We start from the raw sequence: 143,194 nt of genomic DNA, 5'->3' as shown, positions 1-143,194 counted from the left end.
CGTGTGCCTGACAACCACCTCCGTTCTACCTTAGATTGGGTGGATATCTCTTGGATTCTTTAACCGGAATCTTCGTGGTATAAGCTAGAATTGATGGCGGCATTCAAGAGAATCTGGAAGGTCTAAACCTTGTCTATGGTATTCTGAGTAGGATTCAATGATTGAATGTGACGAGCTTCAAACTCCTGAAGGCTGGACATTAGTGACAGACGCAAAAGAATCACTGGATTCTATTCCAACCTGATTGAGAACCGACAGATGAATAGCCGTGCCGTGACAGGGTGCGTTGAACATTTTCACTGAGAGGATGGGAGGTAGCCACTGACAACGGTGAAACCCTTGCATACAGCTTGCCATGGAAAGGAGTAAGAAGGATTGGATGAAGACAGTAGGAAAACAGAGAGACAAAAGGAACACAGCATCTTCATACGCTTATCTGAAATTCCCACCAACGAATTACATAAGTATCTCTATCTTTATCTTTATGCTTTATTCGTCATTCATAACCATTTGAGTTTGCCTGACTAAGATTTACAAGGTGACCATAGCTTGCTTCATACCAACAATCTCTATGGGATCGACCCTTACTCGCGTAAGGTTTATTACTTGGACGACCCAGTACACTTGTTGGTTAGTTGTGCGAAGTTGTGTTTATGCCACGGTATTGAACACCAAGTTTTTGGATTCATCACCGGGGATTATTTGAGTTGTGAAAAGTAGTGATCACAATTTCGTGCACCAAGTTTTTGGCGCCGTTGCCGGGGATTGTTCGAGTTTTCGGCAAGCTTTTGGTCCGGTAACATCAGTGCCAAATTTTTGATCCGGCAACAGCACCAAGTTTTTAGCGCCGTTGCCGGGGATTGTTGAGTTTGGACAACTGACGGTTCATCTTGTTGCTTAGATTAGGTATTTTTCATCTTGATGATCTGTTGAAGTCTGGCTGGCTGTGAAGCCATGTCTAATTTTATTGGACCGAGGTTTCAACTTATCATCACAAGAGCTTGTTGATTTCTATCAATCTTGCTGTTGAAGCAGTGATCTGCTAAGGCTTGGCTGCCATTGGCCATGTCTAGTGTTTTGGACCGGAGCTTTCTTTGAAAGCTTGGCTGGCTATGAAGCCATGTCTAATTCCTGGACCGGTGTCTTAGACTAACATTGCATGATTCCTGGAATTCTCATTAAGAATTTTGATATCTTTATTTTCTTTTCCACTTAATTTTCGAAAAAGCACAAAAAATTTACAAAATCATAAAAACCAAAAATATGTTTCTTGTTGAGTCTAGAGTCTCATTTTAAGTTTGGTGTCAATTGCATGTTTTTGTTCTTCTTGCACTCATGCATGTGTCTTCATTAATCTTCAAGTTGTTCTTGATGATTTCTTACTCTGATCTTTGAATTCTCTTGACTTGAGTGTTTATGTGTCTCATATGCATTCTCATTTTGTTAGTGTTAGTAGTATACAAACTGCTAAGTTTGGTGTCTTGCATGCATTGTTTATTTGATTTTAGTTGCATTTTAATTATTCCTCATTATTAAAAATCCAAAAATATTTTTAATTTGTGTCTTTTCAAGTCAATAATATAGAGAATTGAAGATTCAGAACATACAACAGAGGAATTACACAGAAAAAGCTGGGCGTTCAAAACGCCCAGTAAGGAAGGCAAACAGGCGTTTAAACGCCAGCCAGGGTGCCTGGCTGGGCGTTTAACGCCCAAAAGGGTAGTGCTTTGGGCGTTAAATGCCAGAATGTGCACCATTCTGGGCGTTTAACGCCGGGATGGCACAAGAGGGAAGATTTTGTTTTCAAATCAAATTTTTTTTTAGTTTTCAAAATCTTTTCAAAATCAAATCTTTTTCAAATCATATCTTTTCAATCAAACCTTTTTCAAAATCAATTTCTTTCCATTTTCAAAGATACTTGCTATCAATTAATGATTTGATTCAACATTTCAAGTATGTTGCCTTTTCTGTTGAGAAAGGTTTAATGTTTGAATCATATCTTTCCTTGTTAGCCAAGTCATTAATTTTTAAAATCAAATCTTTTTAAAATGCTTTTCAATCATATCTCTTTAATCACATCTTTTTCAAAATAGTTTTCAATCATATCTTTTTAATTTCTAATTTCAAAATCTTTTTCAAAAATCACTTGATTTCTTTCCCACTCTTATTTTTGAAAATCAATTAAAGTTTTTCAAAATGTTTTTTAAAACCCTTTTAATATTTTCGAAAATTTCTTCCCCTCTCTTCACATCCTTCTATTTATGGACTAACACTATTCCTTAATGCACAATTCGAACTCCATCTTTCTTGATAAGTTCGAATTTTCTAACTCTTCCTTCCATTTTTCTTTTCCTCTGACACCTCAAGGAATCTCTATACTGTGACATAGAGGATTCCATATTTCCTTGTTTTCTTCTCTTTCATATGAGCAGGAGCAAAGACAAAAGCATTCTTGTTGAGGCTGACCCTGAACCTGAAAGGACCTTGAAGCGAAAGCTAAGAGAAGCTAAGGTACAACTCTTTGTAGAGGACCTAACAGAAATCTTCAAAGAAGAAGACCCCATGGCAGCCGAAAACAACAACAATGCCAACAATGCAAGGAAGGTGCTGGGTGACTTTACTGCACCTACTCCCGACTTCTATGGGAGAAGCATCTCTATCCCTGCCATTGGAGCAAACAACTTTGAGCTTAAGCCTCAATTAGTTTCTCTAATGCAACAGAATTGCAAGTTCCATGGACTTCCATTGGAAGATCCTCATCAGTTTTTAGCTGAGTTCTTGCAAATCTGTGACACTGTCAAGACTAATGGGGTTGACCCTGAGGTCTACAGACTTATGCTATTCCCTTTTGCTGTAAGAGACAGAGCTAGAATATGGTTGGACTCACAACCTAAAGAAAGCCTGAACTCTTGGGAAAAGCTAGTCAATGCCTTCTTGGCAAAGTTTTTTCCACCTCAAAAATTGAGTAAGCTTAGAGTGGAAGTCCAAACCTTCAGACAGAAGGAAGGAGAATCCCTCTATGAAGCTTGGGAAAGATACAAACAATTAATCAGAAAGTGTCCCTCTGATATGCTTTCTGAATGGAGCATCATAGGTATTTTCTATGATGGTCTCTCTGAACTATCCAAGATGTCTTTGGATAGCTTTGCTGGAGGATCTCTTCATCTGAAGAAGACGCCTACAGAAGCTCAAGAACTAATTGAAATGGTTGCAAATAACCAATTCATGTACACTTCTAAAAGGAATCCTGTGAACAAAGGGACAAATCAGAAGAAAGGAGTTCTTGAGATTGATACTCTGAATGCCATATTGGCTCAGAACAAAATATTGACTCAGCAAGTCAATATGATTTCTCAAAGTCTGTCTGGAATGCAAAATGCACCAGGTAGTACTAAGGAGGCTTCATCTGAAAAAGAAGCTTATGATCCTGAGAACCCTTCAATGGAAGAGGTGAATTACATGGGAGAACCCTATGGAAACACCTATAATCCTTCATGGAGAAATCATCCAAATTTCTCATGGAAGGATCAACAGAGACCTCAACAAGGTTACAACAATAATAATGGTGGAAGAAACAGGTTTAGCAATGGCAAGCCTTTTCTATCATCTTCTCAGCAACAGACAGAGAGTTCTAAGCAGAACACCTCTGACTTAGCAACCATGGTCTCTGATCTAATCAAAACCACTCAAAGTTTCATGATTGAAACAAGGTTCTCCATTAGAAATTTGGAGGCACAAGTGGGACAGCTGAGCAAGAAAATTACTGAACTCCCTCCTAATACTCTCCCAAGCAATACAGAAGAAAATCCAAAAGGAGAGTGCAAGGCCATCAACATGGCCGAATTTGGAGAGGAGGGAGAGGCAGTGAACGCCACTGAGGAAGACCTCAATGGACGTCCACTGACCTCCAATGAGTACCCTAATGAGGAACCATGGGAATCTGAGGCTCCCACTGAGACCATAGAGATTCCATTGAATTTACTTCTGCCATTCATGAGCTCTAATGAGTATTCTTCCTCTGAAGAGGATGAGTATGTCACTGAAGAGCAAGTTGCTAAATACCTTAGAGCAATCATGAAGCTAAATGACAAGTTATTTGGCAATGAGACTTGGGAGGATGAACCCCCTCTGCTCACCAAAGAACTGGATGACTTGTCTAGGTAGAAATTACCTCAAAAGAGACAAGATCCTGGGAAGTTTTCAATACCTTGTGCCATAGGCACCATGACCTTCAAGAAGGCCTTGTGTGACCTAGGGTCAAGTGTAAACCTCATGCCTCTCTCTGTAATGGAGAAGCTAGGGATCTTTGAGGTGCAAGCTGCAAAAATCTCACTAGAGATGGCAGACAACTCAAGAAAATAAGCTTATGGACTTGTAGAGGATGTTCTGGTAAAAGTTGAAGACCATTACATCCCTGCTGATTTCATAGTCCTAGAGACTGGGAAGTGCATGGATGAATCCATCATCCTTGGCAGACCCTTCCTAGCCACAGCAAAGGCTGTGATTGATGTTGATAGAGGAGAATTGATCATTCAAGTGAATAAAGAATCCTTTGTGTTTAAGGCTCAAGGATATCCCTCTGTCACCATGGAGAGGAAGCATGAAGAGCTTCTCTCAAAACAGAGCCAAACAGAGCCCCCACAGTCAAACTCTAAGTTTGGTGTTGGAAGGCCACAAACAAATTCTAAGTTTGGTGTTGAACCCCCATATTTAAACTCTAAGTTTGGTGTTGGGAGGTTCCAACATTGCTCTGAGCATCTTTGAGGCTCCATGAGAGCCCTCTGTCAAGCTACTGACATTAAAGAAGCGCTTGTTGGGAGGCAACCCAATGTTATATTTTATCTATTTTCCTTTGTTATTTTATGTTTTCTGTAGGTTGATGATCATGAGAAGTCACAAAATCAATTGAAAAAGCAAAAACAGAAAGAAAAACAGAAAGAAAAAAAGCACACCCTGGAGGAAGAACTTGCTGGCGTTTAAACGCCAGTAAGGCTAGCAGATGGGCGTTTAACGCCTAGTCTGGCACCATTCTGGGCGTTTAACGCCAGAAAGGGGCACCAGACTGGCGTTAAACGCCAGTAAAGGGCAAGAACTTGGCGTTAAATGCCAAAAATGGGCACCAGCCCGGCGTTTAACGCCAGAATTGGCATGAAGAGCAATTTTGCTCGCCACTTGGTGCAGGGATGACTTTTCCTTGACACCTCAGGATTTGTGGACCCCACAGGATCCCCACCTACCCCACCACTCTCTCTCTTCTTCACCCATTCACCAATCACCTCAACACCTCTTCCCCAAAAACCCTTCACCTATCAAATCCCATCTTTCTCTTCACCACTCACATCCATCCTTCATAAAACCCCACCTACCTCACCATTCAAATTCAAACCACTTTCCCACCCAAACCCACCCATACATGACCGAACCCTACCCCTCTCTCCACTCCTATATAAACCCATCTTCACTCCTTCATTTTCACACAACCTAAACACTACTTCTCCCCCTTTGGCCGAACAACAAAGCCTCCTCCATCTCCTTCATTTCTTCTTCTTCTACTCTCTTCTTTCTTCTTTTGCTCGAGGACGAGCAAACCTTTTAAGTTTGGTGTGGTAAAAGCATTGCTTTTTGTTTTTCCATAACCATTTATGGCATCCAAGGCCGGAGAAACCTCTAGAAAGAGGAAAGGGAAGGCAAAAGCTTCCACCTCCGAGTCATGGGAGATGGAGAGATTCATCTCAAGGGTGCATCAAGACCACTTCTATGAAGTTGTGGCCTTGAAGAAAGTGATCCCCGAGGTCCCTTTCAAACTCAAAAAGAGTGAATATCCGGAGATCCGACATGAGATCCGAAGAAGAGGTTGGGAAGTTCTTACCAACCCCATTCAACAAGTCGGAATCTTAATGGTTCAAGAGTTCTATGCCAATGCATGGATCACCAAGAACCATGATCAAAGTATGAACCCGGACCCAAAGAATTGGCTTACTATGGTTCGGGGGAAATACTTGGATTTTAGTCCGAAAAATGTAATGTTGGCATTCAACTTGCCCATGATGCAAGGAGATGAACACCCTTACACTAGAAGGGTCAACTTTGATCAAAGGTTGGACCAAGTCCTCACAGTCATTTGTGAAGAGGGCGCCCAATGGAAGAGAGATTCAAGAGGGAAGCCGGTTCAATTGAGAAGGCATGACCTCAAACCCGTGGCTAGGGATGGTTGGAGTTTATCCAACGCTCAATCATTCCCACTAGCAACCGGTCCGAAGTTACTATAGACCGGGCTATCATGATCCATAGCATCATGATTGGAGAAGAAATAGAAGTTCATGAGGTTATATCCCAAGAACTTTATAAGGTGGCGGACAAGTCCTCTACCTTGGCAAGGTTAGCCTTTTCCCATCTCATTTGTCACCTCTGTTATTCAGTTGGAGTTGACATAGAGGGAGACATCCCCATTGATGAGGACAAGCCCATTACTAAGAAGAGGATGGAGCAAACAAGAGATCCCTCTCATCATCAAATCCCTGAGATGCCTTAAGGGATGCACTTTCCTCCACAAAACTATTGGGAGCAACTAAACACCTCCCTAGGAGAATTGAGTTCTAACATGGGACAACTAAGGGTGGAGCACCAAGAACATTCCATTCTCCTCCATGAAATTAGAGAAGATCAAAGAATCATGAGAGAGGAGCAACAAAGACAAGGAAGAGACATTGAGGAGCTCAAGCACTCCATAGGATCTTCAAGAGGAAGAACAAGCCGCCATCACTAAGGTGGACCCGTTCTTTAATTTCCTTGTTCTTTATTTTTCTGTTTTTCGAAAATTATGCTTATGTTTAGCTATGTTTGTGTCTTGTGATCATTAGTGTCTTAGTGTCTATGCCTTAAAGTTATGAATGTCCTATGAATCCATCACCTTTCTTGAATGAAAAATGTTCTTAATTGAAAAAGAAAAGAATTGCATGAATTTTGAATTTTATAACAGATTAATTATTTTGATGTGGTGGCAATACTTTTGTTTTCTGAATGTATGCTTAAACAGTGCATATGTATCTTGAATTTGTGGTTCATGAATGTTGGCTCTTGAAAGAATGATGAAAAAGGAGACATGTTACTGAGGATCTGAAAAATCATAAAAATGATTCTTGAAGCAAGAAAAAGCAGTGAATACAAAAAAAAAGAGAAGAAGAAAAACGAAAAAAAAGAGGGAGAAAAGAAAACGAAAAAAAAGAAAGAGAAAGAAAAAGAGAAAAAAAAAAGAAGAAAGAAATAAAGTTGTGATCCAAGGCAAAAAGAGTGTGCTTAAGAATCCTGGACACTTCTAATTGGGGACTCTAGCAAAGCTGAGTCACAATCTAAAAAGGTTCACCCAATTATGTGTCTGTGGCATGTATGTATCCGGTGGTAATACTGGAAGACAGAGTGCTTTGGGCCACGGCCAAGACTCAATAAGTAGCTGTGTTCAAGAATCATCATACTTAACTAGGAGAATCAATGACACTATCTGGATTCTGAGTTCCTAAAGAAGCCAATCATTCTGAATTTCAAAGGATAGAGTGAGATGCCAAAACTATTCAGAGGCAAAAAGCTAAAAGCCCCGCTCATCTAATTAATACTGATCTTCATAGATGTTTTTGGAATTCATTGCATATTCTCTTCTTTTTATCTTATTTGATTTTCAGTTGCTTGAGGACAAGCAACAATTTAAGTTTGGTGTTGTGATGAGCAGATAATTTGTACGCTTTTTGGCATTGTTTTTAGTATGTTTTTAGTATGATCTAGTTAGTTTTTAGTATATTTTTATTAGTTTTTAGTTAAAATTCACTTTTCTGGACTTTACTATGAGTTTGTGTGTTTTTCTGTGATTTCAGGTATTTTCTGGCTGAAATTGAGGGACTTGAGCAATAATCTGATTCAGAGACTAAAAAGGACTGCAGATGCTGTTGGATTCTGACCTCCCTACACTCAAAGTGGATTTTTTGGAGCTACAGAAGTCCAATTGGCGCGCTCTCAACGGCGTTGGAAAGTAGACATCCTGGGCTTTCCAACAATATATGATAATCCATACTTTTCCCAAGATTTGATGGCCCAAACTGGCGTTCAAAGTCACCATCAGAATTCCCAGCGTTAAACGCCGGAACTGGCACAAGGATGGGAGTTAAACGCCCAAACTGGCACAAAAGCTGGCGTTTAACTCCAAGAAGAGTCTCTACATGAAAATGCTTCAATGCTCAGCCCAAGCACACACCAAGTGGGCCCGGAAGTGGATTTTAATGTCATCTACTCATCTATGTAAATCCTAGGCTACTAGTTCTCTATAAGTAGGACCTTTTACTATTGTATTATCATCTTTGTATCTTTAGATCTTTGTATTCTTGGATCTTTGGATCTTTGATCACGTTTTAGGGGCTGGCCTCACGGCCATGCCTAGACCTTGTTCTTATGTATTTTCAACGGTGGAGTTTCTACACACCATAGATTAAGGTGTGGAGCTCTGCTGTACCTCGAGTATTAATGCAATTACTATTGTTCTTCTATTCAATTCCGCTTGTTCTTGTTCTAAGATATCACTTGTTCTTCAACTTGATGAATGTGATGATCCGTGACACTCATCATCATTCTCACCTATGAACGTGTGCCTGACAACCACCTCCGTTCTACCTTAGATTGGGTGGATATCTCTTGGATTCTTTAACCGGAATCTTCGTGGTATAAGCTAGAATTGATGGCGGCATTCAAGAGAATCTGGAAGGTCTAAACCTTGTCTATGGTATTCTGAGTAGGATTCAATGATTGAATGACTGTGACGAGCTTCAAACTCCTGAAGGCTGGACATTAGTGACAGACGCAAAAGAATCACTGGATTCTATTCCAACCTGATTGAGAACCGACAGATGAATAGCCGTGCCGTGACAGGGTGCGTTGAACATTTTCACTGAGAGGATGGGAGGTAGCCACTGACAACGGTGAAACCCTTGCATACAGCTTGCCATGGAAAGGAGTAAGAAGGATTGGATGAAGACAGTAGGAAAGCAGAGAGACGAAAGGAACACAGCATCTTCATACGCTTATCTGAAATTCCCACCAACGAATTGCATAAGTATCTCTATCTTTATCTTTATGCTTTATTCATCATTCATAACCATTTGAGTTTGCCTGACTAAGATTTACAAGGTGACCATAGCTTGCTTCATACCAACAATCTCTGTGGGATCGACCCATACTCGCGTAAGGTTTATTACTTGGACGACCCAGTACACTTGCTGGTTAGTTGTGCGAAGTTGTGTTTATGCCACGGTATTGAACACCAAGTTTTTGGATTCATCACCGGGGATTATTTGAGTTGTGAAAAGTAGTGATCACAATTTCGTGCACCACAGCAGCTGTTGCTTCATAGCTAGGGTTTGGCTTGTGTGTGTGCTGGGTTGTGGGAAAAAAAGGGAACCGGGTCGGGTAACGGGTCGCTGGGTTAGGGTTTCATTATTTTGAAAATTAGGGTTAGGGGCATTTTAGTAGTTTCACTTAACAATAGGGATAATATAGTAGTTAGAAATAAATTCTAATCCAACAAAAATTAATGTATAAAAATACTATTTGCTCATCAATTTCACAAATTATTTCCAATAAAATGTCCCAACCAAAATAATTAGAAATAATATACTTAATTTCTTTATTTTCCAAAATAACAATAGTAATATTTAAAATATTACTTATCTAATCCAAATCATATAAAATCCTCATTATTTCATAACTATCAACTTTATAATTCAAATATAGAAAATAATCCAATAATTATAAAATTGGATAATAATCATAACTCATCTCAAATCCAATAAATCAAAACTTGCCTTAATTACCTTTAATAAAAAATTTCTGAAATTAAGGCTATAAATAACTATATGATTTGAGACTTGATCATAAAAAGACTTTTCAAAGATTCTGGGTCTTACAGCGGCAGAAGTGACCATGGTTGCGGTGCAGATTTGCGCTTTTGAGAGATTTGGAGATAATGGAAACTCCAACTCGTAGCAACCGCAGTATCAAACGAACTAGTTATTTGGAGTGAAGGGTATTTTAAGGGAATCCGTTTCTGTTTCTCTAAACCCTAGTTTTGTTGTGAAATGACACCAATGCCCTCTTCTTCCTCCTCGTAAGCATGTTTAGGGATAGCAACGGGTCCCCATGGGGGTGGGGACATGCCCCTGCACACTTCCCCCGCCCCCATTATCTGTCCCCGTCCCCGCCCCGTCCCCATGACGGGTAACGGGGACCCCGTATCCGCTGAGGACCTGGGTCTCCGCGGATATCCGCGGATTTTCGTAAAAATTAGTAAAAATTGAAAAAAATGAAAAAAATTAGAGAAAATCAAAGATAATCTTCAATTGTCATTACAAACATAATATCCATAGTCTTTACTGACTTAAATAGCAATAACAACAAACATAAACATCCAAACATATCCATAAACAACCAAATATTACATAAACAACCAACAATATTCATAAACAACAAAATAAAGTTCATGACATCATAAAAACATAATTCCACCATCTCAATCTTCCTTTCATCCCATAATGGTAGTGATGGTAGATTCTGACTTACTTGAATCCTACATTGACATGAAAACAATTTAAAGTTAAAATCATATAATAACTCAATAAGTCAATAATATAAAAACATAGTGTGTTATATGTAATTTAATAGTTTACTTACGTCAATATCTCCTTCAATGTTATGAATTGTGTAGCACTCAAATCCTATGTTAGTTGTAGTGCCAAGTATATTCCAAAGCCAATCTTGATTACACATTAGAGCCTCTAATGTGTCCGGATGCAACCTACTATGATGTGGCGTAACAAATCGACCACCCGTACTAAATGAAGATTCAGAGGCAACGGTAGAGATTGGAATCGCCAAAAAATCTCTAGCAATAGCTTGCAAAGTAGGAAACTTCGCTCCATTTGACTTCCACCAATTTAAGATATCAAAATCATGTTCAGTTTGTGGTACCGGTCTCTCTTCAAGATAATAATCCAACTCGCTCTTTGTATCAATAAATGCGGATTCCTCACTTACATGTGCAGCAAAATCAACTTACCAATCTTCATGACTGAACTTCCTCCCCTTTGAACTTGAAGGAATTGTTGGTGGTGGCGGCATATCTAATTGAGCAACTTGGTCCCTCTCTCTTCCCTTTGTTGCATATTCTAAAACTAAATCTTGCACTACTCTTTTCACTTGACCAATTACAACACATGCCTCCGTCTCACCATATATTTTACGAAAAAAGAAATTCAATAAATACATCTTGTACGTAGGATCCAAAAGAGTCCCAATAGCCATAACTGTATTAATCACACCCCAATACTTTTCAAACTTATTTAACATACTAGTAGCCATCATTTCAATTATCTCATTTCCACAAATTTTCCACTCCATCAAAGCCAACTTAATCACACAAACCTTAGGAAAATAAAGATTTGATGTAGGATAAGTTGTTCAAGAAAACAATTCAGTCACATAAAAAAATTTCCTCAATCTTTAAAAAATCTCATCCGCCATATCCCAATCCTTCTCACTAGGCAAAGATTTATATTGACTCTCACGCAATGATAATCTTTCAAGTACATCTCTATATATAATTGCAACTTCAAGCATAAAAAATGTTGAATTCCACCTAGTTTTACAATCAAGACAAAGATTTTTTGTGTAGGGTATTTTAAATTGCGCACATGTTTTCCTTTAATTTTTCTGTGTTCACCTGTGTTTGTACTTCCTTGCCGATGTAACTGTGTGAATTCCTAGACTTAGACTATGGACCCCTTAAGTTTCCTATATAGTACTCTACTGGGAACCTTAGGTTCTCACCCCCTTTTTTTCACGTCTTCAAATGGGGATAGGCATGATATTATTTGAATAACCAGCATTTGGAGAATACGTGAACCCTACAACGGGAGGTCCGGTGTTGATGCCTCGTACTCATACATATTATCTTCCAAACCGCTCATTCTCTTATCCCTTGCTCAACCTAGATTTTGACCCGAACATGTTGTATGACATGCTGTTATCCTAGCTTCATCTAGGTAGAAACCATTACACTTTTCTTCCATATCCATTGAACATGGTAGAGCCTAAGCTAGAATCCTAATGCCCCAACAACCAGGGTACCCACCCTGGTTCGATCTTGCTCAGGAGCCGGTGATCCCTAATGAGCTGATGCTCGTCACTTTACCACCATCTCCAGTAGCCGAGCCATTTAAAAACTCTTGGAGAGAGGCCGTTGAATCAACCGTTTTTGATGGCTTTGGATCGTCGTCATCATTGTCGTTGGAGGACTCTCAGATGTGGATCGAGCATATGATGGCTGATCTGTATTCTAGCTCGTCCAAGGTAGTGGAGGCGGGGGCTGTTGGGAAGGTGAGCAGCAGCAACATTACTGGTGCGTTAGAGTGACCCGTTCTACTTCAACACAACGTTCCTTGTTCCTTCAACTATCATCGATATATGGCTAGTAGTAGTGGTAGTCCTTGCCCTCGCTGTGTATAGACTTTTTAGAGGGTTAATATCTTTTATACATATTTACATAAGTTAGATAGGTCCTAGCATAAGGTGGCTGTTGTGAGACATGGACTGATATTATCAATCTTAGCATCTGTATATAAGAGCCTGACTTATATAAACAAGTAGTGGTGTATTTTATATGAGACATGATGATGTATGAACCGCCTATATTTTAACTCGTATATTTAGCTAACTTGCGACCTCAATAAAGTAATACTGGCTTATATTTATATATCTATATCTAGTCTAGAGTCCCTAAGATAAGCTGAATAGTAGCATCTAGCGACTAGTATTGGTCATGACATGGTAGAAGCTTGATTGTGTGATGACTCCAAAATTAGATCAACTGGAACACACTCTCACTTGAAGGTTAATTGATTTCATGCTTTCTAAATAATCCAACACAAAACTGCCAATTTCTTTAAGGCACTAGTACTATTCAATTGTCTTTTAAGCACTTCGATCAGTTTCGACCAAGCTCGTCAAAAAAAGAGATGTCCAAGGCTAATTGCTTGGACAAGGTGTGGTTTTTTTCTCTAGACTTTCGAGGCTTTGAAACAAGCAAAAAGAAAAGACAATGACAGATTGATTCAAGCTTCTGGGTGCATTTTCTACAGATTTGTGACATGAAAGGGATTCAGTAATGGAGGACTTGAAAGACTAGCGGCTTTTCATGGATGCATCTCTAATGAGAGAGTTTAATTTTTTGAAGTATATAGAGCTTCCATAAGAGTCTTCAAGTTTCCTTGTGTTTCATTGGTCAGAGTAGAAGTCAATTGGGTGGTGATGAAATAGGTAAGCTATTTGGTAACCTGAGTTTACTTCATATTTTTCACTCCTAGTCGAGGAAAGTTGATATTCTCCATTCCAAATTTTTGTAACAAGTATCCATTTGTAAATCTCTAGGCTGAAGGTATTTGAGATGAGGTTTTGGTCCCAACTTATATTTCGTAGCATAATCTCCTTAACACACTCCAAGCAACTATTTGACTAGTTAATAATTGAGTCTTAGGGCACCATGAATAGATGAAAGGAGGGGACCATGAGTCTAGAAAGAAGTAACGAAATCTCTTTCATACAAATCTTATGCTTGCCCGAGGGGATAGTAACTTCTTAGAAAAGCAAGGACGAAACTAGTTTTCAAGCGGAATTCGAAAATTAGTCTTTGGAACAGTGTCTCCAAAGCTAACCTTCCAACTTAGGCCTTTCTCAAGGACTTTGCTCTCTTCCAACCCAATGAAGGTAAGTTTTCTACTTTTGCCTTTATTACATTACTATATCATAAATAATTGCTTTTGAGAATTTTCGTGAGCAGTGAATGTAGTTGGGTAGCTAATTTCTAGCATTGTTTAGCTAATGAAGCTAAGTTATATTCCCAAACATCTTTGAAACCCAAACCACCTTCAATTTTAGGCCTTGACAAAGTATTCCAACTAATCCAAGCCATCTTTCTCTTTGAGCCTTTTTGTCCTACGAAAATTGAGATAGAATACTATAAATCTCACTAATTAATGAATCCGAAATGCCGAAAGCATTATAGAAAATAAAATGAGGATTGTCTCTCCTACTATTTTGATTTGAACATGCTTTTTTTACAGTAGATAGTAGATGTCGCTTACAGCCCTGAAACTCTTTAATTTCAAAAAAAGTTGTCTTTTTCATCTTTTACCAATTGAGGATAGCCCCAAATATTTTTCTTTTGTAATAATATGTCTAATATTGAGCCTCTCTGTCAAGTACATTTGCTTTTCTATAGGAATATTATTACTAAAAAAGTAAAGTGGGCTTATGTAGATTTGCTTTCTGACCACTGAAATTTTGATAAGCATTGAGTAGTTAAATGTTATCATATTTATTCTCATCTTCTTTACTGAATAAATCGAATCATTTGCAAACAGCAAGTGATTTATTGAAGGGTATCTTTGATTGATCTGGATACTAGAGATGTGCTGCTTTTGTTCTGTTTTATTTAGCAAGAAGGAAAGATCTTTTGCACAACAGAGAAAGATACATGGAGACAAAGGATCACCTTATCTGATACATCTATTTGGCTTAAAATAGCCATATGATTGACTTTCAACGATAATAGAATAAGAAATTATAATCACCATCTCTTGAATCCAACCAATCCATTTAGGCTCAAATTTTAGCTTATGCAATATAAACCATAGAAATGTCAATGGGCCTTACTTATATCAAGTTTCAGAGTCATTTCATCAATTAGACTCACCTTTTTATTTTAAGTAATGCATACATTCATGAGTTATAAGGATATTATCAGAGATTAGTCTTCCTTTTTTAAAAAGGCACTCGAATCAGGGCTAATTAACTAATTCATGACTCCTTGAAGCCTATGAACAAGTACTTTGGAAATAAATTTATAAATCATAGAAGATAAACTAATTTATCTAACCTGGGTCATGTCTTTTACATCTGAGACCTTTGATATTGGACAAATTTGGATATGATTAAACCCCTTCAGCATTCTTTCGCCTAAAAGCAACTTTAGATTGCCTAAAAAATATTTTCTGCCATTGCATCCTAGTAGAACTAGAAACATTTAGAGGTAAACCCTTCATTCTCTGGGGCACTCTGAGAATGCACCTTGAAAATTACCTTCTTTACTTCCACAATAGTGATGAAGCGCTTTAGCTTCTATTCATAGCAGGAGTAACTTCAGTAGAAAATCCTTCAAATGCCATCTCTATATCATCATCATTAGTCAAGGAGAAAATTTTCTTAAAATAATCTTCAGCTACTACAACTATCTCTAAATTAGTGGAAGCAAATCTCTTGTCATTATTTTTCAGTCTCTAAATTTTGTTTTGATGGAATCTAGATTGGAATCATTGGTGAAAGAACTCTGTGTTCCTATCCCCTTCGATTCATCTAACTCTTCACCACCATTAATCCCAGCCTTCCTTAGAATTTCAATTTAGCCTAATAATTCCTTAAAATTTCTACTTTCGAATTGGTTCTTGAGATGTGTTGCCACTAAACTAGTTTATGCCTGCAAATCTTCATTTTCTAGGAGAAGACAAACATAATTTACCATTCAAATACTGATATCCAAGCATTGGTAATTATTTGATGGATTGTAGAATTCTCACATCAAAGTTCTTGGAACTAGAATATGAGATGATCCATTTTCAGGTAGCCGAAGGACTGAAGCTACTGGGTACTCATTCATCTAATTACCATTTGTCATTGCACGATCTAATCTCTCCAAAATTTGCTCTATTCTTTTTCATTTATTAGACCAAGTAAAATTTCTACCAATCATCTCTAAGTCCACAAACCATTTTCAATGACAAAATTAGTAAAATCTACTATAAAAGACTAGGATTTAAGGTTGTTCCCTTCTTTTCTTCTTGAATCACAATAATATTAAAATTCACCATTTTTACCATTTTGTCTTGGAATTGTTGTAGTATAGTTGAAAACTCACCAAATTGACCCAAACGATTTTAATATGATGTTCTCATGTAGATAACAACCAACTTCTTATTCACATCATTAACTTTTGCAACAATATAAAATTCACCAGTCGAAACGATTCTCACCTCCTTCAATTTCTTCCAAGCTAAAAGACTACCACCAACTATGTCCGACGAATTCATAAACTCAAATCAACAAACCTACACAACCTAAGTTTACTTTCTACTAGATGAGGTTAATTCTTAGTTTCACAGACAAAAACAACCTCGGAAGAGTGCAATTGATATATCCCTTTCAAGTTTTGGATTGTTAGGGTCTCCCAAAACCTCGACAATTCCAACTTAGTATCCTCGTGAGGCTTTTGGTGCAACTTTACGACTGGCACCCACCAATTGTAGACTCATTCATTTAGGACAATCGATTGGTGTTGCTGAAAAATTTGCTATTTAGTCATTTATATTCAAGAGGCTGAAAATTTCTTCTAATACCACCGGGAACCATCACCTGTGATTGCATTCCAAGATTCTTCTGATACTCTTTGTAGTTCATCATATTTCACCTTTTCATGTATAATGTCCTTGGTGGCTGCATCCTTTTTATTCTCTTGCATTCATAGGCCCGAGAAACTCTCAACGAATCGTGAAGGGGCTGGCTTCTTCCTCGGCTGATGAATGGATGCACCAAATAATCTAGTGTAGGCCTATTTTGTGTCATTCTTGTTGTCTATTCTCTTTACAATCTTATCTATTTTCATCCATTCCGTAAAATAATCCTTTGATGTTTTTTTTTTTGAATCATCCAAGAACTTTTGGCAATATTTTTAGTCATGGACTAAGAAATAGGTACAATAGGTGCAACAAACTCCAAATTTTTCATATCTCAAGCCTACTTTCACTTTGACTTGATTAAGGCAAGAAATTTTGAGAGTATCCTTCGATCTTTTTCCTCCGTCAATTTTCACTTTGACCTTGATGATCCTTAACTCCTTTCCTCTTACTTCAAAGAAGTCAATATCACTTATATCCCTTAATTTGTTTCCCAATATACATCTAGCACATGGGATTTTGAATTGTTTAGGTAAATTTCATAATTAAACCCAACCTTAAAGAGCTCTGATCCACATCTCTTCGGATCCTTGACCTTCATCCATCAACACAGATGGAGAATAAAAATTTTTATGCATGCATGGATTTCTCAGAGATGTCGTCCTCTTCAAGCAACACCATTTTCTCCTCATTCTCCTCATTCCTAGTATTTCTATGATTGCGGTCACTTCTTTTATTATTTAACCTGGGGATCATAATAACTGGATTACTTCTATCATTTTTTTGTTGCTGTTGTCAATTTATAGACTCTCAGACCCAAAGGTTTTGATAGTTGAGATTGTATAAAAATGGGCTCATTGTCCAGGCCAAATGAAAATGGGTTCATTATATTGGGCTAAACTCCAATATTGATTCTTACACCAAGACAAGAAACCCAGTATGATCGGGTCGGGTCTGTCCGGCCCACCCATGAAAAAAAAGAAACACCTGTGTTTTCGAATTTCGATTCATCATTTGCATCGGTGTTGAGTCTTTCTCTAGTTCTTCCTGATTCAACCTTTTTCCATCTTCTCTGGTTCCCTCCTAATTCCAATTTTCTCGTTCAAATTCCCTTCACTCGCAGCTCAACAACACTTCCCTGTCACTCAATTTCAACCCTTCACAGGAAACAATCTCTTCATTTGTTCCCTCGCCGGAACCCTAGCTTCTGCCAATGGCATCTAAGAAGAAAGCAATCTGAAGGTATAGCCTTATTGTCCATGTACAACGACGACGGAGACGACGATATGGAGGACGCTGAAGAAGATGAAGAAGATAACCAAGAGATAGATATGCGCCACGAGCAGAACGAGGACGCAAAAGTGGTGCCCTTTTTTCTTGTCACGCTTTTAAAGCGTGCCCAAAAGTGGTCTATAGGCACGCTTTTACGAGGGTGGCCATTGATTTGTGATTTGGCCACGCTTTTTTTGTCTACGCTTGAAAAGCGTGGCCATAGAGGGAAATCGGCACGTTTTTCCAAGGGTGGCCACTTATTTAAAATTTGGCCACGCTTTCTTACTGCCACGCTTGAAAAGCGTACCCATAGAGAGAAATCGGCACGCTTTTACAAGAGTGGCCACTGATTTGATATATGGCCACGCTTTTTTTTGCTACATTTAAAAAGCATGACCGTAGAAAGTAATCGGCACACTTAGAAAGCGTGGCTATACCTTATGTATTTTGACACTATAAAAAAACATACCGATAGAGTTTACTCCCCTAAAATTTAGTTTCCTACCTATTTTTCCCACACTTAACCCTTTCTTTTTCTAAGTTATCAAATTTTACCCAACAACACACACTAATAACTTACACACTAACTAAAATAAAAACAATAAAACCCTAAAAATTCAGCGTTCATCTTCTTCTCGCTCGAACCCTCTCGAACCCTAAAAGCTAAGGCGCCGTCAGCTTCATCTTCGCGATGGAACCCAGCCCTGGTCGTGGTGCTGCTCGCCTCTCTCTGTGTCGCGGTTCTGCTCAGCCTCATCTTCTCGAACCCAGCCATGATCGTGGTGCTGCTCGCCTCTCTCTGTGTGAGGTGCGGCCACCGCAGCTTTCACCTCCAGAAGAGTCGCTGCTCCGCCTGCGCTTCCCCCACTGCATGCAAGATGAAATGTAAACCCTAATTTCTTCCATTTACATTCACAATTTCTGATTCTACACCTTTTAGTTTTAATCCTCACTTCATTCACCGATTCTCTCTTTTTCCTCATATTTCGATTCATCACTTTTTGCTTGCTTCATTCATTGCAGTACGAGAAGGTTGAGAAGATTAGGGAAGGAACCTACGGCGTCGTTTACAAGGCTCACGACCACGTTACCAATGAGACCATCGCTCTCAAGAAGATTTTCCTTGAGCAGGAGGATGAAGGCGTTCCTAGCACTGCATTTCGCGAGATTTCTCTCCTCAAGGAAATGCAGCAGAGGAATACTGTTAGGTATTCTTTTCTTCATCCTAATCTCACTTTCTGCTATTATTATTTGAATGCGTGTATCTCTGATGAATGCTACTTTTTAGTAATTTGTGTTTGTGGTTTCAATTGGTGAAATTCATGTGCGTTTTCAATTCGTGATTCTATCAGCTTGTTTTTGGAGTAAAATTTTCAAATTTGTACTCGATACATGTTATGTTCTGAAAGGTACAAGGGGGAAGGTCCTGGTTCTCTGGATCTGAAAGGTGATAGAAAAGAGCAAATAATATAAGCTCGTGATATGTAACATTAAAAATGTGTCAATATGCAACATTCATAAGTAAAACCCTCCATTTCAATTGTTATTGTGGTTTCTCACCCTCTTGCTGCTATTTTTATGATTAACTGCTATGTGCACAACATCACTGTTGGTCCAACTTGAAACCTCTAAAGTTGTAGTGTACTTATTTATATGTTTGATGTCCTGTTTATTATTCTAAAAATATCTTAAGAGACCCTTGTTTTTCTGCTTAGGTCCATCCTTATTTATTTTATTTTTATAGGTAGACATCTTTAGGGATGCTGCTGTTATTATGATCAACTACATTGACCAAATCCGAGATCAAGGTTTTGAAGTTAACTACTTAAATATTGGTGGTGGACTTGGGATATACTATTATCATTCTGATGCTATCCTTTGACAACAAGGGATCTCATTGAAAAGCAAAAGCAGGAACCAGGGTAATACAAACGATCACATTTCTGTTATCTAATTGTCAATGGAACTGAAAAGCTTCTATAGAAAAAATTGGGTAAACAAATCAAGGCAAAAGAAAAAAAAGGATTGTAGGGAAAAGAACCAAGGGCATTTTGGACTGGATAGAAATTTCATATTATTAAGCTGCCTCATTCATATGATTACTATTTTTACTATCTTATGTTTTTTCTTTTCTTTTTTTTATTATCTTATATTCAGTAAGGTTCATTATATTTCATGATTGTCACAAACTTGCAAAAGAAAAAGCCCCCAACCCTCTCTGTGTGGATGCTACTTATGTTTCTGTGTGTGTAGTTTGTGAAGTGCATCATTTATGTGTGTGAATTTGTGTGATGAAATAACAATAAGTTGTAACTTACACAATCTTTGATTTGCATTTCCTTTTAACATATAAGTGTCGTTGACTAGTTAAAACTTAAAGAGTATTTTCCTATGGTACTTTCCTTGCTTTGGTGTTAGGCAAGAGCTGATAGCAATTTTTTTAAGAAAAAGGTATGTTAATTTTAGGGTTAATAGTTAAAAACTTAAACCAGTCCTTGAAAGTTTAAGCATGTCTCAATTTAGTCTTCAATAGACCAAATATATCAAATTGTTGTTTTCGGGAAAATACATTTACAAATCAGATTGAGGACTGTAAAGAGCTCTGTGGCTAATTTGGTTTATTGATGTTGTGATACATCATGCATTTGGTTCATTTCTGTAAATTTTTGGTTTAGGGAAGCAAGCAAACTAGAATGGATCCATATTAGTTTATTGATGTTCACTGCCAATTTGCACAGGTATAAAATTATTGGTTCGTATACTGGTGTTAAGATTTGTAGCTGGACCAAGTCACAGCTTCGAGGACGGTGTGGTTGCTACAAGCATTCATTCTATGGTAAAATGCAAGACATGGTAATCAGCTGTCTTACCTCATATACGGTATTAGATTAAGTTAGACTAGGCAACTTCTTTTCTTGCATAAATGATAACAAAAGAAATGTGCTTAGTGTATGTTTATTTGCCAGATTCTAGAATCCATCATCGGTTAGCATTCGTTAAGAGCTCATGTCTCACACTTTAGTTGAATTCACTTAACAGGAACAAGATTTTATTGTTAGCATTTTCCATTTCAAATTAACTTTTTAATTAACTAAATTTCTTGATGAAATTTAAAGGCGAAAATAATTTACAAAATTATATAAGAAACCTAAATTGTTTATTTTGGGAATCTCCTTATATCACAACAATAAAGTTTAATTATTCCATGGATTCTAATAATTTTAAAATTGAAGGAAGTGCAAATTTTAATTTTGAAAATTTGGCATTCATTATATAGCTTGCACTTTTTTAGAATTGAAGGTGAGAAAGAGAGTATCTTTTTAAGTATTATTCTTTTTCTTAGAAGTTTTTTTTTTCTTTTCTTTTTCGTGCTTGCATAATAAATATCATTTGTTTGCTTGAACTGAATCTTGGGTTTGTTTGCTTGCTATAAGTTTTATTCCTGAACTGAATCTTATTAGTATTTATTTAAGTCTATTTTTTTTTATTCTAGGCTTTTAAGATTTGTCTTCTCGCTGTTGTTGCCGTTGCCACCTCTCTTGGTTTGCTTCTGCTGCGATACTGTTGTTGCTGTTAGGGCACAGATTTAGTTTCTGGGTGCTAGGTGACTATTTTTATTTTAGTTTAATTTTAAAAACTCCCACAGCTTCTATAGAGGCAACTAAGCTAATGAATGTTAAGTTGTTATTACTTATTTGTTCTGTAATAGAACCTCTAAAATAAAATCACAAGTGGAATTTGTTTTACTATAATTTGTTCTTGTAGTGTACTGTTGACTGAATTTGTTCTGCTGATTGCTTAACTATAATTTTTCTATGCTTTATCTTCTCATCTATTTGTTGGCCTTGGCAAGTTTCCTGCCTCATTCTACTTTTAGGCTTAATATGTACTAGTGATTGCTTAATTTGCTGCTTTGTCATGAGTTTTTCTTTCAATTTCCATAGATAAATAGAAAGAAATAAGTATATGTGTTTAATTCAATTATTGCAGGAGCTGACCTTTTATTTTTCTTAGTTTCTACAAAAATAAAGTATATGTTGAATTAGGATAGGTATGTGATAGTGCTAGATAAAAAAGTACCAAGGGGAGCATATGGTTGTGACCTTTTATAGGGATTATTTCTTGTTTTTGATTTGTGTTGAATTAGGATAGGTATGTGATGGCTGAATATGTATTATTGCAGGACCTAATTAAAGTAGCCTTGCCATTTTTATATTTAATCAATTTGGATTTGGAATTGGATTTGTTGGACTTAATTAAAGTAGCCTTTATAACATGCACTAACTTCAGGTTATTTAAAATTCTGCAGGGCAGTGATAAAAATAATGGAACTCATAATGGATGAACACACTACTCATGAAATTTGATATTTTGTAACCAAGGATAAGGAAATAGATATGTGACACTTTGAATTGTAATTTTTATTTTCTTTTTATGACTTTGATTTTTGGTACTTTGTGATCAAAGTCTACTTTTGTGGTGACAAGCTTATATATAAGGCCGTTTTTTTTATGGGGAAGTTTATATATATGTCTGATTGGTTGATATGGACAATGTAAAATTGGTCTTTGATTTTAAAATTATATATAAATTTTGCATGAAATAAATGAAAAGAAAATTTCTGATCGAATTTATGGCCACGCTTAAAAAGCGTGGCTATATCTTACTATTGGCCTCAACAGGCACGTTTAAGATATATGGCCATAACCTGGAAATTGGCACGCTTTAAAAGTGACCCATATTCTACACTATGGGCATGCTTCAAAAGCGTACCGATATGTGAACTTTTTGGTACGCTTTTCAAGCGTAGCTATAGGTTAACATCTATGGCAACGCTTTTAAGCGTGGCAAGAGATATAAGCGTGGCGAAAGAAAAAGCGTGCCGATAGATCTACAAAAGCGTGCCGATAGAGCAATCGGCACGTTCGCAGACGTGACCCTTTCAAAAGTGTACCGATAGTTCAAAAAACGTGGCGAAAAGCTATCGGTACGCTTTTAAGCACTTTTCGGCACGCTTTAAAAGCGTGGTAGAAAGTTTATTTTCTTGTAGTGATTCATGAGTTATAAGGATATTATCAGAGATTAGTCTTCCTTTCTAAAAGGCACTCGAATCAGGGCTAATTAACTAATTCATGACTCCTTGAAGCCTATGAACAAGTACTTTGGAAATGAATTTATAAATCATAGAAGATAAACTAATTTATCTAACCTGGGTCATGTCTTTTACATCTGAGACCTTTGATATTGGACAAATTTGGATATGATTAAACCCCTTTAGCATTCTTTCGCCTACAAAGCAACTTTAGATTGCCTAAAAAATATTTTCTGCCATTGCATCCTAGTAGAACTAGAAACATTTAGAGGTAAACCCTTCATTCTCTAGGGGCACTCTGAGGATGCACCTTGAAAATTACCCTCTTTACTTCCACAATAGTGATGAAGCGCTTTAGCTTCTATTCATAGCAAGAGTAACTTCAGTAGAAAATCCTTCAAATGCCATCTCTGGATCATCATCATTAGTCAAGGAGAAAATTTTCTTAAAATAATCTTCAGCTACTACAACTATCTCTAAATTTTGTTTTGATGGAATCTAGATTGGAATCATTGGTGAAAGAACTCCGTGTTCCTATCCCCCTTCGATTCATCTAACTCTTCACCACCATTAATCCCAGCCTTTCTGTGAATTTCAATTCAGCCTAATAATTCCTTAAAATTTCTACTTTCGAATTGGTTCTTGAGATGTGTTGCCACTAAACTAGTTTATGCCTGCAAATCTTCATTTTCTAGGAGAAGACAAACATAATTAACCATTCAAATACTGATATCCAAGCATTGGTAATTATTTGATGGATTGTAGAATTCTCACATCAAAATTCTTGGAACTAGAATACGGGATGATCCATTTTCAGGTAGTCGAAGAACTGAAGCTACTGGGTACTCATTCATCTAATTACCATTTGTCATTGCACGATCTAATCTCTCCAAAATTTGTTCTATTCTTTTTCATTTATTAGACCAAGTAAAATTTCTACCAATCATCTCTAAGTCCACAAACCATTTTCAATGACAAAATTAGTAAAATCTACTATAAAAGACTAGGATTTAAGGTTGTTCCCTTCTTTTCTTCTTGACTTACAATAGTATTAAAATTCACCATTATTACCATTTTGTCTTGGAATTGTTGTAGTATAGTTGAAAACTCACCAAATTGACCCAAACGATTTTAATATGATGTTCTCATGTAGATAACAACCAACTTCTTATTCACATCATTAACTTTTGCAACAATATAAAATTCACCAGTCGAAACGATTCTCACCTCCTTCAATTTCTTCCAAGCTAAAAGACTACCACCAACTATGTCCGACGAATTCATAAACTCAAATCAATAAACCTACACAACCTGAGTTTACTTTCTACTAGATGAGGTTAATTCTTAGTTTCACAGACAAAAACAACCTCGGAAGAGTGCAATTGATATATCCCTTTCAGGTTTTGGACTGTTAGGGTCTCCCCAAACCTCGACAATTCCACCTTAGTATCCTCGTGAGGCTTTTGGTGCAACTTTACGACTGGCACCCACCAATTGTAGACTCATTCATTTAGGACAATCGATTGGTGTTGCTGAAAAATTTGCTATTCAGTCATTTATATTCATGAGGCTGAAAATTTCTTCTAATACCACCGGGAACCATCACGTGTGATTGCATTCCAAAATTCTTCTGATATTCTTTGTAGTTCATCATATTTCACCTTTTTATGTATAATATCCTTGGTGGCTGCATCCTTTTTATTCTCTTGCATTCATAGGCCCGAGAAACTCTCAACGAATCGTGAAGGGGCTGGCTTCTTCCTCGACTGATAAATGGATGCACCAAATAATCTAGTGTAGGCCTATTTGGTGTCATTCTTGTTGTCTATTCTCTTTGCAATCTTATCTATTTTCATCCATTCCGTAATATAATCCTTTGATATATTTTTTTGAATCATCCAAGAACTTTTGGCAATATTTTTAGTCATGGACTAAGAAATAGGTACAATAGGTGCAAAAAACTCCAAATTTTTCATATCTCAAGTCTACTTTCACTTTGACCTGATTAAGGCAAGAAATTTTGAGAGAATCCTTCGATATTTTTCCTCCGTCAATTTTCACTTTGACCTTGATGATCCTTAACTCATTTCCTCTTACTTCAAAGAAGTCAATATCACTTATATCCCTTAATTTGTTTCCCAATTTACATCTACCATATGGGATTTTGAATTGTTTAGGTAAGTTCCATAATTGAACCCAAACTTAAAGAATTCTGATCCGCATCTCTTCGGATCCTTGACCTTCATCCATCAACACAGATGGAGAATAAAAATTTTTGAATAGCCATGGCGATCTTCGTTCTACTCTCAATGCATCAGTTTTCTTCCTAAAGAAAAACTGAAATCGGTTACTCCTCTCTTCCATTATGTAAAACTCTTTTGGACGTCTTCCAAATTGCATGCATTGCACTCTCCATCCTGCCAATAGAAAAAGACGTGATCAAAAAAATTCTCGTAATCAGACTTTTTATGCATGCATGGATTTCTCAGAGATGTCGTCCTCTTCAAGCAACACCATTTTCTCCTCATTCTCCTCATTCCTAGTTTTTCTATGATTGCGATCACTTCTTTTATTATTTAACCAGGGATCATAATAACTGGATTACTTCTATCATTTTTTTGTTGCTGTTGTCAATTTATAGACTCTCAGACCCAAAGGTTTTGATAGTTGAGATTATATAAAAATGGGCTCATTGTCCAGACCAAATGAAAATGGGTTCATTATATTGGGCTAAACTCCAATATTAATTCTTACACCAAGACAAGAAACCGAGTATGATCGGGTCGGGTCTGTCCGGCCCACCCATGAAAAAAAAGAAACACCTGTGTTTTCGAATTTCGATTCATCATTTGCATCGGTGTTGAGTCTTTCTCTAGTTCTTCCTGATTCAACCTTTTTCCATCTTCTCTGGTTCCCTCCTAATTCCAATTTTCTCGTTCAAATTCCCTTCACTCGCAGCTCAACAACACTTCCCTGTCACTCAATTTCAACCCTTCACAGGAAACAATCTCTTCATTTGTTCCCTCGCCGGAACCCTAGCTTCTGCCAATGGCATCCAAGAAGAAAGCAATCTGAAGGTATAGCCTTATTGTCCATGTACAACGACGACGGAGACGACGATATGGAGGACGCCGAAGAAGATGAAGAAGATAACCAAGAGATAGATATGCGCCACGAGCAGAACGAGGACGCCGCCGCCGGAGGATTCGCTGCGGAGGTAAATTTGACTGCCACCGACGCGGATAGAATGGCAGGGGTTGATTCAAGTAACGATGGAGTTGCGGACGAGGTGTCCACGCCGGCGGAGAAGCGCAGGTTTGGAACTCCAACGCCGCAGCGTGTTAACACAAACGAGTGGTGGCGGTGCTGCCGTCGGATTCGACGAGGAGCGGGAGAGGAAAGCTTACTATAGTGGACTATGCTCATGACGAAGTTGCAATGTCTCCTGAGCCTGAGGTACACTCCTTTTGTAGAATCTTATGTTTTCTCTTCGGTTTTCTTTGGAAGTGAGAATGTTGGGTGTGTTTGTTGCCAATGATTGCAGGAAGGAGAGATAGGAGGTAGTGTTCGAGTCATGTATGGGGACCAGCTTAATTTGACCAATGGTAAGTGCAATATGATATTACAATGATGATTGAAATCCGATGAAACTTGTATGATACTTATGATAAATCGTGATTGAAATGCATCTTTATGCATTTAACTCATGCTTAGAATGCGGTGTAATTTGGGATGGGAAGAGTAGCAATCCCCGAATTTCAGTCTTGAGAAGATGATATTGCTTGATTTAATTTTTATTCAAATACAGTACAATTGCTAGTTTGCTACATGTTCATTTCTCCTGCCTCTAACTTACTACCCTCTGGAACATGTAATTGCAGGTGATTTGCTAGATAGAACACCATCTGGAGCAGTCCACGTTATGACACCTAGCAATCAAGCAAACACTCCTCAATTATCTGAGCAGTTGAAATCTGATACAATGAATGATGATGCCATGATTGGACCTGATGATGCAGAACCTGTAGAAGCAGGTCAAGATGAGCAAAAAGCTGAATACCCATTGAATAAATTTCTCCCTCCTCCACCAAAAGCAAAATGCTCAGAGGAACTGCAAGTAAGTTTTGTTACAGCATTTGAATATTATCAACAGTTGAATACCATTTTAATAGATTGTAAAGTAGCATTCAATAAGTTAAGTAAACCACTTAGCTTGTCTTCTGCGCTGGTTTGATGTTGGATTTAATTGTAAGTTCCCTCAATTTTTTGCGCAAGAACATTCTTTGGTAATGATTTAGCAATCCATGTTTTCTAATTGCCTCAATGAAATGCCTTCTATTAATAATTAGAGGGTTCTATTTTGTAGATCTTTTACCTCAGTTTTATACTATCTAGACATTAATATTTTCTAGTGGATGCCCCCTTCTCTTCTCAGTACTATCCCTTAAAAGTTGGCTGTAATTCTGTAATTACAGATTCTTTTTCGATTGCAGAGAAAAATAAATAAGTTCTTCGAGTATAAGAAGGCTGGAAAAAGTTTTAATGCCGAAGTTCGCAACAGAAAGAACTATCGAAATCCTGACTTCTTATTGCATGCAGTGAGGTATCAAGAAATTGACCAAATAGGGTCTTGCTTCAGTAAAGATGTATTTGACCCTCATGGATATGATTCAAGCGACCTCTTTGATGAAATTGGTCAGTAACTGCTGCTTCTCTCCTTATTTCCTGACTGTTATTTGCCATGTTAGTCTACATTTTTCTCTTTTCCATGATTTTGTTAAATTTATCATGCATACTATTTTACTGTCTGGACCATAGTAGTTAAGCTTTGATAGTGGCATGGTGCAGCTGGGTGAACAAAGATGCTATGATGGTATAGCAGATCATAGAGCGGCATTGTACCCAAGATTGTAGATACCCTGTAAATAATCTCTGATACACATTAGTTCTTAAAACTCAACTACTTGTTATCAATACTATAAATCTGCAATACTAAAAACCTTGGCGCATCTGCTCATTTTGCTGCTATTGGTTACCTTGGTCTGTAGATGTCTGTCTACATTTGTTGGTTATGACGGCTTGTGTGTTAGGCCATAATAGGTTGTTTATTCCAAGCTGGCAGTGTGTTTAAAGTATTTAATGATGTTAAAATCCTTTTTTAACTGTCAGAATGTGTTTTGCTTGCACTACAAATACATTAGAGGTTATCTTTTGGGCTGCAATGCAGCACTACCTTTTATAGTAATTATTATACTCTTGATGAAGTATAATTTTATCAGATTATGTAATGTTACCTTCAAGAAAATGAGGCCTTCTAGATTTCTCTATTATTTTTTTGGTTGTCAATTTTTCTTGGTCTTGACTTGGCAAACTGAATATTTGCTAGGTTTAGGCTTTAGTTCTTGGCATGTCTTTATTTTGGCTTCCATCTCTGAGCATCTGTTTTTAATATTTTTCCAATCTCATCTATTTTATTTCTCTTGATTTTGCAGCAAATACTGGTTTTTCTATTTTTTAACTTCTATTTGTTTTTTGGTGCCTTAAATGAACAAACAGAGGCTGATATGAGGCGTGAAAGTGAAAGGAAAGAACATGAGAAGAAGAAAGCACAGAAGATGAATTTATCGCTGGGGGAACACAACCGGGAATCGTAGCAGCAGGTGCTCCCAGAATCAGCTTGCCTGTTGCAGGTCCAGAAACCTCCTAGATGTTTTGTGCAATAGTGAAGCTTTTTCTTAGGTGTCATTTTTCATATATTTATGATGTTATCTTATAGTGCTTTTATGATATTGTTTTTGCACAGGTGGTTCTGCTGTGGCTGCAAGTGGTTTGGTGCCACCTATAGCTGACTCTATTAATCGGGATGGTAGACAGAACAAAAAATCAAAATGGGATAAGGTGTTCATCTAAACTTTGCAACTGCAACTTCAGGGACATTCTTAATTGGCTCATTGTGCTAACAAATTTTTAGTGAATGATTTTGTTCCAGGTGGATGGTGATCGAAAAAATCCTCTGCCCTCTGTGGGGCAGGATTCTGTATCTACTGTTGGGGCTCATGCAGCAATTCTATCTGCTGTTAATGTTGGCAGTGGGTACATGCTATTTGTGTAAGTACATAAACAACCTTGAATTTTATGCGTTGTATTTATGTATCTTGATTCCAGTTTGGCATTTGTTCAATCATATAGAGGAGAGAGGAGGTGGGACTAGAATAGATGACATATGAAAGCTAACGAGAGAGATCCACAAAACTAACAAGAGATGACAACATGCGATTGATACAGTGACGGTGTTTTTGTTGGGCAGGCAGCAAAAACGGCGAGAGGCAGAGGTGAAAAGATCTACTGAAAAAAGGTCGAAGATAAGATCGTGAACCATCCATTTTACTAAGACTGTGTATAACTAAAAGTTGTGGGGTGAACATATTTCAGCATAACATTTTTGTCTGTTAATCAACTTTGGCAATGATCACTGGCACTGTATATTTTTTAGAATGGAAGGAATTTTTACTGAAGCATGCTTTGATGCCTTTTTAAATTTTAATCTATGTAGCAATGCAGTAATTAATTGGTTTAATGCTTCCTAATTTTATTAGTTGACTACCTTTGTCATCAGTTTACTCCAATAGTTTTTTCATATTCGTCGTGAACTTTGTACTAGATATGTACTTGAATCTAGGTTTGGGCTCACATTTGGGGGTTATGGTGGGTCACTGGTCTCTATGCTGAATGTATTTGTAACTTGAGTAAAATTTAGTTTGAAGTAACAATGTATTCTGGACTAGTAAATTTATGAGCTAAGAGCTTTTTAGTAATTTCACTTATTGAAAACCCTAATCCTACCTTATTGAATGTCTTTCCTTCTCTCTCTACTCTACTTTTACTACTCCACTTTGTACTGTTCCCAAGCTCCAACTCTCCAGAAAAGTTCAAAACTTTCATATTCTCACAAAATTTCAAATTAAATATACAAGTAACTTATCAAATATAAATATTATTTGTCACTTATAAAAAATAGCATTTTATATTTTATTATTTTTATCATATTTTAGAATAATTAAAAATAACTTTATCATTAACAAATTTCAAAGGTAATTTTGTTTAAAATATTTGATAATTTCAAGTAATTTTAGTGGTTTTATTCTCTTTAAGATTTTTAATCATTTTGGAATAACATTTATACTTTTCAAATCTCAACTGATTGATTGTGAGAAATAGCGATGCACATAGTCCGGTCTAGTCCAAAGACTTGATTCGATCTCGAATATTTTAGGAGCTAATTTGGTGTGATTTTACTGGGTTTAAAATCGAATAAGGGTCTCAAAAATAAACCCGGTCATTATTTCAGACTAGGTGCGAGTCAAGGCGAACTCGGCTTCACTCGATCCATGTGTATCCTAAGGGAACTAAAAAAGATATATATGTTTTAAATTAATTTTAATATTATGTTATAATAATTATAAGCTTATTGTTTTATTTTTAATCACTTGTTGAATTAGAAAATAAATAAAAAAAGCATCAAATTAGAATTTATGCATAAATTTAAATTCAAATATGAATATCAACTTTTTAATAATAAATTTCTTTTTTATAAATAAGTGTATCATAAATAAATTTTTTTATAAATTGTTGTCAAAGTTTTAAAGACCCAATTTTAACCTAATTTAAACCTGATATAATTGGGGCACAAAATTATTTAGATTTTATTGAGTCTAAGATTGAAGTAGAGTCCAAAAAATAAACTCTGTTATATATTTAGAGTAACTTCAACCGGCCATAAAAGCCTTTGTGAGAAAAACAGCCCTTTTAAAAAAACCCTAAGTCGTGAAACCTTCTTCTTATAACTGCAGCTGCTACTACAAATCTCTCAAGAGACCAACTCTCCTCCCCAACGATGGCCACTTCCGCCGCCACAACCGCTGCAGTGTCGCGCCAGCTCTCGCAGAAGGAGCAAGACATCCAAATGATGCTCGCAGCTGAGGTTCATCTTGGAACCAAAAACTGCGACTTCTAGATGGAACGCTACGTTTTCAAGCGCCGCAATGATGGTAACCCACGCTTCTTCTGATATTTTCTTTAGAGTTATACGACTAGTTTAGTTCTTGAAATCTAATGAAGAACACATATTTGTGTAGTTTCTTTGGGGTCCAGATACTCCTTGCTCTTCAATGGGTTTAGCATTTTTTCTTCTATTTATTTTTTCGTGTGTAGGGTTCTTTTTTTGGGAGACATTTTTATTAGTTTGTTATAGACTAGTGTTTGTCAATTGTTCTCGATTTGGTTTGTGCTATTGATTGAAAGGGTCAATTTAATTATTAATAAGGATTTTGACATGAATATGTGTACTTGCATTATCACATTGTTTTCAAAACAGCTTATTATCATAATTTTACCAATGAGTTTCTGATGAAAAAGCAACTTCTGTCCCAAAATTTATGAAACATATACACGCCTTTAATCTTTCTGATGCTTCCCTTTGCAGTAGGAAAATATTTTTATGCCTTGGTTGATTTTTCGTATTCTTTGTTCCCAGGTATTTACATAATTAACCTTGGCAAGACATGGGAGAAGCTCCAACTTGCTGCTAGAATTATTGTTGCCATCGAGAACCCTCAGGACATCATTGTTCAGTCTGCTAGGCCATATGGTCAGAGGGCAGTCTTGAAGTTTGTCCAATACACGGGTGCGAATGCAATTGCTGGAAGGCACACTCCTGGAACATTCACTAATCAGATGCAGACATCTTAATCCTATAACGAGCCTCGCCTACTCATTCTTACTGATCCAAGGACTGATCATCAGGTGCCACTTTTTTTAGATGTTTGAAACTTATTTTTTTTCACTTGTGTTGAGTGTAGTGGTGTATGTTATTTCACAATTAACTATCAATATGTTTTTATGGGAGTTTGAAATTCTGTTATTAGTTTATCTCATTTTGAGTTTGCTTTTCTATTTTTTTATTTTTTAAAATATGTGCAGCCCATTAAGAAAGGTGCTCTTGGAAATATTCCAACAATTGCCTTCTGCGACACTGATTCTCCGATGTGCTATGTTGATGTTGGCATTCCTGCCAATAAGGGAAAGCACAGTATTGGTTGTCTATTTTGGTAATTAGCAAGGATGGTTCTGCAGATGAGGGGTACTATTCGTCCAGGGCTTAAGTGGGATGTGATGGTAAACTAATTTTGCTCTTAACGGGTTGAACTATTATTATTTTGTAGCTCTTTTAGATTTATTGTGTGTTTTCCAATGTTTGCATTGCAAATGTCTCATCTGGTATGCACTTTTTTAGAACAATCTTTCTTGCAGTACATACAGGTGTAAAAAATTTGGGTAATTCACATGATAAAATAGTTTGGGGTTCAAAATTATACAGATGTTCTAAACCAATTTTGTTACACGCCTGTCCTAAACAATCTAAAAGGTGTTTAGGACAAGCGTGTAGAAAAAATTGGTTTAGAACATCTGCATAATTTGAACCCCAAACTATTTATTCATCTGAATTACCTAAAAAATTTCATATTTTATCAAAAGATAGTAGTCTTATTATGTTGTTTTCTTTGAACTTTAGCTAAATTAAGTCGACTTTTCATGTGTAGGTGGATTTATTCTTCTATAGAGAACCTAAAGAGGCCAAGCAACAAGAGGAGGAGGAATTACCATCTGCCCCAGAATATGCCATTCAAGATTTTGGTGCTGCTGGCATTGCCGGCTTCCCAGCAGCTGATGGAGAATGGGGGGCTGTTACAGCTGAACAATCCTGGACTGAACTAGTTCCTCAACAACCTATTACAGCTGCACCTACTAACTAGGCCCCAGACGCCGGTAAGAATAATTATTTCTACTCTGGATCTGTTAGTCACATGCGTGATTTAAGTTCAATTTTATCTATTGAAATTTTCTGTCTATCAAGTATGTGTATTTGTTCTCCCATTAGTCTGTTAAATTTGATGCAACATAATTGTCGCATTTGCTTCTAATATGTTCTAGTCAAATAATTCTGGATTGTTGTTGTGTTGAATCGTTCTCCCTCAATATGCAAGAAAATCGGTACGCCTTACCATAGTTCAGTCAGAAACTGTGATGGCAATATATTTGACCTAAGTTCTTTTGTATCCGCAACTGCAGGTGATTGGGAGCCAGTTCCAGCTCCACAGGCTTCCGTTCCTGCACCCGGAGGTGTTGCCCTCACTGGCTGGGAATAAGCACTCTTAAGATTTAAGCACAACTCATCAAAACTATTCTGAAGAATTTTCTCTTTCTTTAGTGTGATGTATATTGACACGATTTGTAACAAAACTGTTATTTTAGAGAGTACATTTTGTTTTATGTTCTTATTTGGTTAATCCTTCAAAGATACTCCGTGTGTGTTTGGATACCAGTTTATATAAAATTGATTTTGCAAACTTGATTTTAATGAAAAGTGAGTTTGTAATGAAGTGATTTATGTTTGGCCATCTTTATATCAAAATGGATTATAGTAAAATAAATATTGTTTGAATTACACTATTCAAAATCATTTTTAGATGAAAATTATTAAAATAGACATCAATTAATCTTAATTTTATAGTTTCAATTAATTTAAATAACAAAACAAAAACATATATAAAAAAAACCAATCATTCTTCATCTTCTTCAATTCCCCTAATTATTCGTGCCTCCTGAAGCAAAGCAAAACATAAAAAGAACTTCATTTTCTCCAATTCCCCTAATCATGCCCCCTCTGAAGCAAACCAGTGAAAATCCCAAACCAAAACGTCAAAACGTTAGCCCTAGTTTCTTTGCTGCCGTGTCCCTAGGCTCAGCGATTCCGCTTCTTCCTCTTCCCTCTATCCGGAACCCAGGTAGCTCGGCACGTCATCCCCATCCTCGCATGCTTCTCTGTCCGTGGCCAGGGGAAAAGTTAATATCTTCCCCTCCTTCCCTGTTTTCCTAGTTTCCAAAGTTTAAAATCTACTTTGCGACTTGAGCCGGAGTTTGCATTTATTTATGTTCTTCTCTCGCTTTTGCAGGGCAAAATCAAAGTCCAATCGCAAGTTAGATAAAAAAGGTTCAATTTTACTTTAATAAGTTTTGAATCAATTTTTCTGTTTCTTTCAAATATTGAATTATTACATACCAAAATTGTCCATATATTTTAACTGCATCCAATCTTTGGTGTTACTGCAGAGGTGAAAGATGCTGTGGGTTGCTTGAGTGCTCAAAAGTCTATTACTAAGATAATGATCTTATTTCAAACGGCATTGTTCTTAAGATGGATTATGGAAATACTTCATTGTGCTTGTAATATGTTTAATGGCTAGTTAGATGTACTTTGCACTATTATTATGTTCATAAGTATGCCTTGGTCTATTTCAGAAACCTGAATTCATTTAACATTTTGCCAATGTGAAATATTGCAATTGATCACATGATATTTAAGCAGAGGTCTAACTCAAATTGATGCATAAATCAATAAGACCCTTTGCTGGGTTTATTGCAGACAATAACAATAGAAAAAATTTAGTTTGCTTTCATGCTATCCTAATTAAATGTGTCTTAAATAAAACAAGATAAAAATCCAAGGTAGAATCCTTGATTCTGAATGGTTCCAAAGTTGCAATTGTTAGTGTTATCTTGAAGTTGACAAATCATGGGTTGTACCCTCATCACTATAAGTGCCTTCATTGACCCTTCTGCTTGTATCCCTCTTCTTGCCCCACTTATGCAGCCTGAGGTGTAGTTCTGCAGCTGCAATCTAGAAGTGAATGCACTGTTTTGGCCTCAGAATATTAACAATACCTTGAAGTGTTCTAAGCCTTAAACCATCAGCTCTTTGCAAAATCTCCTCCAATCCTTCCTCCTTTGGCATCAAAGCTAAATCAACCATCTCATCTACCTCTTTCTTTCAACCCTTGTCAGTTTCATTGGCCCTTAACATCTAAGAAACAGCATGAGAAAGTTCCACCATTGATGCATCTGCCACTATTTCTTGATGTGTTGCCATCATATCTGTGATTTTTCTCTCCTCTGTGATTGTCCTCTTCTGAATCTCATCAATTTGAGCTAGCTGAGTTGCTAATAGATCATCCAAATCAGATGTTCTTAGACTCTGAAGGAGTTCATCCAACTTGGCCTCAAATTGCAACCCAGCCTTGGAATATAGAAGGTGAAAAGCCATGGTTGGTCTCCAACCACCAATCCAAAGAAAAGCATCTTCCAAGGAGCTTCTCCATGTTGGAGACAGCATAGCCAGAACATCATGTTTTGCCCACATAGAAGAGTCATAGTACCATACACTTAATTGTGAATTTTGTCAAAGGAAAAGATATTTATCAGAAAATTCTAACCTTTATTATTGGATTTCAATCAGACTGAATTAAAATTAGTTGAATTTCTGTTTTTTGATAATAAGACGTAGAATTCAGTAATTTAATAATAATAATAATAATAATAATAATAATAATAATAATAATAATAATAATAATAATAATAATAATAATAATAATAATAATAATAATAATAATAATAATTACCATATCACCACAATCTTCATAATCACCATTCTCATTTGGATCTTCATGGAGATGAAGATGTCCTTACCGACAGTGCACCTCCAGAATGGGCTTTGCTTCTCATTGTGCTTCCTTGGCCTTGCCACCGACCTCTTCGTTGCTGCTTTCAATAAAGGAGTATGCATCCCCCCTTTCTCTTTCTTTTTCTCTCTGTTTTGCTCTCTAGTAAGTAATATATCGAGCTTCTTGCTTTGATGGGATTATTCGGACTTGTTCTTATGGCTAGTCGCATTTTTTTAAATAAGTAAGTTCACATAATTGATATAGATTCTAAGATCAACAAGGTTTTGTCATGTTTATGGTGCGAGAACCTTAATCTCAATGGTTAGAAACTACGATGTTTAGGATAGGTAGTTAGAAAGATTAACACTTCTGAGATCCAGATCATGTTTAAACATTTTAAATATAATATATTGAATTTAATCTGATGGTATGTAATCATGTTGTCTGCCGTATGCTATGCTTTTACTGGTCAGGTGCGGTGTGATGAGCGGATATTTTGTACGCTTTTTGGGGTAATTTCATGTAGATTTTAGCATGTTTCAGTTAGTTTTTAGGCAAAAATCATATTTCTGGACTTTACTATGAGTTTGTGTGTTTTTCTGTGATTTCAGGTATTTTCTGGCTGAAATTGAGGGAGCTGAGCAAAAATCTGACTTAGGCTGAAAAAGGACTGCTGATGCTGTTGGATCCTGACCTCCCTGCACTCGAAATGGATTTTCTGGAGCTACAGGAGTCCAATTGGCGCGCTCTCAACGGCGTTGGAAATTAGACATCCAGGGCTTTCCAGCAATATATAATAGTCCATACTTTGCGCAAGGATAGACGACGTAACTTGCCGTTAAACGCCAAGTTCATGCTGCTGTCTGGAGTTAAACGCCAGAAAAACGTCATGATCCGGAGTTGAACGCCCAAAACACGTCATAACCTGGAGTTTAACGCCAAGAAAGGCCTCTACACGTGGAAAGCTTTAGTCTCAGCCCCAGCACACACCAAGTGGGCCCCAGAAGTGGATTTCTGCACCAATTATCTTAGTTTATTCATTTTCTGTAAACCTAGGTTACTAGTTTACTATTTAAACAACTTTTACAGACATTTCTTGGACCTCATGACATTTTTAGATCTAAATTACATACTCTTTGACGGCATGAGTCTCTAAACTCCATTGTTGGGGGTGAGGAGCTCTGCAGCGTCTCGATGAATTAATGCAATTGTTTCTATTTCACTCAAACGTGTGTATGGTCCGATCTAAGATGTTTATTTGCGCTTAACTGTGAAAGAGGTGATGATCCGTGACACTCATCACCTCCCTCAATCTATGAACGTGTGTCTGACAAACACCTCCGTTCTACATCAGACTGAATGAACTTCTCTTAGATTCCCCAACAGAATCTTCGTGGTATAAGCCGGATTGATGGCGGCATTCATGAGAATCCGGAAAGTCTAAACCTTGTCTGTGGTATTCCGAGTAGGATTCTGGGATTGAATGACTGTGACGAGCTTCAAACTCCTGAAGGCTGGGCGTTAGTGACAGACGCAAAAGAATCAATGGATTCTATTCCAACCTGATTGAGAACCGACAGATGATTAGCCGTGCTGTGACAGAGCATAGGAACGTTTTCACTGAGAGGATGGGAAGTAGCCACTGACAATGGTGACGCCCTACATGCAGCTTGCCGTAGACGTGCTTTACAAACAATTGAGTTAAATATTACATTGCAGGAATTCAGAGGACAAAGCATCTCCAAAACTCCAACATATTTCTCATTACTGCATAACAAGTAACGCTGTTATTCCCTTTTCTTTTTATAATCAAACCTAGTAATTTCATTAAATCCTTTTTGGCATCCTGACTAAGATTAATAAAATAAACATTGATTGCTTCAAACCAATAATCTCCATGGGATCGACCCTTACTCACGTAAGGTATTACTTGGACGACCCAGTGCACTTGCTGGTTAGTTGTGCGAATCACAAATTCGTGCACCAAGTTTTTGGCGCCGTTGCCGGGGATTGTTGAGTTTGAACAATTGAAGGCTTATTTTATTTCTTAGATTAGGAATAATTTATTTTTGTTGTTATAGAGTCATTAAATTTTGATAGGATAGTTTCTTTTCAAAAATTTCTTTTCAAAAATATTATTTTTCTTAATTAATTGTTAATTTTCGTGAGTTTAGTGTCTTGTTCTAAGTTTGGTGTGTTTTGCATATTTTATATTTTTCTCAAAATTTTCGACTTGTGTTCTTTGTTCTTCATTGATTTTCAAGTTGTTCTTGTTTATTTTTCTTGTTTGATCTTGAGTTTTTCTTGTTCTGTGTCTTTTCTTGTTTTTCTTGTACTAATCCAAAGCATTAGTCTTTCAAAAAGAAATATACCTGCTCAGAACAATTGTTACCTTTTCTGCCCATTTGGCTAGAATATTGGTTTATATTCTTGATGAGGGAGCACCAATACTTTTGAAAATCTTTTTCAAAAATAATTTTTCTTTGATTTAATCTTGTGCCAGACTTTAAGTTTGGTATTTTCTTGTTAATCTTTTTATAATTTTTGAAAATTTTATTAAAGTTTTCTAAAAATTTTAAGTTTGGTGTTCTTCCTTTTGTTCTTGGTGTTCTTGTGAATCTTCAAGGTGTTCTTGAGTTTTTCTTGTGTCTTGATCTTAAAATTTTTAAGTTTGGTGTTCCTTGGTGTTTTCCCTCCAAAAATTTTCGAAAATAAGGAGCATTAGATCTAAAAATTTTAAGTCTTGTGCCTTTTGTGTGTTTTTCTCTTTCATCATAAAATTCAAAAAAAAAAATTTTGTATTTTCTAACTAATTTTGAACCACTTTTTTCGAAATTTTTATATAAATTTCAGATTTTAATTTCAATTTTTTTTTTCAAAAAAAAAATTCAAAAAAATATTTTTAACTTCTTTTTATATATTCCATTTTTATTTATTCCACTACTATAAAATAAATAATAGCAACATACATATCATCTCTTTTATTCCATTATGAAATTAAATGGGAATGATCAGTCCAGGAGGACTCTGGGGTCATATGCTAACCCCACTACTGCTTCATATGGGGGTAGTATCTGTATACCCTCCATTGGAGTTAGTAGCTTTGAGTTGAATCCTCAGCTCATTATCATGGTGCAGCAAAACTGCCAGTATTCTGGTCTTCCACATGAAGAGCCTACAGAGTTTCTGGCACAATTTTTACAATTTGCTGACACAGAACATGATAAAGAAGTGGATCAGGATGTCTACAGACTATTACTGTTTCCATTTGCTGTAAAAGATCAAGCTAAGAGGTGGTTAAATAACCAGCCTAAGAACAGCATAAAAACATGGAAACAGCTGTTAGAAAAATTCCTAAATCACTATTTCCCTCCAAAACGGATGACACAGCTAAGGCTAAGCATCCAAGGCTTCAAACAAGGAGATAATGAATCCCTTTATGATGCCTGGGAGAGATACAGAGAGATGCTAAGAAAATGCCCCTCTGAAATGTTTTCAGAATGGGTGCAATTAGACATCTTTTACTATGGGCTTACAGAAAAAGCTCAGATTTCTCTAGACCACTCAGCTGGTGGATCTATACATATGAGAAAAACAATTGAAGAAGCTCAAGAGCTCATTGATACAGTTGCCAGAAATCAGCATCTGTACCTAAGCAGTGAATCTTCCATGAAAGAAGAAGCTAAAACAGTAACTGCTGAACTCAGTCCGGTGGATCAGGCTAATGAAATTAATCAGCAATTAGACTTTCTAACTCAGCAGCTAGCCGAATTCAAGGAAATATTACAGGAAACAAGAATGGCTAACAGGAACATGGAAATGCAATTAAAGCAGACAGAAAAGCAACTGTCAAAACAAATAGCAGAAGAATGCCAAGCAGTTCAATTAAGAAGTGGGAAAACATTAAATACCTCACTTCAAAGCAGCAGGAAGCCAAGAAATGAACAGATGTCTACTCAAAATCCCTCTGAGGACAATCAGAGCCCAGAGAGGAATGATGCTGGCGCTGAACGCCCAGACCATGCTCATTCCTGGCGTTCAACGCCAGAAACAAGCATGTATCCGGCGTTGAACGCCCAAAGGGAACATGGTTCTGGCGTTCAAACGCCAGTAACAAATAGGGAGATGGCGTCTAACGCCACTCCAGCTTCTACCCCTGGCATTCAAATGCCAGTGGGTGATCAGTCACATACAAGTGCTGATAACAACCCTTCTAAAAAGGCTTCCCAACCCACTTCTGAAGGTAATAAACCTGCAGCAACTAAGGTTGAGGAATACAAAGCCAAAATGCCTTATCCTCAAAAACTCCGCCAAGCGGAACAGGATAAGCAATTTGCCCGCTTTGCAGACTATCTCAGGACTCTTGAAATAAAGATTCCGTTTGCAGAAGCACTTGAGCAAATACCCTCTTATGCTAAGTTCATGAAAGAGATCTTAAGTCATAAGAAGGATTGGAGGGAGACTGAAAAAGTTTACCTCACTGAAGAATGTAGTGCAGTCATTCTGAAAAGCTTACCTGAGAAGCTTAAAGATCCTGGAAGCTTTATGATACCATGCACATTAGAAGATACTTGTACCAAGCAAGCTTTATGTGATCTTGGGGCAAGTATCAATCTAATACCTGCATCTACTATCAGAAAGCTTGGTTTGACTGAAGAAATCAAACCAACCAGGATATGTCTTCAACTTGCTGATGGCTCCATTAAATACCCATCAGGCGTGATTGAAGACATGATTGTCAAGGTTGGGCCATTTGCCTTTCCTACTGACTTTGTGGTGCTGGAAATGGAGGAGCACAAGAGTGCAACTCTCATTCTAGGAAGACATTTCCTAGCAACTGGCCGAACCCTCATTGACGTCCAAAAAGGGGAAGTGACCTTGAGAGTCAATGAGGAGGAGTTCAAGTTGAATGTTGTCAAAGCCATGCAACATCCAGACACCCCAAATGACTGCATGAGTGTTGATATTATTGACTCTCTGGTAAGAGAGGTCAATATGGCTGAGAGTCTCGAATCAGAGCTAGAAGACATCTTTAAAGATGTTCAGCCTGATTTGGAGGAATCAGAGAAGATAATAGAACCTCTGAAAATCCCTCAAGAAGAGGAGAAACCTCCAAAACCCGAACTCAAACCATTACCACCATCCCTGAAATATGCATTTCTAGGAGAAGGTGATACCTTTCCTGTAATTATAAGTTCTACCTTAGAGCCACAGGAAGAGGAAGCACTAATTCAAGTGCTAAGGACACACAAGACAGCTATTGGGTGGTCCATCAGTGATCTTAAGGGCATTAGCCCAGCCAGATGCATGCACAAAATCCTACTGGAGGATGACGCCAAACCAGTGGTCCAACCACAAAGGCGGCTGAACCCAGCTATGAAAGAAATGGTGCAGAAAGAGGTCACTAAATTACTAGAGGCTGGGATTATTTATCCTATTTCTGACAGCCCCTGGGTGAGCCCTGTCCAAGTTGTCCCTAAGAAAGGAGGCATGACAGTGGTTCATAATGAAAAAAATGAACTGGTTCCTACAAGGACAGTTACAGGGTGGCGTATGTGCATTGATTACAGAAAGCTCAATACAGCCACCAGAAAGGATCATTTTCCTTTACCATTCATAGACCAGATGCTAGAAAGACTAGCAGGTCATGAATACTACTGCTTCCTGGATGGATATTCAGGTTATAATCAAATTGCAGTAGATCCCCAGGATCAGGAGAAAATGGCATTCACATGCCCATCTGGAGTATTTGCATACAGAAGGATGCCATTTGGCCTGTGCAATGCACCTGCAACCTTTCAAAGGTGCATGCTCTCAATTTTCTCTGATATGGTGGAAAAATTCCTGGAAGTCTTCATGGATGACTTTTCAGTATTTGGAGACTCATTCAGCTCCTGCCTTAACCATTTAGCACTTGTTCTGAAAAGATGCCAAGAGACTAACCTGGTTTTAAACTGGGAAAAATGTCACTTTATGGTGACTGAAGGAATTGTCCTTGGGCACAAAATTTCGAACAAGGGAATAGAGGTGGATCAAGCTAAGGTAGAAGTAATTGAAAAATTACCACCACCTGCTAATGTTAAGGCAATCAGAAGCTTTCTGGGGCATGCAGGATTCTATAAGAGGTTTATAAAGGATTTTTCAAAAATCGCCAAACCTCTGAGCAACCTGCTAGCTGCTGACACGCCATTTATCTTTGATAAAGAGTGTCTGCAAGTATTTGAGACTCTGAAAGCTAAATTGGTTACTGCACCAATCATCTCTGCACCAGACTGGACATTACCATTTGAATTGATGTGTGATGCCAGTGACCATGCCATTGGTGCAGTGTTGGGACAAAGGCATGACAAGCTTCTGCACGTCATTTACTATGCCAGCCGTGTTCTAAATGATGCACAGAAGAATTACACAACCACAGAAAAAGAGCTACTAGCAGTGGTTTACGCCATTGACAAATTCAGATCCTATTTAGTAGGATCAAAAGTGATTGTGTACACTGATCATGCTGCTCTTAAATATCTACTCACAAAGCAGGATTCAAAACCCAGACTCATCAGATGGGTGCTGCTCCTGCAAGAGTTTGATATAGAAATAAGAGACAGAAAAGGGACAGAGAATCAAGTAGCAGATCACCTGTCCCGAATAGAACCAGTGGAAGGGGCGTCCCTCCCTCTCACTGAGATCTCTGAAACATTTCCGGATGAGCAACTGTTTGCCATCCAGGAAGTGCCATGGTTTGCAGACATTGCAAACTACAAGGCAGTGAGATTCATACCCAAAGAGTACAGTAGGGTGCAATCAAAGAAATTAATCACAGATGCAAAGTACTATCTTTGGGATGAACCATATCTCTTCAAGAGATGTGCAGACGGAGTAATCCGTAGATGTGTGCCTAAGGAAGAAGCACAAAAGATTTTATGGCACTGCCATGGATCACAATATGGAGGACATTTTGGAAGTGAGCGAACAGCCACAAGAGTCCTCCAAAGTGGCTTCTACTGGCCTACTCTCTATAAAGATTCCCGAGCATTTGTGCTTAATTGTGACAGTTGCCAAAGGTCAGGCAACCTACCTCACAGTTATGCCATGCCTCAACAAGGGATATTGGAGATTGAGTTGTTTGATGTATGGGGCATTGACTTCATGGGACCTTTCCCACCATCATACTCAAACACTTATATTCTGGTGGCAGTGGATTATGTATCCAAATGGGTGGAGGCTATTGCAACACCCACTAATGACACTAAAACAGTGTTAAAATTCCTCCAGAAACATATCTTCAGCAGATTTGGTATCCCTAGAGTGTTAATCAGTGATGGGGGCACTCATTTCTGTAATAAACAGCTTTACTCTGCTCTGGTACGTTATGGAGTCAACCACAGGGTAGCTACTCCATATCACCCACAAACTAATGGGCAAGCTGAAGTCTCAAATAGAGAACTTAAAAGAATCCTGGAACGGACTGTAATTAACCGTAGAAAGGATTGGGCAAGAAGCTTGGATGATGCTCTGTGGGCATACAGAACAGCATTCAAGACCCCCATAGGGACCTCTCCATACCAGCTTGTGTATGGAAAGGCATGTCACTTGCCAGTGGAACTGGAACACAAGGCCTACTGGGCAACCAGATTCCTGAACCTTGATGCCAAGTTAGCTGGAGAAAGACGATTGCTCCAGTTAAATGAGCTAGAGGAATTTAGACTCAATGCTTTTGAGAATGCAAAAATTTACAAGGAAAAAGCAAAAAGATGGCATGATAAGAAATTGTCATCCAGAGTCTTTGAGCCAGGGCAGAAAGTTCTGCTATTTAATTCTAGGCTCAAATTATTCCCCGGTAAATTAAAATCCCGGTGGAGAGGTCCATATGTAATTACAAGTGTATCACCATATGGATACGTAGAGCTTCAGGATAATGAATCTAACAAAAAGTTCATTGTTAATGGACAGAGAGTTAAACATTATCTTGAAGGCAATTTTGAGCAAGAATGCTCAAAACTGAGACTTGATTAAAAGCTCAGTAATAGTCCAGCTAATGACATTAAAGAAGCGCTTGCTGGGAGGCAACCCAACCAATCACAAAATTTAATTTTATTTGTTTTTCTAATAAATTAAAGTTTTACAGGTAGATGCTACAGTATCTTCAAAAGGTGAAATAGCAATTGGTTGAAGTCACAGAGTTACAGGGAAATTTGAAAGCTCACTGGCGTGAAAAAGCCAGTAAGAAACATTTTGGGCGTTGAACGCCCAAAAGAAGCACCCACTGGGCGTTCAACGCCAGTAAGGGTAGCCATCTGGGCGTTGAACGCTAGAAAGAAGCACCTTCTGGGCGTTCAACGCCAGATTGTTAGCATCCTGGGCGTTCAGAAAAACGCCCAGTGACAAAGGACTTCCTGGCGTTCAACGCCAGAAAGAAGCATCAGCTGGGTGTTGAACGCCCAGGAGAAGCAGCATTTGGGCGTTAAACGCCCAAAACATGCATCGTTTGGGCGTTTAACGCCAGGATGGTGGGGAGGAGGTAAAATTCGTTTTTCTTTATAATTTTTCTAAATTTTTATGTTTCAATTCATGATTTCTTGCATAAACATGTTTCAAAATGTCATCCTTCAATTCCAAAATTTTTAATCCTAATTTCTAAAAACACTAATTTCTAAAATCCCTTTTTCAAAAATATCAAATATATCTTAATTCATAAACCCAACTCTTTTCCAATCCAAATCTTTTTTAAATCTTTTTCAACTCATCATATCTTTTGGATTTTGAAATTGCCTCTCCCTCTATTCCTCTCCTGTCCTTTCTTTTGCTTGAGGACAAGCAAACCTCTAAGTTTGGTGTGAGTTGCCATGATCACTGAGCTAAAACTCATCAAGATCATGGCACCTAAGGGAACAAGAAGAGCAAGGATGTGAACTTAAAGGAGCTGAAGCGTCAGAAATTAATTCTTGAAGGCACCCCACAGACTAGAGGAACATCCACTTGCCAAAACACAGGTCGTTGAGTTCTAATCTTTGCCTTAACTCTGTGATGACTGTTCTTATTAGAAATTTACCTTAGAAGTTATATATTAGTAGTAGTAATTAGTATCTCTACTTTGATTTTATTTCCAATTAAGCTATAATTTATTTTTCTCATCATCATCAGGCATAAATAAAGTAGTAGATTTTTTTTAGAATAAAGAAGTAATCTATATTTTTTCGAGTTCTTAATAATAAAATTTATAATTAATTATATGTGGTGGCAATACTTTTTGTTCTCTGAATGAATGCTTGAACAGTGCATAATATGTACTTTGAATTTGATGAATATTGGCTCCTGAAAGGATGAGGAACACGAAAAATATTATTGATGATCTGAAAGATCATGAAATTGATTCTTGAAGCAAGAAAAAGCAATCAAAAAAAAAAAAAACAAGCCATGGGCACTAGCCAAGAGTAAAAAGGATCCAAGGCTTTGAGCATCAATGGATAGGAGGGCCCAAGGAAATAAAATCCAGGCCTAAGCGGCTAAACCAAGCTGTCCCTAACCATGTGCTTGTGTCATGAAGGTCCAAGTGAAAAGCTTGAGACTGAGTGGTTAAAGTCGTGATCCAAAGCAAAAGAGTGTGCTTAAGAGCTCTGGACACCACTGACTGGGGACTCTAGCAAAGCTGAGTCATAATCTGAAAAGGTTCACCCAGTTATGTGTCTGTGGCATTTATGTATCCGATGGTAATACTGGAAGACAAAGTGCTTAGGGCCACGGCCAAGACTCATAAAATAACTGTGTTCAAGAATCAACATACTACACTAGGAGAGTCAATAATACTATCTGAATTCTGAGTTCCTAAGGATGCCAATCATTCTGAAAATTTAAAGATACAGGGAGATGCCAAAACTGTTCAGAGACAAAAAGCTACAAGCCCCGCTCATCTAATAAGAATCTGAGCTTCATTTAAAACTCGAGAATATTATTACTCCTTTATTTCTGTTAAAACCTATTTTATTTATCTAGTTGCTTGAGGACAAGCAACAGTTTAAGTTTGGTGTTGTGATGAGCGGATATTTTGTACGCTTTTTGGGGTAATTTCATGTAGATTTTAGCATGTTTCAGTTAGTTTTTAGTAAAATAATATTAGTTTTTAGGCAAAAATCATATTTCTGGACTTTACTATGAGTTTGTGTGTTTTTCTGTGATTTCAGGTATTTTCTGGCTGAAATTGAGGGAGCTGAGCAAAAATCTGACTTAGGCTGAAAAAGGACTGCTGATGCTGTTGGATCCTGACCTCCCTGCACTCGAAATGGATTTTCTGGAGCTACAGGAGTCCAATTGGCGCGCTCTCAACGGCGTTGGAAATTAGACATCCAGGGCTTTCCAGCAATATATAATAGTCCATACTTTGCGCAAGGATAGACGACGTAACTTGCCGTTAAACGCCAAGTTCATGCTGCTGTCTGGAGTTAAACGCCAGAAAAACGTCATGATCCGGAGTTGAACGCCCAAAACACGTCATAACCTGGAGTTTAACGCCAAGAAAGGCCTCTACACGTGGAAAGCTTTAGTCTCAGCCCCAGCACACACCAAGTGGGCCCCAGAAGTGGATTTCTGCACCAATTATCTTAGTTTATTCATTTTCTGTAAACCTAGGTTACTAGTTTACTATTTAAACAACTTTTACAGACATTTCTTGGACCTCATGACATTTTCAGATCTAAATTACATACTCTTTGACGGCATGAGTCTCTAAACTCCATTGTTGGGGGTGAGGAGCTCTGCAGCGTCTCGATGAATTAATGCAATTGTTTCTATTTCACTCAAACGTGTGTATGGTCCGATCTAAGATGTTTATTCGCGCTTAACTGTGAAAGAGGTGATGATCCGTGACACTCATCACCTCCCTCAATCTATGAACGTGTGTCTGACAAACACCTCCGTTCTACATCAGACTGAATGAACTTCTCTTAGATTCCCCAACAGAATCTTCGTGGTATAAGCCGGATTGATGGCGGCATTCATGAGAATCCGGAAAGTCTAACCCTTGTCTGTGGTATTCCGAGTAGGATTCTGGGATTGAATGACTGTGACGAGCTTCAAACTCCTGAAGGCTGGGCGTTAGTGACAGACGCAAAAGGTTAGTTAATATGATCTTGATATCTTGAGCAGAAACTGTTCTAATTATCATTATTGTTATTGTTGTTGTTATTATTATTATCATCATCAATGCTTGAGTGAGAGAGTGGCAGAGTGCTTCGTTTGTATTTTGGGGAAGAGCTAAGGCTTGCTCTTGCTGTGTGTTCTTTGTTGTCTTTCAAAGGAGGGGGTGTTTTGGTGGGGTGAGGGGAGTAACTCGCGTGGGGTGGGTGGGTTTTCTTTTTTTTTCCTTAACAAAATCAAAACGACGGCGTGTTATACAAACGGGTCGGTTCCCGGTCCGGTCCAACCGGCCGGTTCAGCGATTTTCTAACGGTTTTGTCATCAGCGGTTTTAGTAGGAGAAGCAGACCGTTTTCTATGCCGGTTCCCGGTTGAACCGGTTCAACTGGCCGATCCGATCCGATTTTTAGAACATTGTTCCACAATGAACGAAACGGCGCCGTTTGGTGAAGTTTTTTTGAAAACCGGTCGGGTTTCGGTTCGGTTCGACCAATCGGTTCCTAGTCGGTTCGACGGTTCAATAACGATTTTTTAATTTAGTGATTATAGCTTCTAGCCGAACTGTCTTGCTCACCGGTTCACGGTTCGATCGGCCAAGACAGATCTCTCCATTGCTAAAAAAAGGAGAACAGATTCACTTGCTCCAATCAATATTCCTGGATTAGAGCTACCTAGTGTGAGTACTAAGTAATAAGTAGTTTATTATTATTATTATTTCAATTATAGCAGTTTTTTTTATACATTTAGTGGGTGCAAGTCTGTTTTAGACCAACAGTTTCAATAGGTTTGGACGATACTGAACTTGCAATTGCAGCATACTTGTATGGTAATCATTTGATGGATAAGTAAGTAAACTCAATTAGAATTTTATTTGTTAACGGTGTTGTTAATTTGTTTAGCTATTTTTATTTATGATAAATTATCTTTGGCAGCTACGAGGAGGATATAGTATTTTCAGAGCTTACAGCTCGCAGAGATATATTCAGGAGCTTGATACCAGGAAAGCCAATCGTTTCTCTTGTGCTAGACTTAGTAGCAGATATGATGAAGACAAGGTTGACCAGAGAAGGTGGTTATTGGTTTTTACCCACAATTTTTGCGGTAAGTATATAGGAGTGTATACTAAAATAATATTGGTAGTTGTTATTTGTATTGCGCATATAAACTAGTGGCTGAAATAATGTAGCTGTCAGAGAAGATAAAATTGGATCCCAACCGTCTACCGTCTTGTATCACATATGTTTATTTAGGCAAAGTTGACTGCTTAAAAAGAGTGAGTTTATATCATTTTAAATTCATATTAGCAAATATTGGCATAAAATAATTTTAATAACTAAAATGACTTTCTGTTGATTAGGTCTTTATCCCTATATCTGAAACTACTGACGAAGGTCATGAACACTGGTACCTCGTAGTGATTGATTGTGTTAAAAGACAAATCATTTTGCTAGACCCATTACCCATTGAGAAACAGTTCAAGCGAAAGAGGACAGCCTTGAAATTAGTAACGATATTTTCCTTTTTTTGTTAATTATCTACATATATGACTAAAAAAGCAAACTCTAACATAGACATAAACAGGCCATTTATTTGGACGAGGTATTGGAAGATCGTTCATTCTATGACTTTGAGACCACTCCAAATCTGATTTCTTCACAGTTTGAATTTGAAGAGCCAGAAGGCCTTCCCACCCTCGAAGTTGGATCGTAAGATCGTATAATTAGTAGTTATTGATATGAAATTTATGCAATTATATAATACTCTAATATAGCTTCCTCGATATGTAGGAGTGACGCGGGTGTGTGGGTTACAAGTTGGATGATAGCTTGTTTTGAAGATGATCATTTTAATATAAAGGTAATATTAAGCACTAATCTTTTCCTTCGTTTTTTCTTTTATATTTAGGTAATTAAAGCGAATGTGTAATTATCATGGTTCTGAAAATCAAACCGGACCGATCGGTTCAACCGAATTAACCAGAAACCGATCCAATCCGAATAAATTTAGAAACCGTCTGACAAAAAACCGGTCGAACTGACAATTAACCAATAAACCGGAAGAACCGTTCGATTTTTTAGCGGTTTTTGTTTTGAAAGTAAAAATGCCAATTTAAAAAAAAAGCGGCTAAACTAACGTAAACGAAGCCCTAAATCCCTAATGTTCACAGAAATCACCCAGAACTCCAGAAGCCAGAAGAGAAGAGGAATCAGCAGTTCAGCACCCACAGGCCACAGCAACTTGCTCTCCCCTCTTCGCAGTCGCATAGCCAGCCCACCACCACTAATCGAGCAGCCTACCGCCATCGCCACTGCATCCCGCAGCCACAGCAGCGACGGTGTTGACCACGGAAACCACCACCGCGTTCTGTTTCGTCGCCAAACTCGCCTCCTGTTGCGTCGTCGCCGAGCTCGCCTCTTCTTTCGTCGCCGTTACTCGCCGCCGGTAATACTCTGTTATTCACTTATTCGGTTATTCCTCCTTGCTGCCTTCTGATTTTCTGTGCTTGATTTTATGATTTATTTGTTTGTGATTTTGATTTTTGATTTTCTGAGGTTATTTGTTCATGATGAATTTGTTTGCTGCTTCATGATTTTGGTTTTTGATTTCCTGAGGTTATTTGTTCATGATGAATTTGTTTGATGCTTCATGATAATAAGTTGTATGATAATCACCATCGTGATGATTATGAATTTCCACAAGATTAGATTTACAACATAGGATATTTTTTATTATTTTTGTTTTTATTATTTTCTTGTGGGCATATGAACCCTCTAGTGACATACGACATTATATTTTGTTTACGTTTGTGTTGGTATTTGTTTGCCGGATTATTTAATGTCTACATTTGACTATGTATGAATTTATACTCTTTTGGTGATTGAAATTTAGTTCTTTTATACTCTTTTATACTCTTAATTCTGTGGCATCGTCTTTCTTGAAAGCATGTTTCTCTTGCGGGGATGACCCTACTCAGTTCCAGAAGGTAAATTTCTTTGTCATGTTTTTCCTGTTGATCTTTCATGTTTTCTAGACATGGCTAACCTTGTTGGATTGAATCGGTCTTCTTAGTCTTTCAAGGTTTTTCATAAGTACAAATTTGCCGCCTGTAGAACTAGGAGCAATGCAAATTACATTATGACATCTAGTTATTGTTGGAAGTCTTCCATTGCAAATGATATTTAGAAAAGGAATATGCCACATCTAGTTTTTTGTAATTTAGATATTCATTCCTTTTTGTTTAAATCTGCGCATGAAATTTGATACCTAATTCCCCCCTTTCCAAATATCTTCTCAGAACCTGCTCAAAACTCTGTTAAGTACTTAACTTGGCATAGAACTGCATCATCTCGATCTTCCTCATCTAGAAACCCTGTGAGAGCAAACTAAAGAGATGATACAGAGGCCTTTACAACCCTTCTCCTCCAGCCACACTGAGTAACAATTGCAGCCTTTTGAAACTTTTTATAATATGAAAATGCAATTTGTCGGCACAAATTAGCCTGAAGATATTGACAAAAAAGATCATTATAGCAGGGCAAATAAGAAAGTAGAAATTGAATCCAAAATGTCAGCACAAACGATCAGACTATGGGCTGCCTGAAGATAAATTTGTATTTTGCATGCTTCAATCAACTATACAAGATGGATCCTGAGATATTTAGTACATGGTAATAGCAGGATGCTGCTTATTGGCTATTTAGATTATATTTTTTTTTTCTAATAAAAAAAGTATTCTCACATATTTAGTTATATAGTTATTTTCTTTTCATACCTTGTCAACAACTAAGCCTTATTCCACTTGACTTTTCTGGGTGCATTGTTCAAGAAACACCATTGTGTTTTATGAGAAACCATACTTCCATTCCTTCTAGTGGATTTCTGTAATGATATTACTCTTGATGATATATTGTGATTAGTGGTGTCTGTTATGTTTTTTATTATCGCTCCAAAATGAGCGCTGGGCATTGGCCTTCCTTCAGATGCTGCTGCACAAGGGTTACAACCAGACCAAATTATTTTCACAGATGTTGCAATGAAGAATGAACATATCAGGCGAAGTGCTTTAGCAGACTTATTTCTTGACACGTAATTTCATGTCTACTTCTTGTCCTCTCTTTGATGTACTAGATTGTTTTCTGTTATTTGCTTACGGATTCTTTTGTTTTAATACTCTTATTGCATTGTTTTAGGCCTTTATGCAATGCGCACACAACAGAAATAGATATATTATGGGCGGGTTTGCCTATGATCACTCTACCTCTGGAGAAAATGGCTACTCGAGTTGCCGGATCACTCTGTCTTGCTAGTGGACTTGGGGAGGAGATGATCGTTCTCAGGTGAGAGATATTTTCTTGATTACTGATATGGACAGTTATTGTTACCTTTCTGTTTATAACTAACTAACTGTTGTGTGTGAAACGAACCATGTAGCATGAAAGAGTATGAAGAGAGAGCAGTATCACTGGCCTTGAGTCGCTCAAAGCTTCAAGCTCTCACTAATAAGCTTAAGTCTGTTCGCATGACTTGCCCTTTATTTGACACAACTCACTGGGTAAGTTTAATACTCCCTCTCCTTTGCCTCAAATTATAAATGTATCAAATTCTTTTTTGTGACAGATAGTTTTAGATAATATGTAGTTTATAAGATGTATTGTTCTGAATTTTGTAGGTGAGGAATCTTGAAAGATGATATTTTAAAATGTGGAATTTACATTGCTCTGGTCAACGTCCCCAACATTTCAAGGTCACCGAAAATGATCTTGAATATCCTTATGATATATATATATATATATATATAGGTGTTAGACGAGAATGTAAGAAAATCAAGAAAAATTAGACCGATCTTGTACTTGCTATGTTGATGAATATGAGTGTAATTCTGTTATAGCAATCACGAGCATATCTATTTTGCTAGCAATCATGGATGAGTAATTTATTGTGTTTTGGCTTCGCAATGCTCTTGATTAATTAACTAGAACATTAACAAGATATACAAAAAAAAAAAGAAAGAAGGGGGGACTAATTACTTTTCACTAAAACTCAAATGAACCAAAAGTTGAATCAAATACAACAAATTTGTTATTTATTATCATATATGAATTGCCAGAGTCAAAGCAATATATCATACAAATAGAATGAAATGATGGTGCTTCACTTTATCAAATTAGTTATTTATCAAATTAGATATTATCGTATCAGAATTATTTTTCAAGGTAGTTAATTACTTTTATATCCACTTGAAAAGCTTTAGTCAAAACTTCAGGAGAAATAGGTAGAGTGGATCCAAAAACAGCATTTGCAATTGTGATAACACCTGGATTCTGACTGCTAAGACCAGAAATAGCAACAGCATTGCCATAACCCACGTTCAGTTGGAAATGAATGAGACCAATTAGAAACACAAACACATCACCTTTATTGAGCACTTTAGTAAAAAGACGGTTGGTGCCTTCAACAACAGTCAAAATCTCTGTGGCTCGAGGGTGAGTGTGAGGAGGGATTAAACCCTTAGGTCCAAAATCTAGGCGAGCAAGTGATATGCCGAGTGTGTTAAGTCCGGGTAGTTCGTTAACACTGACAGGAGTCACGTTTGAGCCATGTTTGTTGACAACATTCCCAGGATCTACATGCTTGAAGAAATCTTCAGCTACTACAACTTTAGGGTCTTTGAAAATGTTTCCATTCACAAATACTGCATAATAAGAAATTAAGAAGAATTAATTATAACGATGCTTAACCATATATATTGAAAGGAGTTTGATACTTGAGTATGTAATGATATATAGCAGCATTTTGGGTGTCATTGAGAGCCACACAGAAATCTTGCAGTGGACTGGGATCATAGGCTGATGCAAAAGAGGATGCCAAAGTCAACAAACCAACAAGGAAGTAGATTGCTTTCATTTTGTGCCTCGTAGTATACCTTACTATTGATGCCCTCTTCTTTCTTCTTCTTTTGTCTCTGTGTTTGTGAGCGCTGATCTCTTATAAATGATGCTATGTATTTAATTGCTTAGTTGTGATGAATTTGTTGAATGGGAAGCTTGCTATTTAAAGGGAGGAGTCATTGAATTGGCCTTGTTGCATCTAATAATTGCTGAACCATTCTATACAAACTCATCAAGGAAGATGGCTTTCTTATATACATATATACAGGAATCACACACGTAATCACAAAAGGCAAAACAAAAACAATTGACAAAATAGTGATAAACTATTTCATTGCATGCATTGCAACAAAAACTAAGTTGCTAATAGTAAACATTATTCATCCCAGAATACAACCCTCATGAGTCATGACCATACACCATATTGGCCACAGTATCACTTCCATCGCTTGAACATGCCATGCTTCCAACGCTTGCTGAATTTGCCATGCTTAAATTTCCCATGCTTAAACTTTCCATGACCAAAGAACCCATGATGATGACCATAGTGACCATGAGTCATACATAGCGACCGCAGCAGCAGCACCCCCTGCTAACATTCCACCAACGCCACCAGGCCAGTGCCCTGTTACAACAAGAAGTCAGTACCCACCATGGCTTCATATTGAAATCAAATTATAAGCCTTCATCCGGAGAAGCAAAGATGCATTATCAACATAAGCACATTCCAGAAAACATTAGGTGAGAGTCCTATTAACAGTGGCAGAGCCAGAATCTTAAGTTGAGAGGCCACATGGTTCAAAAATTTTTTAAGTAACCAACAGCATCAAATGATCCAACTAGCGCTCAACCATGTGGGATAAAGTATTTCATATGCAAACTATTTCACATAGAACACATATTGTAAAGTTTTTTATCTATTCACCCTAATCCTAATCAGTAGATCAGATGACAATAGCTTCAAGTTTCATTGACATGAGAAACAAAACATAAACAGAGAGAGCAAAACAGAACACAGTATTAAATTACATTATGGAAACATGAACTGGCATCCAATGAAGGAAGTTACAAAAAAAAACCTGCCAAAATGTGTAGTAGCCTCGTCGCTCGTGAGCATATATGAAGAATTCCTTTTCGGATCCACTTGGCCAAAACTTATACGGAAACTTGAGAAAGATCAAATAATCATTCAACAATCTAGGCAAAATCAAATAATCAGTCAACAACCCTGATAATCAGTAACAAATTCAACTCTGATGATTTTTAGCAAAAAAAAAAAATTAAACTCGGTGATTATTCAGCAACACAGCAACAAATTCAAGATTCAATCACTAACAAATTAATTGATTACCAATTCAACATCATCTCAAAATACAGGGAGAAGGGAATCTGGGAAAGGGAGAACAGGGGAAGTGATGATGCATGGACTTACCAAGGGCGACTGGGTGACGAAGAGGACCCGACCCCAGAAGAGGACGAGTGCTTGGCAAAAAAGAAGAGAGATGACAAAGCACAGTCAGGTGTTCATCTCAAAAACCATCAAGTTAGTGATCATCTTCATTGGTTCCAGGGCAGTTGGTCAAGAGAGCATCCTTTGATTCATACTGAAGAAACATATAAAAATCAAAATTTAATTAATAGATAATTATGAGTTTCAAGAGTGTCAAAGTTTGGTTTTTAGTATTACTACAAAACAAATATACAAAAAGTAACTGTGTGAGTTGTTTACTCACCTTGCATCCACAAAAGAGGCAATAATTGTGGTCATCCCTCAGTTTCATCAAAACTTCTTGCAAATCTTGAATCGATTACATGTATCACTATCACAGTCGCAACTAAATTACGAACGCAGGAATAGATTAACAAAGTTCAACAAGAATGAATTTCAAAGTATAAGAAATACAACAACGACAAGTAAGCTTTGTGCAATGGCTAGGTTGGATCGGCTTAAATGGATAAAATGATGACAAAGTGCAATGAGTAATATTTGTTTAAATCGCTTGGTATTTAGAGTATAACGAGGAGAAAATTAATCAGCAATGGAAGTGTATTGACTTAATGTGTGTGCTTGAGCAGTTAAGATAAAGAGAAAAAAAGAAAGCATTTGTGCTGTTTCCATGTGTTATTCAGGGATGCAACATAAATCAATATCAAAACATGGTTAAAAGGTGCGTTCAACCAAAAATATAACCTTTTAGTTGCGCACTTCTTCTGTTATTTCTTCCTCTTCCTCATCTTCCTCTTCTTCATCATCCTCATTCTTTTCCGGTTCAATGATTTCTCTGTTCTCTAATTGATCAAGGGCAACCTTTGCCTTATGGAAATTGGCTACAACTCTCTTACTCTGCCATCACTACTTCTGTCTCAACCCAAAGTCTTGCATTAGATCCTCCTCTTTCCTCCTTTTTCTCTCAGCTATGATTTCCTCCTTTTTCCTCTTCTCCTTGTGAGGATCATCTAAGCCAATACCAGCTCGCGATCGTCGAATCTCAATCCCCACTGGCTCAGCCCTACCTAAACCCTCTTTGCCAAGGGCAGCACCGGACGTATAACCCATTTGTTTGAGCAGCTTAAACCCAATGTTGGATTGTGGTATTGGAGCTTCCACTTTTGCTAATGTTTGCTCATCCTCTTCTTTCTGCTTTCTATCTCTTTCAAGTTTCCGCCGTTCTTGCCAGCTGAGTGTTTTTAACTTATTCTTGGAAGAGCTGATCGGAGGGTCTTTCTTGCCAGATATCTGCACATAAGAAAGGGATCCTCTTCACCAAAATACAACTATAGTACATACAATCCGTAAAATAAAATAAGTTAACATAATTTAAGCCATAATTTAAACATGAGGAGCCCAGGAAGGCCGCGAGACGTTGAAACGCTGGCGATAACCTTCGATTGCGAGACAAGAGAGGGGAGAGGAGATAGGGAGAGATCTTGCGTGCGACACACAGTGAGACAGATAAGAGAGATCCAGCAGAGAGAGACAGAGAGAGGATAGGAAGAGGAGAGAAGAAGATGAAGAATACTAAAACTTTTAGAGGCGTGAGGGTTTCTGAACCTAGAGGAAGAACAATTTTAATTTTTTGTTTTTTTAATATGTTTAATTCAGATGAAGAACAAATTTGATTTTTCGTTTTTTTTAATATGTTTTTGTTTTGTTGTTTAAATTATTTGAAACTATAAAATTAGGATTTATGATACAATTAGTATTGGGCTAGCCCAATTAGAGAACTATACTACAAATAGAACTATGATGTAATAATGTGGGATATGCATGGTATAATTGGAAATTCTACTTTCTCTCTTTGGCCCTAATTGTAAGGATTTCTCTGCTATTCTCTCTGATTATCTCTAATTCTCTCTAGTCTCTGATTATCTCTAATTCTCTCTAGTTCTTGATACAATTCCGTATCAAATGGTGCTTTCATTGAACACGATGCCAAATTCCTATAATAAGTCACCGGATTCAATTTGGGACCAGCTTGAAATTAGTTTACAACGCTTGGATTCAGATTATCAAAAACGGACGAAGCTACTAGAAGAAATTTAAGCAACTTGCAACAAAATTTGTGCAACCTTGCACGATCATCAACAACTCCAGCAGCCTCCAATTTTTCAGATTCAAGCCAAATCAACCTCAGCTTTTCAACCACTCAACAATAATTCAACAGCTCCAGAAACAAACAATTCTACACTTAGGGCTCTGCAATGTCAGAATTCAGCATCAGATTATGAGAAGGCAGCATTAGAGAATGCAACAACCAATTTTCCAGAATTCAACATGACTCTAGTTCACACAGAAGAGGAAGAAGAAGCAGAAGAATCAGGTTTCTGTTTCCTAGTTCAACCACAGCAACAACAAGCAAAATCAACAAAAACTCCAGATCAAGCAACAATTCAGCACTCACCAGTGTCAATTTGTAATTACAAAGAAGCAGTAACACAATTTTAGCAACGACAAAATTCATGCCAAAATTAAAAAATGATAGATGTAGAAGAAAAAGAATTCGATTTCAATTTTGAATTTCTACCTGAAGAATCAACAGAACTTGCAGTTCAAGTAGAATGTCAACCAGCAGATCACGCATTTGAAAACTCAATTCCAGGGTTTCCATCCACAGCAGATCTGGCAATTTCAGTGACAAATGATTCTAGTGCAATTACAAGATTTATGACCAAGAACAATACAGAAGTCACAAACAAACCTGGTGGTAGAGGTATTGTGTGGACTGCAGGGGATCGACCGTGGTTTGATTCGTCGATGACGCACCCAGGAGATTTGTAGGCAGAACGAGATGCGGGAGGGGAGGACGCTTGGCGGTTTCTTCCTTGGGAGGCGCCGAACCCTGATGACGATGCGAGGAGCAGCGCCGACGTCGGCGCTTTCGCGGCGTGGAAGGGAGAAGCCCATGGTGCTCCTGTAACAGGGGTGCGTGCTCACGCCATCAGAACCACCATCCGCGGCAGAGATCGTGGAGTTTGGGGGTTCCGTCGAGCCTCTCCAATCGTGGCTAATCCACCACCACTCCTGGTGGCGGTCTTTCCTTGGAATCGAAACGGAGAACGAAGCGGCGAGGACTTGCAGGGGCGAGTGGCGGCTTCGGGAAGAGGTAGGGAGAACTCGAACAGCGAACAGCGGAGGGTTGGGAGCTGGACGGCAGCGGCGATGCCTCCATGCAAGCTCGCGAAGGCCGGTGGCTGCGGGTTGGACGCAGGGGCGGCGGCGGGTGCACCTCCGAGGCAGAGAAACAACAACGCGTCTATCTTCTTCGATGAGGACGAGGAAGAGATGCTGAAGCCTAACAATGTGTTGGGTATTGTGAGCTAACCCAAATTTTACCTTCTGAAGCCCAAAATCAGAAGGTGATGGATGGTACAATGACTTTACACTCAATTATAAGGATTTCAGTCCAATTTTAAATTTCAACAGGAATTATATTTTATTGGTTTTGGATTGAACAAAAAATTTTTCAATGGGATCATGGTGGTTAAAATTTTTTTTAGCAGTAGCATAGAAAATATTGTTTTAGAAATACTAATTTTTTTTATTACTTGTAATTAGCTTTTATAATTTTTGTTAGAATATATATTTTTCCGCAACTTTGAAGACAAGGTTGTTTTGAAGGGTATGATAATGATACAATTAGTATTGGGCTAGCCCAATTAGAAAACTATACTATAAATAGAAGTATGATGTAATAATGTGAAATATGTATGGTATAATTGGAAATTCTACTTTCTCTCTTTGGCCCTAATTGTAGGGATTTCTCTACTATTCTCTCTGATTATCTCTAATTCTCTCTAGTTCTTGATACAAATTCGTATTAAATTATTGAATTTTAAAATTTGATTAATTTAAAAGGGTATTTTTTTCTAATCAAATAAAGAAATGATGTTTAAGACTTTTTATAAAATTATATAAAAATATATTTTTATTTTAATTTAATTAAAGGAGTGTATTAGTAAAAGTGGTAATATAATATATATTTAAAAAAGAAAAAATTAAATGCTGATATAGAAAATAAATTTTACATGGCTTGTAATTACTTGTCCGTATTTTAAATATAACGATACGTATGAATTTATCATCGTACCATAGCAAACACCTATATAGTATATTTTTAGTTCTTTTAGTCTTAGTTGTCAGAACCGAACCGGTCAGGTTACTGGGTCACTGGGTTACTGGTTCAACCGGTGAGTTACTGGTTGAACCAATAGAACTGGTCATACGTAAATAAAAAATATAAAATAGTAAAAAATTGAATAAAGTGAGAATTAGGTCCTTAAAATTTTCGATTTCAGATTAATTAGCCTTTGAAAAAAAATAAAGTACCAATTTGGTCCTTCAAGATAGTAAATGATGAACACATTATGTCCCTCCATTAATTTATCATGTGAAATTGAGTGATAATGCTTATATGTCCCTATTAATTAGTCCTAAGTCGAAATCTTCAAAGACCTACTAACTTAATACTTTAAAAGATTTAAAAGAAATATCTTTACTAACATTTTAATATGTAAATGTAAATATTAAAATATTTTATACTTATTTTAATAATTCTATAAATTTTAAAGAATTAAAAAAATTGAATATAAAATTAAAATTAAATTAAATAAATCTAAAATAATTCAGTTGTGCATGTATATAATATATAGAATAATTAGCACATAGATTTACAAATGAAAGCACCAGCTTGGTGGCATTCCCTATTGAAGCCTAGCAAGGAGGCATGGGTCACTGGGTCAACCAGTGAGTCGCTAATTCACCCGGTTGACCCGGTCATAATTAAATAAAATTATAAAAATAAAATTAAAAACTAAAACTTAAAATATATGTTTTAATAAATATATTAATAACAATCAAAGATCAATTCCTAGATATAATTTATGATGCAAAAAAAATAATAAATTAATTATTAGTATAAAATATTTTTTTAATTTAAAAGAACACGAGAGAAAAAAAACATAACACAATAAAACTTGGTATTAATGTGAATTCATGTTTTAAAAAAAAATAAAAAATAAAATTCATTTAAAATTAGTATATAATTATTTTTTGATGTATAAGTTAATGAGAAACATGTTGGCAGAGTGGCATAAGAGGAGACCTTGCATGTAGTAGGTCCCTTGTTCGAACCCTTCAACGATGCTTTTTACCAATTTCGGGACAGCGGAGCACCTACGATGGTTTGTGGTCCGCGAGTGCATCCGTGGACTCGCACGGGTCAACAGCGGTTCAGACATGAATTGGCCGGTTTTCAACGGATTTGACCACCGTTGACCGAGTCAATTGCATGTTCGGTCCATGGTATCAACCGAACTGGCCAGACCACCGGTTCATCGATTTTCCGGTCGAACCGACTAGTCTGGTCTGGTTCTCATAACTATGCTTTTAGTACTCTTTTTTAGTATTTATTGTTTTTTACTATATTATTATTTATGGTTAATTTTTTGTTTAATTTATTTTACCTAATGAAATCAATAAATCATATTATGAAAAGATAATAATAAATATAATATACAAAAATCACAATTAAAAGAGTATATAATGTCAAATAAAAATTTAACAAAAAATAAAAATAATAAATAATAAAAAAAGAGAGATCATGTAGAGAGAAATAATAAGAATTTAATAAATAATACAATAACATGTTTAAAGGATAAAATTAGTAAAGGAAAAATAGATGTTTAGTGTAAATGGCTAAAAGCCAGTTAGTGAAACGCAGAAGCTAGAAATTGTTGCTTTTGGTAAACGTGATTTTTACTACAAAATCACTTCTCGTTAGCCAAACCAAAAATTGAAACTTTCAATAAGCTTAAACGTGCTTTTTCTTCTCAAACGGATTTGCCAAACACACCCTCAATATATTGAGAAAATTAGTGATCAATATCCGACATTCTTCGTTCTAATCAACATAACCTTTAAAGTAACATGGACATAACTGAACATAACCTTTATATCAACTCTATTTGATATTGTATTGATGATCAATTTTTTTTGCTGAAGTATTTCTTGTATTTCTTTAGGGTGTCTTTGGAAATTCAAATAACTGGAAATAATTTAATTTGTAAATCAAATCTTATATTTGTAAATCAAATTAAGATCAAGTTTGAGGTAACAGTTTTGGGGTATTTATTAGTGGTGATGAAAAACTATGGGATAAATAAAAATTAAATTATTATATAAATATTTAAATCAACTTAATTTTTATTTTACATAAATTTAAATATACTTCATTTATTTCATTTCGAACCAAATGAAATTGATTTTAAAAATAGTTTCAAATACACTTTTATGTAAAGTACACTATTGAACCAAAATTGATATGCTTGTATTATTGGCAAGTTGACCAAATTACATCAAGTAATACTACGGTGAGTGAATGTCATTCTCACGATGATTACGGGTGGCAAGTCCGCCCCAACTCGCCCCGCCTAGGCCGTCCCATAAACAGGATGGACCGACCCGTCCTGCCAACTAAAATGGGTTCAAAATGCTAGTCTGCCCCATTTTATGGCGGATTGGTGGGTCGGCGGGTTAGCCCGCTTGGTTTTTTTTTTAAATAACACTCATTAAAGTGAACTAAAATATAGTAATTAAAAAATCAAATTAAAAAATAGTCAAATTATAATATAATTTTTTTTACTATCTTTTTTTTTTTTAATTTTTAACTTCAATAAAATTGTTCAAAATAATATTTGTCAATAGAACTATCTTTATTTTGAAAAATAAGTCATATAATTTGAACAAATATGCAAAATTGTAAAATAAGATAAATAAAGTTAATAACTAAAAGAAGAATAAAAACAAAAACAAAAAAAAGTGTTTGAAAATTGTATACTTATTAATTTTATAATAGTAATCGCTTTTTATTTAATAAAAAAAAAGAAAAATAAAAATATTCGGACCGGCAGATCGGCCTGCCCCGCCCCGCCAAAACGCGCCAATTTAGCGGTGCGGGTTTGGCGGATTTTTTTAATTTGGCGGGCTCCAAATCCTAGTCCGACGGGTTCATCCCGTTTTGCCACCCCTAACGATGATTAACGGATTAAAGCAAGCAATGTCTAATTAAATCTCTAATTAGGTCAATCAAACATTGGCAAGAGTGTTGTGGATCTTGAATTAGAAGCAAGAATAGTGAAGAGGAGAATTGAGAGAACGAGAGAAGGCTTAGGTAGCATTTGTTTTGAGGTACTAGAATAAAGACTGAGAGACGGAGACCCTGTATCATGTTTCTTGGCTCATAGACTGGTACTGAAATTTCTGTCTCTGTCCTCAAAATTTCAGTACCTCCAAAAAGTGGGGACACAGGGGACTAAAATTTTTAGAGACGGAGACTGAAATTTTAATAACATTTTATACCTAAAATACCCTCATTTCAATTAATTAATTCCAATTTTACCCTTTGTACAAATTAAATTAGAGTTTCATTCTTGTTTCAATTTATGTCTCCCACTTTGTACCAAACAGAATACTGAGATTTATTTTAGTATCTGTCTCTCAGTCTCAGTTTTTCAATCTCTATGTCTCTACTAAACGCTATCTTAGAGAATTAGGAAGTAATTAAGGATAGGAAATGTTAAAGATTTTGGAGATGTTATATTCTTAGAAAACACTGACAAGTTTTTTTTTGTTAATTCAATACAATAGGGGAAATCTCGTAAAGTTCCTTGCCGAGACAACAGACACACTCTCAATGGATCCTCCGCACGTTGGGCATACCTCTTCTGTGCGTCTTTCTCGTGGCGAGAACAGAACAACAAGGAAAGACCTGGCCAACCTGCCTGATGCTTGTGTTTCCTTACTTTGACTCAAGTAAAAATCTTTTCACAACAAATTATTTATAATCAAATTCTAATTCCTTGACAATTTAATTTTTCTTAACTTAATTAATCGCCAATTTTTTGGTCAATTAATTAAGAGAAAAGATGAAGAATGTTTTTTATTTAAAGCCACACAATTTTCAAAATACTATTCCTAGTCAAGTTAAAAATCATGACAAAGAGTTTAGAGCTAATTTCAATATTAAATTTTCTAAAGTAATAACGGAATCCAAGACAAAATTAGAATATTTTCTAATACTTCTAACCATTAAAGATGAAGAATGAAACTTAATCCTGAAAAAGTAGAAAAACATGAATCAAAATAAAGAAGACACTTGCATTACTAACCTATAAAAATAAAATAGAACTCCTAACCTTTAACAAGAGAGGTTTAGTTACTCATGGTAGAGAAGAAAATAACTAAAACTAAAGAAGGAGATATTCGGTTAAAGATGATCTCTATTTTGTGAACCTTGTTTATTTATTTATATCTAACTTCCTACCTAACTGAAATTTAAAAACTAATCTTATCTTTTAAAGAGAAAGATAACTTATTTAAATTTAAATTTAATCTAATCTAAATCCTAACAATCAAATCGTATCTTTCTAGAAGAGGTTGTTGCTAACAAATCATTTAAATCTTGAATCTTGACTTGAATTGAAACTTCCTAGGAGTTGGTTAGGCATTTGGCGGTGGGCATGGTGTACTTAGCGATGGGCTTTGAAGCTCTTTGGATTGTTGGGAGTGAAAAGTGCACTTGGAGTTTTGGCGCCCATTACTTGGAATTTTGGTGGAGTTGGGCGCTAGGGGTGTTCACGGTGCAGTTTGGTTCGGTTTTTTTATCGAGGCCATAGGAACCAAACCAAACTAATTAAAATCGGTTTGGTTTGGTTCGATTTGTTCGGTTTTTTCAATCGATTCAAAAAATATACTACCATACTATTTCACAAAGTCATAACATTGAAATCAACAAGCACAAATACACAATAGCTAACAAAGTCTTGATCCAATGAAATTTAACGATAAAAGAAATTCAAATACGACAATTAAAGAAGTTTAAAAGTTCAGTAGTCAACACAACTGAAAATAAAAATAAATTTTCATTAAAAGATAGCCAAGTTATGGTGTCTTCTCTAACAAAATAGCTAAACTTCTTAACGCAAACCAACTTGAAATAAAAAAGCAGTTACATAATAATAATAATAATAATAATAATAATAATAATAATAATAATAATAATAATAATAATAATAATAATAATAATAATAATAATAATAATAATAATAATAATAATAATTTTATTTTATTTTTATTTTTGGACAAAAGACTGTTATGTTGAAGAGAAACATTGAGAATTGACTTGTACATTATTTGTTTTTGGAGACTAAAATGTCTGTTTTTAAAATTTACAAACCTATTTACAAACCTTTAGAATTGATTCTGTATATTAATTTTTTGGGGGCTAAAATGTCCAATTTTAAAATTTTTGGGAACTGATTTGGATAATTACTCTATAATTAAATTTCGAGAATCTCTAAAGATGAATTCATTTGAGATCAAAGTACTCAACCTAAAATTTTTTGAACACCAATTTAAATTTATCCTTAGAATAATAAATATTTAGTATGACTTGTGAATTATGATTATTTTATTTAATTAAAAAAACCCATGTCAAAATTATGCCCGTAAACATTATGAAAATTTCTTGTTTACAAAATGACTTATAATAAATTAATAATTAACTTTAGATCTTCATATATTTTAAGAAAATACCTAAGTTTATTTTATTGTACTTTTGCATATATACTGAGGTTATCTATATTTTTCAATACTAATCAAACTAAAGAACAATCACCAAGAAAAAATTTGCCATGCAAAAAGTAGCATGTCGTTGTCAATTAACTGCTCAAACTTCCATTACGAATCCTCTTAAATTGTTGAAACTAAACAAGCTTCCATCGATACGTCAACAAAATTTTAAAACTCAATACCAAGACTACAAAATACTAAATATGTATGTTTTCTAAAGAAATAATCTCGGAAGAAAAATTACTCAGGAAGCAAAGAAAACATAGAAACAAAATTTCAAACTCGATGCCTAGTCCCAACCAGTGGGAGCAACACCTCCAGGTGCAGGAACGGATGCCTGTGGAGCTGGAACTGGTTTCCAATCACCTGCAGCTGCGGATACAAAAGAACTTGGGTCAAATAAATTGCCATCACAGTTTTCGACAGAACTATGTTAAGGCGCACATATTTTCTTGCATATCGAGGGAGAATGATTCAACACAACAACCCAGAATTATTTGACTAGAACATATTAGAAGCAAATACGACAATTATGTTGCATCAAATATAACAGATCCAGAGTGAAAATAATTATTCTTACCGGCGTCTGGTAGCAGGAGCAGCTGCAATGGGTTGCTGAGGAACTGGTTCAATCCAGGATTGTTCAGCTGTAACAGCCCCCATTCCCCATCAGCTGCGGGGAGGCCGGCAATGCCAGCAGTACCAAAATCTTGAATGGTATATTCTGGGGCAGCTGGTAATTCCTCCTCCTCTTGTTGCTTGGCCTCTTTAGGTTCTCTATAGAAGAATAAATCCACCTACACATGAAAAGTTGACAAATTTAGCTAAGGTTCAAAGGAAACCACATAATAAGACTACTATCTTTTGTTAAAATATGAAATTTTTTACACCTGTATGTACAGCAAGAAAGATTGTTCTAAATAAGTGCATACGAGATCAGACACTTACAATGCAGACATTGAGAAACACAATAAATCTAAAAGTGCTACAAAATAATAATAGTTCAATCCGTTAAGAGCAAAAATTAGTTTATCATCACGTCCCACTTAAGCCCCGGACGAATAGTACCCCTCATCTGCAGAACCATCCATGCTAATAACCAAAACAGACAACCAATACTGTGCTTCTCCTTGTTATTAGCAGGAATGCCAACATCAACATAGCGCATCGGAAAATCGGTGTCACAGAAGGCAATGGTCGGAATATTTCCAAGAGCACCTTTCTTAATGGGCTGCACATATTTCTTTTGAAAAAAAAATAGAAAAACAAACCCAAGATGAGATCAATTAATAACAGAATTTCAAACTCCCACAAAAAACATATTGACAGCTAATAGTGAAACAAGTGAATAACATAAGTGGCACCTGATGATTAATTATGTAAATACCTGGGAACAAGGAATACAAAAAATCAACCAAACATAAAAATGCTTTCATAAACTCTATCATAAAATTAAGATAATAAGCTATTTTGAACACAAAGGTGGTCATACAAAATACACTTACTCGTATCAAAATCCTGATTAGAAATTAAATTGACTCTTTGAATAGAAAACACGAAACAAATAAAGAAAAATTGACAAACCACTAGATTATAACAAATTTATAAAAAGTATATATCAAAAAAGGAACCCTGGATACAAAAAAAGATAAATGTAAAAAACTCGAATACAAAATTCACAAAAGAGCAAGGAATAAATTATAAAAAAGCACTACGCACATCTGTTTTGTTTGCATTAGATTTCAAGAACTGAACTACTCACTACAGTTTGAGTAAATATGAAAAAATCCATATCAGAATAAACAATTTGAGACTGAAAAGATATAACATTTTGCAAAATACCCTTCAAACTCGCCATAATCAACACACTCTTCAATAATATTCAAACTTAAAATCCAAAAGGAGAAACAAAAAAGATCACGAAGATTGACCATCATTTCAGCGTTTGAAGACGTAGCATTCCATCTGGAAGTCGCAATTTTTTGTTCTGAGGTGGACCTCAGCAGCAAGCATCATCTGGATGTCCTGCTCCTTCTGTGATAGCTAGCGTGGCGCTGCGACAGTTGTGGCGGCGGCGGAAGTGGCCATGGTTGCGGTGCAGATTTGCACTCTTGAGAGATTTGGAGAGAATGGAAGCTCCAACTCGTAGCAGCCGCAGTATTAAACGAACTAGTTATTTGGAGTGAAGGGTATTTTAAAGGGATCCGTTTCTGTTTCTCTAAACCCTAGTTTTGTTGTGAAATGACACCAATGCCCTCTTCTTCCTCCTCGTAAGCATGTTTAGGGATGGCTACAGGTCCCCATGGGGCGGGGACATGCCCTCCGCCCTTTGCCCCCGCCCCCAATATCTGTCCCCGTCCCCGCCCGTCCCCATGACGGGTAACGGGGACCATGTATTCGCTGGGGACCTGGGTCTCCGTGGATATCTGCGAATTTTTGTAAAAATTAGTAAAAATTAAAAAAAATAAAAAATTAGAGAAAATCAAAGATAAGCTTCAATTGTCATTACAAACATAATATCCATAGTCTTTAAAGACTTAAATAGCAATAACAACAAACATAAACATCCAAACATATCCATAAACAACCAAATATTACATAAACAACCAACCATATTCATAAACAACAAAATAAAGTTCATGACATCATAAAAACATAATTCCACCATCTCAATCTTCCTTTCATCCCATAATGGTAGTGATGGCAGATTCTGACTTACTTGAATCCTACATTGACATGAAAACAATTTAAAGTTAAAATCATATAATAACTCAATAAGTCAATAATATAAAAATATAGTGTGTTATATGTAATTTAAGGATATGTCTAAAACGAGCTCAACAATTATGTGCTTATTGAATGAGCCACACTAATATAGGCCATTAGATCTTGTTAGATAAAAATCAAAGGCTAATATAAAAGAAGAGCATTGATGGACTCTAATAAATATAGAATATCTTAGTATATAAATAAATGCTTTAAATGTCAATACTTTAATATTCAATACTTTAAACGGCAACAAAATCTTTTATTCTTAAATAATTAAATATAAAATATATAAATATAAAATATATGAGTATTTTTTATTTAATAAAATTAATTATTATGTAAAACTTTTTTATAATATTAAAAAATTATATTAAAATAATATTTTTAACTGTAATATAAAAATATAAAATTATTAAAATTTTATTTTATATTACTTGATAAATAATTAGATTATTATATTCAAAATTTATTAACTAACTACTTTTACTAAATATATTATTATATAATATAATTTTTCATAAAAATATTTTTAAAAAATAATTTATTTAAAATATTATTTATAATATATAAAAATATTAATTTTTTAATTAAAAAATAGAATAAATAATATAATTTTAAATACAGACCTAAATAAAAAAGTTAATATTTTCATGTATTATATATAACGTTTTAAATAAATTTTACTTTTACAAATATTTTGATAAAAAATTATATTATATAATAATATATTTAACAAAATAATTAGTTAATAAATTTTAAATATAATAAACTAATTATTTGTCAAGTAATATAAAATAAATTTTATTTATTTTATATTTTTATGTTTTAATATAAAAAATTATTTTAATATTATAAAATTTTTTTATAATAATTAATTTTAATGAATAAAAAAACATATATTTTTTGTATTTATTTATTTCATATTTTTTAGAACAAAAAATTTCTATCTTTATATAATAAAATATGCGATAATCCTTTTATATATATATATATATATATATATATATATATATATATATTAGGGGTGGTAAAACGGATCGAATCCGTCGGACCGACTCGCCGAACCCGCTAAAAAGGGTGAGTCGGGTTAGAAATTGAGACTTGTTAAATTAAAAAAATTCGTCAAATTATGTATATATGTTTCAATTATGTGACTTTATTTGTTTTATTTTATAATTTCATATATATGTTTAAATTATGTGACTTATTTTTTAAAATAAAGATGGTTCTATTGACAAATATTATTTTAAACAATTTTATTGAAGTTAAAAATTTAAAAAAAGATAGTAAAAAAATTATATTATAATTTGACTATTTTTTATTTGTATTTAATTATTTAATTATTCTTTTTTTTGTTAATTTTGATTAATGTTATTTAAAAAAAACAAAGTCAAACGGCTAGTATTTTGTACCCACTTTAGTTGGCGGGACGAGTCGGCCCGCATTGTCACCCCTTATATATACTATCTAGTAATTTTTTTATATATTAAATAATTATAATCATATAATAACATTGAAATCAGAAAACATATTAAATCTGTTAAAGTATAACTATTTAAAATATCATTTTAATATAATTTTTAATATTATAAACAAATTTTGCATAAAAATTTTGCGGGTTTGGTGAATTTTTTTAATTTGACAGGTTTCAAATCCTAGTCCGACCCACCTTTTTTAGCGAGTTCGGCGGGTTGGCCCGACGGACTCGACCCGTTTCGCCATCCTTAATATATATATTAAGAAGATTATCACATATTTTACTATATAAAGGTAGAAACTTTTTGTTCTAAAAGTATAAATTAAATAAATACAAAAAAAATAAGTTTTTTTATTCATTAAGATTAATTATTATACAAAAATTTTTTATAATATTAAAATGATATTTTAAACTACAATATAAAAATATAAAATAATTAAAATTTATTTTATATTACTTGACAAATAATTAGATTGTTATATTTAAAATTTATTAACTAATTACTTTGTTAAATAAATTATTATATCATATAAATTTTTATCAAGATATTTGTAAAAGTAAAATTTATTTAAAAAGTTATATATAATACATAAAATTATTAACTTTTTTATTTAGATATATATTTAAAATTATATTATTTATTCTGTTTTTCTAAAAAAATTGAAAAAAATGAAAAAGTTAATATTTTCATGTATTATATATAATATTTTAAATAAATTATATTTTTAAAATATTTTTATAAAAAATTATATTATATAATAATATCTTTAATAAACGTAGTTAGTTAATAAATTGTAAATATAATAATCTAATTATTTGTCAAGAAATATAAAATAAAATTTTGATTATTTTATATTTTTATGTTAGTCATAGTTTAAAATATTATTTTAATATAATTATTTAATATTATAAAAAAATTTGTATAATAATTAATTTTAATAAATAAAAAATATTCATATATTTTATATTTAATTATTTAAAAATAAAAGATTCTATTGCCGTTTAAAGTATTGTATATTAAAGTATTGCCATTTAAAGCATTTATTTATGTATTAAGATATTCTATATTTATTAGAATCCATCAATGCTCTTCTTTTATATTAGCCTTTGATTTTCATCTAACAAGATCTAATGGCCTATATAAGTGTGGCTTATTCAATAAGCACATAATTGTTGAGCTCGTTTTAGACATACTCGTAATTTAATAGTTTACTTACGTCAACATCTCCTTCAATGTTATGAATTGTGTAGCACTCAAATCCTATGTTAGTTGTAGTGCCAAGTTCATTCCAAAACCAATCTTGATTACACATTAGAGCCTCTAATGTGTCCGAACTCAACCTACTACAATGTGGCGTAACAAATCGACCACCCATACTAAATGAAGATTCAGAAGCAACGGTAGAGATAAGAATCACCAAAAAATCCCTAACAATAGCTTGCAAAGTAGAAAACTTCGCTCCATTTGACTTCCACCAATTTAAGATATCAAAATCATGTTCAGTTTGTGGTACCAGTCTCTCTTCAAGATAATAATCCAACTCGCTCTTTGTATCAATAAATGCGGATTCCTCACTTACATGTGCAGCAAAATCAGCTTGCCAATCTTCATGACTGAACTTCCTCCCCTTTGAACTTGAAGGAATTGATGGTGGTGGCGGCATATCTAATTGAGCAACTTGGTCTCTCTCTCTTCCTTTTGTTGCATATTCTAAAACTAAATCTTGCACTACCCTTTTCACTTGACCAATTACAACACATGCCTCCGTCTCACCATATATTTTACAAAAAAAGAAATTCAATAAATACATCTTGTACCTAGGATCTAAAAGAGTCCCAATAGCCATAACTGTATTAATCACACCCCAATATTTTTCAAACTTAGTTATCATACTAGTAGCCATCATTTCAATTATCTCATTTTCACAATTTTTCCACTCCATCAAAACCAATTTAATCACACAAACCTTAGGAAAATAAAGATTTGATGTAGGATAAGTTGTTCCAGAAAATAATTCAGTCACATCAAAAAATACCCTCAATCTTTAAAAAATCTCATCCGTCATATCCCAATCCTTCTCACTAGGCAAAGATTTATATTGACTCTCCCGCAATGACAATATTTCAAATACATCTCTATACATAATTACAACTTCAAGCATAAAAAATATTGAATTCCACCTAGTTTTACAATCAAGACAAAGATTTTTTGTGTAGGGTATTTTAAGTTGCGCACATGTTTTCTTAAATTTTTCTTCTCTTTTAAGTGTTGCAGTCCAATAATGAACAATATCCCTCACCCTTTCAATAGCAAGTGAAATAAGTTGTAACCCATCCTTGACAATCAAATTTAATATATGCGCACAACATCGCATGTGAAATAATTTACCACCCAAGATAAAGTTTCTATGTGACATTTTAGTCAAAATATTCTCAATCATAACGTCATTAGTACTACAATTATCAACAGTCAAAGTGGATAACTTCCTATCAAGATTCCAATCCATCAAACAATCCACAAGAACCTCTGAATGTACCTCAGCCGTGTGTGGAGCCGGCACATATATAAACTTGTAATGACAATTTAGTACAATTATAACCAGCTTTGCAATTATATAAACATTCGGAAGAACCTATAATGATAATATTATTACATTACAAGACGGCTTTGCAATTTTTAAGAATCATCAATGTAATGAGCCGTAATAGCCATATAACCTTTGTTTTGGTTGCTTGCTGTCCACATATCAGTCGTAATTGCAACTCGACTTTTATTACGCTCAAGGACATTCATTGTCTTCGATCTCTCATCGTTGTAGAGCTTCAAGATGTCACTCTTTAAAGTGTTGCGAATAATCATCTTGAAGAGAGGTTGCAAAGCATTGCAAAATCGTCGAAACCCAATGTGGTCCACAATAGATAGCGAATACTCGTAAAGACAAACCATAACTGATAACTCTTTCCTTGCATTTTCTTGGTCAAAGGTATATGCACCAACCACAACTGTTTCTCCACTAGTTGTTGGAGTTGTCTTCATTATACATTGTCTTATATCTCTAGTGGTGTGGATCTTGCAGCTTTTGAAGTGATCATGTAAGTGCGAAGTGCCTTGTTTTGGGTCACCAAGTAGCTTCGATTTGCAATAATTACATTCAGCCTTTAATTTTCCTTGATTTCTACAATCTTAAAGTGATTCCACACTTCGGAGGTTAACTTTCTCTTTCGAACACCACTTGTAGAGTTTGTCGTTCCTTCATTAGTAGTTGCGGTATCCGTTGGGGGTTCTTGAGGTTGAGATTAAGGAGCCTCTTGCGTAGTTTGAATATTAGTGCCTATAGGTTCTTCCGATGGAGCACTCTTCTCAAGAGTATTACTCAATGCATCCGAAGAAGACATTCTATAAATCATGAAATATAAATCATGAATCAAAATCATATTAATCTAAAATATAAATCATGAATTAGAATCTCATTAACCTAACTCAAAATTATAAATTATAAATTATAAATTAAAATTGAGCTCTCCAAACTATTCAAATAACACTACTTAGATATGAATATGATATTAGTTAAAACTGTTTGGTCTAGTGAAACAGATCAAAGAATAAAGGAACTGGAAGCAGGGTAGTAAATTAGAGTCTAAGTCATTAACCAATTTGGTTATATTCTGTTTCTATCCTTCTTCTAACCTTTATTTATATAGTGAAACAGATCAAAGAATAAAGGAACTGAAAGCAAGGTAGTAGATTAGAGTCTAAGTCATTAACTAATTCGGTTATATTCTGTTTCTATCCTTCTTCTAAGCTTTATATATATATATATATATATATATTAAGTCCAACGTCGAATACTCCAATCCCTTTTAAATTATATTATGTGCCTCGCTCTTATATATTTATTTGGCCTAATTCATTCAGACTTAACTGCCAAGACAGTAATCACCACTCAATATCATATCTAATGTAATCAAATATTTAAATAGGAACAACTCTTCACTAGAATAAAAATGCAAATATTGTTTATCAAATTATTTTGCAATGACTTTTAAAAAAAAATGAAACCATTTGGACTTAGCATAATAAACTTTTATGCAGAAACAAACATGGCACCAATAAACTATAAGGCATAGTTTTGAAAATTAGGACGACCCAAAAAATTAGTCCAATTCAGAATATTAACTTAGAAATATAAATTACACAACCAAAAATTCATAATCAGAATCAGATTAACCTAACTTTAGATTAACTCAATATTAACTCAGAAATATTAATCAGAATCAGAAATCAAATTCATATCAACCTAACTCAGAAATATAAATTACACAACCTGAATCTAGAAATTCATAGTCAGAATATCATTAACCTAATCAGAAATTCAGAAATTCGTTAACCAAATCAGAAATTCATTAACCTAATCAGAAATTTAGAAATTCAGTAACCTAATTAGAAATTCAGCAACTCAAAACTCAAAAATCCAGAAATTCAAAACACAAAAATTCAGATTAATAGGAATTTCACTAATTCAGAACACCCAAATTCGTTACCCTAATTCAGAAATCTAAATTCAGAAAAGGAGATGGAAGACCAGCGAAGACCATGGCTGACTTACCTGAACCTGATGGAGAAAAGGGGAAGGAAGACTAGCGTCCAGCGAAGACTGGCAATGCGAACAGGAGAAGATGACGACCACGACCAGGAAAAGACGACGACGTTGCTGAGTCTGGGGTGGGAGGCGGCGCTGAGAGACCAGACGGTGGATGGCGGCGGGGACAGTCGGCGGTCGGCGGTCAGCAGGAAGGAGGCAGGAGGGTCTAAGGGTTTGAGGAGGAGTAGAGACGAGAGTCTCAGGTCTCAGCTCAGTTCTCGCTCTCTGTCTCTCTCTGAAGCACGACGGATAGGGTTAGGTTATGTTCAAATGAGAGTGGCTCACATATACATATATATATATATATATATATATATATATATCAGGACATTTTTGTCTTTTCATACAAACGGAGATTTAACGGGTCTCCACAGGGCGGGGATCTCTACCCCCGCCTCCGCCCTGTTTATTATACGGGGCCCCGTCTCCCATCTCCGCGGGTGAAAATTACCCCCCATACTTGCTCCCCGATGGGTAAATCCCTGCGGGTACCCGCCCCGCCGGAGATTTTTGCCATGCCTAGCAAAAAGTAGCATGTCGTTGTCAATTAACTGCTCAAATTTTCATTACGAATCCTCTTAAATTGTTGAAACTAAAAAAGCTTCCATTGATACGTCAACAAAATTTTAAAACTCAATAATAAGACTACAAAATACTAAATATGTATATTTCCTAAAGAAATAATCTCAGAAGGAAAATTGCTCAGGAAGTAAGGAAAACATAGAAACAAAATTCTAAACTCGATGCCTAGTCCCAGCCAGTGGGAGCAACACCTCCAGGTGCAGGAACGGATGCCTGTGGAGCTGGAACTGGCTCCCAATCACCTGTAGCTGCGGATACAAAAGAACTTGGGTCAAATAAATTGTCATCACAGTTTTCGACAGAACTATGTTAAGGCGCACAGATTTTCTTGCATATCGAGGGAGAATGATTCAACACAACAACCCAGAATTATTTGACTAGAACATATTAGAAGCAAATACGACAATTATGTTGCATCAAATTTAATAGATCCAGAGTGAAAATAATTATTCTTACCGGCGTCTGGGGCCCAGTTAGCATGAGCAGCTGCAATGGGTTGCTGAGGAACTGGTTCAGTCCAGGATTGTTCAGCTGTAACAGCCTCCCATTCCCCATCAGCTGCGGGGAAGCCGGCAATGCCAGCAGCACCAAAATCTTGAATGGCATATTCTGGGGCAGCTGGTAATTCCTCCTCCTCTTGTTGCTTGGCCTCTTCAGGTTCTCTATAGAAGAATAAATCCACCTACACATGAAAAATTGACAAATTTAGCTAAAGTTCAAAGGAAACCACATAATAAGACTACTATCTTTTGTTAAAATATGAAATTTTTTACACCTGTATGTATAGCAAGAAAGATTGTTCTAAATAAGTGCATACGAGATCAGACACTTACAATGCAGATATTGGGAAACACAATAAATCTAAAAGTGCTACAAAATAATAATAGTTCAATTCGTTAAGAGCAAAAATTAGTTTACCATCACGTCCCAATTAAGCCCCAGACAAATAGTACCCTTCATCTGCAGAACCATCCTTGCTAATAACCAAAACAGACAACCAATACTGTGCTTCTTTTTGTTATTGGCAGGAATGCCAATATCAACATAGCACATCGGAAAATCGGTGTCACAGAAGGCAATAGTTGGAATATTTCCAAGAGCACCTTCCTTAATGGGCTGCACATATTTTTTTTGAAAAAAAATAGAAAAACAAACCCAAGACGAGATCAATTAATAACAGAATTTCAAACTCCTACAAAAAATATATTGACAGTTAATAGTGAAACAAGTGAATAACATAAGTGGCACCTGATGATCAGTCCTTGGATCAATCAGAATGAGTAGACGAGGCTTGTTATAGGATGTTTGCATTTGATTAGTGAATGTTCCAGGAGTGTGCCTTCCAACAATTGCATTCGCACTAGTGTATTGTTCAAACTTAAGGACAGCTCTCTGACCATATGGCCTAGCAGACTGAACAATGATGTCCTGCGGGTTCTCGATAGCAACAATAATTCTAGCAGCAAGTTGGAGCTTCTCCCATGTCTTGCCAAGGTTAATTATGTAAATATCTGGGAACAAGGAATACGAAAAATCAACCAAACATAAAAATGCTTTCATAAGCTCTATCATAAAATTATGATAATAAGCTGTTTTGAACACAAAGGTGTTCATACAAAATACACTTACTCGTATCAAAATCCTGATTAGAAATTAAATTGACTCTTTGAATAGAAAACACAAAACAAATAAAGAAAAATTGACAAACCACTAGATTATAACAAATTTATAAAAAGTATATATCAAAAAAGGAACCCTAGATACAGAAAAAGATAAATGTAAAAAAATCGAATACAAAATTTACAAAAGAGCAAGGAATATATTACAAAAAATAACTACGCGCATCTGTGTTGTTTGCATTAGATTTCAAGAACTGAACTACTCACTACAGTTTGAGTAAATATGAAAAAATCCATATCAGAATAAACAATTTGAAACTGAAAAAGATATAACATTTTGCAAAATACCCTTCAAACTCGCCATAATCAACACACTCTTCAATAATATTCAGAATTAAAATTCAAACGGAGAAACGAAAAAGATCACGAAGATTGACCATCATTTCGGCGTTTGAAGATGTAGCGTTCCATCTGGAAGTCACAATTTTTGGTTCCGAGGTGGACCTCAGCAGCAAGCATCTGGATGTCCTGCTGTGGCAGTTGTGGCGGCGGCAGAAGTGACCATGGTTGCAGTGCAGATTTGTGCTCTTGAGAGATTTGGAGATAATGGAAACTCCAACTAGTAGCAGCCGCAGTATCAAACGAACTAGTTATTTAGAGTGAAGGGCATTTTAAGGGGATCCGTTTCCATTTCTCTAAACCCTAGTTTTGTTTTGAAATGACACCAATGCCCTCTTCTTCCTCCTCGTAAGCATGTTTAGGGATGACAACGGGTCCCCATGGGGGCAGGGACATGCCCCCGCACCCTACCCCCGCCCCCAATATCTGTCCCCGTCCCCTTGACGGGTAACAGGGACCCCGTATCCGCCGAGGACCTGGGTCTCCGCGGATATCCGCAAATTTTTGTAAAAATTAGTAAAAATTGAAAAAAAATGAAAAAAATTAGAGAAAATCAAAGATAATCTTCAATTGTCATTACAAACATAATATCCATAGTCTTTACAGACTTAAATAGCAATAACAACAAACATAAACATCCAAACATATCCATAAACAACCAAATATTACATAAACAACCAACCATATTCATAAACAACAAAATAAAGTTCATGACATCATAAAAACATAATTCCACCATCTCAATCTTCCTTTCATCCCATAATGGTAGTGATGGTAGATTCCGACTTACTTGAATCCTACATTGACATGAAAACAATTTAAAGTTAAAATCATATAATAACTCAATAAGTCAATAATATAAAAACATAGTGTGTTATATGTAATTTAATAGTTTACTTACGTCAACATCTCCTTCAATGTTATGAATTGTGTAGCACTCAAATCCTATGTTAGTTGTAGTGCCAAGTTCATTCCAAAGCCAATCTTGATTACACATTAGAGCCTCTAATGTGTCCGAACGCAACCTACTATGATGTGGCGTAACAAATCGACCACCCGTACTAAATGAAGATTCAGAGGCAACGGTAGAGATTGGAATCGCCAAAAAAATCTCTAGCAATAGTTTGCAAAGTAGGAAACTTCGCTCCATTTGACTTTCACCAATTTAAGATATCAAAATCATGTTCATTTTGTGGTACCGGTCTCTCTTCAAGATAATAATCCAACTCGCTCTTTGTATCAATAAATACGGATTTCTCACTTACATGTGCAGCAAAATCAGCTTGCCAATCTTCATGACTGAACTTCCTCCCCTTTGAACTTGAAGGAATTGATGGTGGTGGCGGCATATCTAATTGAGAAGCTTGGTCTCTCTCTCTTCCCTTTGTTGCATATTCTAAAACTATATCTTGCACTACCCTTTTCGCTTGACCAATTACAACACATGCCTCCGTCTCACCATATATTTTACGAAAAAAGAAATTCAATAAATACATCTTGTACCTAGGATCCAAAAGAGTCCCAATAGCCATAACTGTATTAATCACACCCCAATACCTTTCAAACTTATTTAACATACTAGTAGCCATCATTTCAATTATCTCATTTCCATAATTTTTCCATTCCATTAAAGCCAACTTAATCACACAAACCTTAGAAAAATAAAGATTTGATGTAGGATAAGTTGTTCCAGAAAACAATTCAGCCACATAAAAAAATTTCCTCAATCTTTGAAAAATCTCATCTGCCATATCCCAATCCTTCTCACTAGGCTAAGATTCATATTGACTCTCACGCAATGACAATCTTTCAAATACATCTCTATACATAATTCCAACTTCAAGCATAAAAAATGTTGAATTCCACCTAGTTTTACAATCAAGACAAAGATTTTTTGTGTAGGGTATTTTAAGTTGCGCACATGTTTTCCTTAAATTTTTCTGTGTTCACCTGTGTTTGTACTTCCTTGCCGATGTAACTGTGTGAATTCCTAGACTTAGGCTATGGACCCCTTAAGTTTCCTATATAATACTCTACTGGAAACCTTAGGTTCTCACCCCCTTTTTTTTCACGTCTTCAAATGGAGATAGGCATGATATTATTTGAATAACCAGCATTTGGAGAATATGTGAACCCTACAACAGGAGGTCCGGTGTTGATGTCACGTACTCATACGTATTATCTTCCAGACCGCCGATTCTCTTATCCCTTGCTCAACCTAGATTTTGACCCGGACATGTTGTATGACATGCTGTTATCCTAGCTTCATCTAGGTAGAAACCATTACACTTTTCTTCCATATCCATTGAACATGGTAGAGCCTAAGCTAGAATCCTAATGCCCCAACAACCAGGGTACCCACCCTGGTTCGATCTTGCTCAGGAGCCGGTGATCCCGAATGAGCTGATGCTCGTCACCTTACCACCATCTCCAGCAGCCGAGCCATTTAACAACTCTTGGAGAGAGGCCGTTGAATCAACTGTTTCTGATGGCTTTGGATCGTCGTCATCATTGTCGTTGGAGGACTCTCAGATGTGGATCGAGCAGATGATGGCTGATCTGTATTCTAGCTCGTCCAAGGTAGTGGAGGCGGGGGCTGTTGGGAAGGTGAGCAGCAGCAACATTACTGGTGCGTTAGAGTGACCCGTTCTACTTCAACACAACGTTCCTTGTTCTTTCAACTATCATCGATATATGGCTAGTAGTAGTGGTAGTCCTTGCCCTCGCTGTGTATAGACTTTTTAGAGGGTCAATATCTTTTATACATATTTACATAAGTTAGATAGGTCCTAGCATAAGGTGGCTGTTGTGAGACATGGACTGATATTATCAGTCTTAGCATCTGTATATAAGAGCCTGACTTATATAAACAAGTAGTGGTGTATTTTATATGAAACATGATGATGTATGAACCGCCTATATTTTAACTCGTATATTTAGCTAACTTGCGACCTCAATAAAGTAATACTGGCTCATATTTATATATCTATATCTAGTTTAGAGTCCCCAAGATAAGCCGAATAGTAGCGTCTAGCGACTAGTATTGGTCATGACATGGTAGAAGCTTGATTGTGTGATGACTCCAAAATTAGATCAACTGGAACACACTCTCACTTGAAGGTGAATTGATTTCATGCTTTCTAAATAATCCAACACAAAACTACCACTTTCTTTAAGGCACTAGTGCTATTTAATTGTCTTTTAAGCACTTCGATCAGTTTCGACCAAGCTCGTCAAAAAAAGAGATGTCCAAGGCCAATTGCTTGGACAAGGTGTGATTTTTTTCTCTATACTTTCGAGGCTTTGAAACAAGCAAAAAGAAAAGACAATGACAGATTGATTCAAGCTTCTGGGTGCATTTTCTACAGATTTGTGACATGAAAGGGATTTAGTAGTGGAGGACTTGCAAGACTAGCGGCTTTTCATGGACGCATCTCTAATGAGAGAATTTAATTTTTTGAAGTATATAGAGCTTCCATAAGAGTCTTCAAGTTTCCTTGTGTTTCATTGGTCAGAGTAGAAGTCAATTGGGTGGTGATGAAATAGGTAAGCTATTTGGTAACCTGAGTTTACTTCATATTTTTCACTCCTAGTCGAGGAAAGTTGATATTCTCCATTCCAAATTTTTGTAACAAGTATCCATTTGTAAATCTCTAGGCTGAAGGTATTTGAGATGAGGTTTTGGTCCCAACTTATATTTCGTAGCATAATCTCCTTAACACACTCCAAACAACTATTTGACTAGTTAATAATTGAGTCTTAGGGAACCATGAATGGATGAAAGGAGGGAACCATGAGTCTAAAAAGAAGTAACGAAATCTCTTTCATACAAATCTTATGCTTGCCCTAGGGGATAGTAACTTCTTAGAAAAGCAAGGACGAAACTAGTTTTCAAGCGGAATTCAAAGATTAGTCTTTGGAACAGTGTCTCCAAAGCTAACTTTCCAACTTAGGCCTTTCTCAAGGACTTTGCTCTCCTCCAACCCAATGAAGGTAAGTTTTCTACTTTTGCCTTCATTACATTACTATATCATAAATAATTGCTTTTGAGAATTTTCGTGAGCAGTGAATGTAGTTGGGTAGCTAATTTCTAGCATTGTTAGCTAATGAAGCTAAGTTCTATTCCCAAACATCTTTGAAACCCAAACCACCTTCAACTTTAGGCCTTGACAAAATATCCCAACTAATCCAAGCCATCTTTCTCTTTGAGCCTTTTTCTCCTACGAAAATTGAGATAGAATACTATAAATCTCACTAATTAATGAATCCGAAATGCCGAAAGCATTATAGAAAATAAAATGAGGATTGTCTCTCCTACTATTTTGATTTGAACATGCTTTTTTTACAGTAGATAGTAGATGTCGCTTACAGCCTTGAAACTCTTTAATTTCAAAAAAAAAGTTGTATTTTTCATCTTTTACCAATTGAGGATAGCCTCAAATATTTCTCTTTTGTAATAATATGTCTAATATTGAGCCTCTCTGTCAAGTACATTTGCTTTTCTATAGGAATATTATTACTAAAAAAGTAAAGTGGGCTTATATAGATTTGCTTTCTGACCACTGAAATTTTGATAAGCATTGAGTAGTTAAATGTTATCATATTTATTCTCATCTTCTTTACTGAATAAAATCGAATCATTTGCAATCAGCAAGTGATTTATTGAAAGGTATCTTTGATTGATCTGGATACTAGAGATGTGCTGCTTTTGTTCTGTTTTATTTATCAAGAAGGAAAGATCTTTTGCACAAAAGAGAAAGACACATGGAGACAAAGAATCACCTTATCTGATACCTCTATTTGGCTTAAAATAGCCATATAATTGACTTTCAACGATAATAGAATAAGAAATTATAATCACCATCTCTTGAATCCAACCAATCTATTTAGGCTCAAATTTTAGCTTATGCAATATAAACCATAGAAATGTCAATGGGCCTTGCTTATATCAAGTTTCAGAGTCATTTTATCAATTAGACACACCTTTTTATTTTAAGTAATGCATACATTCATGAGTTATAAGGATATTATCAGAGATTAGTCTTCCTTTCTAAAAGGCACTCGAATCAGGGCTAATTAACTAATTCATGACTCCTTGAAGCCTATGAACAAGTACTTCGGAAATAAATTTATAAATCATAAAAGATAAACTAATTTATCTAACCTGGGTCATGTCTTTTACATCTGTGACCTTTGATATTGGACAAATTTGGATATGATTAAACCCCTTCAGCATTCTTTCGCCTACAAAGCAACTTTAGATTGTCTAAAAAATATTTTCTGCCATTGCATCCTAGTAGAACTAGAAACATTTAGAGGTAAACCCTTCATTCTCTGGGGGGCACTCTGAGGATGCACCTTGAAAATTACCCTCTTTACTTCCACAATAGTGATGAAGCGCTTTAGCTTCTATTCATAGCAGGAGTAACTTCAGTAGAAAATCCTTCAAATGCCATCTCTGGATCATCATCATTAGTTAAGGAGAAAATTTTCTTAAAATAATCTTCAGCTACTACAACTATCTCTAAATTAGTGGAAGCAAATCTCTTGTCATTATTTTTCAGTCTCTAAATTTTGTTTTGATGGAATCTAGATTGGAATCATTGGTGAAAGAACTCCGTGTTCCTATCCCCTTTCGATTCATCTAACTCTTCACCACCATTAATCCCAGCCTTCCTGAGAATTTCAATTCAGCCTAATAATTCCTTAAAATTTCTACTTTCGAATTGGTTCTTGAGATGTGTTGCCACTAAACTAGTTTATGCCTGCAAATCTTCATTTTCTAGGAGAAGACAAACATAATTAACCATTCAAATACTGATATCCAAGCATTGGTAATTATTTGATGGATTGTAGAATTCTCACATCAAAGTTCTTGGAACTAGAATATGGGATGATCCATTTTCAGGTAGCCGAAGAACTGAAGCTACTGGGTACTCATTCATCTAATTACCATTTGTCATTGCACGATCTAATCTCTCCAAAATTTACTCTATTCTTTTTCATTTATTAGACCAAGTAAAATTTCTACCAATCATCTCTAAGTCCACAAACCATTTTCAATGACAAAATTAATAAAATCTACTATAAAAGACTAGGATTTAAGGTTGTTCCCTTCTTTTCTTCTTGACTTACAATAGTATTAAAATTCACCATTATTACCATTTTGTCTTGGAATTGTTGTAGTATAGTTGAAAACTCACCAAATTGACCCAAATGATTTTAATATGATATTCTCATGTAGATAACAACTAACTTCTTATTCACATCATTAACTTTTGCAACAATATAGAATTCACCAGTCGAAATGATTCTCACCTCCTTCAATTTCTTCCAAGCTAAAAGACTACCACCAACTATGTCTGACGAATTCATAAACTCAAATCAACAACCTACACAACCTGAGTTTACTTTCTACTAGACGAGGTTAATTCTTAGTTTCACAGACAAAAACAACCTCGGAAGAGTGCAATTGATATATCCCTTTCAGGTTTTGGATTGTTAGGGTCTCCCCAAACCTCGACAATTCCAACTTAGTATCCTCGTGAGGCTTTTGGTGCAACTTCACGACTGGCACCCACCAATTGTAGACTCATTCATTTAGGACAATCGATTGGTGTTGTTGAAAAATTTGCTATTCAGTCATTTATATTCATGAGGCTGAAAATTTCTTCTAATACCACCGGGAACCATCACGTGTGATTACATTCCAAGATTCTTCTGATACTCTTTGTAATTCATCATATTTCACCTTTTCATGTATAATGTCCTTGGTGGCTGTATCCTTTTTATTCTCTTGCATTCATAGGCCCGAGAAACTCTCAATGAATCGTGAAGGGGCTGGCTTCTTCCTCGGCTGATAAATGGATGCACCAAATAATCTAGTGTAGGCCTATTTGGTGTCATTCTTGTTGTCTATTCTCTTTGCAATCTTATCTATTTTCATCCATTCCGTAATATAATCCTTTGATATTTTTTTTGAATCATCCAAGAACTTTTGGCAATATTTTTAGTCATGGACTAAGAAATAGGTACAATAGGTGCAAAAAACTCCAAATTTTTCATATCTCAAGTCTACTTTCACTTTGACCTGATTAAGGCAAGAAATTTTGAGAGAATCCTTCGATCTTTTTCCTCCGTCAATTTTCACTTTGACCTTGATGATCCTTAACGCCTTTCCTCTTACTTCAAAGAAGTCAATATCACTTATATCCCTTAATTTGTTTCCCAATTTACATCTACCATATGGGATTTTAAATTGTTTAGGTAAATTCCATAATTGAACCCAAACTTAAAGAGCTCTGATCCGCATCTCTTCGGATCCTTGACCTTCATCCATCAACACAGATGGAGAATAAAATTTTTTGAATAGCCATGGCGATCTTCGTTCTACTCTCAATGCATCAGTTTTCTTCCTAAAGAAAAACTGAAATCGGTTACTCCTCTCTTCCATTATGTAAAACTCTTTTAGACGTCTTCCAAATTGCATGCATTGCACTCTCCATCTTGCCAATAGAAAAGACGTGATCAAAAAAATTCTCGCAATCAGACTTTTTATGCATGCATAGATTTCTCAGAGATGTCGTCCTCTTCAAGCAACACCATTTTCTCCTCATTCTCTTCATTCCTAGTTTTTCTATGATTGCGATCACTTCTTTTATTATTTAACCAGTGGATCATAATAACTGGATCACTTCTATCATTTTTTTTGTTGCTGTTGTCAGTTTATAGGCTCTCAGGCCCAAAGGTTTTGGTGGTTGAGATTGTATAAAAATGGGCTCATTGTCCAGGCCAAATAAAAATGGGTTCATTATATTGGGCTGAACTCCAATATTAATTTTTACACCAAAAAACCCGGTATGATCGGGTCGGGTCTGTCCGGCCCATCCATGAAAAAAAAGAAACACCTGTGTTTTCGAATTTCGATTCATCATTTGCATCGGTGTTGAGTCTTTCTCTGGTTCTTCCTGATTCAACCTTTTTCCATCTTCTCTGGTCCCTCCTAATTCCAATTTTCTCGTTCAAATTCCCTTCACTCGCAGCTCAACAACACTTCCCTGTCACTCAATTTCAACCCTTCACAGGAAACAATCTCTTCATTTGTTCCCTCGCCGGAACCCTAGCTTCTGCCAATGGCATCCAAGAAGAAAGCAATCTGAAGGTATAGCCTTATTGTCCATGTACAACGACGATGGAGACGACGATATGGAGGACGCCGAAGAAGATGAAGAAGATAACCAAGAGATAGATATGCGCCACGAGCAGAACGAGGACGCCGCCGCCGGAGGATTCGCTGCGGAGGTAAATTTGACTGCCACCGACGCGGATAGAATGGCAGGGGTTGATTCAAGTAACGATGGAGTTGCGGACGAGGTGTCCACGCCGGCGGAGAAGCGCAGGTTTGGAACTCCAACGCCGCAGCGTGTTAACACAAACGAGTGGTGGCGGTGCTGCCGTCGGATTCGACGAGGAGCGGGAGAGGAAAGCTTACTATAGTGGACTATGGTCATGACGAAGTTGCAATGTCTCCTGAGCCTGAGGTACACTCCTTTTGTAGAATCTTATGTTTTCTCTTCGGTTTTCTTTGGAAGTGAGAATGATGGGTGTGTTTGTTGCCAATGATTGCAGGAAGGACAGATAGGAGGCAGTGTTCGAGTCATGTATGGGGACCAGCTTAATTTGACCAATGGTAAGTGCAATATGATATTACAATGATGATTGAAATCCGATGAAACTTGTATGATACTTATGATAAATCGTGATTGAAATGCATCTTTATGCATTTAACTCATGCTTAGAATGCGGTGTAATTTGGGATGGGAAGAGTAGCAATCCTGTATTCGAAAGATGATATTGCTTGATTTAATTTTTATTCAAATACAGTACAATTGCTAGTTTGCTACATGTTCATTTCTCCTGCCTCTAACTTACTACCCTCTGGAACATGTAATTGCAGGTGATTTGCTAGATAGAACACCATCTGGAGCAGTCCACGTTATGACACCTAGCAATCAAGCAAACACTCCTCAATTATCTGAGCAGTTGAAATCTGATACAATGAATGATGATGCCATGATTGGACCTGATGATGCAGAACCTGTAGAAGCAGGTCAAGATGAGCAAAAAGCTGAAGACCCATTGAATAAATTTCTCCCTCCTCCACCAAAAGCAAAATGCTCAGAGGAACTGCAAGTAAGTTTTGTTACAGCATTTGAATATTATCAACAGTTGAATACCATTTTAATAGATTGTAAAGTAGCATTCAATAAGTTAAGTAAACCACTTAGCTTGTCTTCTGCGCTGGTTTGATGTTGGATTTAATTGTAAGTTCCCTCAATTTTTTGTGCAAGAACATTCTTTGGTAATGATTTAGCAATCCATGTTTTCTAATTGCCTCAATGAAATACCTTCTGTTAATAATTAGAGGGTTCTATTTTGTAGATCTTTTACCTCAGTTTTATACTATCTAGACATTAATATTTTCTAGTGGATGCCCCCTTCTCTTCTCAGTACTATCCCTTAAAAGTTGGCTGTAATTCTGTAATTATGGATTCTTTTTCGATTGCAGAGAAAAATAAATAAGTTCTTGGAGTATAAGAAGGCTGGAAAAAGTTTTAATGCCGAAGTTCGCAACAGAAAGAACTATCGAAATCCTGACTTCTTATTGCATGCAGTGAGGTATCAAGAAATTGACCAAATAGGGTCTTGCTTCAGTAAAGATGTATTTGACCCTCATGGATATGATTCAAGCGACTTCTTTGATGAAATTGGTCAGTAACTGCTGCTTCTCTCCTTATTTCCTGACTGTTATTTGCCATGTTAGTCTACATTTTACTCTTTTCCATGATTTTGTTAAATTTATCATGCATACTATTTTACTGTCTGGACCATAGTAGTTAAGCTTTGATAGTGGCATGGTGCAGCTGGGTGAACAAACCGCAAAGATGCTATGATGGTATAGCAGATCATAGAGCGGCACTGTACCCAAGATTGTAGATACCCTGTAAATAATCTCTGATACACATTAGTTCTTAAAACTCAACTACTTGTTATCAATACTATAAATCTGCACTACTAAAAACCTTGGCGCATCTGCTCATTTTGCTGCTATTGGTTACCTTGGTCTGTAGATGTCTGTCTACATTTGTTGGTTATGACGGCTTGTGTGTTAGGCCACAGTAGGTTGTTTATTCCAAGCTGGCAGTGTGTTTAAACTTTAAAGTATTTAATGATGTTAAAATCCTTTTTTAACTGTCAGAATGTGTTTTGCTTGCACTACAAATACATTAGAGGTTATCTTTTGGGCTGCAATGCAGCACTACCTTTTATAGTAATTATTATACTCTTGATGAAGTATAATTTTATCAGATTATGTAATGTTACCTTCAAGAAAATGAGGCCTTATAGATTTTTCTATTAATTTTTTGATTGTCAATTTTTCTTGGTCTTGACTTGGCAAACTGAATATTTGCTAGGTTTAGGCATTAGTTCTTGGCATGTCTATATTTTGGCTTCCATCTCTGAGCATCTGTTTTTAATATTTTTCCAATCTCATCTATTTTATTTCTCTTGATTTTGCAGCAAATACTGGTTTTTCTATTTTTTAACTTCTATTTATTTTTTGGTGCCTTAAATGAACAAACAGAGGCTGATATGAGGCGTGAAAGTGAAAGGAAAGAACATGAGAAGAAGAAAGCACAGAAGATGGAATTTATCGCTGGGGGAACACAACCGGGAATTGTAGCAGCAGGTGCTCCCAGAATCAGCTTGCCTGTTGCAGGTCCAGAAACCTCCTAGATGTTTTGTGCAATAGTGAAGCTTTTTCTTAGGTGTCATTTTTCATATATTTATGATGTTATCTTATAGTGCTTTTATGATATTGTTTTTGCACAGGTGGTTCTGCTGTGGCTGCAAGTGGTTTGGTGCCACCTATAGCTGACTCTATTAATCGGGATGGTAGACAGAACAAAAAATCAAAATGGGATAAGGTGTTCATCTAAACTTTGTCAACTGCAACTTCAGGGACATTCTTAATTGGCTCATTGTGCTAACAAATTTTTAGTGAATGATTTTGTTCCAGGTGGATGGTGATCGAAAAAATCCTCTGCCCTCTGTGGGGCAGGATTCTGTATCTACTGTTGGGGCTCATGCAGCAATTCTATCTGCTGTTAATGCTGGCAGTGGGTACATGCTATTTGTGTAAGTACATAAACAACCTTGAATTTTATGCGTTGTATTTATGTATCTTGATTCCAGTTTGGCATTTGTTCAATCATATAGAGGAGAGAGGTGGGACTAGAATAGATGACATATGAAAGCTAACGAGAGAGATCCACAAAACTAACAAGAGATGACAACATGCGATTGATACAGTGACGGTGTTTTTGTTGGGCAGGCAGCAAAAACGGCGAGAGGCAGAGGTGAAAAGATCTACTGAAAAAAGGTCGGAGATAAGATCGTGAACCATCCATTTTACTAAGACTGTGTATAACTAAAAGTTGTGGGGTGAACATATTTCAGCATAACATTTTTGTCTGTTAATCAACTTTGGCAATGATCACTGGCACTGTATATTTTTTAGAATGGAAGGAATTTTTACTGAAGCATGCTTTGATGCCTTTTTAAATTTTAATCTATGTAGCAATGCAGTAATTAATTGGTTTAATGCTTCCTAATTTTATTAGTTGACTACCTTTGTCATCAGTTTACTCCAATAGTTTTTTCATATTCGTCGTGAACTTTGTACTAGATATGTACATGAATCTAGGTTTGGGCTCACATTTGGGGGTTATGGTGGGTCACTGGTCTCTATGCTGAATGTATTTGTAACTTGAGTAAAATTTAGTTTGAAGTAACAATGTATTCTGGACTAGTAAATTTATGGGCTAAGAGCTTTTTAGTAATTTCACTTATTGAAAATCCTAATCCTACCTTATTGAATGTCTTCTCTTTTCTTTTACTATTCCACTTTTACTACTCCACTTAGCACCGTCCCCAAACTCCAACTCTCCAGAAAAGTTCAAAACTTCCATATTCTCACAAAATTTCAAATTAAATAAACAAGTAACTTATCAAATATAAATATTATTTGTTACTTATAAAAAATAGCATTTTATATTTTATTATTTTTATCATATTTTAGAATAATTAAAAATATCTTTATCATTAACAAATTTCAAAGGTAATTTTGTTTAAAATATTTGATAATTTCAAGTAATTTTAGTGGTTTTATTCTCTTTAAGATTTTTAATCATTTTGGAATAACATCTATACTTTTCAAATCTCAACTGATTGATTGTGAGAAATAGCGATGCACATAGTCCGGTCTAGTCCAAAGACTTGATCCGATCTCGAATATTTTAGGGGTTAATTTGGTGTGATTTTACTAGGTTTAAAATCGGATAAGGGTCTCAAAAATAGACCGGGTCATTATTTCAGACTAGGTCCGAGTCAAGGCGAACTTGCCTTCACTCGATCCATGTGTATCCTAAGGGATCTAAAAAAGATATATATGTTTTAAATTAATTTTAATATTATGTTATAATAATTATAAGCTTATTGTTTTATTTTTAATCACTTGTTGAATTAGAAAATAGATAAAAAAGCATCAAATTAGAATTTATGCATAAATTTAAATTCAAATATGAATATCAACTTTTTAATAATAAATTTCTTTTTTATAAATAAGTGTATCATAAATTTTTTTATAAATTGTTGTTAAAGTTTTAAAGACCCAATTTTAACCTAATTTAAACCTGATATAATTGGGGCACAAAAATATTTAGATTTTATTGAGTCTAAGATTGAAGTAGAGTCCAAAAAATAAACTCTGTTATATATTTAGAGTAACTTCAACCGGCCATAAAAGCCCTTGTGAGAAAAACAACCCTTTTAAAAAACCCTATGTCGTGAAACCTTCTTCTTATAACTGCGGCTGCTACTACGAATCTCTCAAGAGACCAACTCTCCTCCCCAACGATGGCCACTTCCGCCGCCACAACCGCTGCAGTGTCGCGCCAGCTCTCGCAGAAGGAGCAAGACATCCAAATGATGCTCGCAGCTGAGGTTCATCTTGGAACCAAAAACTGCGACTTCCAGATGGAACGCTACATTTTCAAGCACCGCAATGATGGTAACCCACGCTTCTTTTGATATTTTCTTTAGGGTTATACGACTAGTTTAGTTCTTGAAATCTAATGAAAAACACATATTTGTGTAATTTCTTTGGGGTCCAGATACTCCTTGCTCTTCAGTGGATTTAGCATTTTTTCTTCTATTTATCTTTTCGTGTGTAGGGTTCTTTTTTTGGGAGACATTTTTATTAGTTTGTTATAGACTAGTGTTTGTCAATTGTTCTCGATTTGGTTTGTGCTATTGATTGAAAGGGTCAATTTAATTATTAATAAGGATTTTGACATGAATATGTGTATTTGCATTATCACATTGTTTTCAAAACAGCTTATTATCATAATTTTACCAATGAGTTTCTGATGAAAAAGCAACTTTTGTCCCAAAATTTATGAACCATATACACGCCTTTAATCTTTCCGATGCTTCCCTTTGCAGTAGGAAAATATTTTTATGGCTTGGTTGATTTTTCGTATTCTTTGTCCCCAGGTATCTACATAATTAACCTTGGCAAGACATGGGAGAAGCTCCAACTTGCTGCTAGGATTATTGTTGCCATCGAGAACCCTCAGGACATCATTGTTCAGTCTGCTAGGCCATATGGTCAGAGGGCAGTCTTGAAGTTTGCCCAATACACGGGTGCGAATGTAATTGCTGGAAGGCACACTCCTGGAACATTCACTAATCAGATGCAGACATCCTATAACGAGCCTCGCCTACTCATTCTTACTGATCCAAGGACTGATCATCAGGTGCCACTTTTTTTAGATGTTTGAAACTTATTTTTTTCACTTGTGTTGAGTGTAGTGGTGTATGTTGTTTCACAATTAACTGTCAATATGTTTTTATGGGAGTTTGAAATTCTGTTATTAGTTTATCTCATTTTGAGTTTGCTTTTCTATTTTTTTATTTTTTAAAATATGTGCAGCCCATTAAGAAAGGTGCTCTTGGAAATATTCCGACGATTGCCTTCTACGACACTGATTCTCCGATGCGCTATGTTGATGTTGGCATTCTTGCCAATAACAAGGGGAAGCACAATATTGGTTGTCTGTTTTGGTAATTAGCAAGGATGGTTCTGCAGATAAGGGGTACTATTCGTCCAAGGCTTAAGTGGGATGTGATGGTAAACTAATTTTGCTCTTAACGGGTTGAACTATTATTATTTTGTAGCTCTTTTAGATTTATTGTGTGTTTTCCAATGTTTGCATTGCAAATGTCTCATCTGGTATGCACTTTTTTAGAACAATCTTTCTTGCAGTACATACAGGTGTAAAAAATTTGAGTAATTCACATGATAAAATAGTTTGGGGTTCAAAATTATACAGATGTTCTAAACCAATTTTGCTACACGCCTGTCCTAAAACCCAAAAAATTTCATATTTTATCAAAAGATAGTAGTCTTATTATGTTGTTTCCTTTGAACTTTAGCTAAATTATGTCGACTTTTCATGTGTAGGTGGATTTATTTTTCTATAGAGAACCTGAAGAGGCCAAGCAACAAGAGGAGGAGGAATTACCATCTGCCCCAAAATATGCCATTCAAGATTTTGGTGCTGCTGGCATTGCCGGCTTCCCTGCAGCTGATGGGGAATGGGGGGCTGTTACAGCTGAACAATCCTGGACTGAACCAGTTCCTCAACAACCCATTGTAGCTGCACCTGCTAACTGGGCCCCAGATGCTGGTAAGAATAATTGTTTCTACTCTGGATCTGTTAGTCACATGCGTGATTTAAGTTCAATTTTATCTATTGAAATTTTCTGTCTATCAAGTCTGTGTATTTGTTCTCCCATTAGTCTGTTAAATTTGATGCAACATAATTGTCGCATTTGCTTCTAATATGTTCTAGTCAAATAATTCTAGATTGTTGTTGTGTTGAATCGTTCTCCCTCAATATGCAAGAAAATCGGTACGCCTTACCATAGTTCTGTCAGAAACTGTGATGGCAATATATTTGACCTAAGTTCTTTTGTATCCGCAGCTGCAGGTGACTGGGAGCCAGTTCCAGCTCCACAGGCTTCCGTTCCTGCACCCGGAGGTGTTGTCCTCACTGGCTGGGAATAAGCACTCTTAAGATTTAAGCACAACTCATCAAAACTGTTCTGAAGAATTTTCTCTTCCTTTAATGTGATGTATATTGACACGATTTTTAACAAAACTGTTATTTTAGAGAGTACATTTTGTTTTATGTTCTTATTTGGTTAATCCTTCAAAGATACTCCGTGTGTGTTTGGATACCAGTTTGTATAAAATTGATTTTGCAAACTTGATTTTGATGAAAAGTGAGTTTGTATTGAAGTGATTTATGTTTGGCCATCTTTATATAAAAATGGATTATAGTAAAATAAATATTGTTTGAATTACACTATTCAAAATCATTTTTAGATGAAAATTATTAAAATAGACATCAATTAATCTTAATTTTATAGTTTCAATTAATTTAAACAACAAAACAAAAATATATATATAAAAAATCAATCGTTCTTCATCTTCTTCAATTCCCCTAATTATTCGTGCCCCCTGAAGCAAAGCAAAACATAAAAAGAACTTCATTTTCTCCAATTCCCCTAATCATGCCCCCTCTGAAGCAAACCAGTGAAAATCCCAAACCAAAACGTCAAAACCTTAGCCCTAGTTTCTTTGCCGCCGCGTCCCTAGGCTCAGCGCTCCTGCTTCTTCCTCTTCCATCTATCCGGAACCCAGGTAGCTCGGCACGTCATCCCCATCCTTGCTGGCTTTTCTGTCCATGGCCAGGGGAAAAGTTAATATCTTCCCCTCCTTCCCTGTTTTCCTAGTTTCCAAAGTTTAAAATCTACTTTGCGATTTGAGCTAGAGTTTGCAGTTATTTATGTTCTTCTCTCGCTTTTGCAGGGCAGAATCAAAGTCCAATCGCAAGTTAGATAAAAAGGTTCAATTTTACTCTAATAAGTTTCGAATCAATTTTTCTGTTTCTTTCAAATATTGAATTATTACATACCAAAACTGTCCATATATTTTAACTGTATCCAATCTTTGGTGTTACTGTAGAGGTGAAAGATGCTGTGGCTTGCTTGAGTTCTCAAAAGTCTATTACTAAGGTAATGATCTTATTTCAAACGGCATTGTTCTTAAGATGGATTATGGAAATACTTCATTGTGCTTGTAATATGTTTAATGGCTAGTTAGATGTACTTTGCAATGTTATTATGTTCATAAGTATGCCTTGGTTTGTTTCAGAAACCTGAATTCATTTAACATTTTGCCAATGTGAAATATTGCAATTGATCACATGATATTTAAGCAGAGGTCTAACTCAAATCGATGCATAAATCAATAAGACCCTTTGCTGGGTTTATTGCAGACAACAACAATAGAAAAAATTTAGTTTGCTTTCATGCTATCCTAATTAAATGTGTCTTAAATAAAACAAGATAAAAATCCAAGGTAGAATCCTTGATTCTGAATGGTTCCAAAGTTGCAATTGTTAGTGTTATCTTGAAGTTGACAAATCATGGGTTGTACCCTCATCACTATAAGTGCCTTCATTGACCCTTCTGCTTGTATCCCTCTTCTTGCCCCACTCATGCAGCCTGAGGTGTAGTTCTGTAGCTGCAATCAAGAAGTGAATGCACTGTTTTGGCCTCAGAATATTGACAATACCTTGAAGTGTTCTAAGCCTTAAACCATCAGCACTTTGCAAAATCTCCTTCAATCCTTCCTCCTTTGGCATCAGAGCTGAATCAACCCTCTCCTCTACCTCTTTCTTTCCACCCTTGTCAGTTTCATTGGCCCTTAACATCTAAGAAACAGCATGAGAAAGTTCCACCATTGATGCATCTGCCACTGTTTCTTGATGTGTTGCCATCATATCTGTGATTTTCCTCTCCTCTGTGATTGTCCTCTTCTGAATCTCATCAATTTGAGCTAGCTGAGTTGCTAATAGATCACCCAAATCAGATGTTCTTAGACCCTGAAGGACTTCATCCAACTTGGCCTCAAATTGCAACCCAACCTTGGAATATAGAAGGTGAAAAGCCATGGTTGGTCTCCAACCACCAATCCAAAAAAAAGCATCTTCCAAGGAGCTTCTCCATGTTGGAGACAGCATGGCCAGAACATCATGCTTTGCCCACATAGAAGAGTCATAGTACCATACACTTAATTGTGAATTTTGTCAAAGGAAAAGATATTTATCAGAAAATTCTAACCTTTATTATTGGATTTCAATCAAACTGAATTAAAATTAGTTGAATTTCTATTTTTTGATAATAAGATGTAGAATTCAGTAATTTAATAATAATAATAATAATAATAATAATAATAATAATAATAATAATAATAATAATAATAATAATAATAATAATAATAATAATAATAATTACCATATCACCACAATCTTCATAATCACCACTCTCATTTGGATCTTCATGGAGATGAAGATGTCCTTACTGACAGTGCACCTCCAGAATGGGCTTTGCTTCTCATTGTGCTTTCTTGGCCTTGCCACCGACCTCTTCGTTGCTGCTTTCAATAAAGGAGTATGCATCCCCCCTCTCTCTTTCTTTTTCTCTCTGTTTTGCTCTCTAGTAAGTAATATATCGAGCTTCTTGCTTTGATGGATTATTCAAACTTGTTCTTATGGTTAGTCGCATTTTTTTTAAATAAGTTCACATAATTGATCTAGATTCTAAGATCAACAAGGTTTTGTCATGTTTATGGTGCGAGAACCTTGATCTCAATGGCTAGAAACTACGATGTTTAGGAAAGGTAGTTAGAAAGATTAACACTTCTGAGATCCAGATCATGTTTAAACATTTTAAATATAATATTATGAATTTAATCTGATGGTATGAATCATGTTGTCTGCCGTATGCTATGCTTTTACTGGTCAGGTGCGGTGCTGCCAAAATATTTAAGTATTTCTCTAATATCAGTAATTAGTGTAGCTGTTTCAATGGTTACAAGGTCGGCTGGTTTAGGAATTAGATAAAACAGGGTCTGTTTTATGGTTATCTTGTATGGAATTGAAGATATCAAAACCTTTTCTCCTGAAGGCTAATGAGTTCAAGTGTGTGAATACTTTTATTTCTCTAAGAAAGAACACATTGCAACTATGCTTAACTACTGTATAATTGTCAGTGTGATGTGTACATATGGAAGTATAGTCACTGTTGTTTTAGTCAACACATGGTTCAATGATTAACAGAACAATGTATTTTATTCAATTTGCTTCCAGAGTTGGCGTGTTTGGAGAGTCTTGAGATTTCTTGCAGTAAAGTCACTAATTTTGGCATCAGCTTTCTAAAAGGTACTTTTCGTTTCCTTGTATTTTTGTGGTGTTTCAGAACAATTAGGATTTTTTATTTTATAGGTTCAACCTAGCATTTTCATCTTCTTCCATGGATTTTTCTTTGTTTTCTGTTTTTATGTGAATATATGGTTATAATTCTGAATGCAGCCATCAACCAATCAATTTGTCTTTTCGGGGAAAAAATTTCAGTTATATATCCAATCTTCCTTGTGCTTCATTTTTTTGATGTAGATTTCAGTTGTATAAATCATTCTTGGAAAAGTCTCTTTATTTTTCCATTTGTCCTTGTAATTTCTGTAGTTGATATTGTTTATGTTAGTAAGTAGACATGTTGCAGTGTGAACTATAAACAGTACTAATATACAATACTAGCATCTCAGCTTGCCAGTTTGAACAGAATTCTTGAGTTTCAGTATTTCATAATTATCTATGCTTCATTAATTTTCGATGATGTCTTGGTTCATTTCAGGGTTGCAAAACCTTTCCTTACTAAACTTGGAAGGGTGCCTTGTAACAGCTGTATGCTTGGATTCTCTTGCAGGTTTAATTGCTTGATATACTTTTATGCTTATTATGTTGCTGATATAGAAAATTGGTCACTTTATTATATTCCCTACAAATAATACAACTATACAACTACTAAACCTATAAACCAGCCAACATATTTAAGGATATCCTGCAGTGGTGCCATTGTGAGAATGGTTGAACTCTTGTCTTCTCTCTCTCGATAACTCTGCATCACCCTCCAAAATGATACTTCTACACCCCACATTCCAAGCAAATAATAAACCCTCCTGTTCATGGTTCTTCATTTTATATGTAGGTTTGATTTGTTCTTGTACATAATAAACACAAGAAATAACCGGTACCAAACCTGCTTTGAATTTTAATATCAGATTTTAACACTTTTTCTTTATCTGAGGTATAAAATGTATTAAGAAAATAGGATAAAAAATAAATAAATTAAAAAAGAAAAAGGAAAGAGAGACGATTAGTTTAAATTTCTGTAACAGAAATGGGGCCAAATAGCCATGAGTAGCTCAATTAGAAGTATTACTATAGTAGCCCAATTAGTTGTAGTATACTTTGGAAGTCTACAAAACTATTTTTCTTAAGAAAAAATGAAAAAGAAAGAAGAAAGAAGCTGCTTTGAGAAGGACAAATGTGTTTGAACAAATTTTCATGATAGGGTTAGAATACAGATACTATAATTTAATCAGTTTTTACAACACCAACATAATGTTATCTTTTTATCAAAGTGACCCCAAATAATACATATTTACAATATTTACTTGCTAGGCATTGAAAACTTGGTAAAAATTATTTGGGTATAAGAACCTCTATCTATAATACAAAGGCATTTTGTATGATAACTAGGAAGAAGTGATTTATACTTTATACCAAGAATAAGCTATTCAAGATGACCATAGAATAAAAAATAATTTTTTTCTTCTTTTTTAATTTATTTATAGGAACTAACAAGTAACAATTACTCCTTGCACATGACATAAATTGGGGGGATTGGGAAGATGACATTAGTAAAGAAAATCAATGAGTAATGTACAAGTCTCATTAGGGAAGTGAAATCTTCTATCCCATTTTCGAATTTTCCTGTCTCCTTAGTTCCTTCAATGAAGATCTAACACTTGTAAAATCATGAGACCTCCCTTTTTCTTCTATTTTAAGATTTTCAAATCCAACATCTTCAAAATTATTCACACTGAAAAATAGGATAGAAGATTTGAGTTCCCAACTACAAGCACCTTGTTCATCAAAATTGCACTAAACAAGTTTCACTTTTTTAAATATATAGATTTGTTCACCACCAGAACCTAGTACTTACAAGGCTATACTGAAAAGATTACTACCACCCTAAACTCAAAAACTGGAGGAAAAAAAGAATGTGTAACCACCTAATCACAATCTCTTAAAAGCATTCTATCAACCCCTTTCACTGTGTTGTGCTGGATCTAAGGCTATCAATGATCCAAAAGGTTAGTTAATATGATCTTGATATCTTGAGAAGAAACTATTGTAATTATCATTATTGTTATTGTTGTTGTTATTATTATTATCATCATCAATGCTTTTTATAGGAATACTCTAGTTACTAATGATTTTTATATGAAAACTCTATCCCTATAGCACTTTGAATATTTGTATATTTACCAAATATTGCTCTGATATCTCTTAACAGTTGTGGGCTTTATTAAATCATAGTGTTAAGACTCTCTATTTAAGTTGAATTTTTAAGACTGCTTATAGTAGAGCTTGAGTTTATTCATCTAGAGTGGGCAATAACTTTAAATATTGTAACTTGGATGTTGCAGAATATTTGATAATTTTAAATGCCTTACTGATTGTAGATGTAATTTTCATTATCCCACCCCCTTCTCTTTCTCCCCTCCTCTCTTTTTTCTCCCGCTTTTTCCTTTAATTCTCTGTACATTGATCAACTGTCATGGTTTTGATGGCAGTTTTGCTTCAAAAATCTCTGGATGCACCAAATCCTCAAGTTGTTGAAGATGCATGGAACACGCTTGTTCAGATGCGTGCACTGGAAAAGACTCCAAGGAGCCGTTATGAACCTACATTTTATGGACAATTTATAGCTAGTTGTCCTTTGTCGTTTGATGCTTCTGTTCTAGTTCTGAAATTTGGGAATGCTGGTATGATATGTGAGGCCATGTTGCTGGGTATAATGATGGATACATAGCCTATACCCATTCTTCATCCAGGTGGTTGTTGGGGCTACAATTGGTTCCATTATGTCTCTTGTGTGGTATTGACTATGGAATGCTTTTATTCAGGATGCATATCAATCCTCTTTGTTTGTTAGGATCATTGGTTTATCGAGTTCTACAGGAATTTGCATTTGTTTTGTTGTATTTATGATCCGTCATTGGCTTAAAGATGACTAAAACCACACTAAACCTGTTGTAGCATTGCACTAAATTGTGTTGGTTAATGAAACATCATTTTGTATATTGATGATTGGATTTTTGACGGTTTAGAATTTCACTAATGAAATCTCATTGTAAAGTATAGTTTCTAAACCAAGCAAAAATCCTTTCATACAAAAATTTGTTTGTCACAAGTACAAACCCCTAAAATTAATAACCGAAGTATTTAAACCTCGGGTCGTTCTCCCTAGAATTTACAATAAAGTGTCTTGTTATCGGTTGTGAGTTATTTTGGGGTTTTTGAGATTATAGACAACAATTATAAATGGCAAGGGAAATAACCTAACAACTAATAAAGCTCTTGGCAAGATATGAGAACTAGAAGTCCTATCCTAGTTATCCTCCTCAATTGTGATAACAAATTATCCATTACTCCCACTTAGTTAACCTCTAACCATGGAGGAAAGTCAAGTGGATGAATCAATTTGATTCCTCAAGTCCTAATCAACTCCTAAAGGAAAGACTAGCTTTAGAGGTATTCAAATCAATTAGCAACTTCTAATTATCAATCAACAAAAGGATTAGATAACTCAAGAGTCACTAATTACTCAACCAAAGCCAAGAGGAACAAAAGCTACACTAAAATCCTACCAAGCATTTCATCAAACACTTGGAAGGCACAAAAGAAAAGCAAAGCAAATTGACAACAAGAAGAGAATCTAACAACAATTATTGAAAGAAATTAACAACAACAATCAAAAGAAACACAATTATTATGAATTACCTTGAATTGAATTGAAAGAAAGTAGAAGGAACAATACTAGATCTACAACAAAATATAAGAACAACATAAAAGAGATTACACCAAAAGAATAGGAGAAGAATGAATGTAACTACAAGGAATTGAGAAGATAGAAGTAGAAGAAGATGAATCTAAATCTAGATCTAAGAACTAAACCTAATCCTAATCCTAATTCTAGAGAGAAGTGAGAGCTTCTCTCTCTAGAAACTAGTTCTAACTACTTCTAAAACTAAACTATGACTAATGGTAACTAACATGTGTTTCCCTCTTCACTCCTTGGGTTAAATAGCATCAGAAATGAGTTGGATTGGGCCCACAAGGCTTCTAAAATCGCTGGCCACGTTTTGCTTCAAGTGGACTAGGTGGCAGCAACGGTGCGTGCGCGTACTATGCGCGTGCGCGCCACCATACTTGTAGCAACTATGGCAAATCTTATATCGTTTCGAAGCCCCGGATGTTAGCTTTCTAACCCAACTGGAACCGCATCATTTGGACCTCTGTAGCTCAAGTTATGGTCGTTTAAGTGCGAAGAGGTCGGCTTGACAGCTTTCCGGTTCTTTCATTTCTTCATGAGTTCTCCAACTTTTCATGCTTCTTTCTTCATTCCCTTGATCCAATCTTTGCCTCCTAAACCTTAAATCACTTAACAAACATATCAAGGCATCTAATGGAATCAAGGTGAATTAGATTTAGCTATTTTAAGGCCTAAAAAGCATGTTTTCACTCTTAAGCACAATTAAAGGAGAATATACAAAACCATGCTATTTCATTGAATAAATGTGAGTAAAAGGTTATAAAATCCCCTAAAATCAATACAAGATAAACCGTCAAATTGGGGTTTGTCATATATCAAGATTGAAGTATTCGTTATATACCAGCAGAAGCAATGAGGGTAGTACTTAGTTGTTTATCAAGATTGAACCTCTTCAGATAGGACAATACTAGTTAGAAGCAATGAGGATTAATCCAAAAACTACTGAATTGTTGCCACTACATTATGATAAGTTTATTGACAAGTAGGGGACTAGTAGTATACTTAAATCGTTTGGAAATATGTAAATGTTGTTATTATGTGATTTATTTTCTTAAACTTATTGGCTTGATTAATGGGTAAGGACCTGAATAATTTAGATAAGGTTATTATTCAAATATCAGTGTTATTTAGATACCAAAAATACACTTCTTGATTAGTACATACTAACATTTACTGAAGTGCGTAATTAAGGTGTGAAACACATGATGACCTTCGTGGTACATGTGCAAGGATTTAGTTGCTCAGCTTCAGAATGATGAGACCAAGTCCAAAACACATTTAAAAGATAATCCAAATTTCAACAACATTTATTCAAATTTGGTACCAATCAAAGTCACATAAAACCTTTCTCATCACTTTAGGAGCGTCACTGGTTGTGTGCAGTTAGGACAGGTGATGCTACTTCTGCTGTAATATCAACACTGGTTGTGTGCAGTTAGGACAAGGTGATGATACTTTTGCTGTAATATCAAGTTCTGTTGTAAGTTGTAACCTAGTCAATCGAAAAAAATGGCTTCTTTTTGTTTAGTTTTATTGAAATCCTAAAACCATAAAAATATGCATCTCCACAACTACTTTCACTTCTCCATGTTTGTATTTTTATCCTTGCAAATATGGCAATGCCTAAGACTAAGAAGCAACAATAAACTGCAAAACCAACATCAGTGTTACATTTATATCTCATGGTTTTGCTTAAGAAGCAAGTACAAGCCATTTCAAACATCAAGAACCACTTAAGTATTATACAGGAGAAGCAGAAACGACCAAAACCAGAGTTCTATAACATATAGCTAACTAGTTTAACCCTTCTGGATGGACAGCATTCTGATTCTGATTCATCTCTAAGAGAGAAACCAATTCAACAAACGAAAATACTTAAAAGAAACATTGAAATCCACATTAAACCCTTGAATATGCAGTTCCACTAATTCAATAACTGAGCACAAACTTTTCTCATTCTTCCTCCGATTCTGATTCAGCATTCCAAAGACAATCTATGAATGGTTGAGCATTCTTCCATATCTGAGAGTCCTTCTTATCACCCTTTAGTCCCTTTGAATACCAATGCACGACGTGCTCTTCCTCCACCAAATCAACATCATAGAGGGCTTTCAAAATAAGTGCAACCTCATTCAACTCATTGCTACCTTTCTTGTAACAGAACTCCTCAGCAGCATTGAGTAATAACAGCTGCGATCCCTCGTCATCTCCAGCAACTGCACCAGCAAGGTGATTCTTCCTCTTAGTAGCTTCTTTTCCAAACGCCTTTTCGACGACATCAAATAATCTTTCAAGAAGTGCATTTATCTTCTCCTGAGCAGATACAGGAAATGCAGCAATATGTGACTGCAATTCCTTTGCTGCAACACCCTTTTTCAAATATGCTTTTACTTCCCTGACCACAGTTGCATAGTTCAGTGTCACCATTCTCAGAACCCTTGCATATCAAAGCATATCAGAATCAATATTCAAGATCATTAACAATCCTAAATCACAGTAATGACCAATGATAACAACAATTGAAGAAGCAAGATGAAAATTTATAGATTAACTAACCAATTAAAAGTTTAAAACAACAATTATAGTTAAAAAAAACTTCTAAAGAAAGCAGAGATTGTAGTATCATTGTGAAAAATCCAACTCGACCAGGCTTAGTCAAGGGGGAAGATGAATGTACTTACCTGCTTAATCAATTAAGGAACGAACTAGATCCTTCAAGACAGAGCACAGAGCGGAACAAGGAGCACGATGGTGGGGCTGACGCGGTGGAACAGAGGCGACGTGGCGGGATAGTGGTTGCGCGATGGAGGAACGAGGCAAGACCAGTTGCAGCGACGACAGTGGCTTCGAAGTTCGAACAGCGCCGGAGACGACCGGCAAGCAAGGCGGTGGCTTCGACGGCGGTGGCTGGACGAAGCATGTGTGGAACTGAGGGAAGAGCTCGAGTTGGAGAGGAAGGAGGAGGATGGTCGCTTGAATGAGAGAGTGGCAGAGTGCTTCGTTTGTATTTTGGGGAAGAGCTAAAGCTTGCTCTTGCTGTGTGTTCTGTGTTGTCTTTCAAAGGAGGGGGTGTTTTGGTGGGGTGAGGGGAGTAACTCGCGTGGGGTGGGTGGTGAACGAAATTGTGATCATCAACAATGGCTCCAATAATTTGGTAGCTCTCATACGTGAATTACACTTAGTCACAACTCCGCACAACTAACCAGCAAGTGTACTGGGTCGTCCAAGTAATACCTTACGTGAGTAAGGGTCGATCCCACAGAGATTGTTGGTATGAAGCAAGCTATGGTCATCTTGTAGATCTCAGTCAGGCGGATAGTAATTGATTATGGATTATTGGTTTAAATATGATTAATAAAAATAAACAGAAAGTAAAGATAAAGTTACTCATGTACTCCAATGGTGGGAATTTCAGATAGGTGCATGGAGATGCTGTGTTCCTTCTGAATCTCTGCTTTCCTACTGCTTTTATCCAATTTTATCACTCCCTTCTATGGCAAGCTGTATGTAGGGCATCACCGTTGTCAATGGCTACATCCCATCCTCTCAGTGAAAAAGGTCCAAATGCTCTATCACAGCATGGCTAATCATCTGTCGGTTCTCAATCAGGTTGGAGTAGAATCCAGTAATTCTTTTGCGTCTGTCACTAACGCCCGGCCTTCATGAGTTTGAAGCTTGTCGCAGTCATTCAATCCCGGAATCCTACTCGGAATACCACAGACAAGGTTATACTTTCTGGATTCCCATGAATGCCGCCATCAATTCTAGCTTATACCACGAAGATTCTGATTAAGGAATCCAAGAGATATGCGCCCGGTCTAAGGTAGAACGGAAGTGGTTGTCAGTCACGCGCGTTCATAGGTGAGAATGATGATGAGTGTCACGGATCATCACATTCATCAAGTTGAAGTGTAACGAATATCTTAGAATAGGAATAAATTGAATTAGATAGAAGATAATAGTAATTGCATTGAAACTTGAGGTATAGCAGGCTCCACACCCTTAATCTATGGTGTGTAGAAACTCCACCGTTGAAAATACATAAGTGAAAGGTCCAGGCATGGCCAAATGGCCAGCCCCCAAAACGTGATCAATAGTCTCCTCAGATGAATAATAGAATAAAACTGAGACCAAAGATGACTAATACACTAGTAAAAAGTTCTATTTATACTAAACTAGCTACTAGGGTTTACAGAAGTAAGTAATTGATGCATAAATCCACTTCCAGGGCCCACTTGGTGTATGTTTGGGCTAAGCTTGATCTATCCACGAGCTGAGGCTTCTCTTGGAGTTGAGCACCAAGTTGTAACGTGTTTTGGGCGTTCAACTCTGGTTCGTGACGTGTTTCTGGCGTTTGACTCCAGACAGCAACATGGAATTGGCGTTGAGCGCCAGTTTACGTCATCTAGTCACGAATAAAGTATGAACTATTATATATTGTTGGAAAGCTCTGGATGTCTATTTACCAACGCCGTTGAGAGTGCGCCATTTGAAGTTTTGTAGCTCCAGAAAATCCATTTTGAGTGCAGGGAGGTCAGATTCCAACAGCATCAGCAGTCCTTTGTCAGCCTCCTATCAGAATTTTGCTCAGGTCCCTCAATTTCAGCCAGAAAATACCTGAAATCACAGAAAAATACACAAACTTATAGTAAAGTCCAGAAATATGAATTTAGCATAAAAACTAATGAAAACATCCCTAAAGTAACTAGATCATACTAAAAACTACCTAAAAACAATCATAAAAAGCGTATAAATTATCCGCTCATCACAACACCAAACTTAAATTGTTGCTTGTCCCCAAGCAACTGAAAATCAATTAGGATAAAAAAGAAGAGAATATACTATAAATTCCAAAATATCAATGAATATTAGTTCTAATTAGATGAGCGGGACTTGTAGCTTTTTGCTTCTGAACAGTTTTGGCATCTCACTTTTTCCTTTGAAGTTTAGAATGATTGGCTTCTCTAGGAACTTAGAATTTCGGATAGTGTTATTGATTCTCCTAGTTAAGTATGTTGATTCTTGAACACAGCTACTTTTATGAGTCTTGGCCGTGGCCCTAAGCACTTTGTTTTCCAGTATTACCACCGGATACATAAATGCCACAGACACATGACTGGGTGAACCTTTTCAGATTGTGACTCAGCTTTGCTAGAATCCCCAGTTAGAGGTGTCCAGAGCTCTTAAGCACACTCTTTTTGCTTTGGATCACGACTTTAACCACTCAGTCTCAAGCTTTTCACTTGGACCTTCATGCCACAAGCACATGGTTAGGGGCAGCTTGATTTAGCCGCTTAGGCCTGGATTTATTTCCTTGGGCCCTCCTATCCATTGATGCTCAAAGCCTTGGATCCTTTTTACCCTTGCCTTTTGGTTTTAAGGGCTATTGGCTTTTTCTGCTTGCTTTTTCTTTTTCTTTCTATTTTTTTCGTAATTTTTTTTTCTGCAAGCTTTTGCTTTTCACTGCTTTTTTTTGCTTCAAGAATCAATTTTCATGATTTTTCAGATCATCAATAACATTTCTCTTTGTTCATCATTCTTTCAAGAGCCAACAATTTTAACATTCATAAACAACAAGATCAAAATTATGCACTGTTCAAGCATTCATTCAGAAAACAAAAAGTATTGTCACCACATCAATATAATTAAACTAAATTCAAGGATAATTTCGAAATTCATGTACTTCTTGTTCTTTTGAATTAGAAACATTTTTCATTTAAGAGAGGTGAAGGATTAATGGAATTATTCATAGCTTTAAGACATAGTTACTAACTACTAATGATCATGAAGTAGAGACACAAAACATAGATAAACATATAACATAAAAACGAAAAGCAGAGAAAATAAGAACAAGGAATGAGTCCACCTTAGTGGCGTCTTCTTCTTGAAGGACCAATGATGTCCTTAAGCTCTTCTATGTCCCTTCCTTGCCTTTGTTGCTCCTCCCTCATTGCTCTTTGATCTTCTCTTATTTCATGGAAAATGATGGAGTGCTCTTGATGTTCCACCCTTAATTGATTCACATTGTAACTCAAATCTTCTAAGGAAGTGTTGAGTTGTTCCCAATAGTTATTGGGAGGAAAGTGCATCCCTTGAGGCATCTCCGGAATTTCTTGGTGATGAGCTTCCTCATGCGTCCCTTGGGCTCCATGAGTGGGCTCTCTTGTTTGCTCCATCCTTTTCTTAGTGATGGGCTTGTCCTCCTCAATGAGGATGTCTCCTTCTATAATAACTCCAGCTAAGTAACATAGATAGCAAATAAGATGGGGAAAAGCTAGCCTTGCCAAAGTAGAGGACTTATCGGCTATTTTGTAGAATTCATGGGAGATGACTTCATGAACTTCTACTTCCTCTCCAATCATGATGCTATGAATCATGATGGCCCGATCCATAGTGACTTCAGATCGGTTGCTAGTGGGGATGATGGAGTGTTGAATGAACTCTAACCATCCTCTAGCCACAGGCTTGAGGTCTAGCCTTCTCAGTTGAACTGGCTTGCCTTTGGAGTCTCTTTTCCATTGAGCTCCTTCCACACATATGTCCATAAGGACTTGGTCCAACCTTTGATTAAAGTTGACCCTTCTAGTGTAGGGGCGTTCATCTCCTTGCATCATGGGCAAGTTGAATGCCAACCTCACATTTTTCGGACTAAAATCTAAGTATTTCCCCCGAACCATTGTAAGATAGTTCTTTGGATTCGGGTTCATACTTTGATCATGGTTCCTAGTGATCCAAGCATTGGCATAGAACTCTTGAACCATTAAGATTCCGACTTGTTGAATGGGGTTGGTTAGAACTTCCCAACCTCTTCTTTGGATCTCATGTCGGATCTCTGGATACTCATTTTTCTTGAGCTTGAAAGGGACCTCAAGGATCACCTTCTTCTTGGCCACAATATCATAGAAGTGGTCTTGATGGGCTTTGGAGATGAATCTTTCCATCTCCCATGACTCGGAGGTGGAAGCTTTTGTCTTCCCTTTCCCTTTTCTAGAGGATTCTCCGGTCTTGGATGCCATCAATGGTTATGGAAAAACAAAAATCTTATGCTTTTACCACACCAAACTTAAAATATTGCTCGCCCTCGAGCAAGAGGAGAAAGAAGAGAAGAAGAAGAAGAAGAAGAAAATATGGAGGAGAAGGGGAAGTGTAGGTTTCGGCCAAGGTATAGAAGAGGGGGTTGTGTTGTGTGAAAATGAAGTAGAATGGAGGGGTATATATAGGGAAAGGGGAGAGGTTAGGTTCGGCCATTTAGGGGGGTTTGGGTGGGAAAGAATTTTGAATTTTGAAGGTAGGTGGGGTTTATGGGAAAGAATGGATGGATGTGAGTGGTGAAGGGGGTAATTGGGAAGAGAGATTGAGGTGATTGGTGAAGGGTTTTGGGGAAGAGTGTTTATTGGAAAGAGAGAACGAATGTTGAGAAGAGGGGAGAATATGTTAGGTGGGGATCCTGTGGGGTCCACAGATCCTGAGGTGTCAAGGATTTACATCCCTGCACCAATTAGGCATGTAAAATGCCTTAGCATACCATTCTGGCGTTTAAACACTGAAGTGGTGCACACTCTGGGCGTTCAACGCCCATGTGTAGCATGTTTCTGGCGTTGAACGCCAGTTCCATGCTTGTTACTGGCGTTCAGCGCCAGCTTTCCTCAGGGCACATTCCTGGCATCCAAACGCCAGTATGTTGCTTGTTTCTGGCGTTCAACGCCAGATCCATGCTCTGTTCTGGCGTTGAACGCCAGCCAGATGCACCTTACTGGCGTTTAAACGCCAGTAAGTCCTTCCTCTAGGGTGTGATTTTTCTTTTGTTGTTTTTTATTCTGTTTTTAATTTTTGTATTTTTTTCGTGACTCCACATGATCATGGACCTAATAAAACACAAAATAACAATAAAATAAAATTAGATAAATAAAAATTGGGTTGCCTCCCAACAAGCGATCTTTTAATGTCACTAGCTTGATAGTGGGCTCTCATGGAGCCTTAGAGAAGTTCAGAGCATGATGAAGGTCTCCCAACACCAAACTTAGAGTTTGAATGTGGGGTCTTCTCAACACCAAACTTAGAGTTTGGTTGTGGCCTCCCAACACCAAACTTAGAGTTTGATTGTGGGGGCTCTTTTGGACTCTGTACTAAGAAAAGTTCTGCATACTTACTCTCTTTTGTTACAGAGGGATGGCCGTGTGCCTTAAACACAAGGTAGTCCCATTCAATTGAAGGACTAATTCTCCTCTGTTAACATCTATTACAGCACCTGCTGTGGCTAGGAAAGGTCTTCCAAGGATGATGCATTCATCCTCTTCCTTCCTAGTGTCTAGGATTATGAAATCAGCAGGGATGTAAAGGCCTTCAACCTTTACTAATATGTCCTCTACTAATCCATAAGCTTGTCTTACTGACTTGTCTGCCAATTGTAATGAGAATAAGGCAGGCTGTACCTTAATGATCCCTAGCTTCTCCATTACAGAGAGTGGAATAAGATTTATGCCTGACCCCAGGTCACACAGAGCCTTGTTAAAGGTCATGGTGCCTATGGTACAGGGTATTAAGAATTTGCCAGGATCTTATTTCTTTTGAGGTAAGGTTTGCTGAACCCATGTATCAAGTTCACTAATTAACAAGGGAGGTTCACCTTCCCAAGTCTCATTACCAAATAACTTGGCATTCAGCTTCATGATAGCTCCTAGATATTGAGCAACTTGCTCTCCAGTTACATCTTCATCTTCTTCAGAGGAAGAATAATCTTCAGAGCTCATGAATGGCAGAAGGAGATTTAATGGAATCTCTATGGTTTCTATATGAGCCTCAGATTCCTTTAGGTCCTTAATAGGGAACTCCTTCTTGTTTGAGAGACGTCCTAGGAGGTCTTCCTCACTAGGATTTTCGTCCTTCTCCTCTCTTGTGCATTCGGCCATATTGATTACATCAATGGCCTTGCACTCTCCTCTTGGATTCTCTTCTGTATTGCTTGGGAGAGTACTGGGAGGAGTTTCAGTGACTTTCTTACTCAGCTGGCCCACTTGTGCCTCCAAATTTCTGATGGAGGACCTTGTTTCACTCATGAAACTTAAAGTGGCTTTAGACAGATCAGAGACTAAATTTGCTTAATTAGAAAGGCTCCGCTCAGAATTCTCTATCTGTTGCTGAGAAGATGATGGAAAAGGCTTGTTATTGCTTAGCCTGTTTCTTCCACCATTATTAAAGCCTTGTTGAGGCTTTTGTTGATCCTTCCATGAGAAATTTGGATGATTTCTCCATGATGAATTATAAGTGTTTCCATAAGGTTCACCCATGTAATTTACCTCTGCTATTGCAAGGTTCTCAAGATCATAAGCTTCTTCAAAAGTTGCCTCTTTAGTACTGTTGGATGCATTTTGCCATCCATTCAGACTTTGAGAGATCATGTTGACTTGATGAGTCAACACTTTGTTCTGAGTCAATATGGCATTCAGAGCATCAATTTCAAGAACTCCCTTCCTCTGAGGCATCCCATTATTCACGAAATTCCTCTCAGAAGTGTACATGAATTGATTATTTGCAACCATGTCAATAAGTTCTTGCGCTTTTGTAGGAGTTTTTTTAGGTGAATGGATCCACCTGCAGAATGGTCTGATAACATCTTGGAAAACTCAGATAGACCATAATAGAATATATCTAATATGGTCCATTCTGAAAACATGTCAGAAGGACACTTTTTTGGTCATCTGCTTGTATCTTTCCCAAGCTTCATAGAGGGATTCACCATCTTTTTGCTTGAAGGTTTGAACATCCACTCTAAGCTTGCTCAACTTTTGAGGGGGGAAAGAATTTATCCAAGAAGGCAGTGACCAGCTTATCCCAGGAGTCCAGGCTATCTTTAGGTTGTGAGTCCAACCATGTTCTAGCTCTGTCTCTTACAACAAAGGGGAAAAGCATGAGCCTGTAGACTTCAGGATCTACTCTATTCGTCTTTACAGTCTCACAAATCTGCAAGAACTCAGTTAAAAACTGGTAAGGATCTTCAGATGGAAGTCCATGAAACTTGTAGTTCTGTTGCATTAGAGCAACTAATTGAGGTTTCAGCTCAAAATTGTTTGCTCTAATGGCCAGAATGGAGATGCTTCTTCCATCAAATTTGGAAGTTGGTTTAGTGAAATCACCAAGCATCCTCCTTGCATTATTGTTGTTAGGTTCGGCTGCCATCTCCTTTTCTTGTTCGAAAAATTCATAAAGGTTGTCTCTGGATTGTTGTAATTTAGCTTCTCTTAATTTCCTCTTCAGAGTCCTTTCAGGTTCAGGATCAGCTTCAACAAGAATGCCTTTTTCCTTGTTCCTGCTCATATAGGGAAGAAGAGAACAAGAAAAGGAAGAGGAATCCTCTATGTCACAGTATAGAGATTCCTTTATGTTAGTAGAAGAAGAAAGGGAATATGAGTGAAGAAAAATGAATAGGTAGGGGCAGTGATTTGAGATGAAGAGAGGTGAAGAGAAGTATTAGTAAATGAATAAATAAATAGAAGAAGGGGAGAGATAGAGAATTTCGAAAATAATTTTGAAAAAGTAGTTAGTGATTTTCGAAAATAAAAGATAAGATAGAATTAAAATTAAAACAATTAATTAATTAAAAAGAATTTTTGAAAAAGGGATGAGATATTTTTGAAAATTAGAGAAGGAAAAATAGTTAGGTGGTTTTGAAAAAGATAAGAAACAAACAAAAAGTCAAATAGTTAGTTGAAAAATCAAATTTGAAAAGATAAGAAGATAAGAAGTTAGATAAGATATTTTGAATTTAAATTTTTTGAAAAGGATAAATTTTGAAAAAGATATGATAAAAAGATAAGATAAGAAGATATGATAAAAAGATAGGATTTGAAAAAGATTTAATTTTTAAAATTAAAATTAATTACTTAGCTAACAAGAAACTAAAAGATATGATTATAGAATTTAAAGATTGAACTTTTCTTAACAAGAAAGTAACAAACTTCAAATTTTTGAATCAATTTCATTAATTGTTAGTGAATTTTCGAAAATATGATGTAAAAGATAAGAAAAAGATTTTGAAAAATATTTTTGAAAATTTTCGAAAAACAAAGATAAAATTGAAAAGATATGATTTTAAAAGATATGGTTGAAATTAGTTTTGAAAAAGATTTGAATTTTAAGATCACAATTAATGACTTGACTCACAAGAAATCACAAGATATGATTCTAGAACTTAAAGTTAGAATCTTTCTTAACAAGAAAGTAACAAACTTGAAATTTTTGAATCAAAACATTAATTGATGATGTGATTTTCGAAAATATGATATAAAAATAAGAAAAAGATTTTGAAAATATTTTGAAAAAGATTTTTGACATTTTCGAAAATAAAAAAAAATGAAAAAGATATGATTTTTGAAAAAGATTTTAAAAAGATAAGAATTTTTAAAAGATAAGATTTTTTTTTTGAAAATTTTTTTTTATGAGAGAGAAAAACACTAAAAATACTTAATGCATGAAAATTTTGGATCAAAACACATGATGCATGCAAGAACACTATGAATGTCAAGATGAACACCAAGAACGCTTTGAAGATCATGATGAACATCAAGAACATATTTTTGAAAAATTTTCAATGTAAAGAAAACATGCAAGACATCAAAATTAGAAATCTTTCATGTTTAGACACTATGAATGCAAAAATGCACATGAAAAACACCATACAACACAAAACAAGAAAATACGAAGATCAAACAAGAAAGTTCATCAAGAACAACTTGAAGATCATGATGAATGCAATGCATGAATGCAATTTTTGAAAAATGCATGATGAATATGCAATTGACACCAAACTTAAAACTTGACACAAGACTCTAACAAGAAACATAAAATATTTTTTATTTTTATGATTTTATGATTTTTTTAGTATTTTTTATTATATTTTTCGAAAATTATTTTTTTTGGAAAAACGAAAAATAGAGAAAAAATTTTTTTTCGAAAAAATTTTTTTGAAAACTTTTTGAAAAGAGAATTACCTAATCTGAGCAACAAGACGAACCGTTAGTTGTCCACACTCGAACAATCCCCGGCAACGGCGCCAAAAACTTGGTGGACGAAATTGTGATCATCAACAATGGCTCCAATAATTTGGTAGCTCTCATACGTGAATTACACTTAGTCACAACTCCGCACAACTAACCAGCAAGTGTACTGGGTCGTCCAAGTAATACCTTACGTGAGTAAGGGTCGATCCCACAGAGATTGTTGGTATGAAGCAAGCTATGGTCATCTTGTAGATCTCAGTCAGGCGGATAGTAATTGATTATGGATTATTGGTTTAAATATGATTAATAAAAATAAACAGAAAGTAAAGATAAAGTTACTCATGTACTCCAATGGTGGGAATTTCTGATAGGTGCATGGAGATGCTGTGTTCCTTCTGAATCTCTGCTTTCCTACTGCTTTTATCCAATTTTATCACTCCCTTCTATGGCAAGCTGTATGTAGGGCATCATCATTGTCAATGGCTACATCCCATCCTCTCAGTGAAAAAGGTCCAAATGCTCTGTCACAGCACGGCTAATCATCTGTCGGTTCTCAATCAGGTTGGAGTAGAATCCAGTGATTCTTTTGCGTCTGTCACTAACGCCCAGCCTTCAGGAGTTTAAAGCTCGTCACAGTCATTCAATCCCAGAATCCTACTCGAAATACCACAGACAAGGTTATACTTTCCTGATTCCCATGAATGCCACCATCAATTCTAGCTTATACCACGAAGATTCTGATTAAGGAATCCAAGAGATATGTGCCCGGTCTAAGGTAGAACGGAAGTGGTTGTCAGTCACGCGCGTTCATAGGTGAGAATGATGATGAGTGTCACGGATCATCACATTCATCAAGTTGAAGTGCAACGAATATCTTAGAATAGGAATAAATTGAATTGGATAGAAGATAATAGTAATTGCATTGAAACTTGAGGTACAGCAGAGCTCCACACCCTTAATCTATGGTGTGTAGAAACTCCACCGTTGAAAATACATAAGTGAAAGGTCCAGGAATGGCCGAATGGCCAGCCTCCAAAACGTGATCAATAGTCTCCTCAGATGAATAATAGAATAAAACTGAGACCAAAGATGACTAATACACTAGTAAAAAGTTCTATTTATACTAAACTAGCTACTAGGATTTACAGAAGTAAGTAATTGATGCATAAATCTACTTCCAGGACCCACTTGGTGTATGTTTGGGCTGAGAGACGTGTTTCTGGCGTTTGACTCCAGACAGCAACATGGAATTGGCATTGAGCGCCAGTTTACGTCATCTAATCACGAATAAAGTATAGACTATTATATATTGCTGGAAAGCTCTGGATGTCTACTTTCCAACGCCGTTAAGAGCGCACCATTTGGATTTCTGTAGCTCCATAAAATCTATTTTGAGTGCAGGGAGGTCAGATTCCAACAGCATCAGCAGTCCTTTGTCAGCCTCCTATCAGAATTTTGCACAGGTCCCTCAATTTCAGCTAGAAAATACCTGAAATCACAGAAAAACACACAAACTCATAGTAAAGTCCAGAAATGTGAATTTAGCATAAAAACTAATGAAAACATCCCTAAAAGTAACTAGATCATACTAAAAACTACCTAAAAACAATGCTAAAAAGCGTATAAATTATCCGCTCATCAGTGGGTGGGTTTTCTTTTTTTTTCCTTAACAAAATCAAAACGACAGCGTGTTATACAAACGGGTCGGTTCCCGGTCCGGTCCAACCGGCCGGTTCAACGATTTTCTTGCGGTTTTGTCATCAGTGGTTTTAGTAGGAGAAGCAGACCGTTTTCTACGCCGGTTCTTGGTTGAACTGGTTCAACTGGCCGGTCCGGTCCGGTTTTTAGAACATTGTTCCACAATGAACGAAACGGCACCGTTTGGTGAAGTTTTTTTTGAAAATCGGTTGGGTTCCGGTTCGGTTCGACCAATCGGTTCCTAGTCGGTTCGATGGTTCAATAACGATTTTTTAATTTAGTGGTTATAGCTTCTAGTCAAACCGTCTTGCTCACTGGTTCACGGTTCAACCGGCCAAGACAAATCTCTCCATTGCTAAAAAAAGGAGAACAGATTCACTTGCTCCAATCAATATTCCTAGATTAGAGCTACCTAGTATGAGTACTAAGTAATAAGTAGTTTATTATTATTATTATTATTATTATTTCACTAATAACAATTTTTTTTATACATTTAGTGGGTGCAAGTCTGTTTTAGACTAACAACTTCAATGTGTTTGGACGATACTGAACTTGCAATTGCAGCATACTTGTATGGTAATCATTTGATGGATAAGTAAGTAAACTCAATTAGAATTTTATTTGTTAACGGTGTTGTTAATTTGTTTAGATATTTTTATTTATGTTAAATTATCTTTGGCAGCTACGAGGAGGATATAGTATTTTCAGAGCTTACAGCTCACAGAGACGTATTTAGGAGCTTACTGATGAGCGGATAATTTATACGCTTTTTGGCATTGTTTTTAGTATGTTTTCAATATGTTTTAGTTAGTTTTTATTGTATTTTTATTAGTTTTTAGTTAAAATTCACTTTTCTGGACTTTACTATGAGTTTGTGTGTTTTTCTGTGATTTCAGGTATTTTCTGGCTGAAATTGAGGGACCTGAGCAAAAATCTAATTCAGAGGCTGAAAAGGACTGCAGATGCTGTTGGATTCTGACCTCCCTGCACTCGAAGTGGATTTTCTGGAGCTACAGAAGCTCAATTGGCGCGCTCTCAACGGCGTTGGAAAATAGTTCATACTTTGCCCGAGATTTAATGGCCCAAACCGGCGTTCCAAATCAGCTCAAAACTGCCCGGCGTTAAACGCCGGAACTGGCACAAGAATGGGAGTTAAACGCCCAAACTGGCATAAAAACTGGCGTTTAACTCCAAGAAAAGTCTCTACACAAAAATGCTTCAATGCTCAGCCCAAGCACACACCAAGTGGGCCTGGAAGTGGATTTTTATGTCATTCACTCATCTTTGTAAACCTTAGGCTACTAGTTCTCTATAAATAAGACCTTTTGCTATTGTATTTTCATCTTGGTTCTTCTGGTTCCCTCTTTGGGGCCGAAGCCAATGATCACTTTTATCACTTATGTATTTTCAACGGTGGAGTTTTTACACACCATAGATTAAGGTGTGGAGCTCTGCTGTACCTCGAGTATCAATGCAATTATTATTGTTCTTCTATTTAATTCAGCTTGTTTTTGTTCTAAGATATCACTTGTTCGTCAACTTGATGAATGAAATGATCCGTGACACTCATCATCATTCTCACCTATGAACGTGTGCCTGACAACCACCTCCATTCTACCTTAGATTGAGTGGATATCTCTTGGATTTCCTTAACCGGAATCTTCGTGGTATAAGCTAGAATTGATGGCGGCATTCAAGAGAATCCGGAAGGTCTAAACCTTGTCTGTGGTATTCTGAGTAGGATTCAATGATTGAATGACTGTGACGAGCTTCAAACTCCTGAAGGCTGGGCGTCAGTGACAGACGCAAAAAAATCAATGGATTCTATTCCAACCTGATTGAGAACCGACAGATGATTAGCCGTGCCGTGACAGGGTGCGTTGAACATTTTCACTGAGAGGACGGGACTGTAGCCACTGACAACGGTGATGCCCAACATACAGCTTGCCATGGAAAGGAGTAAGAAGGATTGGATGAAGACAGTAGGAAAGCAGAGAGACGGAAGGGACAAAGCATCTCTATACGCTTATTTGAAATTCTCGCCAATGAATTACATAAGTATCTTTATCTTTATGTTTTATTCATATATCCTCCATAACCATTTGAGTTTGCCTGACTAAGATTTACAAGGTGACCATAGCTTGCTTCATACCAACAATCTCTGTGGGATCGACCCTTACTCGCGTAAGGTTTATTACTTGGACGACCCAGTACACTTGCTGGTTAGTTGTGCGAAGTTGTGATAAAGAGTTGAGATTGCAATTGAGCGTACCATGTTGATGGCGCCATTGATGATCACAATTTCGTGCACCATTTACCCTTTGTACAAATTAAATTAGAGTTTCATTCTTGTTTCAATTTCTGTCTCCCACTTTGTACCAAACAGAATACTGAGATTTATTTCAGTTTCTATCTCTCAGTCTCAGTTTTCTAATCTCTATCTCTCTACCAAACGCTACCTTAGAGAATTAGGAAGTAATTAAAGATAGGGAATGTTAAAGGTTTCGGAGATGTTATATTCTTAGAAAATACTGACCAGTTGTTTTTTTGTTGATTCAATACAATATGGAAAATTTCGTAAAGTTTTTTACTGAGACAACAGACACACTCTCAATGGATCCTCCGCACGCTGGGCATACCTCTTCTGTGCGTGTTTCTCGTGTTTCTCAAATTATTTATAATCAAATTCTAATTCCTTGACAATTTAATTTTTCTTAACTTAATTAATCGCCAATTTCTTGGTCAATTAATTAAGAGAAAAGATGAAGAATATTTTTTATTTAAAGCCACACAATTTTCAAAGTACTATTCCTAGTCAAGTTAAAAATCATGACAACAACAGTTTAGAGCTAATTTCAATATTAAATTTTCTAAAGTAATAACGGAATCCGAGACAAAGTTAGAATATTTTCTAATACTTCTAACCATTAAAGATGAAGAACGAAACTTAATCCTGAAAAAGTAGAAAAACATGAATCAAAATAAAGAAGACACTTGCATTACTAATCTATAAAAATAAAATAGAGCTCCTAACCTTTAACAAGAGAGGTTTAGTTACTCATGGTAGAGAAAAAAATAACTAAAACTAAAGAAGGAGATATTTGGTCAAAGATGATCTCTATTTTGTGAACCTTGTTTATTTATTTATATCTAACTTCCTACGTAACTGAAATTTAAAAGCTAATCTTATCTTTTAAAGAGAAAGATAATTTATTTAAATTTAAATTTAATCTAATCTAAATCCTAACAACCAAATCGTATCTTTCTAGAAGAGGTTGTTGCTAACTAATCATTTAAATCTTGAATCTTGACTTGAATTGAAACTTCCTAGGAGTTGGTTAGGCATTTGGTGGTGGGCTTGGTGTACTTAGCGATGGACTTTGAAGCTCTTTGGATTGTTGGGAGTGAAAAGTGCACTTGGAATTTTAGCGCCCATTACTTGGAATTTTGGTAGAGTTGGGCGCTACGGGTGTTCGCGGTGCGGTTTGGTTCGGTTTTTTTATCGAGGCCATCCGAACCAAACCAAACTAATTAAAATCGGTTTGGTTTGGTTCGGTTTGTTCAGTTTTTCAATCGATTAAAAAACGTACTATCATACTATTTCACAAAGTCATAACATTGAAATCGACAAGTACAAATACACAATAGCTAACAAAGTCTTGATCCAATAAAATTTAACGATAAAAGGAATTCAAATATGACAATTAAAGAAGTTTAAAAGTTCAGTAGTCATCACAACTGAAAATAAAAATAAATTTTCATTAAAAGATAGCCAAGTTATGGTATCTTCTCCAACAAAATAGCTAAACTTCTTAATGCAAACCAACTTGAAATCAAAAAGCAGTTACATAATAATAATAATGATGATGATGATGATGATGATGATGATGATTATAATAATAATAATAATAATAATAACAATAATAATAATCAATAAAATTATTAGAGATTATTCTAAAAAAATTCAAATTTAAAACTATTTGATTTTTTTATATTTAATATAATCAAAAGATATACTATTTTAAAAAATATGTTTGTATTAAAAAAATATGTATTTAATATAAATTCAAATTAAAATATTTTCTTTTAATACATATTTTTTAATACAAACATACTTTTTTTACATAGGATATCTTTTGATTATATTAAATACAAAAATATCAAATGAATTTAACCTTGAATTTTTTGTAGAATAGTCTCTAATAATTTTATTGATTATTATTATTATTATTATTATTATTATTATTATTATTATTATTATTATTATTATTATTATTATTATTATTATTATTATTATTATTATTATTATTATTATTATTATTATTATTATTATTATTATTATTATTATCAACCTAATTCAGAAATATAAATTACACAACCAGAATACAAAAATTCATAGTCAGAAAATTATTAACCTAATTAGAAATTCAGAAATTTGTTAACCAAATCAGAAATTTATTAACCTAATCAGAAATTTAAAAATTCAGTAACCTAATCAGAAATTCAGCAACTTAAAACTCAAAAATTCAGAAATTCAAAACACAAAAATTCAGCTTAATAGGAATCTCATTAATTCAAAACACCCAAATTCATTACCTTAATTCAGAAATCTAAATTCAGAAAAGGGGGATGGAAGACCAGCGAAAACCAGGGCTGACTTACCTGAACCTGATGAAGAAAAGGGGAAGGAAGACTAGCGTCCAGCGAAGACCGGCAACGCGATCAGGAGAAGATGACGACCACGACCAGGAAAAGACGACGACGTTGCTGAGTCTGGGGTGGGAGGTGGCGTTAAGAGACCAGAGGGTGGAAGGCGGCGGCGACGGTCGGTGGTCAGCGGGAAGGAGGCAGAAGGGGCTAAGGGTTTGAGGAGGAGTGGAGACGAGAGTCTCAGGTCTCAGCTCAGTTCTCGCTCTCTTTCTCTCTCTGGAGCAGGACGGCTAGGGTTAGGTTATGTTCAAATGAGAGTGGCTAACATATAATATATATATATATATATCAGGGCATTTTTGTCTTTTCACACAAACAGAGATTTAACGGGTCTCCACGTGGCGGGGACCTCTACCCCCGCCCCCGCCCTGTTTATTATACGGGGCCCCGGCTCCCGTTTTCGCGGGTAAAAATTACCCCCATACCTGCTCCCTGATGGGTAAATCCCCGAGTACCCGCCCCGCTGGGGATTTTTGCCATGCCATGCAAAAAGTAGCATGTCGTTGTCAATTAACTGCTCAAACTTCCATAACGAATCCTCTTAAATTGTTGAAACTAAACAAGCTTCCATCAATACGTCAACAAAATTTTAAAACTCAATACAAAGACTACAAAATATTAAATATGTATGTTTCATAAAGAAATAATCCCGGAAGGAAAATTGCTCAGGAAGCAAAGAAAACATAGAAACAAAATTCCAAACTCGATGCCTAGTCCCAGCCAGTGGGAGCAACACCTCCAGGTGCAGGAACGGATGCCTGTGGAGCTGGAACTGGCTCCCAATCACCTGCAGCTGCGGATTCAAAAGAACTTGGGTCAAATAAACTGCCATCATAGTTTTCGACAGAACTATGTTAAGGCGCACAGATTTTTTTGTATATTGAGGAGAATGATTCTACACAACAACCCAGAATTATTTGACTAGAACATATTAGAAGCAAATACGACAACTATGTTGCATCAAATTTAACAGAGCCAGAGTGGAAATAATTATTCTTACCAGCGTCTGGGGCCCAGTTAGCAGGAGCAGCTGCAATGGGATGCTAAGGAACTGGTTCAGTCCAGGATTGTTCATCTGTAACAGCCCCCCATTCCCCATCAGCTGCGGGGAAGCCTGCAATACCAGCAGCACCAAAATCTTGAATGGCATATTCTAGGGCAGCTGGTAATTCCTCCTCCTCTTGTTGCTTGGCCTCTTCAGGTTCTCTATAGAAGAATAAATCCAACTACACATGAAAAGTTGACAAATTTAGCTAAGGTTCAAAGGAAACCACATAACAAGACTACTATCTTTTGTTAAAGTATGAAATTTTTTACACCTGTATGTACAGCAAGAAAGATTGTTCTAAATAAGTGCATACGAGATCAGACACTTACAATGAAGACATTGGGAAACACAATAAATCTAAAAGTGCTACAAAATAATAATAGTCCAATCCGTTAAGAGCAAAAATTAGTTTACGATCACATCCCACTTAAGCCCCGGATGAATAGTACCCCTCATCTGTAGAACCATCCTTGCTAATAACCAAAACAGACAACCAATACTGTGCTTCCCCTTGTTATTGGCAGGAATGCCAACATTAACATAGCGCATCGGAGAATTGGTGTCACATAAGGCAATGGTCGGAATATTTCCAAGAGCACCTTCCTTAATGGGCTACACATATTTTTTTGAAAAAAAATAGAAAAACAAACCCAAGATGAGATCAATTAATAACAGAATTTCAAACTCCCACAAAAAACATATTGACAGTTAATAGTGAAACAAGTGAATAACATAAGTGGCACCTGATGATCAGTCCTTGGATCAATCAGAATGAGTAGACGAGGCTCGTTATAGGATGTTTGCATTTGATTAGTGAATGTTCTAGGAGTGTGCCTTCCAGCAATTGCATTTGCACCAGTGTATTGTGCAAACTTAAGGACATCTCTCTAACCATATGGCCTAGCAGGCTGAACAATGATGTCCTGTGGGTTCTCGATAGCAACAATGATCCTAGCAGCAAGTTGGAGCTTCTCCCATGTCTTGCCAAGGTTAATTATGTAAATACCTGGGAACAAGGAATACAAAAAATCAACCAAACATAAAAATGCTTTCATAAGCTCTATCATAAAATTATGATAATAAGTTGTTTTGAACACAAAGGTGGTCATACAAAATACACTTACTCGTATCAAAATCCTGATTAGAAATTAAATTGACTCTTTGAATAGAAATCACGAAAAGAATAAAGAAAAATTGACTAACCACTAGATTATAACAAATTTATAAAAAGTATATATCAAAAAAGGAACCCTAGATACAGGAAAAGATAAATGTAAAAAAATCGATTACAAAATTCACAAAAGAGCAAAGAATATATTATAAAAAACAACTACGCACATCTGTGTTGTTTGTATTAGATTTCAAGAACTGAACTACTCACTACAGTTTGAGTAAATATGAAAAAATCTATATCAGAATAAACAATTTGAGACTAAAAAGATATAACATTTTGCAAAATACCCTTCAAACTCGCCATAATCGACACACTCTTCAATAATATTCAAACTTAAAATCCAAAAGGAGAAACGAAAAAGATCACCAAAGAACCCATGATGATGACCATAATGACCATGAGTCAAATGGTGAGCACCATACGTAGCGACCGCAGCAGCAGCACCCCCTGCTAACATTCCACCAACGCCACCAGGCCAGTGCCCTGTTACAACAAAAAGTCAGTACCCACCATGGCTTCATATTGAAATTAAATTATAAGCCATCATCCGGAGAAGCAAAGATGCATTATCAACATAAGCACATTCCAGAAAACATTAGGTGAGAGTCCTATTAACAGTGGCAGAGCCAGAATCTTAAGTTGAGAGGCCACATGGTTCAAAAATTTTTTAAGTAACCAACATCATTAAATGATCCAACTAGCGCTCAACCATGTGGGATAAAGTATTTCATATGCAAACTATTTCACATAGAACATGTATTGTAAAGTTTGTTATCTATTCACCCTAATCCTAATCAGTAGATCAGATGACAATAGCTTCAAGTTTCATTGACATGAGAAACAAAACATAAACAGAGAGAGCAAAATAGAACACAGTATTAAATTACATTATGGAAACATGAACTGGCATCCAATGAGGGAAGTTACAAAAAAAAACATGCCAAAATGTGTAGTAGCCTCGTCGCTCGTGAGCATATATGAAGAATTCCTTTTCGGATCCACTTGGCCAAAACTTATTCGGAAACTTGAGAAAGATCAAATAATCATTCAACAATCTAGGCAAGATCAAATAATCAGTCAACAACCCTGATAATCAGTAACAAATTCAACTCTGATGATTTTTAGCAAAAAAAAAATTAAACTCGGTGATTATTCAGCAACACAGCAACAAATTCAAGATTCAATCACTAACAAATTAATTGATTACCAATTCAACATCATCTCAAAATACAGGGAGAAGGGAATCTGGGAAAGGGAGAACAAGGGAAGTGATGATACATGGACTTACCAAGGGCGACTGGGTGACGAAGAGGACCCGACTCCAGAAGAGGACGAGTGCTTGGCAAAAAAGAAGAGAGATGACAAAGCACAGTCACGTGTTCATCTCAAAAACCATCAAGTTAGTGATCATCTTCATTGGTTCCAAGGCAGTTGGTCAAGAGAGCATCCTTTGATTCATACTGAAGAAACATATAAAAATTAAAATTTAATTTATAGATAATTATGAGTTTCAAGAGTGTCAAAGTTTAGTTTTTAGTATTATTACAAAACAAATATACAAAAAGTAACTGTGTGAGTTGTTTACTCACCTTGCATCCACAAAAGAGGCAATAATTGTGGTCATCCCTTAGTTTCATCAAAACTTCTTGCAAATCCTGAATCGATTACATGTATCACTATCACAGTCGCAACCAAATACGAACGCAGGAATAGATTAACAAAGTTCAACAAGAATGAATTTCAAAGTATAAGAAATACAACAACGACAAGTAAGCTTTGTGCAATGGCTAGGTAGGATCGGCTTAAATGGATAAAATGATGACAAAGTGCAATGAGTAATATTTGTTTAAATCGCTTGGTATTTAGAGTATAACGAGGAGAAAATTAATCAGCAATGGAAGTGTATTGACTTAATGTGTGTGCCTGAGCAGTTAAGATAAAGAGAAAAAGAAAGCATTTATGCTGTTTCCATGTGTTATTCAGGGATGCAACATAAATCAATACCAAAACATGGTTAAAAGGTGCGTTCAACCAAAAATATAACCTTTTAGTTACGCATCTCTTCTGTTATTTCTTCCTCTTCCTCATCTTCCTCTTCTTCATCATCCTCATTCTTTTCTGGTTCAATGATTTCTCTATTCTCTAATTGATCAAGGGCAACCTTTGCCTTATGGAAATTGGCTACAACTCTCTTACTCTGCCATCGCTACTTCTGTCTCAACCCAAAGTCTTGCATTAGATCCTCCTCTTTCCTCCTTTTTCTCTCAGCTATGATTTCCTCCTTTTTTCTCTTCTCCTTGTGAGGATCATCTAAGCCAATACCAGCTCGCGATCGTCGAATCTCAATCCCCACTGGCTCAGCCTACCCAAACCCTCTTTGCCAAGGGCAGCACCGGACGTATAACCCATTTGTTTGAGCAGCTTAAACCCAATGTTGGATTGTGGTATTGGAGCTTCCACTTTTGCTAATGTTTGCTCATCCTCTTCTTTCTGCTTTCTATCTCTTTCAAGTTTCCGCCGTTCTTGCCAACTGGGTGTTTTTAACTTATTCTTGGAAGAGCTGATCGGAGGGTCTTTCTTGCCAGATATCTGCACATAAGAAAGGGATCCTCTTCACCAAAATGCAACTATAGTACATACAATCCGTAAAATAAAAGAGGTTAACATAATTTAAGCCATAATTTAAACATGAGGAGCCTAAGAAGGCCGTGAGACGTTGAAACACCGGCGATGACCTTCGATTGCGAGACAAGAGAGGAGATAGGGAGAGATCTTGCGTGCGACGCACAGTGAGACAGATAAGAGAGATCCAGCAGAGAGAGACAGAGAGATGATAGGAAGAGGAGAGAAGAAGATGAAGAATACTAAAACTTTTAGAGGCGTGAGGGTTTCTGAACCTAGACGAAGAAAAATTTTAATTTTTTGTTTTTTTAATATGTTTAATTCAGATGAAGAACAAATTTGATTTTTTTTAATATGTTTTCGTTTTGTTGTTTAAATTATTTGAAACTATAAAATTAGGATTAATTGAATTTTAAAATTTGATTAATTTAAAAGGGTATTTTTGTCTAATCAAATAAAGGAAGGATGTTTAAGAATTTTTATAAAATTATATAAAAAATATATTTTTATTTTAATTTAATTAAAGGAGTGTATTAGTAAAAGTGGTAATATAATATATATTTAAAAAAGAAAAAATTAAATGCTGATATAGAAAATAAATTTCACATGGCTTGTTATTACTTGTCCGTATTTTAAATATATCGATACGTATGAATTTATCATCGTACCATAGCAAACACCTATATAGTATATTTTTAGTTCTTTTAGTCATAGTTGTCAAAACCGAACCGGTCAGGTTACTGGGTCATTGGGTTACTGGTTCAACCGGTGGGTCACTGGTTGAACCGATAGAACCGGTCAAACGTAAATAAAAAATATAAAATAGTAAAAAATTGAATAAAGTGATAATTAGGTCCTTAAAATTTTCGATTTCAGATTAATTATCCCTTGAAAAAAAATAAAGTACCAATTTGGTCCTTCAAGATAGTAAATAATGAACACATTATGTCCCTCCATTAATTTATCATGTGAAATTTAGTGGTAATGCTTATATGTCCCTACTAATTAGTCCTAAGTCGAAATCTTCGAAGACCTACTAACTTAATACTCTAAAAGATTTAAAATAAATATCTTTACTAACATTTTAATATGTAAATGTAAATATTAAAATATTTTATACTTATTTTAATAATTCTATAAATTTTAAAGAATTAAAAAAAATTGAGTGTAAAACTAAAATTAAATTAAATAAATATAAAATAATCCAGTTGTGTATCTATATAATATATAGAATAATTAGCACATAGATTTACAAATGAAAGCACCAGCTTGGTGGCATTCCCTATTGAAGCCTAGCAAGGAGGCATGGGTCACTGGGTCAACCAGTGAGTCGCTAATTCACCCGGTTGACCCGGTCATAATTAAATAAAATTATAAAAATAAAAATAAAAATTAAAACTTAAAATATATGTTTTAATAAATATATTAATAACAATCAAAGATCAATTCCTAGATATAATTTAAGATGCAAAAAAAATAACAAATTAATTATTAGTATAAAATATTTTTTTAATTTAAAAGAACACGAGAGAAAAAAAACATAACACAATAAAACTTGGTATTAATGTGAATTCATGTTTTAAAAAAATAAAAAATGAAATTCATTTAAAATTAGTATATAATTATTTTTTGATGTATAAGTTAACGAGAAATGTGTTGGCAGAGTGGCACAAGAGGAGACCTTGCATGTAGTAGGTCCCTTGTTTGAACCTTTCAACGATGCTTTTTACCAATTTCGGGACAGCGGAGCACCTACGGTGGTTTGTGGCCCGTGAGTGCATCCGTGGACTCGCACGGGTCAACAGCGGTTCAGACACGAACCTTTCAACGATGCTTTTTACCAATTTCGGGACAGCGGAGCACCTACAGGGGTTTGTGGCCAGCGAGTGCATCCGTGGACTCGCACGGGTCAACAGCGGTTCAGACACGAATCGGCCGGTTTTTAACGGGTTTGACCATCGTTGACCGAGTCAATTGCGTGTTCGGTCCACAGTATCAACCGAACTGGTCAGACCACCGGTTCACTGGTTTTCCGGTCGAACCGGTCAGTCCGGTCCGGTTCTGATAACTATGCTTTTAGTACTCTTTTTTAGTATCTATAGTTTTTTACTATTATTATTATTTATGGTTAATTTTCTGTTTAATTTACTTTACCTAATGAGATCAATAAATCATATTATGAAAAGATAATAATAAATATAATATACAAAAATCACAATTAAAAGAGTATATAATGTCAAATAAAAATTTAACCAAAAAATAAAAATAATAAATAATAAAAAAAGAGAGCTCATGTAGAGAGAAATAATAAGAATTTCATAAATAATACAATAACATGTTTAAAGGATAAAATTGGTAAAGAAAAAATAGATGTTTAGTGTAAATGGCTAAAAGCCAGTTAGTGAACCGCAGAAGCTAGAAATTGTTGTTTCTGGTAAACGTGATTTTGACTACAAAATCACTTCTCGTTTGCCAAATCAAAAGTTAACCAAACAAAAAATTGAAACTTTCAATAAGCTTAAACGTGCTTTTTCTTCTCAAACGGATTTTCCAAAAACACACCCTCAATATATTGAGAAAATTAGTGATCAATATCCGACATTCTTCGTTCTAATCAACATAACTTTTAAAGTAGCATGGACATAACTGAACATACTGTTTACATCAACTTTCTTTGATATTGCATTGATGATCAATTTTCTTTGTTGAAGTATTTCTTGTATTTCTTTAGGGTGTCTTTAGAAATTCAAATAACTAGAAATAATTTAATTTGTAAATCAAATCTTATATTTGGAATAGATAAAATTTAAGAATTGGTTTGATTTTTAAATATATGAAATTTACAATATAATTAAGATCAAGTTTGAGGTAGCAGTTTTGGGGTGTTTATTAGTGGTGATGAAAAACTATGGGATAAATAAAAATTAAATTATTATATAAATATTTAAATCAACTTAATTTTTATTTTACATAAATTTAAATATACTTCATTTTAATTCATTTCATTTCGAACCAAATGAAATTGATTTTAAAAATAGTTTCAAATACACTTTTATGTAAAGTACACTATTGAACCAAAATTGATATGCTTGTATTATTGGCAAGTTGACCAAATTACATCAAGTAATACTACGGTGAATGAATGTCGTTCTCACGATGATTACGGGTGGCAAGTCCGCCCCAACTCGCCCTGTCCCACCTAGGCCGTCCCATAAACGGGACGGGCCAACCCGTCCTGCCAACTAAAATGGGTTCAAAATGCTAGTCTGCCCCATTTTATGGCGGATTGTTGGGTCGGCGGGTTAGCCCGCTTGACTTTTTTTTTAAATAACACTCATTAAAGTGAACTAAAATATAGTAATTAAAAAAGCAAATAAAAATAAAAAATAGTCAAATTATAATATAATTTTTTCACTATCTTTTTTTTAATTTTTAACTTTAATAAAATTGTTCAAAATAATATTTGTCAATAAAACTATCTTTATTTTGAAAAATAAGTCATATAATTTGAACAAATATGCAAAATTGTAAAATAAGATAAATAAAGTTAATAACTAAAAGAAGAATAAAAACAAAAACAAAAAAAAGTGTTTGAAAATTGTATAATTATTAATTTTATAATAGTAATCACTTTTTTATTTAATAAAAAAAGAAAAATAAAAATATTCGGACTGGCGGATTGGCCTGCCCCGCCCCGCCAAAACGCGCCAATTTGGCGGTGCGAGTTTGGCGAATTTTTTTAATTTGGCGGGCTCCATATCCTAGCCCGACGGGTTCATCCCGTTTTGCCACCCCTAACGATGATTAACGGATTAAAGCAAGCAATGTCTAATTAAATCTCTAATTAGGTCAATCAAACATTGGCAAGAGGGTTGTGGATCTTGAATTAGAAGCAAGAACAGTGAAGAGGAGAATTGAGAGAACGAGAGAAGGCTTAGGTAGCATTTGTTTTGAGGTACTGGAATAAAGACTGAGAGACGGAGACCCTGTATCATATTTCTTGGCTCAGAGACTGGTACTGAAATTTCTGTCTCTGTCCTCAAAATTTCAGTACCTCCAAAAAGTGGGGACACAGGGCTGAAATTTTTAGAGACGGAGACTGAAATTTTAATAACATTTTATACCTAAAATACCCTCATTTCAATTAATTAATTCCAATTTTACCCTTTGTACAAATTAAATTAGAGTTTCATTCTAGTTTCAATTTATGTCTCCCACTTTGTACCAAACAGAATACTGAGATTTATTTCAGTCTCTATCTCTCAGTCTCAGTTTTTCAATCTCTATCTCTCTGCCAAACGCTACCTTAGAGAATTAGGAAGTAATTAAGGATAGGGAATGTTAAAGGTTTCGGAGATGTTATATTCTTAGAAAACACTGACAAGTTTTTTTTTGTTAATTCAATACAATAGGGAAAATCTCGTAAAGTTCCTTACCGAGACAACAGACACACTCTCAATGGATCCTCCGCACATTGGGCATACCTCTTCTGTGCGTCTTTCTCGTGGCGAGAACAGAACAACAAGGAAAGACTTGGCCAACCTGCCCGATGCTTGTGTTTCCTTACTTTGACTCAAGTAAAAATCTTTTCACAACAAATTATTTATAATCAAATTTTAATTCCTTGACAATTTAATTTTTCTTAACTTAATTAATCGCAAATTTTTTGGTCAATTAATTAAGAGAAAAGATGAAGAACGTTTTTTATTTAAAGCCACACAATTTTCAAAATACTATTCCTAGTCAAGTTAAAAATCATGACAAAGAGTTTAGAGCTAATTTCAATATTAAATTTTCTAAAGTAATAACGGAATCTGAGACAAAATTAGAATATTTTCTAATACTTCTAACCATTAAAGATGAAGAACGAAACTTAATCCTGAAAAAGTAGAAAAACATGAATCAAAATAAAGAAGACACTTGCATTACTAACCTATAAAAATAAAATAGAGCTCCTAACCTTTAACAAGAGAGGTTTAGTTACTCATGGTAGAGAAGAAAATAACTAAAACTAAAGAAGGAGATATTCGGTCAAAGATGATCTCTATTTTGTGAACCTTGTTTATTTATTTATATCTAACTTCCTACCTAACTGAAATTTAAAAACTAATCTTATCTTTTAAAGAGAAAGATAACTTATTTAAATTTAAATTTAATCTAATCTAAATCCTAACAACCAAATCATATCTTTCTAGAAGAGGTTGTTGCTAACTAATCATTTAAATCTTGAATCTTGACTTGAATTGAAACTTCCTAGGAGTTTGTTAGGCATTTGGCGGTGGGCATGGTGTATTTAGCGATGGGCTTTGAAGCTCTTTGGATTGTTGGGAGTGAAAAGTTCACTTGGAGTTTTGGCGCCCATTACTTGGAATTTTGGTGGAGTTGGGCGCTAGGGGTGTTCGCGGTGCGGTTTGGTTCAGTTTTTTTATCGAGGCTATCCGAACCAAACCAAACTAATTAAAATCGGTTTGGTTTGGTTCGATTTGTTCGGTTTTTTCAATTGATTCAAAAAATATACTACCATACTATTTCACAAAGTCATAACATTGAAATCAACAAGCACAAATACATAATAGCTAACAAAGTCTTGATCCAATGAAATTTAACGATAAAAGGAATTCAAATACGACAATTAAAGAAGTTTAAAAGTTCAGTAGTCAACACAACTGAAAATAAAAATAAATTTTCATTAAAAGATAGCCAAGTTATGGTGTCTTCTCCAACAAAATAGCTAAACTTCTTAACGCAAACCAACTTGAAATAAAAAACTAGTTACATAATAATAATAATAATAATAATAATAATAATAATAATAATAATAATAATAATAATAATAATAATAATAATAATAATAATAATAATAATAATAATAATAATAATAATAATAATTTTTATTTTTATTATTATTATTATTATTATTATTATTATTATTATTATTATTATTTTATTTTTATTTTTTGGACAAAAGACTGTTATGTCGAATAGAAACGTTGAGAATTGACTTGTATATTATTTGTTTTTGGAGACTAAAATGTCCATTTTTAAAATTTTCAAACCTATTTACAAACCTTCAGAATTGATGTTGTATATTAATTTTTTGGGGGGCTAAAATGTCCAATTTTAAAATTCTTAGGAACTGATTTGGATAATTACTCTATAATTAAATTTCGAGAATCTCTAAAGACGAATTCATTTGAGATCAAAGTACTCAACCTAAAATTTTTTGAACACTAATTTAAATTTATCCTTAGGATAATAAATATTTAGTATGACTTGTGAATTATGATTATTTTATTTAATTAAAAAAACCCATGTCAAAACTATGCCCGTAAACATTATGAAAATTTCTTGTTTACAAAATGACTTATAATAAATTAATAATTAACTTTAGATCTTCATATATTTTAAGAAAATACCTAAGTTTATTTTATTGTACTTTTGCATATATACTGAGGTTATCTATATTTTTCAATACTAATCAAACTAAAGAACAATCACCAAGAAAAAATTTGCCATGCAAAAAGTAGCATGTCGTTGTCAATTAACTACTCAAACTTCCATTACGAATCCTCTTAAATTGTTGAAACTAAACAAGCTTCCATCGATACGTCAACAAAATTTTAAAACTCAATACCAAGACTACAAAATACTAAATATGTATGTTTTCTAAAAAAATAATCCCGGAAGAAAAATTACTCAGGAAGCAAAGAAAACATGGAAACAAAATTTCAAACTCGATGCCTAGTCCCAACCAGTGGGAGCAACACCTCCAGGTGCAGGAACGGATGCCTGTGGAGCTGGAACTGGTTCCCAATAACCTGCAGCTGCGGATACAAAAGAACTTGGGTCAAATAAATTGCCATCACAATTTTTGACAGAACTATGTTAAGGCGCACATATTTTCTTGCATATTGAGGGAGAATGATTCAACACAACAACCCATAATTATTTGACTAGAACATATTAGAAGCAAATACGACAATTATGTTGCATCAAATATCACAGATCCAGAGTGAAAATAATTATTCTTACCGGCGTCTTGTAGCAGGAGCAGCTGCAATGGGTTGCTGAGGAACTGGTTCAGTCCAGGATTGTTCAGCTGTAACAGCCCCCCATTCCCCATCAGCTGCGGGGAAGCCGGCAATGCCAGCAGCACCAAAATCTTAAATGGCATATTTTGGGGCAGCTGGTAATTCCTCCTCCTCTTGTTGCTTGGCCTCTTCAGGTTCTCTATAGAAGAATAAATCCACCTACACATGAAAAGTTGACAAATTTAGCTAAGGTTCAAAGGAAACCACATAATAAGACTACTATCTTTTGTTAAAATATGAATTTTTTTACACCTGTATGTACAGCAAGAAAGATTGTTCTAAATTAGTGCATACGAGATCAGACACTTATAATGCAGACATTGAGAAACACAATAAATCTAAAAGTGCTACAAAATAATAATAGTTCAATCCGTTAAGAGAAAAAATTAGTTTACCATCACGTCCCGCTTAAGCCCTGGACAAATAGTATCCCTCATCTGCAGAACCATCCATGCTAATAACCAAAACAGACAACCAATACTGTGCTTCTCCTTGTTATTAACAGGAATGCCAACATCAACATAGGGCATCGGAGAATCGGTGTCATAGAAGGCAATGGTCGGAATATTTCCAAGAGCACCTTTCTTAATGGGCTGCACATATTTTTCTGAAAAAAAATAGAAAAACAAACCCAAGATGAGATCAATTAATAACAGAATTTCAAACTCCCACAAAAAACATATTGACAGCTAATAGTGAAACAAGTGAATAACATAAGTGGCACCTGATGATCAGTCTTTGGATCAGTCAGAATGCGTAGACGGGGCTCGTTATAGGATGTTTGCATTTCATTAGTGAATGTTCCAGGAGTGTGCCTTCCAGCGATTGCATTTGCACCAGTGTATTGTGCAAACTTAAGGACATCTCTCTGACCATATGGCCTAGCAGACTGAACAATGATGTCCTGTGGGTTCTCGATAGCAATAATAATCCTATCAGCAAGTTGGAGCTTCGCCCATGTCTTGCCAATGTTAATTATGTAAATACCTGGGAACAAGGAATACGAAAAATCAACCAAACATAAAAATGCTTTCATAAACTCTATCATAAAATTATGATAATAAGCTATTTTGAACACAAAGGTGGTCATACAAAATACACTTACTCGTATCAAAATCCTGATTAGAAATTAAATTGACTCTTTGAATAGAAAATACGAAACAAATAAAGAAAAATTGACAAACCACTAGATTATAACAAATTTATAAAAAGTATATATCAAAAAAGGAACCCTAGATACAGAAAAAGATAAATGTAAAAAAATCGAATACAAAATTTACAAAAGTGCAAGGAATATATTATAAAAAATAACTACGTACATCTGTGTTGTTTGCATTAGATTTCAAGAACTGAACTACTCACTACAGTTTGAGTAAATATGAAAAAATCCATATCAGAATGAACAATTTGAAACTGAAAAAGATATAACATTTTGCAAAATACCCTTCAAACTCGCTATAATCCACACACTCTTCAATAATATTCAGACTTAAAATCCAAAAGGAGAAACAAAAAAGATCACGAAGACTGACCACCATTTCGGTATTTGAAGACGTAGCGTTCCATCTGGAAGTCGCAATTTTTGGTTCTGAGGTGGACCTCAGCAGCAAGCATCATCTGGATGTCCTGCTTCTTCTGTGACAGCTGGCATGGTGCTGCGGCAGTTGTGGCGGCGGCGGAAGTGACCATGGTTGCGATGCAGATTTGCGCTCTTGAGAGATTTGGAGATAATGGAAACTCTAACTCGTAGCAGCCGCAGTATCAAACGAACTAGTTATTTGGAGTGAAGGGTATTTTAATGGGATCCGTTTCTGTTTCTCTAAACCCTAGTTTTGTTGTGAAATGACACCAATGCCCTCTTCTTCCTCCTCGTAAGCATGTTTAGGAATGGCAACGGGTCCCCATGGGGGCGGGGACATGCCCCCGCACCCTGCCCCCGCCCCCAATATCTGTCCCCGTCCCCATGACGGGTAACGGGGACCCCGTATCTGCCTGGGACCTGGGTCTCCGCGGATATCCTCGAAATTTTTATAAAAATTAGTAAAAATTGAAAAAAATGAAAAAAATTAGAGAAAATCAAAGATAATCTTCAATTGTCATTACAAACATAATATCCATAGTCTTTACAAACTTAAATAGCAATAACAACAAACATAAACATCCAAACATATCCATAAACAACCAAATATTATATAAACAACCAACCATATTCATAAACAACAAAATAAAGTTCATGACATCATAAAAACATAATTCCACCATCTCAATCTTCCTTTCATCCCATAATGGTAGTGATGGTAGATTCCAACTTACTTGAATCCTACATTGACATGAAAACAATTTAAAGTTAAAATCATATAATAACTCAATAAGTCAATAATATAAAAACATAGTGTGTTATATGTAATTTAATAGTTTACTTACGTCAACATCTCCTTCAATGTTATGAATTGTGTAGCTCTCAAATCCTATGTTAGTTGTAGTACCAAGTTCATTCCAAAGTCAATCTTGATTACACATTAGAGCCTCTAAAGTGTCCGGACGCAACCTACTACGATGTGGCATAACAAATTGACCACCCGTACTAAATGAAGATTCAGAGGCAACGGTAGAGATAGGAATTGCCAAAAAATCTCTAGCAATAGCTTGCAAAGTAGGAAACTTCGCTCCATTTGACTTCCACCAATTTAAGATATCAAAATCATGTTCAATTTGTGGTACCGGTCTCTCTTCAAGATAATAATCCAACTCGCTCTTTGTATAAATAAATGCGGATTCCTCACTTACATGTGCAGCAAAATCAACTTGCCAATCTTCATGACTGAACTTTCTCCCCTTTGAACTTGAAGGAATTGATGGTGGTGGCGGCATATCTAATTGAGCAGCTTGGTCTCTCTCTCTTCCCTTTGTTGCATATTCTAAAACTAAATCTTGCACTACCCTTTTCACTTGACCAATTACAACACATGCCTCCGTCTCACCATATATTTTACGAAAAAAGAAATTCAATAAATACATCTTGTACCTAAGATCCAAAAGAGTCCCAATAGCCATAACTGTATTAATCACACCCCAGTACTTTTCAAACTTATTTAACATACTAGTAGCCATCATTTCAATTATCTCATTTCCACAATTTTTTCACTCCATCAAAGCCAATGATGAGCGGATAATTTGTACGCTTTTTGGCATTGTTTTTAGTATGTTTTTGGTATGATCTAGTTAGTTTTTAGTATATTTTTATTAGTTTTTAGCTAAAATTTACTTTTCTGGACTTTACTATGAGTTTGTGTGTTTTTCTGTAATTTCAGGTATTTTCTGGCTGAAATTGAGGGTCCTGAGCAAAAATCTGATTCAGAGACTGAAAAGGACTGCAGATGCTATTGGATTCTGACCTCCCTGCACTCAAAGAGGATTTTCTGGAGCTACAGAAGCCCAATTGGCGCGCTCTCAACGGCGTTGGAAAGTAGACATCCTGGGCTTTCCAGCAATATATGATAGTTCATACTTTGCCTAAGATTTGATGGCCCAAACCGGCGTTCAAAATCACCCTCAAGATTTCCAGCGTTAAACGCCGGAACTGGCACCAAAATGGGAGTTAAACGCCTAAACTGGCACTAAAGCTGGCGTTTAACTCCAAGAAGAGTCTCTACACGAAAATGCTTCATTGCTCAGCCCAAGCACACACCAAGTGGGCCCGGAAGTGGATTTTTATGTCATTTACTCATCTTTGTAATTCTTAAGCTACTAGTTTTCTATAAGTAGGACCTTTTACTATTGTATTTTCATCTTTGGACATCTAGTTCTTAGATCATTGGGAGGCTGGCCTCACGGCCATGCCTAGACCTTGTTCTTATGTATTTTCAACGGTGGAGTTTCTACACACCATAGATTAAGGTGTGGAGCTCTGCTGTACCTCGAGTATTAATGCAATTACTATTGTTCTTCTATTCAATTCCGCTTGTTCTTGTTCTAAGATATCACTTGTTCTTCAACTTGATGAATGTGATGATCCGTGACACTCATCATCATTCTCACCTATGAACGTGTGACTGACAACCACCTCCGTTCTACCTTCGATTGGGTGAATATCTCTTGGATTCTTGATTGCACGATGCATGGTTGATCGCCTGACAACCGAGTGCTCGCCTGACAACCGAGCCAGCCATTCCGTAAGATCAGAGTCTTCGTGGTATAGGCAAGAACTGATGGCGGCATTCAAGAGAATCCGGAAGGTCTAACCTTGTCTGTGGTATTCTGAGTAGGATTCAATGATTGAATGACTGTGACGTGCTTCAAACTCCTGAGGGCGGGGCGTTAGTGACAGACGCAAAAGAATCACTGGATTCTATTCCGGCCTGATCGAGAACCGACAGATGGATAGCCGTGCCGTGACAGGGTGCGTTGAACATTTCCACTGAGAGGATGGGAGGTAGCCACTGACAACGGTGAAACCCTTGCTTAAGCTTGCCATGGAAAGGAGTAAGAAGGATTGGATGAAGACAGTAGGAAAGCAGAGAGACGGAAGGGAAGGCATCTTCATACGCTTATCTGAAGTTCCTACCAATGAATTACATAAGTATCTCTATCTTTATCTTTATGTTTTAAGCGTTCATCACCATATCCATTTGAGTTTTCCTGACTAAGATTTACAAGATGACTATAGCTTGCTTCATACTAACAATCTCCATGGGATCGACCCTTACTCGCGTAAGGTTTATTACTTGGACGACCCAGTGCACTTGCTGGTTAGTTGTGCGAAGTTGTGTTAATGCCATGGTATTGAACACCAAGTTTTTGGGGTTCATGACCGGGGATTATGAGAGTTGTGAAAAGTATTGTTCACAATTTCGCGCACCAAGTTTTTGGCGCCGTTGCCGGGGATTGTTAAAGTTTTGAGCAAGCTTTTGGTCCGGTAACATCAGTGCCAAGATCCGGCAACAGCACCAAGTTTTTGGCGCCGTTGCCGGGGATTGTTGAGTTTGGACAACTGACGGTTCATCTTGTTGCTTAGATTAGGTATTTTTTTCAGAATTCTTGAAGATGAATTCTAGAGTTTCATGATGATTTGTTGAAGTCTGGCTGGCTGTGAAGCCATGTCTAATTTCATTGGACCGAGGTTTCAACTTATCATCACAAGAGCTTGTTGATTTTTATCAATCTTGCTTTTGGAGCAGTGATCTGCTAAGGCTTGGCTGGCCATTGGCCATGTCTAGTGTTTTGGACCGAAGCTTTCTTTGAAAGCTTGGCTGGCTGTGAAGCCATGTCTAATTCCTGGACCGGAGTCTTAGACTAACATTGCACTGATTCCTGGAATTCTCATTAAGAATTTTGATATCTTTTTCCATTTAATTTTCGAAAAACACAAAAAAATAAAAAAAAATCATAAAATCCAAAAATTTCTTGTTTGAGTCTAGTGTCTCATCTTAAGTTTGGTGTCAATTGCATGCATTCATTCATGTGTCCTAAAGGATCTTCAAGTAATTCTTGATGATTTTTCGTGCTCTGATCTTTGAATTCTCTTGACTTGAGTGTTTTGTGTGTCTCATATGCATTCTCATTAGTGTCAGTAGTATACAAACTGCTAAGTTTGGTGTCTTGCATGCATTGTCATTTGATTTTAGTTGCATTTTGATTATTCCTTATTATTAAAAATCCAAAAATATTTTTAATTTGTGTCTTCTCAAGTCAATAATATAGAGAATTAAAGATTCAGAACATACAGCAGAGGAATTGCACAGAAAAAGCTGGGCATTCAAAACGCCCAGTGAAGAAGGACAGACTGGCGTTTAAACGCCAGCCAGGGTACCTGGTTGGGCGTTTAACGCCCAAAAGGGTAGCATTTTGGGCGTTAAACGCCAGAATGTGCACCATTCTGGGCGTTTAACGCCAGGATGGCACAAGGGGAAAGATTTTGTTTTCAGATCAAATTTTTTTCAAGTTTTCAAAATTTTTCAAAATCAAATCTTTTTCAAATCATATACTTTCAATCAAATCTTTTTCAAAATCAATTTCTTTCTATTTTTAAAGATACTTACTATCAATTAATGATTTGATTCAACATCTCAAGTATGTTGCCTTTTCTGTTGAGAAAGGTTTAATGTTTGAATCATATCTTTTCTTGTTAGCCAAGTTTTTAATTTTCAAAATCAAATTTTTTTAAAAATGTTTTTCAAATCATATCTTCTCAATCACATCTTTTTTTTAAAACCAATCATATCTTCTTAACCACATCTTTTTCAAAATAGTTTTCAATCAAATCTCTTTGATTTCTAATTTCAAAATCTTTTTCAAAAATCACTTGATTTCTTTTCCACTTTCATTTTCGAAAATCAATTAGTGTTTTTCAAAAAATGTTTCCAAAATCTTTTACTTAATTTTCGAAAATTACTTCCCTTCTTCTCACATCCTTCTATTTATGGACTAACACTATCCCTTAATGCAAAATTCGAACTCCATCTTCTTTGATAAGTTCGAATTTTCTACTTCTGTCTTCTACTTTTCTTTTCCTCTGACACCTAAAGGAATCTCTATACTGTGACATAGAGGATTCCACATTTTCTTGTTCCCTTCTCTTTCTTATGAGCAGGAGCAAAGACAAAAGCATTCTTGTTGAGGCTGATGCTGAACCTGAAAGGACCTTGAAGAGAAAACTAAGAGAAGCCAAGGCACAAATCTCTGTAGAGGACCTAACAGAAATCTTCAAGGAAGAAGAACACATGGCAGCCGAAAATAACAACAATGCCAACAATGCAAGGAAGGTGCTGGGTGACTTTACTGCACCTACTCCCGACTTCTATGGGAGAAGCATCTCTATCCCTGCCATTGGAGCAAACAACTTTGAGCTTAAGCCTCAATTAGTTTCTCTAATGCAACAGAATTGCAAGTTCCATGGACTTCCATTGGAGGATCCTCATCAGTTTTTAGCTGAGTTCTTGCAAATCTGTGACACTGTCAAGACTAATGGGGTTGACCCTGAGGTCTACAGACTTATGCTATTCCCTTTTGCTGTAAGAGACAGAGCTAGGACATGGTTGGACTCACAACCTAAAGAAAGCCTGGACTCTTGGGAAAAGCTAGTCAATGCCTTCTTGGCAAAATTCTTTCCACCTCAAAAATTGAGTAAGCTTAGAGTGGAAGTCCAAACCTTCAGACAGAAGGAAGGAGAATCCCTCTATGAAGCTTGGGAAAGATACAAACAATTAATCAGAAAGTGTCCTTCTGATATGCTTTCTGAATGGAGCATCACAGGTATTTTCTATGATGGTCTCTCTGAACTGTCCAAGATGTCTTTGGATAGCTCTGCTGGAGGATCTCTTCATCTGAAGAAGACGCCTACTGAAGCTCAAGAACTGATTGAAATGGTTGCAAATAACCAATTCATGTACACTTCTGAAAAGAATCCTGTGAACAATGGGACTAGTCAGAAGAAAGGAGTTCTTGAGATTGACACTCTGAATGCCATATTGGCTCAGAACAAAATATTGACTCAACAAGTCAATATGATTTCTCAAAGTCTGTCTGGAATGCAAAATGCACCAAGCAGTACTAAGGAAGCTTCATCTGAGGAAGAAGCTTATGATCCTGAGAACCCTTCAATGGAAGAGGTGAATTACATGGGAGAACCCTATGGAAACACCTATAATCCTTCATGGAGGAATCATCCAAATCTTTCATGGAAGGATCAACAGAGACCTCAACAAGGTTTCAATAACAATAATGGTGGAAGAAACAGGTTTAGCAATAGCAAGCCTTTTCCATCATCTTCTCAGCAACAGACAGAGAGTTCTAAGCAGAATACTTCTGACTTAGCAACCATGGTCTCTGATCTAATCAAAACCACTCAAAGTTTCATGACTGAAACAAGGTCCTCCATTAGAAACTTGGAGGGACAAGTGGGTCAGCTGAGCAAGAAAATTACTGAACTCCCTCCTAGTACTCTTCCAAGCAATACAGAAGAAAATCCAAAAGGAGAGTGCAAAGCCATCAACATGGCCAAATTTTGGGAGGAAGGAGAGGCAGTGAACGCCACTGAGGAAGACCTCAATGGACGTCCACTGGCCTCTAATGAGTTCCCCAATGAGGAACTATGGGAATCTGAGGCTCAAAATGAGACCATAGAGATTCCATTGGACTTACTTCTGCCATTCATGAGCTCTGATGAGTATTCTTCCTCTGAAGAGGAGGAGTATGTCACTGAAGAGCAAGTTGCTAATTACCTTGGAGCAATCATAAAGCTAAATGACAAGTTATTTGGAAATGATACTTGGGAGGATGAACCCTCTTTGCTCACCAAAGAACTGGATGACTTGTCTAGGCAGAAATTACCTCAAAAGAGACAAGACCCTGGGAAGTTTTCAATACCATGTACCATAGGCACCATGACCTTCAAGAAGGCCTTGTGTGACTTAGGGTCAAGTGTAAACCTCATGCCTCTCTCTGTAATGGAGAAACTAGGGATCTTTGAGGTGCAAGCTGCAAAAATCTCACTAGAGATGGCAGACAATTCAAGAAAACAAGCTTATGGACTTGTAGAGGATGTTCTGGTAAAAGTTGAAGACCATTACATCCCTGCTGATTTCATAGTCTTAGAGACTGGGAAGTGCATGGATGAATCCATCATCCTTGGCAGACCCTTCCTAGCCACAGCAAAGGCTGTGATTGATGTTGATAGAGGAGAGTTGATCATTCAAGTGAATGAAGAATCCTTGGTGTTTAAGGCCCAAGGATATCCCTCTGTTACCATGGAGAGGAAGCATGAAGAGCTTCTCTCAAAAACAGAGCCTCCACAGTCAAACTCTAAGTTTGGTGTTGGGAGGCCACAACCAAACTCTAAGTTTGGTGTTGAACCCCCACATTCAAACTCTAAGTTTGGTGTTGGGAAGTTCCAACATTGCTCTGAGCATCTGTGAGGCTCCATGAGAGCCCTCTGTCAAGCTACTGACATTAAAGAAGCGCTTGTTGGGAGGCAACCCAATGTTATATTTTATCTATTTTCTTTTGTTATTTTATGTTTTTTGTAGGTTGATGATCATGAGAAGTAACAAAATCAATGAAAAAAAGCAAAAACAGAATGAAAAACAGGAAGAAAAACAGCACACCCTGGAGGAGAGCATGCTTGCGTTTAAACGCCAGTGAGGCTAGCTGTTGGGCGTTTAACGCCCAGTCTGGCACCATTCTGGGCGTTTAACGCCAGAAAGGGGCACCAGACTGGCGTTAAACGCCAGAAAAGGGCAAGAAGCTGGCATTAAACGCCAGAAATGGGCACCAGCCCGGCGTTTAACGCCAGAAATGGCTAAAAACGCGTTTTTGCTTGCCATTTGGTGCAGGGATGACTTTTCCTTGACACCTCAGGATCTGTGGACCCCACAGGATCCCCACCTACCCTACCACTCTCTCTCTCTTCTTCACCCATTCACCAATCACCTCAACACCTCTTCCCCAAAAACCCTTCACCTATCAAATCCCATCTTTCTCTTCACCACTCACATCCATCCTTCATAAAACCCCACCTACCTCACCATTCAAATTCAAACCACTTTCCCACCCAAACCCACCCTCACTTGACCGAACCCTCCCCTTCCCCTCTCCTATATAAACCCTCCTTCACTCCTTCATTTTCACACAACCTAAACACCACTTCTCCCCCCTTTGGCCGAACACAAAGCCATTCCCTTCTTCCTCATTTCTACTTCTTCTACTCTCTTCTTTCTTCTTTTGCTCGAGGACGAGCAAACATTTTAAGTTTGGTGTGGTAAAAGCATTGCTTTTTGTTTTTCCATAACCATTTATGGCATCCAAGGCCGGAGAAACCTCTAGAAAGAGGAAAGGGAAGGCAAAAGCTTCCACCTCCGAGTCATGGGAGATGGAGAGATTCATCTCAAGGGTGCATCAAGACCACTTCTATGAAGTTGTGGCCTTGAAGAAGGTGATCCCCGAGGTCCCTTTTTCACTCAAAAAGGGTGAATATCCGGAGATCCGACATGAGATCCGAAGAAGAGGTTGGGAAGTTCTTACCAACCCCATTCAACAAGTCAGAATCTTGATGGTTCAAGAGTTCTATGCCAATGCATGGATCACCAAGAACCATGATCAAAGTGTGAACCCGAATCCAAAGAATTATCTTACTATGGTTCGGGGGAAATACTTGGATTTTAGTCCGGAAAGTGTAAGGTTGGCATTCAACTTGCCTATGATGCAAGGAGATGAACATCCTTACACTAGAAGGGTCAACTTTGATCAAAGGTTGGACTAAGTCCTCACAGTCATATGTGAAGAGGGCGCCCAATGGAAGAGAGATTCAAGAGGGAAGCCGGTTCAATTGAGAAGGCATGACCTCAAGCCCGTGGCTAGAGGATGGTTAGAGTTTATACAACGCTCAATCATTCCCACTAGCAACCGGTCCGAAGTCACCATAGACCGGGCTATCATGATCCATAGCATCATGATTGGAGAAGAAATAGAGGTTCATGAGGTTATAGCCCAAGAACTTTATAAGGTGGCGGACAAGTTCTCTACCTTGGCAAGGTTAGCCTTTCCTCATCTCATCTGTCACCTCTGTTATTCAGTTGGAGTTGACATAGAGGGAGACATCCCCATTGATGAGGACAAGCCCATCACTAAGAAGAGGATGGAGCACACAAGAGACCCCACTCATCATGAGATCCCTGAGATTCCTCAAGGGATGCACTTTCCTCCACAAAACTATTGGGAGCAACTAAACACCTCCCTAGGAGAATTGAGTTCCAACATGGGACAACTAAGGATGGAGCATCAAGAACACTCCATCATCCTCCATGAAATTAGAGAAGATCAAAGAGTCATGAGAGAGGAACAACAAAGACAAGGAAGAGATATTGAGGAGCTCAAACACTCCATAGGATCTTCAAGAGGAAGAAAGAGCCGCCATCACTAAGGTGGACCCGTTCTTTGATTTCCTTGTTCTTTATTCTTCTGTTTTTCGAATTTTATGCTTATGTTTATCTATGTTTGTGTCTTGTGATCATTAGTGTCTTAGTGTCTATGCCTTAAAGTTATGAATGTCCTATGAATCCATCACCTTTCTTGAATGAAAAATGTTCTTAATTGAAAAAGAAAGAATTGCATAAATTTTGAATTTTATAACAGTTTAATTATTTTGATGTGGTGGCAATATTTTTGTTTTCTGAATGTATGCTTAAACAGTGCATATGTCTTTTGAATTTGTGGTTCATGAATGTTGGCTCTTGAAAGAATGATGAAAAAGGAGACATGTTACTGAGGATCTGAAAAATCATAAAAATGATTCTTGAAGCAAGAAAAAGCATTTCTATTAAAAAAAACGAAAAAAAAGAAAAACGAAAAAAAAAGGGAGAGAAAAAAGAAAAAATAATAAAGTTGTGATCCAAGGCAAAAAGAGTGTGCTTAAGAACCCTGGACACCTCTAATTGGGGACTCTAGCAAAGCTGAGTCACAATCTGAAAAGGTTCACCCAATTATGTGTCTGTGGCATGTATGTATCCGGTGGTAATACTGGAAGACAGAGTGCTTTGGGCCACGGCCAAGACTCAATAAGTAGCTATGTTCAAGAATCATCATACTCTACTAGGAGAATCAATAACACTATCTGGATTCTAAGTTCCTAAAGAAGCCAATCATTCTGAATTTCAAAGGATAGAGTGAGATGCCAAAACTATTCAGAGGCAAAAAGCTAAAAGCCCCGCTCATCTAATTAATACTGATCTTCATAGATGATTTTGGAATTCATTGCATATTCTCTTCTTTTTATCTTATTTGATTTTCAGTTGCTTGAGGACAAGCAACAATTTAAGTTTGGTGTTGTGATGAGCGGATAATTTGTACGCTTTTTGGCATTATTTTTAGTATGTTTTTGGTATGATCTAGTTAGTTTTTAGTATATTTTTATTAGTTTTTAGCTAAAATTCACTTTTCTGGACTTTACTATGAGTTTGTGTGTTTTTCTGTGATTTCAGGTATTTTCTGGCTGAAATTGAGGGTCCTGAGCAAAAATCTGATTCAGAGACTGAAAAGGACTGCAGATGCTGTTGGATTCTGACCTCCCTGCACTCAAAGAGGATTTTCTTTAGCTACAGAAACCCAATTGGCGCGCTCTCAACGACGTTGGAAAGTAGACATCCTGGGCTTTCCAGCAATATATGATAGTCCATACTTTGCCCAAGATTTGATGGCCCAAACCGGCGTTCAAAGTCACCCTCAAGATTTCCAGCGTTAAACGCCGGAACTGGCACCAAAATGGGAGTTAAACGCCCAAACTGGCACTAAAGCTGGCGTTTAACTCCAAGAAGAGTCTCTACACGAAAATGCTTCATTGCTCAGCCCAAGCACACACCAAGTGGGCCCGGAAGTGGATTTTTATGTCATTTACTCATCTTTGTAATTCTTAAGCTACTAGTTTTCTATAAGTAGGACCTTTTACTATTGTATTTTCATCTTTGGACATCTAGTTCTTAGATCATTGGGAGGCTGGCCTCACGGCCATGCCTAGACCTTGTTCTTATGTATTTTCAACGGTGGAGTTTCTACACACCATAGATTAAGGTGTGGAGCTCTGCTGTACCTCGAGTATTAATGCAATTACTATTGTTCTTCTATTCAATTCCGCTTGTTCTTGTTCTAAGATATCACTTGTTCTTCAACTTGATGAATGTGATGATCCGTGACACTCATCATCATTCTCACCTATGAACGTGTGACTGACAACCACCTCCGTTCTACCTTCGATTGGGTGAATATCTCTTGGATTCTTGATTGCACGATGCATGGTTGATCGCCTGACAACCGAGCCAGCCATTCCGTGAGATCAGAGTCTTCGTGGTATAGGCAAGAACTGATGGCGGCATTCAAGAGAATCCGGAAGGTCTAACCTTGTCTGTGGTATTCTGAGTAGGATTCAATGATTGAATGACTGTGACGTGCTTCAAACTCCTGAGGGCGGGGCGTTAGTGACAGACGCAAAAGAATCACTGGATTCTATTCCGGCCTGATCGAGAACCGACAGATGGATAGCCGTGCCGTGACAGGGTGCGTTGAACATTTCCACTGAGAGGATGGGAGGTAGACACTGACAACGGTGAAACCCTTGCTTAAGCTTGCCATGGAAAGGAGTAAGAAGGATTGGATGAAGACAGTAGGAAAGCAGAGAGACGGAAGGGAAGGCATCTTCATACGCTTATCTGAAGTTCCTACCAATGAATTACATAAGTATCTCTATCTTTATCTTTATGTTTTAAGCGTTCATCACCATATCCATTTGAGTTTGCCTGACTAAGATTTACAAGATGACTATAGCTTGCTTCATACTAACAATCTCCGTGGGATCGACCCTTACTCGCGTAAGGTTTATTACTTGGATGACCCAGTGCACTTGCTGGTTAGTTGTGCGAACTTGTGTTAATGCCATGGTATTGAACACCAAGTTTTTGGGGTTCATGACCGGGGATTATGAGAGTTGTGAAAAGTATTGTTCACAATTTCGCGCACCAAGTTTTTGGCGCCGTTGCCGGGGATTGTTCAAGTTTTGAGCAAGCTTTTGGTCCGGTAACATCAGTGCCAAGATCCGGCAACAGCACCAAGTTTTTGGCGCCGTTGCCGGGGATTGTTGAGTTTGGACAACTGACGGTTCATCTTGTTGCTTAGATTAGGTATTTTTTTCAGAATTCTTGAAGATGAATTCTAGAGTTTCATGATGATTTGTTGAAGTCTGGCTGGCTGTGAAGCCATGTCTAATTTCATTGGACCGAGGTTTCAACTTATCATCACAAGAGCTTGTTGATTTTTATCAATCTTGCTTTTGGAGCAGTGATCTGCTAAGGCTTAGCTGGCCATTGGCCATGTCTAGTGTTTTGGACCGAAGCATTGTTTAGCTAATTTCTAGTGAATGTAGTTGGGTAGCTAATTTCTAGCATTGTTTAGCTAATGAAGCTAAGTTCTATTCCCAAACATCTTTGAAACCTAAACCACCTTCAACTTTAGGCCTTGACAAAGTATCCCAACTAATCCAAGCCATCTTTCTCTTTGAGCCTTTTTGTCCTACGAAAATTGAGATAGAATACTATAAATCTCACTAATTAATGAATCCGAAATGCCGAAAGCATTATAGAAAATAAAATGAGGATTGTCTCTCCTAATATTTTAATTTGAACATACTTTTTTTTACAGTAGATAGTAGATGTCGCTTACAGCCTTGAAACTCTTTAATTTCAAAAAAAAGTTGTCTTTTTCATCTTTTACCAATTGAGGATAGCTGATGAGCGGATAATTTATACGCTTTTTGGCATTGTTTTTAGTATGTTTTTAGTATGATTTAGTTTGTTTTTAGTATATTTTTAATAGTTTTTAGTTAAAATTCACTTTTCTGGACTTTACTATGAGTTTGTGTGTTTTTCTATGATTTCAGGTATTTTCTGGCTGAAATTGAGGGTTCTGAGCAAAAATCTGATTCAAAGGCTGAAAAGGACTACAGATGCTGTTGGATTCTGACCTCCCTGCACTCGAAGTGGATTTTCTGGAGCTACAGAAGCCTAATTGGCGCGCTCTCAATGGCGTTGGAAAGTAGACATCCTGGGCTTTCCAGCAATGTATAATAGTTCATACTTTGCCCGAGATTTGATGGCCCAAACCGGCGTTGCAAATCAGCTTCAAAATTTCCAGCGTTTAACGCTGGAACTGGCATAAAAATTGGAGTTAAACGCCCAAACTGGCATGAAAGCTGGCGTTTAACTCCAGAAAAGGTCTCTACACATAAAAGCTTCAATGCTCAGCCCAAGCACACACCAAGTGGACCCAGAAGTGGATTTTTACGTCATTTACTCATTTCTGTATACCCTAGGTTACTAGTTCACTATTAATAGGATCTTTTGACATTGTATCTGTACCTCATGACACTTTACACGTTTCTTTGTGTACCTTCCACGGCATGAGTCTCTAAACCCCATGGTTGGGGGTGAGGAGCTCTGCTGTGTCTTGATGGATTAATGCAATTACTACTGTTTTTCATTCAATCATGCTTGCTTCCATTCTAAGATATTACTTGTTCTTAAACTGGATGAATGTGATGATCCGTGACACTCATCATCATTCTCAACTATGAACGTGTGCCTGACAACCACCTCCGTTCTACCTTAGATTAAGTAGATATCTCTTGGATTCTTTAATAAGAATCTTCGTGGTATAAGCTAGAACTGATGGCGGCATTCAAGAGAATCCGGAAGGTCTAAACCTTGTCTGTGGTATTCTGAGTAGGATTCAATGATTGAATGACTGTGACGAGCTTCAAACTCCTGAAGGCGGGGCGTTAGTGACAGACGCAAAAGAATCACTGGATTCTATTCCGGCCTGATTGAGAACCGACAGATGGATAGCCGTGCCGTGACAGGGTGCGTTGAATATTTCCACTGAGAGGATGGGAGGTAGCCACTGACAACGGTGAAACCCTTGCATACAGCTTGCCATGGAATGAGACAGTAGGAAAGCAGAGATTCAGAAGATGAAGCATCTCCAAAACCTCAACCTGTTCCCCATTACTGCAAAACAAGTACTTATTTCATGTTCTTTTACTTTTCACAATCAATCCTGATAATTTCTGATA

General features: G+C 36.2%; 11 protein-coding genes, 1 long non-coding RNA gene, 2 other non-coding genes and 7 pseudogenes across 22 annotated transcripts; 8 read left to right on the top strand and 13 right to left on the bottom strand.

Annotated features, from left to right (window-relative positions):
• Positions 1-2,967: 2,967 nt before the first annotated feature.
• Positions 2,968-3,075, bottom strand: LOC112763223 (small nucleolar RNA R71). The gene has a single exon (XR_003182842.1). It is a non-coding gene; the product is annotated as a small nucleolar RNA R71 (small nucleolar RNA).
• Positions 3,076-19,558: 16,483 nt separating this feature from the next.
• On the top strand, positions 19,559-22,314 carry LOC112740351 (uncharacterized). Its single transcript, XR_003171104.2, has 3 exons — positions 19,559-19,732; positions 20,549-20,663; positions 22,120-22,314. It is a non-coding gene; the product is annotated as an uncharacterized lncRNA (long non-coding RNA).
• A 3,557-nt stretch (positions 22,315-25,871) lies between these two features.
• Positions 25,872-26,314, top strand: LOC112722574 (uncharacterized). The gene has a single exon (XM_072215887.1). It carries the CDS (start codon positions 25,997-25,999, stop codon positions 26,312-26,314), a length of 318 nt encoding a protein of 105 aa, XP_072071988.1. The 5' UTR covers positions 25,872-25,996.
• On the top strand, positions 26,258-29,497 carry LOC114924073 (uncharacterized; annotated as a pseudogene).
• A 1,299-nt stretch (positions 29,498-30,796) lies between these two features.
• On the top strand, positions 30,797-32,714 carry LOC112740237 (small ribosomal subunit protein uS2-like; annotated as a pseudogene).
• Positions 32,715-34,342: 1,628 nt separating this feature from the next.
• Positions 34,343-35,158, bottom strand: LOC112722568 (protein DELAY OF GERMINATION 1-like; annotated as a pseudogene).
• A 13,549-nt stretch (positions 35,159-48,707) lies between these two features.
• LOC112740283 (probable UDP-N-acetylglucosamine--peptide N-acetylglucosaminyltransferase SEC) lies at positions 48,708-51,503 on the top strand. Of its 8 annotated transcripts, XM_072215869.1 has the most exons (8): positions 48,752-49,027; positions 49,528-49,568; positions 49,881-50,020; positions 50,120-50,253; positions 50,566-50,671; positions 50,776-50,922; positions 51,017-51,137; positions 51,255-51,503. In XM_072215869.1, exons 5-8 carry the CDS (start codon positions 50,619-50,621, stop codon positions 51,273-51,275), a joined length of 342 nt encoding a protein of 113 aa, XP_072071970.1. In that variant the 5' UTR covers positions 48,752-49,027; positions 49,528-49,568; positions 49,881-50,020; positions 50,120-50,253; positions 50,566-50,618; the 3' UTR covers positions 51,276-51,503. The 8 variants fall into 7 exon arrangements, 6 of the variants coding, with proteins under 6 accessions (XP_072071976.1, XP_025644856.1, XP_025644871.1 ...); XR_011871702.1 differs by lacking the exon at positions 49,881-50,020 and having other exon boundaries at positions 48,708-49,027; XR_011871703.1 differs by lacking the exon at positions 49,881-50,020 and having other exon boundaries at positions 48,708-49,027; positions 50,566-50,681.
• Positions 51,504-51,641: 138 nt separating this feature from the next.
• Positions 51,642-52,977, bottom strand: LOC112722558 (germin-like protein subfamily 1 member 7). The gene is made up of 2 exons (XM_029291660.2): positions 52,887-52,977; positions 51,642-52,277 (listed from the first exon to the last, which is right to left on the bottom strand). Exons 1-2 carry the CDS (start codon positions 52,975-52,977, stop codon positions 51,787-51,789), a joined length of 582 nt encoding a protein of 193 aa, XP_029147493.2. The 3' UTR covers positions 51,642-51,786.
• LOC112740248 (uncharacterized) lies at positions 52,650-58,350 on the bottom strand. The gene is made up of 8 exons (XM_072208190.1): positions 58,301-58,350; positions 56,673-57,356; positions 56,499-56,593; positions 56,044-56,170; positions 54,207-55,210; positions 53,906-54,077; positions 53,553-53,670; positions 52,650-53,098 (listed from the first exon to the last, which is right to left on the bottom strand). The coding sequence occupies exons 1-3, from the start codon at positions 58,348-58,350 to the stop codon at positions 56,548-56,550; spliced, it is 780 nt and encodes a 259-aa protein (XP_072064291.1). The 3' UTR covers positions 52,650-53,098; positions 53,553-53,670; positions 53,906-54,077; positions 54,207-55,210; positions 56,044-56,170; positions 56,499-56,547.
• On the bottom strand, positions 54,827-56,435 carry LOC140176657 (uncharacterized). Its single transcript, XM_072208193.1, has 2 exons — positions 56,376-56,435; positions 54,827-55,210 (listed from the first exon to the last, which is right to left on the bottom strand). The coding sequence occupies exons 1-2, from the start codon at positions 56,433-56,435 to the stop codon at positions 54,827-54,829; spliced, it is 444 nt and encodes a 147-aa protein (XP_072064294.1).
• Positions 58,351-63,890: 5,540 nt separating the features above from the next.
• Positions 63,891-65,459, bottom strand: LOC140176652 (small ribosomal subunit protein uS2-like). Its single transcript, XM_072208188.1, has 5 exons — positions 65,364-65,459; positions 64,721-64,832; positions 64,492-64,544; positions 64,182-64,398; positions 63,891-63,973 (listed from the first exon to the last, which is right to left on the bottom strand). The coding sequence occupies exons 1-5, from the start codon at positions 65,457-65,459 to the stop codon at positions 63,891-63,893; spliced, it is 561 nt and encodes a 186-aa protein (XP_072064289.1).
• Positions 65,460-73,165: 7,706 nt separating this feature from the next.
• On the bottom strand, positions 73,166-74,062 carry LOC112722542 (small ribosomal subunit protein uS2-like). The gene is made up of 3 exons (XM_029291643.2): positions 73,991-74,062; positions 73,529-73,754; positions 73,166-73,320 (listed from the first exon to the last, which is right to left on the bottom strand). The coding sequence occupies exons 1-3, from the start codon at positions 74,042-74,044 to the stop codon at positions 73,238-73,240; spliced, it is 363 nt and encodes a 120-aa protein (XP_029147476.2). The 5' UTR covers positions 74,045-74,062; the 3' UTR covers positions 73,166-73,237.
• A 9,008-nt stretch (positions 74,063-83,070) lies between these two features.
• LOC140176649 (uncharacterized) lies at positions 83,071-83,684 on the top strand (annotated as a pseudogene).
• A 31-nt stretch (positions 83,685-83,715) lies between these two features.
• Positions 83,716-86,773, top strand: LOC112740219 (uncharacterized). 2 transcript variants are annotated; one of them, XM_072215862.1, is made up of 7 exons: positions 83,716-83,779; positions 84,047-84,282; positions 84,659-84,860; positions 85,736-85,870; positions 85,984-86,078; positions 86,171-86,289; positions 86,490-86,773. In XM_072215862.1, the coding sequence occupies exons 1-7, from the start codon at positions 83,749-83,751 to the stop codon at positions 86,512-86,514; spliced, it is 843 nt and encodes a 280-aa protein (XP_072071963.1). In that variant the 5' UTR covers positions 83,716-83,748; the 3' UTR covers positions 86,515-86,773. The 2 variants fall into 2 exon arrangements, with proteins under 2 accessions (XP_072071963.1, XP_025644790.3); XM_025789005.3 differs by having other exon boundaries at positions 86,486-86,773.
• A 1,295-nt stretch (positions 86,774-88,068) lies between these two features.
• LOC112740230 (small ribosomal subunit protein uS2-like) lies at positions 88,069-90,283 on the top strand (annotated as a pseudogene).
• Positions 90,284-91,462: 1,179 nt separating this feature from the next.
• On the bottom strand, positions 91,463-92,333 carry LOC112722527 (protein DELAY OF GERMINATION 1-like; annotated as a pseudogene).
• A 6,868-nt stretch (positions 92,334-99,201) lies between these two features.
• Positions 99,202-99,675, bottom strand: LOC112722519 (eukaryotic translation initiation factor 5-like). Its single transcript, XM_025773577.1, has one exon. It carries the CDS (start codon positions 99,673-99,675, stop codon positions 99,202-99,204), a length of 474 nt encoding a protein of 157 aa, XP_025629362.1.
• Positions 99,676-116,695: 17,020 nt separating this feature from the next.
• On the bottom strand, positions 116,696-117,506 carry LOC140176641 (small ribosomal subunit protein uS2-like). Its single transcript, XM_072208176.1, has 3 exons — positions 117,444-117,506; positions 117,115-117,312; positions 116,696-116,878 (listed from the first exon to the last, which is right to left on the bottom strand). Exons 1-3 carry the CDS (start codon positions 117,504-117,506, stop codon positions 116,696-116,698), a joined length of 444 nt encoding a protein of 147 aa, XP_072064277.1.
• Positions 117,507-118,241: 735 nt separating this feature from the next.
• Positions 118,242-122,388, bottom strand: LOC112722510 (uncharacterized; annotated as a pseudogene).
• Positions 122,389-127,544: 5,156 nt separating this feature from the next.
• Positions 127,545-129,768, bottom strand: LOC112722496 (small ribosomal subunit protein uS2-like). The gene is made up of 4 exons (XM_072211147.1): positions 129,120-129,768; positions 128,312-128,574; positions 127,983-128,180; positions 127,545-127,746 (listed from the first exon to the last, which is right to left on the bottom strand). The coding sequence occupies exons 1-4, from the start codon at positions 129,274-129,276 to the stop codon at positions 127,660-127,662; spliced, it is 705 nt and encodes a 234-aa protein (XP_072067248.1). The 5' UTR covers positions 129,277-129,768; the 3' UTR covers positions 127,545-127,659.
• Positions 129,769-134,711: 4,943 nt separating this feature from the next.
• LOC112766516 (small nucleolar RNA R71) lies at positions 134,712-134,819 on the bottom strand. Its single transcript, XR_003184407.1, has one exon. It is a non-coding gene; the product is annotated as a small nucleolar RNA R71 (small nucleolar RNA).
• Positions 134,820-143,194: the final 8,375 nt, after the last annotated feature.

This window comes from Arachis hypogaea, chromosome 2 (genome assembly GCF_003086295.3).
Source record: "Arachis hypogaea cultivar Tifrunner chromosome 2, arahy.Tifrunner.gnm2.J5K5, whole genome shotgun sequence".
Lineage (NCBI taxonomy): Eukaryota > Viridiplantae > Streptophyta > Magnoliopsida > Fabales > Fabaceae > Arachis > Arachis hypogaea.
Note: the sequence above shows the minus strand (reverse complement) of the source record. Positions and strands in the feature narration are given on the sequence as shown.

Coding starts and splice junctions, on each gene's coding strand:
- LOC112740283 (XM_025789071.3), top strand. CDS start 50,619: ATGAAGAATGAACATATCAGGCGAAGTGCTTTAGCAGACTTATTTCTT. Junction 50,672..50,775: donor GCAGACTTATTTCTTGACAC/GTAATTTCATGT, acceptor GCATTGTTTTAG/GCCTTTATGCAATGCGCACA. Junction 50,923..51,016: donor GAGGAGATGATCGTTCTCAG/GTGAGAGATATT, acceptor CGAACCATGTAG/CATGAAAGAGTATGAAGAGA.
- LOC140176652 (XM_072208188.1), bottom strand. CDS start 65,459: ATGGCGAGTTTGAAGGGTATTTTGCAAAATGTTATATCTTTTCAGTCT. Junction 64,833..65,363: donor TCATATTTACTCAAACTGTA/GTGAGTAGTTCA, acceptor AAATATGTGCAG/CCCATTAAGAAAGGTGCTCT. Junction 64,545..64,720: donor TAATAACAAGGAGAAGCACA/GTATTGGTTGTC, acceptor CTGCATTGTAAG/TGTCTGATCTCGTATGCACT.
- LOC140176657 (XM_072208193.1), bottom strand. CDS start 56,435: ATGAATTTTGTCGTTGCTAAAATTGTGTTACTGCTTCTTTGTAATTAC. Junction 55,211..56,375: donor GTAATTACAAATTGACACTG/GTGAGTGCTGAA, acceptor TCTTATGTGCAG/ATATCTGGCAAGAAAGACCC.
- LOC112740248 (XM_072208190.1), bottom strand. CDS start 58,350: ATGGAGGGACATAATGTGTTCATCATTTACTATCTTGAAGGACCAAAT. Junction 57,357..58,300: donor TATCTTGAAGGACCAAATTG/GTACTTTATTTT, acceptor CTTATAATTGAG/TGTAAAGTCATTGTACCATC. Junction 56,594..56,672: donor CACAATACCTCTACCACCAG/GTTTGTTTGTGA, acceptor TGAAATTGCCAG/ATCTGCTGTGGATGGAAACC.
- LOC112722519 (XM_025773577.1), bottom strand. CDS start 99,675: ATGGTGACACTGAACTATGCAACTGTGGTCAGGGAAGTAAAAGCATAT.
- LOC112722558 (XM_029291660.2), bottom strand. CDS start 52,977: ATGGGAAATTTAAGCATGGCAAATTCAGCAAGCGTTGGAAGCATGGCA. Junction 52,278..52,886: donor TGTGGCCAATATGGTGTATG/GTCATGACTCAT, acceptor CTTATTATGCAG/TATTTGTGAATGGAAACATT.
- LOC112740219 (XM_025789005.3), top strand. CDS start 83,749: ATGTATGGGGACCAGCTTAATTTGACCAATG. Junction 84,283..84,658: donor AATGCTCAGAGGAACTGCAA/GTAAGTTTTGTT, acceptor TTTCGATTGCAG/AGAAAAATAAATAAGTTCTT. Junction 85,871..85,983: donor AATCAGCTTGCCTGTTGCAG/GTCCAGAAACCT, acceptor GTTTTTGCACAG/GTGGTTCTGCTGTGGCTGCA.
- LOC140176641 (XM_072208176.1), bottom strand. CDS start 117,506: ATGCAAACATCCTATAACGAGCCTCGTCTACTCATTCTGATTGATCCA. Junction 117,313..117,443: donor ATCCAAGGACTGATCATCAG/GTGCCACTTATG, acceptor AAATATGTGTAG/CCCATTAAGGAAGGTGCTCT. Junction 116,879..117,114: donor GGCTTAAGTGGGATGTGATC/GTAAACTAATTT, acceptor TTTCATGTGTAG/TTGGATTTATTCTTCTATAG.
- LOC112722574 (XM_072215887.1), top strand. CDS start 25,997: ATGTACAACGACGACGGAGACGACGATATGGAGGACGCCGAAGAAGAT.
- LOC112722542 (XM_029291643.2), bottom strand. CDS start 74,044: ATGGTTCTGCAGATGAAGGGTACTATTTGTCTGGGGCTTAATTGGGAC. Junction 73,755..73,990: donor GGCTTAATTGGGACGTGATG/GTAAACTAATTT, acceptor TTTCATGTGTAG/GTGGATTTATTCTTCTATAG. Junction 73,321..73,528: donor TAACTGGGCCCCAGACGCCG/GTAAGAATAATT, acceptor TTGTATCCGCAG/CTACAGGTGATTGGGAGCCA.
- LOC112722496 (XM_072211147.1), bottom strand. CDS start 129,276: ATGGTCACTTCCGCCGCCGCCACAACTGCCGCAGCACCATGCCAGCTG. Junction 128,575..129,119: donor CTTCAAATACCGAAATGGTG/GTCAGTCTTCGT, acceptor CCTTGTTCCCAG/GTATTTACATAATTAACATT. Junction 127,747..127,982: donor GGCTTAAGCGGGACGTGATG/GTAAACTAATTT, acceptor TTTCATGTGTAG/GTGGATTTATTCTTCTATAG.